Below are 139,696 nucleotides of genomic sequence, written 5' to 3' on the forward strand. Positions count from 1 at the left end.
TTAACATATATGTGCAGGAGTTGATTTAAGCTAACTTGTAATATTTGACTCATTGCATTTACTGTAATCATTGAATGTTATTTGTGTTAGTGTACAGGAGCTGGAGTTATTAGTGTGGTTGCCCGAATAGGCAACCAGACTATTACTCCTTTGACTTTATTTCTAGATAAACTTTATTTTGGGCCGCTACTCCTCCCACAGTTTATTTTTCCCAATTCAGTGCTATATGTCAAAATGACCGGTCTAACCGGGAATCGTGCACTTGCATAAGGCTAAGAGATTGGTTGCATAGTTTAATTGATATTGATTTATTAGTGCATTAAATTTCCCCATCCACTTTAATGGAAAAGTGAAAAAACTCAAATTCAAGTATTTTTTTCTCAGAAATCGTAAGAGCTAGAGTTACAAGACTTTGAGGGAAGGTTCATAGTTTATTGGCGCTATAATAGCCCACTTTACCTTTTGGCCTATAACTCTTGAACCGTAGGTCGTAAAATCAAAAAATATTTTCCCCTAGATTCCTTGGGTCATTACGCAACTCCCCATATAGCCCACGCCCATTTGCGTCTGGATATATTTTTTGATATTGATTTATTAGTGCATTACATTTCCCCATTCACTTTAATTGGAATTGCAAAAACTCCCATTCAAGTATTTTTTTTCTCGGAAACCGTAAGGGCTACAGTTACAAGACTTGGAGGGGAGGTTAATAGTTTATTGCAAAATTATTAAAAAAGAATCACACCAGTCAACCACATGGTGGCGCTATAACAGCCCACTTTACCTTTTGGCCTATAACCCTTGAACCGTAGGTCGTAAAATCAAAATTTCTTTTCCCCTGGATTCCTTGGGTCACGACGCAACTCCCCATATAGGCCAAACCCATTTCCGTGTGGATAGATTTTCCGCCATTTTGAATTTTCTTCAAAACAGACTTTTAGCTCCTCCTCCCAAATACTTTGTCCAAATTTCACAAAAATCGGTACACATGATCTCTGTGCCCATGCCGTAAACATATCCAAACGGCATTTTCATAGTCCTTACCGTTCGTCCGTAAATGGCTTCCAAAGTTAGTGGGAGGGACCTGTTTTACCAAAAATGCCAGAGATCACGAACGAAACGTCCGGTCAATCCCAAATTTAAATCACATGTCGAGGGTGGTTTACTCAACAAATTCCCAAAAGCATTTCCACTTTGACCCATAGGGGACGCCACAAATGCACAAAATGTAACCGTTTGATTAAAAAAACTTATTTCGGGGGGTATCAATCCTCTCAAAATGAAACACAAGTGATCTCAGGAGTGGCGTCACAATGTAATTGGCGCAGCCTCCAACGGTATTCCTCCCAGCGTATTCCTCGAGTCCCGGCGGCCGCGACCCGCGACTCGCGTCGTCGCAACCACACTTTGCAATTGCCCTGAATTGCGACGCGTCTAGTTATACTCAGGTTGCAGATATTTGACATGCACTAGTTGTCTGTTGTCTGTATTCAGAATATCTGAGAAATGGTGTCAATGTTTGGATTGGGAATTTAAATGTTACTGTTTGTTGGGTACAGTGTGCCTATTTTATATTAATTATTTGTGTTTAAATACTTTTGCTTCCGTGTTGGAGTCAATGAGCAACGGAGCTGGAGTTATTATACTCAGGTTGCAGATATTTGACATGCACATGTTGTCTGTCCCCACCAGTTTCCACAAATAAATGGGTGAACAGAGGCAAAGCCTTGTGTGGTTCTTCTGAGCAGCAGACCAAACTAGAGGGTTTACATCAGTCCTGATTCCAGGTTCACATATTCTCCATTCAAAAATTCATCAAAGGCAAACATTAATGAAATGTAACAGGACTCGTATAATTCACAAATAATGTTTTTTTTTTTTAAAGTGTTCACATTAAATACTGTCTAAGTTCGCCTCACAGCTACAGTTCGACTTAAATATAAAAGCACACCATGAAGGGATTTGTGGGCTTTAAATGCCTGAAATGGTTGAGATTCTTCCATGACATGGTGCGTTCACATGATGCGTTGAATAGTCAAAGATTAGAATATGGATAAAGTGTTTAACATGTGATGCTATAATAACATTTTACTGGGGACCTCTTGGTACCTTCCAGGGGTCCCTAGACCCCACTTTGAGAACCAATGCACTACAATATCAAAATATGTTTTGGTTGAAAATGTAGCATTTTAGTTGGCCCGCCACGTAACCCCTTTAACAAAGTATAAATGAACCTCTAGGCTGCATTGATGTCTTCTTCATTCCATGGTTAAATTGCAACATGTAAATTTGTAATTTTCCCCAACCTGCAGGCCCCGTGGAAGACACAAAGACAGAATACACAAAACACAACGTAGGAGATTAATAAAGAAGGCAAAATGACCTGTGAGAGAAAGCAAATGATTCCAACAGGTGAAACTACTTTTCAGCTCGACCCAGCTGAGGTGGTCATACATAGGACGGAGGGGGGCAATCCCTAGTAAAGAACCTCACTCATGGACACCTCAACCTATTGCCATTGACAGGAATCAAACTATCGACCTTCGGACTAACAGGATGATGAGACACTACCTGTAGTGCTATGGCTTCGACCATGGTTGAAGTTGTCTGTTGAAGATCATAAACCTTTGCCTGCTGTCATGAACCAAGCCCCTGTTTCACTAACACTAAGATCACTCGTTCACAAACCATTTACCAATGGAGAAATTGTACGTCTCCTCGGAACCGAAACAGGTGAAAGTAGCCGATCTACAAGCTCAGAAACGTTGCCATCTGAAAAGTTGTGAGATTGTAGGCTATTTTCACAATGAAGTATGTCATACATACTCTCGAACTAGAAAAAGTGCTCCTCGGAGCACAGGTCTCCGCCAGGTCAGATAGGTTATTGTGGCCTTGTGGTGGCGCTATAATAGGCCAATGTGAAAAGGGTGCCATTTATTCTTAGGCCTTTCAATCGGACACTGCATTCATGATTTGAGGCATTTTGTTCCAAAAATGTGTCCCCCATAGGGGTCCCGTACCCCCTGTTGAAGACTGATGCACTAAGGGGGATTCGTTTGGGCAGGTAAGACCCCAACAACGCGGGGCATTGGGGCAAAATCATGTGGGGAATCCCCTTGGGGTCACGACCCACAGGTTGAGAACCACTGGTCTAACGCACCACAGATTGTTTTGGCTGGTCGTCATGTCAATCATCCTCTCTTTTATTGAAAGTCTATGTCCTTGTAGTCGTTTGTCTCGGTCTCGTGCCACTTCTGCCCTTTCGCTTGGACAGCAGTCATGTAATTATCCCAATATATCAAATATATTTGAAAATGGTCCGATCGTCTGTGAACAAATCGGGAGGTGTAAGATTGGATCTTTGAACCCCACACACTATAGGATAATCTGGCCGGACTATCACTTCTGATCAGGCTTGAACACATTCCTGACCCAAAATCACCCCGATTATGATTTAGTGTGAGCTCCATCCCTTGACCAGCTCAGTGTCCTTGTGGTTAGTGTCCACCCTTGAAATTGGGAGGCTGGGGATCAATTCACAACCGGGACATGCCAAAGACTTTAAAACTGGGACCCCATGCCTCCCTGTCACTTTCAAAATGTTCATGTTCAACAGGTTTATAGAATGTTATATTCATCAGTGTGGATGTCCACACAGCATGTGGTGGAAACAAAGTTACACTTTCAAACCACCTGCCCAGTGTACCAAGACATCAGAGACACGTACTTCCCATAGATTACATACACCCAAAGTGAGTTTGAAATCATGACCAACCACAAAAAACTCCTATACCCACTGGAAGAAAAACAACAATGTACACAGCAGCAAGGTTTGTGAACTGTTGCGATAAAAGAAGGTTAGCCAATGGAATACAACCACCCTAAGGACTACTACTCCATTGAGTTTCCTGCACTATCTGTACCGAGTAGACCTCTAGTCCTGCTGCACATACTGTATAAACAGAGCTACTACCTTTAAACACGTCTTAAATCTGAGACTTGTTTGTATACTATTTAAATAGTTTTTGAGAAGAATGCTGCTAATTTTCCCAAAGGTGACTGCAAAAGATTTCTGCTATTTGTTTCAAAAAGCTTTATACCCTGCATATATAATATGTATAACAACGCAATGTGACATAGCTCTGTTTAAAACAATGCTGTACCACCTCCAACTGCACATACTTTCCATACTTTTCTTAAATTGTTTTTATTATATTTTGACACTTGCTTTGGCAATGTAAACATATGGTTTCTCATAACAATAAAGCCCCTTTGAATTGAATTGGATGGATGTTCACATCATAACTGTTATCTTTATAGTTATCCCTCTTGATGTGGCTGACCCTTAATCAATTAAGCGCAAATGGCCGCTCTACAAGCTCACAGGGCGTCACAAAGCTAAATCGGGCTATTTTCGGCAAAGATGTTCAGTGTACAGGCCAGGGGAAAAGGAGAGGGCCTCATATACACCCAGGAGAATTTCTGTGAACTAAGTATACTAGACCATACCCGGTCGACGCATCCATGGGGGGATATGCGCACATGATCTGGCAACCCGGGAGGCAGTTCGTCCCATAGCTGGGCAGCCCCGTAACCATGGCGACAGTGTTTGACACAAAAACGCTAATAAGAAGCTGAGATTTGATGAAATTGAAAAACTGGCTTCACAGTTAAGTTCAGATGGTAATGGTCAATGGCTGTGTGCAAAATCAGAGCAATTGGTCCAGGCACTGAGGAGAACCGGGTAGCTTCACCTACTCACTCACTCACTCACTCACTCACTCACTCACCACTACAGACGGACAGAGGTTACTAGAATTATAGTAGGACTAGACCATACCCGGTCGACGCATCCGTGGGGGGATATGTGCACATGATCTGGCAACCCGGGAGGCAGTTCGTCCCATAGCTGGGCAGCCCCGTAACCATGGCGACATTCTTTGACACAAAAGCGCTAATAAGAAGCTGAGATTTGATCAAATTGAAAAACGGGCTTCACAGTTAAGTTCAGATGGTAATGGTCGATGGCTGTGTGCAAAATCAGAGCAATTGGTCCAGCCACTGAGGAGAACCGGGTAGCTTCACCTACTCCCACTACAAACGGACAGAGGTTACTAGAATTATAGTATGATAGTAGGATACGGTGTGTGGCATGGCATCATTGTTTCACGTTGTATTTATGATTTAAAATTATACTTTGCAATAAAAAAACAAAAAACAAAAATAATAAAAAATAATAAAAACACTATAAAAGAAACTATATATATATATAATTTATCCCCCTCCCAATAACCATACATAACCATTATGTGTTTTACAGTTAATAAATAGCTTTTATGACAACTTGTTGTTGTGCTGCAAAATAGCCTCCAATGCTAGGACTGCAGCATTCCTTTATGAGCAGTACTTATACGTACCATATAGCGCTGTAATGACAACGTAGCTATCGGAAGGGTCATCAAAAAGACTACTAAACCGAATGTTACAAAAATATAAATGTTCCTTCTGTATTTAGTGATGTAAATGCACACTCATTTTTTAATGATTGAATACTTTATTAGACAAAACATTAAAACAGCACCGGAAGTACAGTAAAACACGTGGTTCTCAACCTTTTAGGGCAGCGACCCACCAAAATAATCATATTTGAACTCGGGACCCCCCACCCTTATAAGCTGGAATAAGGGGAATGTAGGAGTTGAGGCATTACATTTAGTTTGACTTGGTTCCACAGATAAAAATTGTGGAAATAGCCATTCTACAAGCTCACAACACCTCTTGTAGTTTGTAGATCGGCTATTTTCACAATATTTGCCTCTTATACTATTTGACCATTTTGGTTAATGTTTGACGAGTGTAGTTTGTTGATTACGTTTGATGTTGTAATGGTACAGCAGTACACAGTGACTTTAAATAAACCATGTAGGCGAACCACTATGCTCATGGGCCTACAGTATGTGATTGGAGAGTATGAATATAGGGCGAGCTCGACTTCCATGCCTGCCTGTACTACCACAAGGCTCAATATATTTTTTGTACTTGTTAGTGTTGAGACTGGCACATTGTGTGATTCCTCCGCTTTAGTATCCATTCATTGTCATTGCCATTCTGGATTAGAACAATCGTCCTTCTGTTTGTGTGACAACTTCACTCATGTACCAAAACAGATGGGAAATGATATTGTCACTAACAAGTTCTCCCCTGTCTTCAGATGCACATTTTTAACAAAGCATTTGACATAAACGGCAACTAAGGGTTTCAACCTTTCATAAGAATCCTCATGTTTTTATTTATCATCATTTCGATGACAGCCTTACATACAAATTATACCATTTAAGGGATTTCTCCTGCATGAGTCATCTTGTGTCTTTTTAAATAGCCTTTTTCACTAAAGCCTTTTCCACAAACTGTACAAATAAAGGACTTTCTTCCTGAATGAATCATCATGTGTCTTCGTCGGGTAGACCTTTGATTAAAGCCTTTTGCACAAACACTGCAAGTAAAAGGTTTCTCCCCTGTATGTGTCATCATGTGTGTTTTTAATTCATCTTTTCGTCTAAAGCCTTTATCACAAACGCTGCAAGTAAAGGGTCTTTCCCCTGTATGAGTCATGACATGACTGTTTAGCTCAGCCATTGCACAGAAGCCTTTGCCACAAATTTCACAAGTGAAGGGCTTTTCCCCTGTATGTGTCATCATGTGTAATTTTAAAAGAGAGTTTTTAACAAAGCCTTTATCACAAATAGTGCAAGTAAAAGGTTTTTTCCCTGTATGTGTCATCATGTGTGTTTTTAAAGTACACGTTCGACTGAAGCCCTTGTCACAAACGCTGCAAATAAAAGGTTTTTCCCCTGTATGAGTCCTGCTGTGTTGGTTTAGAATAGCCTTTTTCCAGAAGCCTTTGCCACAAATCTTACACGTTAAGGGCTTTAACCCTGTATGTGTAATCATGTGTATTTTTAAATCACCTCTTTGTTTAAAGCCTTCGTCGCAAACACTGCAAGTAAAAGGTTTTTCCCCAGTATGTGTCCTAATGTGACTTTTTAAATCAAACTTTCTACTAAAGCCTTTGTCACAAACACTGCAAGTAAAAGGTTTTTCCCCTGTATGAGTCATGCTGTGTCCCTTTAGATCTGCCTTTCTACAGAAGCCTTTACCACACATTTCACAAGTGAAGGGCTTTTCCCCTGTATGTGTCATCATGTGTATTCTTAAATGTGACGTTCCAACATAGCCTTTGTCACAAACGGTGCAAGTAAAAGGTTTTACCCCTGTATGTGTCATCATGTGTGTCTCTAAAGTACGCTTTCGACTAAAGCCTTTTTCACAAACACTGCAAATAAAAGGTTTTTCCCCTGAATGAGTCCTGCTGTGTTGATTTAGAATAGCCTTTTTCCAGAAGCCTTTGCCACAAACCGTACAAGTAAAGCATTTCTTCCCTGGGTGACTGCTCATGGAGTTTGTTTGTTTTGATGATTTCAGGTCTTGGCTGTGTCGTTCCACATTTTCAGTCTTGTGTGATTTCAGTGTGTTTAAAGCTGACTGAGCTTCCCTGGTCTCTTCCCAATCCTCATCACCATCAATGTCAGAACAGTGTGAAGAGAGGAGCTGGTCATCACTAGTTGGTTGTGAGGTTCCACAGTCCTCTACTTGAGCTTGTGTTTTCATGTGTTCAGTTGAGGTGCTGGCTAGAGGTTCTGTCTCTCTGTTTCCATCATCCTCACTTTTCCCTGCTAGTAATGTCAATGTTGACCCATCAGCCTCCTCTGGTCTTTGAAGTAGCTCCTCTTTTATCCGTGAAGGCTCTGGTTCCTCCTGTTCCAGACTGGAGCTTCTTTCCTGCTTTTCAGGGGAAACCTCCTCTTTACACACAGGGAGGAGCAGGAAGTCTAGGCAGAAGATAAAATGAGGGTAAAGCATTGAATGTTTGAACTTAACATTTTCTCTCTCTCTCTCTCTCTCTGTTCGTTCGTTCTTTCTTTCTTTCTTTCTTTTTCCTTTATTTATTCAGGGAAGCCCTTTGAGAGCAAGCTCTCTTTTTCAAGGACGCCCTGATGACAGCATATGAAATACAATACATACACAATGAAAAACAACAAACAACAAACATTTGAATCATGTTCAGTGTTGGGCAGTAACGAATTAAAAATAATATATTACTGTAATATTATTACTTTCCCCAGTAACGAGTAAAGTAAGGTATTAGTCTGCCAAAACAGTAATATAATACCATATTACTTGGTCAAAAAAGGCCTCGTTACTCGTTACTGATGACGAGCGTCATTTTTTTCTCATTCATTCATTTAATGTACTCTCTCCGTCTCTCGTAGAGGCAAGTTGTAGGCTGTAGCAGCATGCAAAAATAGAGTAGATCTACAAGCTATCAACCTACGTCAACAGAGATGCTATATAGCTTGCAGATCAGTTCTTTTTAGCACGCAGCCTGCGCACAGTTATGGCGTAGCGCATGACCCGTATGCGAGCGGCGCCGGGTAACACACAGAAAGAACAACACACTACACACAAACACAAACAGCATGGCGGCGGATGATGTTGACACTTTTCACGGCTGGAAATATCGCCATTATTTTGAATATGTGGGTGTCAAAGATCCCAAGAACATTCATGTCCGTTGTAAACTTTGCGTGGGCAGAAAAACACTTTCCACAGCAAAAAATACAACGTCTAACCTGTTGAAGCATATCGACAAAATGCACAAGAATGTTACGCTGACCGAAACACCAGAGGATGAAACTGGTGGCCCCTCAGAGCCAAAACAACAGAAACTGGATTTCAGTTTAGATGCCACTAAATTAGGAGTAGACGACCTGAAGAAGCTCGTGGCTGGATATATTGTAGAGGAGATGTTACCCTTATCAACTGTTGACTCTCCCTCATTTCGAGCCATCATAGAGAGAATACCAGTTAAGTCCAAAGTCAAGCTGCCACAGAGGAAATCCTTTTCTAATTGGCTTGAGAAAGAATACGTGGGGATGGAAACTAAGTTGAAGGCCACCCTCGGAGAGGTACACTTTGTTTCCACCACTGCTGACATATGGACGGGGGGTAACAACAAGAGCTTCCTAGGTGTTACAGTGCACTGGATCAACAGCACCACTTTGGAGCGACACAAGGCAGCTTTAGCATGTAAAAGAATTAAAGGCAGACACACATTTGATGTCATTGGATCAGAAATAGAGAACGTCCATTCGTCGTATGGACTTGTTGTTGACAAAGTTGTAGCCACTGTGACAGACAATGCATCAAATTTCGGCAAGGCGTTTAGAGTATACCAGCAGGCTATCGCAGAATCAGATTCTGATTCAGATTCAGATCTGGACGAAAACCGTCCCGATGATGATGTCACTTTTACAGATGTCACAGATGTTCTCTCCGGCTCAAATGACTGTGAGACAGTCAGTGAGAGTGATGCTCCTACTCTTCCACCACATTACCGCTGTGCTTCGCATACAATTAATCTGATTTCCACTGGCGATGTTGTGAAATACTTAAAATCCAGTTCAGAGACTAAGACTGTGTACACGAACAGCATTGCAAAATGTACGGCGCTCTGGAATAAAGCAAGTCGATCACCAGTGGCAGCAGAACATGTGGAGGAGGCCAGCCGCCGTAAGCTATTGGTGCCGTCATGTGTACGGTGGAATTCCTTTTACGAGGCGGTTTCCAGAGTCACCGAAATCCCCGCGACAGAGCGCAACAATCTGTGCATGAAACTAGGAGTTAAGAGTTTCAGTGAGAGAGAGTATCAGTTCCTGCAGGAGTACTGCATTGTTATGAAGCCGCTTACAGCAGCGTTGGACCTACTACAAGGAGATAACTGCCATTATGGATCTTTATTGCCAACCCTCCAAATCTTAATGAGAAAGACACTTCAAACAAAGGACAAAGTGTCACGGGTGACAGCTGGCCTTCCAGGCGTCATTGTGAAGGTAGTCTGGGAGGGTTAGCGTCGGAGCTTGGACAGCAGGGGCCACTGCGTTGTGATTCAAATCAACAGCCAATGAAGAAAAGGGGGCGGGATCCACATGCAGTGGGTGATGCATCTAAATAGGATCGACGGGAAGCAATTTCCCCTTGAGAAATTTCGGCCGCCATTGTTGTGTACTGCTGTTTGCCTCTCGTCGGACTTTTTAGACGAGTTGCACAGCTCTCAGACCGGTAAGAGGCGTGTCCGCTCAGATTCAGAGCGTGACGTACATCCCGCCCACAAATACCAGGGCTGTGGCCCAGAAGTTCCTCGCCAGAGCTGGCGAAAACTTCTGGGAACTCAGATTATTGTGAAGGTAAGCCTATATCCCCCTAAACCGTTTTCTTTTGCATATCGAATAATTGCATTGTATTTGTTTTTAAAGCTGCCAGTTAGTACAATTATCAACATTAAACATTGCTTTAGAGCAAACGGCCGGCCCCTATATAAATTAATGCAATACTATAAATAGGTCAAATTGTATTTTTCAGGCCATCCAGACTCGTTTTTCTGCGGTGCTGGACAACAATGATGCTGCACTTCTTGCTGCTGTCAGCTGTCCGAAATTTAAACTCAGATGGCTGAGCGATGAGGGTCAGAGGGACCATGCAAAGGAGCTTCTGACAGCTGAGTGTAGGAAAATCGCTTCTGCTGCTGCTGAAGAAGAGGAGGAGGGTGCCTCCGCGTCCACGTCACACAACGACGTTGAAAGGGACTTTTTTGAATTTGAGCCAGAGCCCAAGGACATCTACTCTGTAGAACAAGAAGTCGTGGATTATTTGAGGTCAGGGCACGAATTTGATTGTCTGCACAAGTTCTCCAATGTTAAAAAGATTTTCTTGAAGTACAACACCCCAACCCCGTCTAGCTGTGGAGCGCCTTTTTAGTTTAGGAGGTTTGGTGCTCACCCCTAAAATAAACAGATTGGGTGATACGCGATTTGAAAAGCTCGTGCTAATGAGATACAATCACTGCTTCTTCACACCACCAGTGAAAGAAAACCAGCAAGAGAAGCAGTAATTCGAAGCCTTCACTCAGTTCACTGAACAGTGTCAGTGAACTTAGGAACTTGTTTATGTTAGGGGCAGGGCAGAGATAAATACACAAGCTGGACATATCTGCCTAAATGTGGTTGTAGGAGACATTTTATTTCATTTAATTTCGTTGTTTAAGATTAGAATAAGACATGTACAATCATTAAGTCAGGGAGACTGCTGCTGCTCTTTTCTTTTTGTTTTTTTATATAGATATCTTCAGACTGTCAGGTTTTGTTGGCTTCCTTTTGAAAACACTTGGTTGTATCGTGATTTGTGAAAATCATTGTTTAAAAGGTCAGAAAGACTACTGCTTTATTTTATATTTTATTTGCATTTGAAAGTTTAAAAAGTCAGAGAGACTACTGCTTTATTTTATATTTTATTTACATTTGAAAGTTTAAAAAGTCAGAGAGACTGCTGCTTTATTTTATATTTTATTTACATTTGAAAGTTTAAAAAGTCAGAGAGACTGCTGCTTTATTTTATATTTTATTTACATTTGAAAGTTTAAAAAGTCAGAGAGACTGCTGCTTTATTTTGTATTTATTTGTTTGACTTGTTTACAGTTTTGCACTTTGGCTAATTATTTATTGACTGGTGTAAGATATGTTTTAAAGATTAAGAAATGTTTACTTTATTGTTTTTTATGTATATACAATTTGAGAGGCTGCAGCCAGTGTGTGCAGTTCAGATTGATGTTGTTCCTGTAAGGATAATTATTGTTCCAATTCCAAATATGGAATTTGCAGCAGCAAAATACTTAGAAAGATAAAGACTGTTGACTGTTTTCTATTATTCCATTAAATTGGATTCAGTTCTAAAAGGCTAAAAACTGTACACGTCTTTTCTTTTGCGGGGGGCGCGGGAAAGTAATATAAAGTAATATATAATATATTACCCTTGATTCCAAGTAATAAGTAATATAATATTATTACTTTGCAAAGGAGTAATAAGTAATAAGTAACATATTACTCTCCTAAGTAATATAGCCCAACACTGATCATGTTACAGTGTCACAGATGCAACTAAACATAGTTACATGAAGCAGGTGCAATCACTATGTAGTGTGTCATCGAGAAGCACCCTAAATCGCACCAGTTTCAGAGAATCCTGAAGTTTGTTCCATTTGTGTGGAGCATAATACATGAAAGCAGTCTTTCCTTGTTCACTGCTCTTACGCAGACTGGTATATCTAATGTGGGTTTGTGAACGTGTTGAATGACCTGTAACCTTAGGTTTCAGAAGTGAGGATAGGTACAAAGGAAGCTTACCACACAAGGCTTTATAAATAAATAAAATACAATGTTGCTCTCTACGTACTGTGAGAGATGGCCAACCCACTTTATCATATAAAATACAGTAATGGCTGAGATAATCATCGCCAGTAATAAAACGCAGGGCACTGTGGTAGACTCCATCAAGAGGCTTCAGTGTGGAGAGTGAATCATGCATATACAATATATCCCCATAGTCAAAAACAGACATTATTAAAGATATTATTATAGTCTTTCTGCTGGAAAAAGAAAAACAGAACCTATTTCTATAGAGGAAACCTATTTGTCCTCTTAGTTTTTTTATTAGGTTCTCGATATGAACCTTAAATGAGAGCTTGCCATCTAGCCAGATGCCCAGGTACTTATAAGAAGTGACCAGGTCAATTAGTTCAGCTTTCAGAGTATAAATAACAGTAAAGGGATTTAAATCTGGAGACCTAGTAAAAACCATGCATTTGGTTTTATTGGCGTTTAAAACAAGCTCGAGGTCAATTAGAGCCCGTTGAAACCTATTGAAGGCGGTCTGCAAATGTGCAGTGGCCACTTCCAATGTTGGGCCAATACTGTATAAAATTGTGTCATCTGCGTAGAAATGGACATCCCAGTGCGGAGAAGGGAGTGCAATATTATTCACATACAGAGTGAATAAAAGGGGTCCCAAACTTTAACCCTGCGGGACACCTTTCCCAATTGCCAAAGAACTGGAACTAAAACCATCTGCAACAACAGCTTGACAGAGCAATTATCTAAGCCAATGGAGGCTAGCTTCTGTAATAAAATATAATGGTCCACAGTGTCAAACGCTTTAGAAAGATCAATAAAAATGGCTGCACAGTGATGGTGATTATCTAGAGCAGTTAGTATGTTATTTGTGACAAGTGTTGTAGCTGTCACCGTACTATGACCTGGTCTGAATCCTGACTGTTGGGGTTGGAGTATGTTATGTGTATTCAGAAAAGAACGTGACTGGGAACTGACTAGGGATTCAAGGATCTTGGCTAGACAGCACAATTTTGAGATTGGGCGGTAATTATTTTAATCAGATTGATTACCACCTTTATGAAGTGGGATAACCTGAGCTTCTTACCAGACTGTGGGAATTGCGCCTAAGGTAAGTGATAAATAAAAAATGTGGACAAGTGGTGCAGCAATTATAAAAGCACTAGACGCAGTAGATATGGGTTAAGATCATCTGCACCCTTAGACTTCTTCGTGCATTTTTGTGAAAGTGCAGTTAAACCTTCTGAGTGTGTCACTGGTCTATATGAAAAGCAGGGAGGGGACAAATTGAGTGAGTTGTCAGTGACTGAATCCCTGCCCTGATCTGATGGCGCCAGACTGACAGCTTGCCTATCAAATCGATTGCCAGATAATATAAAATGATGGTTAAAAGCATCACAGATATCTGATTTATTTAAAATAACCCCACTTTCACTGCTGATCTGTGTTCAAGTTGTTCAGTTGCAGAGAGAAAAACGCATCTATTAGCATAACGTTATGTTCTTGCAACAGCGTGAGTCAACAGAAAAATAAATCTCAATCTACATGAGAAGAGCACTACTTTGCTTAACTCACCTAGTACAGTATTTAAACATTTATTTTGTCCAGACAGTCAGTACAGGTTCCCTGCCCGGCTGCCCTCCCCCGAACACGGGCCAATTGTGTTTATGTAAACGCTCGACAAAGCCGGATGCACCACGGTGGATTCGAACCCACAACCTCCGTGGTGGTGGGCAGGGACTTTACCACTGCGCCACCTGAGTGCCTTATTAAGGTTTCGAGAGCCTATCAGGCTTCGAAGCCTTATTGGGATACTACACTTTCATTATTATTCTTCCGCCGCTTTTGGCAGTTCTGGCCTAACCGCGTGGTCACTTTTTATGAAATTCGGCAATATGGTAGAGGGCTATGCCAAACGGCAAAGACCCGAAACTCACAACCATTGGCCAAAGGGTGGCGCTGTAGCACTCAATTGAAATATGCCAACTTTGAACAGGTACAACTCATGCCCTGTTTGACCTACAGCCATGAAACTTCGATGCACACATGCGTCTCCTCATGCCTAACAACTTTCACTGTTTGACTTTTGACCTCTGACCTTTAGATCTCCCACCATTTCGAATTCTATGAAAAGCAGTAAAAAGCAGTAAAAAAGACTCTCCTTTCGTACAGATTGAGCAATCTGTACGAAACTGTATACACATGAACTTTGGACCAATGCCGACAGACGTGAGCAAGCGGATTTTCCATAAGTGAAAACGTTAAGCTTTTATAAGCCAATGAAAATTGCAGTTTTATGACAATTATTCATCTGCCCCTAACACATACATGCAGACTCTCATTTGTTTGACACTTTGCAATATTGTAGAGGGTCATTCCAAGTATCACTGAAACCAATCTTACTCCAATTGGTCAAAGGGGGGCGCTATAGCAATTTTTTGAAAATGCAAATTTTACACAGGCAAAAGTCATGCCTCGTTTGGCCGACAGCCGTTAAACCTGCTTACACATGTGCCTTGACTCATGAGGAACACATGTATCACTTTGACCAGTAAGCTCTGCCCTTAGATTGTCTGCAATTTTGAGCAGTTTGAAAAACATTTAAATCCAGGATTTCTGAGCAATTTGCGCGAAACTGTGTCAAATAAATGTTTGAGGCCCTTTTTCACAGGTTCAGGTGTGTTGGTTCAATAGCTTGATCGCTTAATCATCTGCCTTGAAACCACAGGGTAGCCGGTTCGAAGCCCACCTCATGTAGACTTCATTATAATTGCATTGCACACAACATGACTGTATCAATGAATACATGTGCAATTGTTAAAGATGACGAGAAATGCATACTTGAAAGTAGTTATTTTCAATGTATGACGTACTTCATTCGCCCTTTTGTTTTGTTTTGTTGGATTCTCCCTTTTCACTGTCTAAGGCTGTGTATTGAATAGCTCCACCAGTAGAGTGTGAGTCTCATGTGCCGAAGGTCCCTGGTTCAAATCCCACTTATTACAGTTCACATTTAAATTGCATTGTACAAAACATGACCCTCTTAATTCAGACATGTGCAATGTTTAGACAATAACACGAAATGCTTTTGAGAGTAGTTGTTTTTTTATGTATGACATACTTTTTTTGTGAAAATAGCCGATCTACAATCTCACACCTTTTTAGATAGCAACGCGTTGTGAGCTTGTAGATCGACTATTTTCACTAGTTTCCATTCCGAAATATATTGAGCAGTTTGAAAAACATTTAAACCAAGGATTTCTGAGCAATTTGCGTGAAAGTGTGTCATGTGTGTGAACTCCTTTTTCATCAGTTTGGGTCTGTTGGCCCAATGGCTTAATCATCTGCCTTGATACCACAGGGTCGCCGGTTCAAATCCCACCTCATGCAGACTTCAACTCAATTGCATTGCACACAACATGATTCTATCAATGAATAAACGTGCAATTGATAAATGAAACGCTTATTGAGAGTAGTTATTTTCAATGTATGACGTACTTCATTCCCTCTTTTGTTTTGTTGGATTCTCCTTTTTCACTGACTAAGGCTGTGGATTGAATAGCTTGATCAATACACTGTTAGTCTCATGTGCCGAAGGTCCCTGGTTCAAATCCCATTCATTACAGTTTACATTTAAATTGCATTGTACAAAACATGACCCTGTTAATTCAGACATGTGCAATTTGATGCATGTTCACTTCTTCTCTCACTGCCTCTCTTTCTCTCTCTCACACTGCCTCTCTTTCTCTCTCTCACACTCTCTCTCTCTCTCTCTCTCTCTCTCTCTCTCTCTCTCTCTCTCTCTCTCTCTCTCTCTCTCTCTCTCTCTCTCTCTCTCTCTCTCTCTCTCTCTCTCTCTCTCTCTCTCTCTCTCTCTCTCTCTCTCTCTCTCTCTCTCTCTCTCTCTCTCTCTCTCTCTCTCTCTCTCTCTTATTCTCGAAACCGCTCATTGCTGCTTGCAGCTATATTTATTATTATTATACAGCTCAATCAGCATCCTCAGCTCCACTGTCATTGCTAGCATTTGCTGATCCTTATTTTTCTGGCAGCCATTGATCACCACTGGCATCATCCTCACTTGAGTAATGATAGTTGCTTCACTATCCTGTAGGCTTTTCTATCAAGCTCTGCAGTTGAGCTCTACAAAATATAGGCACAAACTGTTACTCGCATAATGTAAATAATGATGCACAAAATATTATTTTGATACAAACAATGCACTTTCTAATAACATGAATACATTGATTTGTATCCAAACATGTTACTGCAAATGAGCATTTTCAATTCCAAAGAGTAAAGGTTGTTACACACCGGCGAATATAGCGAATATACGCATTATTTGCACGAAAAGATCGCCCCGGTGTGTAAGGACCTTGACACTAATAGGATGAATTGTAGTACAGTCGGACATCTGGGCTAATAAGATATCACAAAATAGTCCTGGGGTCTTGTTTCCATTGTGGTTGGATATGTTTACATTTCTGTCAGCCATCTTGGATGTTGACAAAAAATATGTTGCAGTTACAACGGCTGGCCAGTGGGTGGCAGTGCATGGGGTGATTCTCTAGCGTCCACTGTGGTGGCTGAAGTGCAACTCTGCCATCAAAACCAATTCATATAATAGAAAATGGCATTTTAATAGATGTCCACTGTAGTGACCAGTATGCATGAAAGGGGTAAAACTAAAATCAGGTTAGGCACGGTCTGTGAACGTTTTTTAGTTGTATATTTATTGTGGTAATTATGCTATGTAGCTCTGCAATGTAAAGTGCTGTGTTGAAGGCAGTTGCATTCAGGTGGAAGCATGTCTGGGGCAACTACTAAAGCCTTATTTATATTCTGTAGTGTGATGGTGCAGAACAGAGCTACAAGCCAACGATGTGTCGCGATTTGTAGCGATGCAACACATTGTTGGCTTGTACATGTTATTTTCAGCAAGCTATACCGTTATCATCAGGTGATATTATTATGATTTTAGCCACTCCAAACATTACACTAGCTACTGTGCATTGGACCGTCAGAACATAACGTTTGTTCCCGATGTGTACATTGGATACTGTCAACATAAATTTATATTTAAAGGACCATACTGGTGTTATTGCATGTTTAGCCCATTGAATACAATTTGCATACAGTACCATACTGTATGCATAGCTAAATGGGTAGAGAGGCTGCCTTGGAGTGTCCCTAAGCAAGACACCCCTAGCAATTCCCCTACTATTTACTTCTATGCTTCCTTTGGGTACAATCATTAGGAAACACTCTATACATTTCCATTATTATTCGGATGATACTCAATTATAGCTATCGATGAAGCCAGATGAAAAGGATCAACTACCTACACTTCAGGGATGTCTTAAAGACAAAGAGTTGGATGACCCGGAATTACCTACTTCTCAACTCGGAGTATTGTTATTATACTTGGCCCTAAGCACCTTAGAGACAAATTAGCATATGACAATTTGACCCTAGATGGCATTACCTTGGCCTCCAGGGCCACTGTAAAGAATCTGGGAGTTACGTTTGACGAAGATATATACTTTCAATCCCACATAAAACACATTTCAAGGTCTGTCTTTTTTCACCTGCGTAATATTATTGTAAACGTTAGGCACAATCTGTCTCAAAATGACGCAGAAAAACGTGTTCACGCATTTGTTACTTCTAGGCTGGACTACTGCAACTCGAGCTCGTAATTATCACAAATAAGTCTCTAATCAGCCTACAGCTAGTCCAGAATGATGCTGTGCGTATACTGACAGGAACTAGAAGAAATCATATGATTTCTTCATTGACCTCTCTGCAGTGGCTTTAATACAGATAGATATAATAGAATCCTCACCTACACAACTCTCAATGGACACAAACCACTGTATCTCAAAGAACTCATCGAACGTTATCAACCCGCTAGAACATCAGTGCGTTCACAGTATGCAAAAATTCTTAAGGTTCCAAAAATATCTAAGAACAGGAGGCAAAGCATTTAAGTTTCAGGCACCTTAGCTGAGGATTCTTCTCCCAGTTTTTTGGGTGTACTACTCCTTTAAATACAAGGTTGCTCAAATTCAAAAGCAAAGTGTTCTATTGTCACCTGGATGCCGTGTTGGGTTGGCATCTTCTATCCTCTCTTCATCCTCTCCTCCCATCTCCTCTTCCCTTTCTTCGCTCCTTCCTGCTCTCTCCTCTTCCTCTGGCAGAGTGAGTGAGTGAGTGAGTGAGTGAGTGAGTGAGTGAGTGAGTGAGTGAGTGAGAGTGTGTGTGTGTGTGTGTGTGTGTGTGTGTGTGTGTGTGTGTGTGTGTGTGTGTGTGTGTGTGTGTGTGTGTGTGAGAGAGAGAGAGAGTGAGAGTGAGAAAGAAAGAAAGAGTGAGAGAGAGAGATACATTGAATACCAATTTAACAACTATCAATTACTTTCTTAAGGACAATTAAAGATAGATAAACACTGCTTTTTTTTAAATGTGTACAGTGGTCACCTATTCACATACGCACCAGAGTCTCTGAAAGGTACCCACCATAACCCACCATAACCTTAGGTTGTGAAAGGTTGGGGGGTGTGGCTATGCCTTGGGGGTGTGTTTTAAGTTTTTCATTTTAGGTGGACAGTAGGTGGCAGAAGAGAGCAGAGGAAAGCAATTACTCTACTTGCAGTTTATTTCTTAAAAGCAGAAGTCATTAGAGAACTTATGAATGCAGACAATTTATCATTGAATTAATAAAACAAACTTATGTACTAGAGTATTTCCAATTTCCAGTACTTTTACTTTATTTTATACATAGGCTATTTGAAAATAGCTGATCTACAAGCTCACAATTTTCACAATGCTATTTTGAAACATTTTACACAACAGTGTATTTTCAAACATTTTACAGTGGTGTAAAGTAACAAATTACATTACACAAGTACTGTACATAAGTAAAGATTTTAGGTTTTTTTTTTTCTTTACTGGACTATTTCCCTCTCTCTCTCTTTCTCTTGTTATGCAGAAAGTCCTCTTTCACACGTTATGTCAAAATCGTCACCTTATTAAACTAATGGCCTAAGTCATTTTTTGAGGAAATTATATTTTTGCCTAAGTCAGGTCCTCATGACACTAGCCTTATATAAACGTTGGCTATTTAAAAATAGCCATGTGATGCGTTGTGAGCTTATAGATCTGCTATTTTCAAAGGATTTTTATATATTTTGATAACCTGTGAAACGGGACATTCTACATGTATTTTTATGTGGTATATGTGGTGGCTTTTACTTTAAGTAAAATATCTGAGTACTTCTTCCACCACTGAAGAACAACAATTAAAGAACAGAGGATAAGCCAGTGTTTTTCTCATTCTTTTTTTTTCTCTCTCTCTCAGTCATAGGAGACAGCTGTTGCGACCAGTGTTGCCAGAGTTTACGAGAGAAATAAGCAAACAGGTCTATGAAAACAAGCCCAAAAGAGATTGATTATTATAGGCCACATGAGCACATTAAACCTATATGCACCTCAAGTTCTCAAATAAAAAGCAGCAAGCTTCTACCAATATTTACAAGCAACTTTACAGAAAAACAGGTTGCTTATAATAAGCAAACATGGCAACGCTGGTCGCGACCCCTTCCTTTCATTCAGTGAGAGAGGATCATGGTTAACATATGCTAATAGACAGACAGTGGCTTCAAGCTTGGCCATTGTTGTCACAAAACAAGTTTGGCCACCTTCACACACAGTTAGGTAGGCTATAAAGTCAGCAGGGAGAGGGGGTTGGGGGAGAATTTAGCTTTTTTTGATATCATGTTCTCAGTGGTGGAAAAAATGCTCACATTAGCTCAAGCACCCCTCTCTCTCTGTCTTCAGTATTAACTGGGTATCAACTGCCTTTTAAGGTCAACCCTAAATGCATCAAATTTTCTCTGATGTGATGTTTTAAGTTGTATGTATCTTTCTGATGCGTAAGTAAGAGTCCCTCTTGTGGTTAAAGCTGATGTCCAGTGATTTTGCGGCCCGGGTTTAAATCCCACGCTATGAGCTTGCAAATTCCATGCGGAATGTCCAGTTTTTGTTACCACAATATAAAAATACTCTGTTACAAGTAAAAGGCCTGTGTTAAAAATGTTACTGAGTAAAACTACAAAGTACTGGCATCAAAATATTTTCAAACATTTTACACAACAATGTATTTTCAAACATTTTACTGTGGTGTAAAGTAACACATTACATTACACAAGTACTGTACATAAGTAAAGATTTTAGGTTTTTTTTTTTCTTTACTGGACTATTTCCCTCTCTCTCTCTTTCTCTCTACTTGTTATGCAGAAAGTCCTCTTTCACACGTTATGTCAAAATCGTCACCTTATTAAACTAATGGCCTAAGTCATTTTTTGAGGAAATTATATTTTTGCCTAAGTCAGGTCCTCATGACACTGGCCACCTCTGGTAAAATCGCCTATCTCCTAATTGAAAAGGATCATGCTGTTCACGCCCCTTTTAGTATAATGGCCTAACTCCCTAGTGTGACTTAGGACAAAATAGGCCTTTCGTTTGGCCTAAGTCACATGTTTTTGTGACTTAAGCCAAATTATTTACTGATTTAGGCCATTTTGTAATTTGTTTTGCTTTTTATTTTGGCCTAAGTCAGATTTAATCCTATTTAAACCTATTTAAATCTCTTATGTTACATAACTGACAGACAGTGTTATTTCTATTTAAATAGTCATAATTTGTTATAAACATTTTGGGTGAAATGATTAAGAAATATCATATAGTTTTGTTCTGGATCAGTTTTTTATTTTTCCTGAAAACCTTGAAAAAATGACTTAGGCCATTAGTTTAATAAGGTGACGAAATGTAAAATAGCAGATCTACAAGCTCACAACGTGTAGCTTAGTTCTGCTATTTTTAAATAGACAACTTTATATAAGGTTAATGGTTAATGTATGTTTTGTAATAATAATCAAAATCTACAAAGTAACTAAAGTTTTCAAACACTTGCACATCGTGTGTGTGTGTGTGTGTGTGTGTGTGTGTGTGTGTGTGTGTGTGTGTGTGTGTGTGTGTGTGTGTGTGTGTGTGTGTGTGTGTGTGTGTGTGTGTGTGTCTGACTGTGCAGTGTGTGGGCACAGACAGACAGACAGACAGTAGGGGGAGGTAGGTAGCAGATAGCAAAACCGGTTATGTTAATGATATACTGTGTAGCCTACACTACAGTATTCCAAATAAGCTGAGGAACTCTGCTATCAGGTTCCCCTCCCCCCTACAGTACCTCTGTCCCCACCACACCGTGGAACCACACATTACTGCCGGACCCCCGGCAGTAACTCTGAGGACCCTCTAGGGGTCTCGGACCTCCTGTCGAAGACCCCTGATTTAACACTCTCTCTCTCTCTCTCTCTCTCTCTCTCTCTCTCTCTCTCTCTCTCTCTCTCTCTCTCTCTCTCTCTCTCTCTCTCTCTCTCTCTCTCTCTCTCTCTCTCTCTCTCTCTCTCTCTCTCTCTCTCTCTCTCTCTCTCTCTCTCTCTCTCTCTCTCTCTCTCGCTCTCTCTCTCTCTCTCTCAAAATGGGGGTCCGCGGGCTAATAAGTGTCAATTTGGAGGTCCTTCACATGAAAAAGTTTGAGAACCACTGCTCTATATCTCCCCCCCTTGCACTTTGGCTAATTAATATTGACTGTTGTTGAAAAGGTTAAGAAATGTTCAAAAAGTTTACTTTATTGTTTCAGTTTCTGAGAGGCTGCAGCCAGTGTGTGCAGTTCAGATTTATGTTGTTCCTGTAAGGATAATTATTGTTCCAATTCCAAATATGGAATCTGTAGCAGCAAAATACTTAAAAAGATAAAAACTGTTTTCTATTGTTCCATTAAATTGGATTCAGTTCTAAAAGGCTAAAAACTGTACACGTCTTTTTTTTTGAGGGGGGGGGGCACGGGGAAAGTAATATAAAGTAATATGTAATATATTACTCTTGATTCCAAGTAATACGTTATATAATATCATTACTTTTCAAAGGAGTAATAAGTAATACAAGTAGGTAACATATTACTCTCCTAAGTAATATAGCCCAACACTGATTATAAAACATATACATTAACCACTTTAGCCCTATATTATACCACGGCCATTAGAAAATAGACGATCTACAAGCTCGTAGTTCGGCTACTTTCAAACATTTCAGTACTTTTACTTTTGGTACTTTAAGTATATTTTGATGCCAATACTTTGTACTTTTACTCAAGTAACATTTTGAACACATGCCTTACTTACTTTTTTTAAAATAAATTTTGATACCAAGCGCCATCTCGTGGCTGGACGGCCACACTACACTTTCTAATTATTTCAATGGGAGGCGCCAAGAATCTGTGGGCGTCAACTTTGAAAGGTACCTAAAGAAACCTTTGAAAACCTCTGATGTCCAATAGGTGGCCGTTTGAAGATCGTGCATGAATGAACAGGTGACCACTGTAGTATATTAGTATATAATATGGAGTATTGTTAAAGTTAACAGGGGCCAGTTACTAAAAGCATATCTAATTTGTACTTATTTGATTTGATTTGATTTGATTTATTTGCACAACATTTTTTGTATACATTTACAAGACATGTTAGTTATTTCCGAGGGAAACATTACGTGATAGTTGTTGTGCCGGTGAGGTAAGAAACCCTGAGGGGCTTATGTGAGAACCTCACCGTTTACATTACATATAATAAGAGTTATTTAATATTAAAAATAAAGACAGGAAAAGCAAAAAACAAAATGAAAATATAAAAGTATATACCTATGAGAAAGGGTATAGGACATTGATAAAAAAATAAAAAATAAAAGTACAAGACTGAGCAGAAGAGACTGAACAAAACAAAACAACATAAAGTATTGAACAAAGCAAAAACAATTTTGCTGTTACATATTCATGTGAATAAGGATTAAAATTATTTGGAAGCTGGTCTAGTTTTCCATTTGGGTATTTAACTTACTTATTAGGCTTCTTTTATAGGTAGGTAGGGAGGATGTGGTAGCCACCAAACTGAAATGAGCGTTCCATAATGAAACTCCTCTGTACTTGATGGCGAACTGCCCCCTATTGGTGGTACATAGTGGGACATGCAGTTGGTTTGCTTGCCTAGTGGGATATGGGTGAAAGCTGGAATTTGGCTGGAAATACAATTTAAAATGATTTGGGAGGTGGGTGTATTGGTATTTAGTTTTAAATACAAATAGACATGTTTGAAGTACATTTATATTAAAGATTGTTAGTATACTGAGCGTTGAAAAAAGGGGTGAGGAAGGCTCCCGTGGACTAGAATTTGTGGCTAATCTGACAAACCTTTTTTGTAGTATAAATAATTTATGGAGACAAGAAGGATAGGTACTGGCCCATACAATATTACAGTAGGTTAGGTAAGGATATACTAGGCTGTAGTAAAGGGTTTTTAGACAGGCTCTGTTTATGAATGGGCTGATTTTTCGAATAATCCCCACTGATTTTGAGACCTTTTTTGTTACCTGGTCGATGTGTTCTTTCCAGCAGTATTTTTCGTCTATCATTATTCCCAAAAAAGGGGTGGAGGGTACTCTGCTTATTTCGATACCGTCAATACTCAGCTTAGCTTCCTCTGGGTTGAATTTCTTCCTACCAGGAAATATTATAAATTTAGTTTTTTTTTATGTTTAATGACAGTTTATTAAGTTGGAACCATTTGGAGAGTATTTGCAGACCTTGATTCGCTTCGTTGATAAGTGTATTGAAATTTTTGTGGGAAAGGATGACGCTTGTGTCGTCGGCAAATAAGATTGAAAATAAGGTATTTGATGCTGCAGGTAGATCATTTATGTAAATTAAAAATAGCAGTGGGCCAAGAATTGAACCTTGCGCCACTCCACAGTGTGGCGCAAGGTCATTTTGCATAATCAATCGCCTGTATTTTAAAGGCGATCCTTTTCCCTGTTCATGGTTTTGAGAGTGAAAACCTGTTTTTGTCAGGAAACTTAGTGAGAACACATCTATACTACAGGTACCTTAGTCAAAAAGTAACTACCTACTCTACAGGTTATGATTGAGAGTCAGTGACTTCAAATTCCTGAACAGACCTCCCAGCATGTCAGCGTGTAATGAGGCAATCGCTGCGAGGACGGCGATCATGGAAAATATTCCATGATTTTTCAAAGGTTAGGTGACATTTTTCTGGAAACATTAAGAGGATATCATTGTGCACTTTAAGTAGTGCAGATTCTGTACTGTGCAAAGTTCTAAAACCGGATTGAAATTAGACAAGGATGTTGACAAAAACAAATGAGGAAACAAAAGACAGCTTGTGGAACATCCTTCATGGTGCTACCGGTAAAGTGACGTTCTACATTCACACTTACGTGTCGGGATATTGGGGATAACAATGAAGGCATTCTGGCAAGGTAGAGTGACGGGTTCCTCTTTAATCTGTGGAGGTTGTGGTTCCTCCTGGACCAGACTGGGGCTCCTCTCCTCATGTTCAGGGGAAACCTCTTTAAACACAGACAGAAGGAGAGAAAAGGTAGCATCAGCACAACATCCAAAAGGGGATTTCCTTATTGGATGACATTTATTCTTCTAATTATTGATTTGTTTAGTCACGATCACCAACGCTATTTATATGGTATCTTCATTGCCACAACAGTGATGTGGAAGGGCTTGCACAGAGTTCAATTGAAGTAAAGTGAACAACTTTACTTCAATGGCTACTTGGTTTACACCAAATCTCTGTGCCAAAAATAGGCAACCACACATCACTTTGTGGCGTTGTGAGCTTGCAGAAAGCTTTTTTTGCAAACATTCCCCCTAGAAAAGGGGCTGTTGGGGTTCAAGTGGTTAACTTCTGGGAATCTACAACATAGAGTACCAAAGTCCTGACATCACTCCCGCTACTCCTGAGTCCCGGAAGTATTTTTCTATTGAAAATCCCCATAGAGAAATCTGCGTCAGATAAGAACTGTGTTCCAAAAATAAACATATCTGCCTGGTTATTCTGTCAGGTATGTGACTCTGTGTCGTTTATTCTTAGAGACACACATACGGGTATTTCAGGGCTTGACCGAATCCGCCATCCTTAGCCGGGTCAAACAACACACCTTTCACCATTGGAATTGCTTTACGGAACGTACACATTGTTACATGTTTTTTTTCTTCATCATAGCTCAAAATATGGTGAATTATTGTAGTGCAGGTAATTCTTGCAACAACCACAGATATTCAAAATATTCAAAACTTTCCGCAATTCTGCCTATAATCATATACCCAAAAGAGGAACACTGGATTGAAAAAGGTTTAAAAGGTTTAATGATTTGATCTGTTATTTGGACCTTTTAAGACAAAAATAAGTAAATCAAATAATGTGGGGAAATGGGTGAACTTAGTTGTTTTGGGATAGTTAGAAATACAACAGGTGCAAGTACTGTAGTTGCAACATATATCAATAATGCAGGTAATCAGCACCAGCACACCAGCAAACCATGACATACATCAAGATTTTAATGAATTAAGTAAATGTAAGTACTAACAGGACTCTCTATCAGAGTAGAGTTTGAAAATATTCTCGAACTGAACTTATGGCCATGCTTGAGGGTTATTATTCCAGTATTACGTTCACAAAGTGTTCTTTTTTGCTTAGAACGTGCTGGCGCACTTGGTTTAAGTCAGCAAATGTAGTTGGCTGACATAAAAAAGGCACCAAAAAAATCCAAAAAGGGAGTACCCGGTCTGCCTTTTTCCTATGGTTTCTATGCACGGATTTGACCCAGCAACATCATGGTGGATGATCGATAAGTAACGGGTGATGTCCCTGTAGTCAGAAGAATGATATTGAGTTACATTTGATAACGTCTGTGTTTGGATTTTAAAAATGTAATATTTACTCACTCTTTAAATAAATCAGTCATCTCACATGACGATCTTGGATGACTTTCAAAATAGTGTTTGCACTTTCTCCCTTTTTGGTCCGTACATCTACATTTTGCCGCTTGAGTAAAATTTGAACTATTTCTAAAACAAAGAAAATATTTAAGGTGTTTTTAAATTGTGTATTTTAGTTATAGAGGACAATTATAATGTAGGCTATTAAGGCATATGAGGCTTATTAGCCAGGGATCCTTTTAGAGTATTGAAGCTACCCACAAAGCTATTGGGAAATGTAGTCACTGTCCAGCTAGTAGAGTATGATAGCTACATGTGAAAACAAGAATATGCTCGCCCCAAAACATGCTCGCCCCCGGGCTAATCGGAACAGTCGCCACCAGGTATATCTAACCGTAACCTCAGTAAAACCATGCCTAAAGCTAGCCTTATTCGTAACCTTCACCTCAGTAAAACATTGCCTAAACCTAGGCTTATTCGTGACCATAACCTCAGTAAAATCATGCCTAAACCTAGCCTTATTCCTAACCTTAACCTTAGGGTTAGGGTTAGGTTTCGTTAGTATGCAACGTTAAATCGACGATTGACCGTACATGTTTTTCATCTGTGCGTTTTTGGGATAAAAAATGTTATCACTGTACGTTTCTGCAAAACATATTTTAACAACGTTTTCTCTGGTGACTGGGCTGCCTATTCCTCCTAACCTTAACCTCAGTAAAATGAGAACCCAACACCTCAGTAAATAAGAATACAAGAACCGCTGGGGGCAGACGGTCGGTGAATAAAATGGGGGCGACTGTGTTTTTGGGCGAGTCTTCCCCTACATGAAGTTAAGCTGGTGTTGAAACGCATGTATACAAACATAGTAAATGAAATGAACCTGCTCTGTGTAGTTTGATGTGTGGCTGTAGCATCACGTCCAGCAGTTTGTTTTGTTTCTCCAGCAGAGTTTGTAGTGTCTCTATCTCTCTCTGGAAGAGATTGCACATGAACGCTGCAGCCGCATGGAGGCGCTCCGACACAAACACTCTGACACGAAGCTTCACACGACAAACATCATCAGCACCACGCTGCTGTTCGTCCAAAACACGCAATAATATCTCCTCTCCCACCGACGTCAGGTGTTCGTTTATCGACAGCCGTACAGACTCCATTTGACTCGTTTTATCTCCTTTATGAGACGTTTTTGTTGAGACTCTTTGTTGCCCTGAGCTACGCAACATACTAGCACTTACTCCTCCTCGTCCCCAGTGTTGCCAGGTTTTGTGAGAGAGAAACAAGCAACCTGGTCTATGAAAACCAAGCCCAAAAAGAAGAGAGCCCTGCCTTGGCCCTTTAAATATATTATTTTTTGAGAGTCTCAAAGAATTGAAAAAAAATAGACCATATAGACTGTATAGTTTGAGACACACATCCGGGTGTTTGACCAATAAGCGCCTTTGTTTGGCCCGATTTCGGCACAGCTGACGTTTTTTTTTAGGATAAACAAAGGCATCACGTGACGTTGATCCCCTGAACACAAACCTTGTACAGGGGTCCCTGGCATGACATATTTTCAGATAGGGGTCCGTTGACAAATACATATTAATTTGGGGGTCCTTGACCTGAAAATCTTTCAGAAAAACTGGTTTAAACAACATTAAGAACCAAATAAGCAAACACTTCAAGAAACAAGTCCAAAAAACCGCAACCACCAATATTTAGAAGCATCTTTCCAGAAAAAACAAGCCTAAAGTCGCTTATAATAAGCTGACATGGCAACACTGCTCGTCCCGGGTCTACGTTGTTCAAGCATGCGCACATGGGGCAGTAAAGGACCCTTGCACTGTTGGCTTTTCAGGCACTCCAGGCCATAGATATGCTCCAGGCCATAGAGGTATAGAGCGTCGTTCCCGCCCACTTCCAGTTGCCGGAAGTAAATACTCAATGCATTTTTCCCATTGACTTTTCTGAAAATATTTATATAAATTAATTTAAGCCTAGAATCAAGCTATCCAGGATCCTGGTGAATCATGACCATAAAACGTTTGATTCTGTGAAAAAACTTTTTTGAAAACGGCAAAACAAAGGGTATTTATTAAACATAGTATATCATATCATTAAATATAAAATTTTAAAAATCACAGAAAAAAAGGTTTTATGGTCATGATTCACCGGAATCCTGGATGGCTTGATTCTAGGCTTAAATTCATTGATATAAATATTTTTGGAAAAGTCAATGGGAAAAATGCATTGAGTATTTACTTCCGGCACCCGGATTCTGCGCAACTGCGATGCTCTATAGCTCCAGGCTAACCTCTCGTCACCAGTCTTTCCACCTCGAAAAATCCAGGCACTGTTGGCTTTTGCCCCCTCGTGGAGGGAGTGTGTAACTGTCACTCAGTAGTGGAAGAACAAGTACTCGCATTTATTTTTACTTATGTAAAAGTATCAATACCGCAATGCAGGAATAATATAGTAAAAGTCCAATATTAAAAATGTACTTGAGTAAAAGTACAAAACTATTGGCATCAAAATATAAATGACTTAAAAGTACCAAAAGTAAAAGTACTTATTATGCAGAATGTCCCATTTTAAATGTTTTCAAATGTAGCTTAAACGCAAAACTGTTGTGAGCTTGCCCAGCCAGCACGCCCACGTGGGACCCATATGGGTTCAATGCGGGCTACTTGGGTACCAAGTGGGCATGGGCTTGAACTGGGCAAATTACGAGGGTCCCACGTGGGCTGCATGTGGGCTAACTGGGCATGGGTTGGAAGCGGGCACGCCCACAAGGTTCCCGTGTGGGCTGCATGTAGACAAGGCAGGATTTCAGAAAACGTGCTTATTTAAAGTGCTGAAGGCAAATCGTGTTAATTTATGACACACATGTTTTTTAGGGGTATTAAGGTGTGCTGAATCCAAATTTGCTGTGTGTCAAGCTCAAAAATGGCCGCTAAGCCCTCAAAATGGACCATTTAAAGATGGCGGCCGCCACTATGCTGGAATATATTACAAAGCATTATTTTGACTAAACAAGGTAGAAACTTGATTGATTTTATTTTTTTTTGTTTTTCATTTATGAGGAATACAATTAAATATTTTGATTTGAAATGAAGTGTGAGGAAACGGCTTAAAACTCATATATATTGTGAAAATTGTCATTTATTGGTGAATATTATTCACCAATATCTGATAACTCATATGTTCCCAATAATGATGTACATACATGTGTCATTATATAAAGGTAACCAACTCCATAATATTTGTGGAGAAACTGCCGAAAGAGCATATTGCAAGCCTGTGGTATAAAGTGATGGCCTAACTCAAATATCAGCCACAAACACCTTGCTCAGCGGACCAAAGTAGAGAATGGCTAAATGCTACAGGAAAGAAGAGTGGAGGCTTAGTAGGTATTACCAGAATAGGGTTTGCACTGAGTAGATGGACATTGTCATATAATCTGAGAACACACATTCTCAGACAACAGCTTTGCTAGGAATGACATCAGGCAATGAAGATGATGAGTACACACACAATGGCCCCGATTCATAAAGGGATTTACGACCATATTTTGTACGTACCGGCATTTAGGACAAATCCTACACCTGCAGTCGGATTCATAAAGATTTTTTGGTCTGTGTTTTGTGCGTCAGGTGCGCACGTTCTCAGGTCAGCCCCGAGGCTGTCTTACCAGAGCTGAAATGTGCGTATGTCTTTAGAATGCTTTATTCTTCATGCCAAAATCAATTACAACAGTGGCAAACCTCAAATAAAATATATGTGCCCAACATTTGTCAACACATAATATAAAAAATAAAAAATAAATGTCAAACGATGTATTGCTTGTAGCCTATGCATAATATAGACATGATGTAGATTCCAACGTTTTTTATTTATTTTCTAGGCTATCAGTTGAGTTCCATTTAGAGCTGAATTATTAGGTCCCTTGTGTTTGCCAGCGGGCCATCTCAGCCAAAGTGTCACGTAATAATGAAAATAGGCTATCATGCCTTAATGAAACTGCGGAGGGACTGACGCACCAGTGTCCGTGCCGCGGTATTAATTTGTAGGCTAATAGCCTACTGTAGGCTACTCTACTGTATATTGATCACATGAACGCCACACTCAACAGCCTAATAAATTTTACCATCTGATGAGGAAACTATAGTGATGAAAGCTGTGTCCAGAAGATCCATTCCCCATTCAGACGTAGGACAGTGATATATTAATCAAAAAATAAACTAATTTAATCGATAAGCTCTGGTCCATAATCGGATAGCAGCGTTCCACTTGTATGCCCTGGATTTATTTTCAACATCATCTTTTTACCTGGTAAACGTGAGCAATGTTATATCCTTTCCAGCAGTGGTGAGCTGTGGATTTTTGAACTAAGGGTACTGTATTTTATGACGTCACGTGCGCGCGCACGTGCGCAGGCATGTGCACATAGCCACTTACTAATACTGTATTCAACATGTGATTATTAATGTATTTATATTTCTTATTATTTTGTTACATTGTTAATTTGTTGTTTTTATTTTTTATTATTTCAATTAATCAATTATTTTATTTTCCTTTTAGTTTTATATAAAATCCCTTTACATAGACTCACCCACACATAAGCAGTTAAAATAATCAGACACCTTGTCTTTGTCTTGTCTCAGAGAACTGGGTGCTCTGCTAAGCAATCCCCCTCACACTCTGCAGTGCACATTCAATTCAAGTCCATGGCTTTTCTCCAGTAGCCTAATGTTATGCAAAGCAGCCAGGTAGACGCTATTGAGAATGTCTCGCCACTGACGGCGCGAACCTTCAGAGGCTATTGTTTAAACTTTAAGGTGTTAACGACCGCCGCTGACGGTGAGTGCATGTGGAGCACGCGCGAGCCCCCAGCCCCCACAGTCTCAGAACTAAGGGTACGCCGTATCCGCCCGTACCCCTTAGAGCTCAACCCTGCTTTCCAGGTTATTAGTCTATTATTTGCTGGCGGGGTTAAACCTTCTAAACATTACACGTAACACATTACGTTCAGCTGATCCATCGTGCAATAGTGGGACTCGCTTCCAGACAGATCATGATGTTCAAGTTCTCTGTCAGTGTCAAGGCAATGCGGCCGACAGCTGTAAGTTTGGACGAGAAGTTAAACTTCTGCAGCTCCGGTGGTGTTGCCAGATTTTGTGAGAGAAATAAGCAACCAGGTCTATGAAAACAAGCCCAAAAGAAGTAACTGGCACTTAGGCCATTATAAGCACTTTAATTAAACCGTTGTGAGCTTGTAGATCTGCTATATTTAAAAAAAAATCTTGTAATAAAATGTGGAATATTTGGAAGATTTTTTAAACATTCTAACAACACAAATCTGCCTCCAGCTGGCACAAAACATTTTCAGATGGGGCTTATAGGGATAAATTAGCCTGCATATTAACTTGGGGTTCCATGACATAAAAATATTTGAGAACCACAGGTTAAAATAATTGAACAATTGTGAAGCAAGCCCAAATAATGAATTACACTTTAGAAACAAGCCCAAAAAAAACGCACCCCACAGATACCAATATTTACAAGCAACTTTACAGAAAATAAGCCCAAATTCGCTTAGAATAAGTGGACATGGCAACACTGTTCAGTAAAGTGACAGATTTGATCAGAGAGAAACTGCTGAGAAACTGCTGAGTCACATTTATGGTGCAAAATGGGGCGTGGAACAATGTAAATGAACCTCTCGGGATCTTCACGCCCAGCTGGCTGTCATTATAATGGTCATACGCACGTCTCTGTCATCATGTACAAACCCCTTTATGAATTGCACGTCCGTTTGTGAGTACCAAAAATACGACCTCCTTTACGAACTTTATTTACACCATATTTACGACCCTCTTTATGAATCGGGGCCAATGAGTGCACAAAAAAAAGAAAAAGACAACTCTGATGAAAGCAGAATAGTTGTGTCATTGAAACAGCATGGTGTGTTTCAAGATGGTGGCGACACATTGAAAAACATGATCAACAAGGATGTAGTCACATCTGAGATTCAGGAATCTCTGCTTAATGCAGAAGAACTTGGACAAGTACAAATGAAAGTCTTTGTCGAGAAACGTCTGCGTGAGCCTCCAGATAGTGACCAGCACCTGGCTCTGAAACCACCTATTCGAAAGAATAAGGCCAAGACATTTGCCTCTTTATATGAAGTTGTGCAACTTTCCAAGGGAAAGAAAAACACTATCAAAGTGGATAGGAACATTCTACAAAGGCTCATTACAGCTTACAGAGCAGGGCGCCAGGTAAACCTTGAAAACATCCTTACACATGAACTCATGACCATACCACTACCTTTGGCCACAACTAATGGTAGTCTACATTCCACAAACAAATCTGTGCTAGTAAACATACTGACAGAACAAGTCCAAACCCCTGCAAAAGTTACACTTGATGATTCCAGCTGACTGCTCATTGATGGCCAAGCACTGGTGATGGCACTAGGAAAGCAACCTGGGACAATTGGTGAATATGCCAACATGTTTGCTGGAGCTGTGTTTAGAATGGGAGAAAACTGCCAGAGGATTGATGTAGTCTTTGGCAGGTATCAAGAGGAAACGATCAAAGCAGGCACAAGGATTAAACGCAAGCAGCGCCACCGACCAATACGTCGTAAGATAGAGAACGAGTTCCTCTTCCACCAGACTAGTCTAGCTTCATGGCACTTGAGGAAAATAAAGCAGACCTTGCTCAATTGCTTTCAAACCATCTGATTAAACACAGCCCTAATAATCTAAGTTGTATCAGGGGGGTTTGCCAAAGGATTTGTCATCGGATCCAGATCTTGAAGTCTCTTCTCTAAGTGCAGAGCACGTGATACAGATGTGCTTCTTCTACTTCTGGCACACTATGTCAGAATGCAACGTAAGCGTCTCTACATGAAAGCTGGGACATCAAAGGCGCCGAAGTATCTTCCAGTACATGCAATTTGCATGTTGCTTATTGCTGATCAAGTTGACACACTACTTGCCTTCCATGCTGTCACTGGCTGTGACAGCATGTCATAGTTCAGTGGCCACAGTAAGAAAACAGCCTGGCAGATGTTCCAGCAACATCACACAGGTCTCGTTGGGCTTGGAAAAGGCCCTCTCACATTAGACATAGCGAGGTCAACAGAGAAATTCATCTGTAAGATATACGGGGTGCATTTCGCCTTTCCGACATGTCGCCTTTCCGACGTTAACGAACCCTATACCTAACCCTAACCCTAACCCTAACCGCACGCGGAAGCCACTAGTCGGAGTGGCGAGATGTCGGAATGGAAGGAGCACCCCAGATATACGGTGTGCCTGAAGTTGATACATGCAATGAAGCAAGAGTCAAGTTGTTTTGTATAGGTCGTGCACAAGAGACTCTGCCACCAATCTCAGATGCAGCCGTTTCACATCATGCGTTCCCACTATCAAGCTCTTGTCTGGAACCAAGCTTCTTCTTTCGTGTATCATCCTCAAATGTCCAACTCAGTAACGAGTAGCCACGCCCTTGTCTCTGGTCCCAGTTGGAAGAGGCCAGCCTCCGAAGGTGGTCGATATAGGGGGCAGGTGTTAATAATGTGTTCGGCAGACTGCTCAGGCTCTCTACACTCGCATGCTGCACTGTCTGTCAAGCCCCACTTCTTCATAGCTGATTTGAAGCAGCCGACTCCAGTGCGTAGGCGGTTCAGTAGGGTCCATTGCCAGCGTGGTAGGTCCGCTCCTTCAACACCACCTCCCGGGTCCCAGATGTAACTGTGGATACGGGAGGGCCCAGCAGACTCCCACTCCTGCCTCCAGGATGCTGCCATCCATGCATTTGTGGACGGGTGCAATACGTTAGTCCGACAGCGCATTCCTCCGACAGCGCAGTGCTCCGACATTAAACAGTAAACCCGAACCAAACCCGCACCCTAACCCTAACCGCACGCGGATGCCACATAGTCGGAGAAAAGGTCTGTCGGATTAACGCATGCCTCCCTTTGTGGACAAGTCCTCCGGGATGGAGCGGAGCATCTCTTGTGCCGCCTTGTTGTAAGGGTGGCGGGACTTGAGTCTGTTTGGAGGCTTTATTTCCACAGTAGTGTTGTGCAGCATGTGCCAGTCATGTATTTGGGCTTTCCTTGCTAGCTTAATGGTTGCAGCCTCTCGTCGGAGGCCGGCCGGAGCAATTCCTGCAAGGACTGGCAGATAGGACACAGGAGTGGGCTTCATGGCAGCCTGTTATGATTCGGAGGGAGGTGCTGATTATGGTGTCTACCTTTTTGACATGTGGACTCCTACACCAGGCTGGGGCACAGTATTCAGCTACAGAGAAGACCAGGGCTTGGGTGGAAATTCTTAGCGTATTGACGGAAGCTCCCCAGGTCGTACCGGCGAGACGTCGGATGAGAGAGACCCTTGATGTTACCTTGGCCCTCACGTCTTCCAGATGTTGATTGAAGGACAGCGTTCTATCCAGACGTACCCCGAGGTATTTTGGGGCTTGTTGGCACTCTAGGCGCTTGTTGTCGACAAACACGTTAATTTCCCTTTTGGCTTCCCTGTTGTTGAGGTGGTATGCCGCCGACACCGTCTTCCCTGTGCTGAGCTGTAGGCGCCATCTGCGGAGGTAGGCAACCAAGATGCCCATGTCCTGGTTGAGACCATCTTCCATTGCCTTCCAGGTTGGTCGTCGTCTGCATACCCATACTTCCCCGATGTTGTCTCCGGTAGGTCGTAGATGTATAATGTTAAACAGCATCGGGGAAAGGACAGAGCCCTGGGGGACGCCATTTCTCAACCTTCTGAGCCTGCTTCGCTGGCCATCGCTGGTCCGTAGGATGAAGCTGCGGTTTGACAGCATCTCCATAATGAAGTTCACCATATGGCGATCTGGAATTGTCCTCAGAAGCTTTAGGTGGAGTCCACGGTGCCAGACGGTGTCATACGCGGCTGTCAGGTCCAGTAGCACAACCCCAGCTTTATCATTGGCCTGGAAGCTGTCTTCAATGTCCTGCGTGAGCAGAGTCACCTGGTCCACTGTCGACCTGCCCCGACGGAAACCAGCCTGTTCCCTCGGGAGTTGTGGGTCCACCACTGGCTCAATGCGGCTGTGGATCAACCTCTCCAGGATTTTAAATGGGACGCAGAGCAGCGAGATGGGTCTGTAGGCCTTGGGGTCTTCTGCAGGTTTGTTAGGCTTCAGCAGGGCTATGACAGACGCACGACGCCAGGTCTTGGGGAGCTTGGACCTCCGGAAGCAAGACGAGAAGAACGCACAGAGCCAGGCAGATGTAGTTGCACTCTGGTGGATCACAAACTCTGGGTGGATGTTATCGTGTCCTGGTGACTTGCCTTGCTTCAGTTTGCTAATGGCCTCTCTGAGCTCAGCTGTTATGAAGTCTCCTGAAAGGTTCGCATTGGCACTAGCCGCCCTGGAAAGGGAAGAAACCTCTCGTGTTGTCAGGCGGGCAAAGTTCTTCTCTGCTCCAGGGAACTGGCCGTTCTTGAGGAGCTGAGACGCGATGGCATCTGCCGTCACTGGACATGTGGGGGGAGTTGTTTTTCTACCGGTCAGCTGGTTGATGGTCTGCCACGCTTTGCGGCTGGAGTGGGTGAAATCGACTGACTCGACGGTTTCAGTCCATCTAGCCTTACGGGTGGCGTCCAGCTTCTGGAGAAGTGCCGATGCCGTCACATCCACCTCTTCCCTCGAGCTAGCCTGCTGATGATCGAGCAGGAGGTGGCAGCATTCTTCATCCCATCCTGGGATATAGCTCTCGTTGAAGCCTCGTGGGATGGTTTTCTTTGCTGCCCTCAGTAGGACATTGCAGTAGGCAGTGTACGCACCATCCACATCAGGAGAATCTGGGTCCAGGAGACCGACTGTTCTTTTTTCGGTCTCTGCTGTGAATGACCGCCAGTTGGCCTTCCTAAAATTCCATCTCCTGACCGGTTTTCCCGCTACTGGCTGCACCAGTGAAGGGACCTGGATGATGGACGGTCGGTGGTGGGATCTGGGGAACCGGTCAATAACGCGCCTCTCTGGTGTGGGGTCAGTACTGCGACACATAGCGAAGGCCAAGTCGGGGTTGGTGTGGGTGTTCCATCTGGAAGAATGGAAGCTTGGGTGTTCTTTAGGGTCGTACAGGAGCAGGGCATCTGCGTTGGAGGCCCATTCACTCAGCGCCTCCCCATCTGCAGATGTGTGGCTGTATCCCCAGTCAGTATGCTGGCAGTTGAAGTCCCCGGCGTAGATGGCGGGTGCCAGGACCAGCGGGAGTGCCGACGCGGTCAACGGTGTTGGTGGAGGCTTGTATATGTTGACCACGGATGTTTCCTGGATTTTGGTAACCAGCCACTCGACACTGGAGTCAGGCGAGGGCCGGCCACCATCCGTCCAGCTGATGTCAGCCCTCACAAAGGTTGCCAGACCATGCCGTCTACTGTAGATGGACCCAGCGAGATGGAACCCGGGCAGCCTGAGCTTTTCCTCATCCATGCAGTGGGTCTCCTGAAGAAGGACAGCGGCTATTTTATTGGACTCGGCCAGTTGGTGTACGACCTCCAATTTGGCGGTGGTAAGGCCCTCTATATTGAGTTGGAGCACTGAAAGACCTTGGTGCTCGACAGTCGGGATGGACGCCCGTCCTGGCGTGGACCTGCATCTCCCCGGCTTCTTACGCCTCGGTCTTCCAGTTGGGTGATTGGTTGGCGACATTCGTTTCACAAGCTGGTCTTGCACCATTTCTTGCTACTTGCAGGGGAGGCCGCGTGGAGGCTGTCGTCTTCTCCCCCGAACCAAGCTCACTTGCCACATCCTGGTCTTCCTCCTGTGACCAAAATGGGATGGATGCACCTGAATGGTCAGTTGGTGCCACGGCTGCTTTCTCTGCCACCTATGCCAAAAGCATGCAGCGAGATCACGTCATGCAGTTGCACAAAGGGATGTCTCAGCCAACGCTGCGGCTGCAGGAAAGTACGCATGGAGTGCATTGAAGTGTGCAATTGCAAGAAACCTGCCAGAACACTGAGCAAATACAAGTCAGAAACACAAATTAAGGCAATTATACATCTTAAAGCAATTATTTATTACCAATCCAAAAAAAAGGGGAAAAAAAGATTCATATTACTATAGAGGCCAATTTTCACAATATAAATTATATAAAAGTGGTTCCTTCACAATTTATCTTAAATCAGAATATTGCATTGTATTCCCCATATATGTAAACATATAAAAGGACATTTCAGTCTATTTTCTACCTTGTTTAATCAAACATATACTGTAGTGTTTTATTATGTTTCAACATAGTGGCGGCCGCCATCTTTAAATGGTCCATTTTGAGGGCTTAGCGGCCATTTTTGAGCTTGACACACAGCAGATTTGGATTCAGCACACCTTAATACCCCTAAAAACATGTGTGTCATAAATTAACACGATTTGCCTTCGGGGTTAAGATTTTTGGAAAACTGACCTGGTCTAATGTGGGCTAACTGGGCGTGGGTTGGAAGCGGGCAAGCCCACGTGGTTCCCGCGTGGGCTGCATGTGGGCTAACTGGGCGTTGGTTGGAAGCCCACGTGGGCTAACTGGGCGTGGTTCCCGCGTGGGCTGCATGTGGGCTAACCGGCATGGGTTGGAAGCGGGCAAGCCCACGTGGTTCCCGCGTGGTCTGCATGTGGGCTAACCGGCATGGTTTGGAAGCGGGCAAGCCCACGTGGTGTACATGTGGGCTAACCGGCATGGGTTGGAAGTGGTTCCCGCGTGGGCTGCATGTGGGTTAACCGGCATGGGTTGGAAACGGGCAAGCCCACGTGGTTCCTGCGTTGGCTGCATGTGGGCTAACCGGCATGGGTTGGAAGCGGAGTAGCCCACGTGGTTCCCGCGTGGTCTGCATGTGTGCTAACCGGCATGGGTTGAAAGCGGGCAAGCCCACGTGGTGTACATGTGGGCTAACCGGCATGGGTTGAAAGAGGGCAAGCCCATGTGGTGTACATGTGGGCTAACCGGCATGGGTTGGAAGTGGGCAAGCCCATGTGATTCCCACGTGGTGTACATGTGGGCTAACTGGCATGTACATATGGGCTAACTGGGCATGGGTTGGAACACACACACGCGCACTCACTCACTCACTATAAATCGATTAATGTGTAAACAGAAACATTATTATTATTATTTTTTTTACCACTGCCAAACTAAACGCTAAGGCCAAAAAGCCAATCTACAAGCTCACAAAGACGGACAAAATATTCAACCCCATTTTAAGTTGTACTATATCTTCCTCTTCTACCCCGGATTTTAACCCAGTTTCCTGCACAAGTGCTGACATATTTTACCATTAAGATCTGAGCCTGCCTGCTCAGGGGATGATTTCAATCTTGACCATCAGGTCAGAATTTGTGTCAGATCCTGTGTCTAGGTGAGACATGACCTTTGACACAATCAAAATGTCTCAATAGAAGAGCAGGGAGACAAAATGCAACCACCCCAATTATATATAGTATAAGTTATATTGTATGAACATACTCTACCATACAGATTGGACATTACATTGTATTTTTAAGTTTTTAAGTATTTTTATTTATTTATTAGAGACAGATGGTCATGGCAGGTTAACTGTTTAACTGTTAACCATTTAACTGGTAACCATTAAAAGGATCCCTGGCTAATAAACCAATCTACAAGCTCAAGCTTGTAGATCGGCTATTTTTGGCAAAGAGGTTTGGTGTAGAGGGGGGAAAAAAAGAGCAGACCAAGTACAAGTTTACTAAGGGTTTAAGTGATTAAACGGGCAGCTACCCAACTCACTTTTTCTTAGATTTGAGTATAAATGTGTCATTTGTGATAGGGAGCAATGGTAATACAATGTGTTCATAAGCTTGTGGATTCAGAGCTTTCTGCTTCCCCCCCCCCCCGCCCCCTGACTGCCTGTTAATGGCTGTCTCTCTGTGTGTGTGACCCTGTGGGGGTCACACACAGATAGCAACAATGAAACAATGGGTATGCAAATTATCACTTCAAAGCCATGGGGGTTGGAGGTTTGGGTGGTTTAGTTTATTTCTTTCTTTAAAGGTTAGTTTTCATTTTTTATTGTAATATGGATTAGTCAGAAAAGTAAAAAAAAAAATAGCCTTAGCTTAGGCAGCAGTGGGGACACACATTTCTTCCTTTTAGAAAGACAGAGACAGAGAGAGAGAGAGAGAGAGAGAGTGTGTGTGTGTGTGTGTGTGTGTGTGTGTGTGTGTGTGTGTGTGTGTGTGTGTGTGTGTGTGTGTGTGTGTGTGTGTGTGTGTGTGTGTGTGTGTGTGTGTGTGTGTGTGTGAGCGTGCGTGCGTGCGTGCGTGAGTGTGAGAGAGAGAGAGAGAGAGAGAGAGAGAGAGAGCTCAGGTGTTCATTTAGAAAGTGGAATGTTTACATCAGAACAGGTTATGTTGATAAAGGCTGGTGATGTTTGCTTGTATGCAGTATTACACACCTTACTTAAGACAGGCAAGGCCATTGTATTTAGGTTTCAGTTAGTATTTTATTGTTATTTCTTTTTTGTTTGTTTATTTGCTCACTCTGGCATTTCTAAGGACAGCTAAAGGTCCTGCTTGCTTTGGGTCCAAAAGGCCCCCTCTTTTGTCCACTAAATTCAAATTTAAACTGACAAAGGACTCAAGGAGCAAAGCAGAGAGGAGGATTGCCTTGTGATGGATTTCTCTTTTCATAACTAAGTAAGTAAATATTTAAATGCTGTACTGATCTCTTTAAGTAGTAGATGGTGCATTACTCTGTTCTCAAGCTAAACTTTATTTTCATGCTGTTTCATGCTGCTCAGTTTGGGCATTCTTTTTTTTTTTTTTAAACATCTGTTTATTGCAGTTTTGTTTTTTTTCACATAAGAATTTTTCAAAAAAATCGACAACAGGATTTGCACAGATAAAGAAAATACAAAAAAACAACATGAAACAAAACAGAGACATACAAAACACAACAACATCATACACAACTTAACTAAACTGAATGACATACAAACAACATGAGGCTGATGACAGTACACATCCAAAGGGCAAAACGAACAGCATCAAGATCTATTAAAATATAAAGGCATACAACAGGTACCACTCCGGGGGCAACACGACACTATATTCACTCAGGTCATCTCATCTAGCAACCCAATGATAGGTGCCCAGATTTTCTGAAATAGGGGCTCCCTATCAGATAGAGTGAACCTTATCCTCTCCAGGTGCAACACTCCTCCCAGCTCCCTTAGCCACATATTGATTGTCGGGGGTTTCTCTGATTTCCAGGCCTGTAGAATTAACTTCCTGGCTAACAAGGTAGATAGTGAGATAGCCTGGTTTACATATTTACTGAGGGCCATTCCTGGTTCCACAATCCCAAAAAGAGCTGTCAAAGGGGCAGGGGGAAGTTCCCTTTTATAAGCTTTGGAAAGAAAGTCGAACAGCTGACTCCAGAAATTTTGCAATTTATGGCATGTAATGAATTGGTGAGACAGAGTTCCTTGTTCAATGGAGCACTTCCCACACATGGGAGAAGAATTGGGAAAAATCTTATTCAATTTAGCTGGGGAGAAATGCAGCCTATGAACAATTTTAAATTGGATTAAAGAGTGTCTGACATTAATTGAGCTGCGGTGTATATTATCGATACAATTTTCCCACATGTCGTCCGAAATTTCCATGCCCAACTCCCTTTGCCAATTGTCCCTGTATGAATGTGAAGAAGGGCTAATCAGGGCCTGTAATATGCCATAAAATCGAGAAACCGCACCTTTGCTAAAAGGCTCAATTCTCATCATTTCTTCCAGAACAGGATTATGGGGTTTTTGCTCATATTGTGAGAAATGTGAACTGATAAAGTGTCTCAGCTGTAGAAAACGGAAAAAGTGTGATGCCGGAAGCTGAAAGGAGTGCTGCAGTTGCTGGAAAGATGCAAGATGGTCATCAATATATACATTTCTCAAAGAACCAATACCCTTCTCCCTCCATGTCAAGAAAACAGGGTCAACCAATCCTGGCTTAAAAGCATGATTGGAACATATGGGGGTATATAGATACATTTTAGGGGCCTTAATCAATGCTAATATCTGAGACCAAACCTTCAGAGCGTTTTGAATTATAGGGTTATGTCCATAAGTGATTCCCTTGATCTTAGTAGGGCTATTGAGAAGTGCTGGTAGACACGACCCTACACATGATAAATGCTCAATTTGTAGCCAGGAAGGCATATTCTCCAGGCTATAGCCCGGATAACACTCATACCAATAAGAAAGCCAATTCAGCTGAGCCGCCATATAATACAATCTGAATTGAGGAAGCCCAAATCCACCCTCACTCCTACTTTTACATAGATGCGACCTAGTTATTCTGGGTGTTTTTCCAAACCAGATAAAAGAGGACACAACAGAGTCCAATTTTTTAAAGTAATATTGGGGGATACTTATCGGAATTGACTGAAAAATGTACAGGAATCTGGGTAAAGTTACCATTTTTATGGCATTTATGCGTCCGGCCATTGAAATGGGCAAAGTATTCCAGAACTCTATGTTTTTCTCTAATTGCTTAATTTTGTCCCCCCAATTTAGTTTCAGTAACTGGTTCAATTTACTTGTGACTATTATACCCAAACTTGTGAACTTATCCAATACAATTTTAAACGGGGTGGACTCCAAAAAAGTTCTGTCCACAACCTGTGACAAAGGCATCAGCTCACTTTTCGTCCAGTTTATCCTATACCCAGAGAAGGAACCAAATGTATTTATAAGATTTAGCAAGGAAGGGATGGAAGACCTTGGCTTCGAAATGAACAACACCACATCATCAGCGTATGCCGATATTTTATGCGATGTACCAGATTGCATTATAGGATGTATCTCTGGACAAGTTCGTATTCTTGACGCTAACGGTTCGAGCGCCAGAGCGAAGATATAAGCGGAAATCGGATCTCCCTGACGCGTGCCTCTAAATAGCTTGAATGGCTCTGATACATTCTGGTTGGTGGTGACTGAGGCAGATGGATTTTTGTAAATAATTTTTATCCAATTAATAAAATTTTGTCCAAATCCAAATTTTGCCAAAACAGACATCATGTAGGGATGTTCAATCTGATCGAACGCTTTTTCCGCATCAAGGGAGATCACGACCGCGTCCTCTGTGCTACGAGCCGGATTATATATAACATTAAACAACCTCCTCATGTTGAACTGAATGTGGCGATTGGGCATAAAACCGGTCTGGTCAGGATGAATGATTCTTGTTATGTACTCCTTGAGGCGAGAGGAGAGTATTTTGCTCAAAATTTTGGTTTCTACTGGAAGAAGAGAAATGGGCCTATATGAGGAAGCCAAAGTTGAATCCCGGCCTTTTTTTAGCAAGAGAGAAATCCTACCATGATAGAGAGCTTTTGGTAAAGAGCCCATCTCTTTGGAATTATTCAACATACGAAGTATAAGAGGTGCCAACAGAGCAGAATAAGCTTTATAAAATTCAGCCCCGAAACCGTCAGGTCCAGGGGCCTTGTTATTTGGTGACTGCTGAATAGCGAGCTGAACTTCTTCCAGTGTAAAATCTGCATCCAATGCTAATACTGCCTCATCATCCAAAGTAGGTAGATCACATTCCTCTAAGAAGCTATCAATTGCGGCCTGGCTAGAAGTACTTTTAGAACTATATAAATCACGATAAAACTCCTCAAAACATTTATTAATCTCCTTTGGGACAGTAACTAGGTCCCCTTTTTTATTTTTTACAGAGAGAATGGCTTGAGAGGCTTGTGACTGCCTCAACAGTCTAGCAAGCAATTTGTGTGGCTTATCACCTATTTCAAATATCTTCTGTCTGTAGTTTAGTAGTTGGGAGCAGACCTGTTTTGTAATAATTGAATTATATTCATATCTTAGTTTTATAATTCTACCCAACAGTTCTGGTGACGGTGTAGCTAGATAATCTTTGTCCAATTGAGTAATAGTAGCCTCTATAAATCTGAGGGACTGATCCTGTGACCGCCGTTTGGCAGATGAAAAAGCTATTATATGTCCCCTCAGAACTGCCTGCAAGGATTCCCACAACACCACATCATCGACCTCGCCATTGTCGTTTGTGGTTAAGAAGAATGAGATGTGTCCCTCCATTTCGTCAATAAATGATTCATCTTTCAGAAGTAGGGGGTCAAATCGCCATGCTTTCTTATTTCTGTTGTCCAAATCACGAAATTGCAAATCCAATGTTACTGGGCTATGGTCTGAGATTAATATTGGATGATAAGTGCTATCAATCACCGCAGGAATGAGCTTAGAATCTAGGAAAAAGTAGTCAATGCGACTTGAGGTTTTATGTACTGGACTAAAAAAGGAATACTCTCTCCCCGCGGGGTTGACCAATCTCCAAATATCCACAATATTTGAGTTATTTAGCAGAGTATTCAAAAGACATCCAGCCTTTGACTGCTGCAAGGAAAGAGGCGAGCTTTTGTCCAGTGCAGTATTCATAACACAGTTAGCGTCGCCCGCAATCAGAACATTAGTATGGTGTATATCGGGAATCAAATTAAACAGTTTTTTGTAAAAATCCGGGCAATCAAAATTCGGGCCATAAATATTCACCAGGGTCACAGGCAGAGACGCCAGGTGACCAGTAATAATTAAGTATCTACCATCCGGATCAGTTATTGTAGTAGTTTGAGTGAATGGAATATTTTTCCTAAATAATATCGCTACACCTCTCGCCTTAGCTCCAAAGTTAGCATGATATGCCTGACCCAGCCAGTTAGCACGAAGAATTGACTGCACATTGCGTTTAGCATGTGTTTCTTGGAGGAAAATAATATCCGGCTGTAAGGATTTAAGATGAGACAAAACTTTTGCTCTCTTGACAGGATTGCCTAGTCCTTTTACATTCCAGCTGACAAACCTCAGAGCCCCGTTGGGTAACCTGCCTACTGCCCTATGTGTCATTGACACAGATCAGGATGAAAAGTAGTGACACCGCCCGCCGCCCCAAACATGCACGTAGCAACAGCCAAAACAAACACAAAACATATAACACAGCTTTCCTACCCCCCACCCCCCACCCCCAAGCAGAGGGACACCCCTTATTGGCGCCCTTCTCTATCCTCCCTAATACAATCCAAGGCATAGGTAACATTCCCACCTACGGCTCCGCTCCATAATAAACAATAAAAAGAAATAAAAAATACCTTATTGCAATATAATTATAACAGGATAATACAATCACACATTTACCGAGAAAATCGGTATACATCAGTTGTAACCAACCGAACCCCTAAACCCTCGCCGGCCTGGCCCGCTCGCACAAGACTCCCGTAAGTAAAAATATAAAAGAACCATGAAAATAAAAATAAAGGTTTGAACAGCATTTTAACAGCCATGTCCATAAACACCATCCAAGTTAAGCTAGTCATCATGACCTGTTCCCATGTCACCCAGTACAAATAAAAGTACAAAATATATATATATATCAAAAATATAAAAAAGGGTTGCATTGAAATACAAGCATTAATCCCAGTGTTCATATATATATGAAAAAATAAAAAATAAGTGAAGAATCTTGCTGCATAGTACTCAAAAAAAAGTTTTTTCCAATGTCCATGAACTAACGTAGCCCACCCTCATTGAGAAAAAAGGGAGGAGGATAATGAAAAAATCAGGGAGCATATATATAGCATAAGCATCATCACAATGAGAGAAACTATTTCAATTTGAGACCAACAAGCATAATATGAGAAGTATAAGAGAAAAAAATTAGGTGGGCCACATTAGCTAAAGTCCAGGTGTCCATATAAAATAAAAAATAAAAGTTGCTTTCTTTTTTTCAAAAAGAAAAAAAAAGAGTCTTGCAGGAGAGAAAAAAAAACAACCTCTCAGGTCCAGCCAAACGAAACAAAATGTGTGTGATTAACATACCCTTTGCTCCTCAGCCCATGTTGAAAAGCAGGAGAATCATGCAGGGAGTTCACCGTCCTCGACTTCCTCGGTTTCCTCCTCCTCGCCGACGACTAGTTTTTCATCCAGAAATCTACCAGCAGCCTCGGGTGTTTCGAAGTACTGTGTGACTCCATCCACGGTGATGCGAAGTCGAGTCTGCTGGCCCATAAACCCCGCTAGCATGCCAGCGGCCCTGCATCTGCTCCGGACGTCCTGAAACTTCTTGCGTTGTTGAAACACCTCCGTCGGTAGATCAGGGAATATGGAGACCTTGCCATCCTTGTAGCGCAGAGGAGCTTTCTTAGGGGCTAGCTTGGTGATAAGCATCTGCACTTGTAGATAATGTATTTTTGCAATGAGTGCGCGCGAGTAGCTGCCGTTAGCAGGCTTCGGGCCTACTCTGTGTGCTACGTCAACTAGGACCTTAACAGGAAAGTGCTCGGCCCCCAACAGCAATGGAATTAGAGTAGACACAAAGTCAGTCGGATTATCTTTTTCCTCTCCTTCAGCTATACCTGTTATCCTGATATTCCGACGTCTTGAGTGCATCTCGAGTATTAGTAGCTTCTTGCGGACCTCTTTGTAGCCATCTTGTAAAGCCTTACATATCGTCTCCTGTGCCTCCAATCTGTCGTCATGCCTGGTCACTGCTACTTCAATATCTTGAACTTTTCCAGTGACTGTAGCCAGTGAAGCTTGCATGGAGCTCATAGAAGTTGAGATAGTAGCGAGCTTAGTCTCCACTGTTTTCTGCAGGCCGGCGATAGCTTTCATCAAATCAGCCGTGGAAGGATTAGCTGCTGCGCCACCACCGGTTAGCTCCTCTGCTAGCATACTGTCGCTAGCGTCCTCCGAATCCCCGTTTGCAGAAATATTCTCTCCTGTATTATTTTTCTTTTTTTTGTGTAGTCGTGGTCTCAACGTACTTTTCCTGCCCGTCATTTAAGGCGAGTGATGGACATTGAATGTTGCGGTATTAATTATTAAAGTAGTAAATAAAAGCCGTTTGGAGCGGAGCCTCGCAGAAACACAGCTTACTCCATTGTACGCTGACCACGCCCCATCCAGTTTGGGCATTCTTTCTGCTTGTCTTGGTGAATGCCAAGACATTGATAAGAAAGAAAAACACTATTTCTATTTAGAATAACAGCTCTATTCTTCAAAACTTGTGTTAATCAAATAATCCTCCATCTACCTTACAATTGGAATCTACAGTCATGCGCCAGAACGGTTGTGCGTCTGTAAGTTCCATCAGTGTTGCCAGATTGCGCGCGAGCAACAAGCAACCAGCTTGCTGCAAACACACAGAGCTGCGCACTGCGCATGTGTGGACGCACTTTCCCTAACCGACAACCGCCACTTCGCGCTTACAACTCCTGGACATGGCAACCCCGAAAACCCCGCCCATCACCGAACGGCTACGGCCCCAGCCGAAACACAACGAAGCGACGGCCATTGAAAACACCAGCTCGCTCGCTCCACACAGCTCCTGCACAGTTAACTCCTCAATGCTCAAATAAGCACACATTTCAAACCAATGTGGAAATATTCTCACACAAACAAGGCCAACTTAGATTTCTGACCATTACAAATGTCAATAGACACGCAGGACACGAGGCAGTGGCCCTGCGGAAATCGCGGCCTAATGCGCAAGAGTAGGTGAAGGTGAAGTTCTTACTGTAGTGGTCCCCACCGAAAGATGATCATGAATTTATTAAGATCCAAAAACCACCGTAAGAACTGACAAGACAGTAGAAAAACACAAACAAAACACTCTGTTAGTTTCACATATTTTGTGCAAGAACAACAGGTGGCTACCATAACATTAGCTCACTTAAACTTCAACTGTAAACAATGGCACATTCAAAACTGTGCTGAAAGTGCCTTTTAACATGGCTTTGATCATAGGTCAGCATTACTGTAATTAGTTTTACAATGAATTCAGGCACATGACTTCAACATCATCACTTATTCTAAAGCACTTGTTTTCCCTTTTTTAGAAGTTGTTTTTAACTCAATATGACATAATGAAATACCCTTTTTAACCTTTTTCAAGTGCTTGTAATGACATGAAATGATGAAGTTTTTTAACCATAATGTATGAAATACAGTCATAACAAATACCTTCCTTTTCCATGTACAATTTGAATGTACATTTTCAATGATTTACATAAAGAGTATCAAACCAAACTCTGAATTAGTCAGTTATCACTATCCTTAGCACCATATCCCTTTGTTGCAGAAAAACTTTTCTTTCATTTAATGTTCATTAATGTACCGTATGCTGAACAGGATGTAAACAAAACAAAACATGCATTTTTAGCAATAGTTATGTCTTTTTATAACCAAAAAACCTGTGCTGTTTTATATGTAGCAAGCACAGTCCATGGCTACAGACCTTATGCCTCTTCGGGGGGTGCTAAACTATAAGTAATCATCTCAAAAGACAAAAACAATAACGTGCAATCTTTTTGCAGCAAAAGAACAGCGTGTCTTGTCTTCACACCGCTGTTTTGTCAAACTGTCCCTCTGCGTCGCGCAGGTCATAACGTCATCCCAAACTCTTTTGAAAATAAAAGCATTTGACTCAAAACAAAAATAAAAGGATATCGACTTAATACAGGTATACTTCAGAATAAAGCAACAACAACAAATGTCTTTTCACCCCGGAAATGTTTTAGTGCAAAATGTATTTGGGTTCTTTACAATATATATATCATATATGTATGTATAAAATTGTGTTTTATATAAATAAACATGAAAAAATTGCCTGCTCCTACGCACAGGTTGACCCAGTAGGTGTGCAAAAGGACCTTTCTCAGGGGCGTCAATTGGGTATGGCAAGGCATGGCAGGTGCCATTGGCTCCAGAAAAAGAATCATGAATAGTAGCCTAATGCAGGTGTAAGACCATTGTGTTTGCATTGTGTTATAGGTATAATGCATAGTTTCTATGCATTTCAGGGGTTTTAGGGGGGTTGACCCCCTAAAAAAAGGATAGATGTCCCTTATTTTAATCTCTGGGAGTTGGCAACGCTAACCTTGCCATACTTTAGCTTTTGCTGAACTGACACCACTGATCTTTCTCTACAAAATATGTATAAACATACCATGTTATTGTGCATTCATTACTAAGCTATTAAAATATGTCATGTTATGTTTAAAGACAAATTTACATAAAAAAAAAAAAAAAAAAAAAAGAATGAAAAAACGTTTTTAAAGTTTTTGAAAACAAACATATTTTTTAATCAAACAACAATTTTGCGGAACCCCTGCAGTACCTTCACGGACCCCCTAGGGGTCGCAGACCCCCTGTTGAAGACCTCTGGATTAGAGATTTTATGTATTTTCCCCACAAGTTATTTTCATTCAAATGAAATGTGATTGAACTTGCACTAATAATGACTTTAGTTGATTTTTCACTCTTTAAAATATAGTATTTCTTAATTACTAATAATTACAGCTTGTAGATTGGCTATTTTCACGATTTAAAATTGTTTTTAAATAATAATAAAAAAGGAACATACAAGATTTCCACCCGACAGCCGTAATATATGTATAGCCAATATATGGTTCTGTATGAGTCATTTTTTGCAGATTTCATTCTAATTAGCTACTATGCCTGCATATGAATTTCATGGGCCTGGGTAGGTCACCCTGGCTTGGCGGAGATATGCCCTGTAGCGCACACTCCGCACACTGCAGCAGCAGGTGAAAGCAATTCACTTAAACGAGGGCTGTGTTGTGCACCAAAAAAACGGACTAAAACTGTCACATTCTAGCTGCTGAAATAAACTTCCCAATTAGAACATTGTTGACAAACGAACAGATATCATGGATGTGGTTTGCAAAAGGATTATTTATTTCTTGTCCATCAGAGCGGTGAGGTCACTCTTTTGTATGATATTGATAGCCTAAACTTTTAACTTGTTTGCAGTCATTCTGTTGCTTGCTTTATATTAAGACTCATAATTTGGGGATTTTGGGGATTTCGCTGTATTTTATTAGATGTATGCATCTATATTTTGCCGTTGAAAAAAACATTGGAGCACATCGGTCTGTAGGACTACGGAATCCTCTCTCTCTCTCTCTCTCAGGCTAGAAATCAAACCTACCATTGATTAGTTCAGGCTGTGTTAGATTTATCTCCTGTTTGGCCCGGTAATGCTTTTGTGTCTATTACACGGTGTTGCGGGATTCCGAAGGTTCATAGGAGGCTCAAAATCAAACCTACCTACCACTGTGCAGGGATGAAGGGACTGGTGTCTAAAAAAAAAAACGTATTGACAGGAAAATCGCGCAGAGGAAAAACTGTGAAATCAGTTGCTGAGCGCAGCTTAAATTTACTTGCACTACCAAAAAAAGCCTGATGTTGCACTGAAGTGAAATTGTTTTATTGTGATGCATTTGTATGCGATTTTGTTTACATTAATTGAGTCAATCGGTTTCTCTCAGTGTGTATATAAACCTACTCACAAGTTCAACCATACCCTCGACCTTGTTTTGGTCTATGGTATTGAAACATCTCATAGTCTTCCCATATAATGAGAACCTCTCCGACCACTATTTGATAACTTTTGATTTTACATTACTCACCATTGGACAAAAATGTATATGGTAGAAATCTATCTGATAGTGCTGTGGGCAAATTTAAGGAAGCAATACCATCAGCCATCAACTCAGTATATTCCAACACAATTGAAGATCTCTATACTTATAGCCCCTCTCAGGTCGATCACCTTGTTGATAGTGTCACAGGCTCCCTTCAGACAACGCTTGACTCTGTTGCTCCTTTAAGAAAGAGGGTAATAAAGCAACAGAGGCTAGCCCCATGGTATAACTCTGGAACTAAAAATCTCAAGCGAACGTCACGTAAGCTTGAAAGGATATGGCGTTCAACCAAACAGAAAGAATCCTGTATAGCCTGGCAGAACAGCCTTAAAATATATAGGAAGGCTCTCTGCAATGCCAGAGCCACCTATTATTCATCTTTAATAGAGGAAAACAAAAACAACCATAGGTTCCTTTTTGACACTCTAGCCAAATTGACAAAAAGTCATGACTCCACCGATCCACGTATTCCTATATCCCTTAGCAGCAGTGATTTCATGATTTTTTTCAATGGTAAAATCAACACTATCAGAGATAGTATTGATAACCTACTACTCTCAGCCCCTACTGGACCACCCGCCGATGTAGTATCCTCAGAAGTGGCCGTACGACACAGTGCATATTTGGACAGTTTCTCCCCGGTCAAGCTCTCCGAATTCACTTTAATGATCACATCTTCCAAACCAACGACCTGTCTGGTGCTGCATTGAACTGGTTTGAGTCCTATCTGTCTGACAGATTTCAATTTGTAAGCGTTAACGATACACCTTCATTACGCGAAAAGGTTAAATATGGAGTCCCACAAGGCTCTGTACTTGGACCAATACTATTTAATCTATATATGCTTCCTTTAGGTGAGATAATTAGGAAACACTCTATACATTTCCACTGTTATGCAGATGACACACAATTATATCTATCAATGAAGCCAGATAAAACAGATCAACTGGCTAAGCTTCAAGCATGTCTTATAGACATCAAGAGTTGGATGACCCGTAATTACCTACTCCTCAACTCGGACAAAACTGAAGTTATTGTACTTGGCCCTAAGCACCTCAGAGATAAATTAGCCGATGAGAATTTTACCCTAGATGGTATTACCTTGACCTCCAGGGCCACTGTAAAGAATCTGGGAGTCACTTTGACCAAGATATGTCCTTTAATTCAGTCCCACATAAAACAAATTTCAAGAAATGCCTTTTTTCACCTGCGTAATATTGCAAAAGTTAGGCACATTCTGTCCCAAAATGATGCAGAAAAACTTGTCCACGCATTTGTTACTTCTAGACTGGACTATTGCAACGCTTTATTATCAGGCTGCCCAAGTAAGTCCCTAAATAGCCTGCAGCTAGTCCAAAATGCCGCTGCGCGCATACTGACAGGAACCAGAAGAAGAGATCATATCACTCCTTCATTGGCCTCTTTGCACTGGCTCCCAGTTAAATACAGAATAGAGTTTAAAGTTCTCCTCCTCACATACAAGGCTCTCAATGGACAGGCACCAGTATATCTCAAAGAACTCATCGAGCCCTATAAACCAGCCAGAACACCATTGCGTCCACAATATGAAAAAATGCTTACGGCTCCAGGAAACCCCCAAAAAGTTAGAACAGGAGGCAGAGCATTTAAGTTTCAGGCACCTCAGCTGTGGAACCTTCTCCCAGTCTCAGTCCGTGAAGCAGACACACTCTGTATATTTAAGACTAGACTAAAAACCTTTCTCTATGATAAAGCCTATAGCCGAAGTGTATAGACTCAGTCACCCTATAGTCATCCTCTCTCCCCTCCCCACTAGGGTTGGGTACCGAAATACGGTTCCGGTGCGGAACCGATAAAGAAATGGTCGGTACCGGGTACCCAAAACAAATATGTAATTTCGGTTCTGCATATCGGTTCCTAGATGCGCTAAAAGCCGTTCAAATAAAGTCGTTTAGAAGTCCTACACAAACAGCACAATCTGAGCAAAAATCACAAATCCGGTAAAAAACCTTTGTATGGAGATGTATACATCAGCAGCGTCTCTCCGTATGGAGGAGTAGAGCTGCTGCTTCTCTCCAGGCGCACTCAGCCCAGCCACATTCCTCCCCGCATCGCATGAAACTGAAAGTGACTTCTTCAAAAGGAAGGAATGGCAGACCTAATATTATTAATGCATTTTGGCTGTGTGTGCAATAATGCAACTGCAGACATTATAATGCATTTTGCTAGGCTATTCAATATTTGCTTTAATTTCTTGAATATGGCAGGGTAATGTTTTGAGGCATATTGTATTGTACTACACAATAGTAAATCAATAATTCTACACAATAAATAAATATGTTTTAAATAACTGATCTCAATATGGACCCATTATAGTTATGATAAGTTTTGCCATAATCATGTAGCTCTACAACAGAGGCACAGCCATGGAAGCAATGGTACAAAAAAACTTTAATTTTTTTATATATATTTTTTTTTTAAATGAATAATTTCCGGCTATTCGGTATTCGGTTTCGGGCCAAGAATTTTCCATTCGGTGCATCTCTATTAAATAAACATTTGACCTCTTATTTTTTTACCATTTTGGAACCGAAATATGGAACCGATAGGAACCGGATCCGATAAGCAGAACCGGAACCGGAACCGGCCTCGTAAAAATCCTAACGATAACCATCCCTACTCCCCACCTCCCCCCTTTCTCCTCTCTCCTCCCTTTGGTTGTGTGGGTTTGTGTCCCATTGGTACAATCGTAATTAACCCTGTACGGATTCACGCTAGTAAGGCCTGCCACTAATTCTACAACCGGGGACCCGCTCCCCGGAGTTTCTTTTATTTCCCACGTCGCATGGACTGTCACTACGGACCCCCAGCTGCGGCTCAAGACTGTGACTGCTGACCGGGCCTCTCCATGGAGCACGACCGTGGATTTCTACTACACTATACCACTACACTATACTGTATATTATCTTAACATTCTTATATTATACCATTATATACTGCATACACATTATTGCTGTACTATATTATATTATCATATTATATTATCATATACTATCTTACACTATTATATGTGCTACTATTGTTATTGTTACTACTTGCACTGTATCTCTTTCTGTCTCTCCTCTGTCTCTCCCTCTCTCTCTCTTCTTTCCCCCGACACGGTCGAGGCAGAAGGCCACAACCCTAGAGTCTAGGGTCTGCCTGACGTTTCTTCCAGTTAAGCGGGAGTTTTTCGTTGCCACTGTCGCAAAATTGCTTGCTCAGGGTGGGATGTCGGGTCTCTTCTCTACATGTAAAGTGTCTTGAGACAACTTGTTGTGATTTGACACTTTAATAAAATTGAATTGAATTGAATTGTTTGTTGATGTACATATCGTCGCTGTCCGATGAAAAACACTTATCTCCAAAAAACATAATTTTTCAGGAGCATGTAAAAACTGTTTTTTTTCAGAAACTAACAGGCCAAATGAACCTAAAATACTGTTGTTAAACACATTTAGCACCACGAATAAAAATATAGCTGTACAAAATCATGAGTCAACAGTTTAAGGTTTTCAATGGACTTACAGGGTTTTCTTATGAGATATGTGGAGATACGTGAACCTCTTCTGCTTTTATGACTGATTCAGATGACACTCGCACGTCAATGATCTGACTGTAGTTTCCCTACGTTGTACTTCGGAGGTTCCTCTGATAAATCTAACATGAAAGCTTACATATTGTCATGTTGTTGCCATACAGTAAGCACAACATCTTGGGACTTGGAATTTTAACTCTGACAGTCAACAAACAAGCTACAAGTTACAGTGTGACCATGCTGGCCGGTGCCGTTAATCGACTATCGTAACGTTACCTGTTGTCATGATGGTTGCTATGCAACGGAAACTCCGATGTGACGAGGTAGTGCAGTCAGTTGTCAGTTTACCTCGTGTCACCAGGCTAGTCAATAGATCAGAGCTCATGTCGTTGCCATAAGGACTACATCTTGGTTGATTTTATTTTAACAGTGGCAATCAACTAAAACGCTAGAAGTTATAGCATACCGTCAAGCCGTTGGACTGATATAACGTGACCTGTTGCAATGGTTGCCATGCAACGAAAACTGTCAGCTGTCTGATCAGCTCATATTGAGGAAACGGTAATTTCCTTGGTTCAAAACTTAGGCTACGTTCAAATCTATCCTTCTGAATTCCTAGCATCCATGAAAGTTGTAATGGATGATTACAAAAAAACTGTTTGGCTAAAACAATCTAAATACAAACAGCTGTTGAATTGAATACAACAGATTACAGTGGAAACAAGGCCTAGGGCTTTATATCCCAATAGCATAACCATTGACTGTACTGCCTGTATTAATGAAAATCTTGCGAATAAAGAATCAATCAATTCCTAATCGTGTTTAATAATCAGCACACCCTCTGATGCTATACCCAAGCTAAATAAGGGTTAATGTTTTAGAAACAATGATGTACAACAGGCTATCTTTATTATAGTACATGTTGGCAGACAGTGATGACCAGATGACCAAATTAAGGAATACAGTGAGTCATCTTTAGGCTGGAAGGAAGACTACTGTATTGCTCAAATAGCAAAATAGTAATAAATACAATTGCCCAGAATTGTTAAGCCCCAACATTTTATAATTTATTTGACACTGGCTCCAGTTCGTGGCACGTTCATCTAGAAATCCAACTCATTTTTACATTAAAACATTAGCCATGTAATCATATTTGAAATGGGCAAATAAATAATAAATAACTAAAAAAAACTCAGTTTGTGGCACATTCATCTAGAAATCCAACAACTCATTAAAACCTTAAACATTAGCCATGTAATTATATTTGAAATAGGCAAATAAATAACTGAATGAAACTTGCACTGCCCTAAAATGGTCAAAGTCTTCTACAGTATAAATTCTTAATACCAACACTTTTCAACATAAAACCCCTCTGTGTCCAGGCAGGGAGGAACATGAGAACCCATTGGAACGGTGGTAACGATCCCGCTATGGCATCCAGGTGATGTCATAGAGCGAGAAGAGTGTGCGATTCTATAGTAGAGTCAAAAATGGAGGTTCCGTGACCATCCTTTGGCAAGTAAGGTTTGACGATTGATTTGACCTCTATGGACCCTTTAGAAAAGATTTAGCCCCCAGGTCCCTCCAAAAAATCCTGGCATTTTTTGCTAGACAGCCAAATTCAAAATGGCGCCCGGCGCCATCTCTAAAAATTAACTTTTGATCTGAATGACCTAGAATCATGTATGAAGGCACTTTTCCATACAAGTCAACCATGAGGATTCCAAATCTGACACAATTTTAATTGTAAGACCTTGTTTTGACTCCGAAATTCAAGATGGCCGACATCCAGTAGAGTAAAAACTTATACCCAGGGGGCAAAGGGGGGTATGCTGCATTTGCCCTGCCATAAAAGGTTGGCCACCAGAAATAATATCTATGACCCAGTAGGATCACAACCTATATGGACAACCCGGTCACCTTGCTGCTGGAAATCCAATATGGCCGCCTCAATATTATCAGAAAGTAGCTTTGGCAATAACTTTTGAACCAGATGGGCTAGAAATAAAAACTTGGTGTCTATTTCATGGTTTCAGAGCATGAGAAACTCAATGGAATACTTATCTTTATGATTGGGTGTGTCTGGACCTTTCATTTGCATATTTCCAAGATGGACGCCACGCGAAAATGAGTTTTACTATGACTTTTACAGTGACAGCTGACTGTTATGGCAACAAGTCTGCTTTTTAAGCAATATGAACACATTTGGTCAGTTTGAGCTTTAATTTATATGTTGTCAATATGGCAGACCCACACCATGAGTCTGGTCAGAGTCGTGTAATCCGGGACACAGAGATGGTAGTCAAGGTCATGGCAGCAGTGGAGACTAACCCATGATCAACATATCTACAGGACAGTGTGCTGATTCCACAGTCAAGGACGACTTGATGAGTGTGAAAGAACTGGGAGGCACTGAAGGCACTGTGTGAGTCACTGTCCAGTGAACAGAAGAAGACAAGCATAATGAAGCTTAACACTTTCTACACTCAAAACACATCATCTAAAATATCTAAGGGGAAAACCTCAGCACCTGGCAAGAGCAATGAAATTACTGCCCTCCTGCGCATGACCCAAATCATAGCCAGTGGTGGAGAACTCAACCTTGTCTTTATAGGCAACCACGAGTGCAGTGACTTCCCCCCTTCCCTCTTCCAGGAAGATGGCAGGATGAGAACAGGTACCAAGGCAAGCCTTGTTAAGGTCCTGAAAGAGGAGACCAAAGTTGCATGCATCCCTGACCTGCTTACAGAAGACATAAAAACAGCAGTAGTTATTGATGCTATGTATGCCATGCGCCATTGGTCGTTCCTGAAAGGTGAAGCATTTGGAACAATCGCTGAACGATACCAACGTCTGCTGTTGAATGATGTGCCTGCTGGCACAGAGATCATTCACTTCTGTTTTGACCGGTACAGTGGACCTAGTCTTAAGACAGCTGAGCAAGAACACAGATATGCTTGACCAAAACCTGCCAAAGAATATGAAGTCAGTATGCATTACACAGCTCCAGATCCTCAGGAGTTTTTTGCTGTGTCAGCTAACAAGGCAAACCTATTGAGTTTCCTCTGTGACGAATGGTGTGAAAATGAGAAACTTAAGGCGGCCCTTGGTCCAACACATCTTTACCTGGGTGGGGGGGTTAAAGAAGAGACAAGGAGTGTGGTGATCAATGAGGGGTCTATTGAAGATGTCCCTGCACTATAATCCACACAACAGGAGGCTGATACAAGAATAATACTCCACACCCTGTACAGCGTCCAGAATGACAAAGTTGACAGAGTTCTCATCCATGCCAATGACACAGACAACATCATCATGTGCCTTTACTATGCAGCAACCCATCTCAGATGCCTTCCAGAGCTGTGGGTGAGAACAGAGCAAAATTCATACCTTCCTCTCCATCAAATGGTATCAGCACTGGGGCTCGCACAGTGTCGTGCCCTGCCCTTTATCCATAGTTTAAGTGGCAGAGATACTGTACCACCAGCTATCCCTTCTTCACTGGGAAGAAGGCATGGTTCAAGGCCATCATGCGTCTGGATCTCTGCACTTGAGGAGTTTGGTGAAAACTCTTATGATTCCCTCTCAGATGACGTCCATAAATCCGGCACGAGACCTCACAATTGCTGTATATACATCCAAAGAGGACCACAAGGAGGATTTTGACCTGAGTAAGCTTAGAGTGTACAAGTTCCTCAATAATAGATCAACCCTCTTAAAGCTGCTGCCCCCGACAGAGAATGCCTTTGACCTGCACCTGAGAAGAGCTGTCTCTCAGTGCTAGCAATGCAGTCCCCCTTGCATCTACCGAGCCAGCCTGGCCTGTGTCAATGAACAAGGCAATATCATGCAGCTGTATCAAAGGCTGCCAAAAAAAACTGTTCCCGTGCAAAGAAGGCAATTCCATGCTACTTAGGATGCCATTGCCAGGGACTGGAGACACGATGCAGCAGGATCAGTGCAACACATGACAACAGTGACAGTGAATAGCATTGTACCATAGTATCATTGGCTTTAGAAGCAGGCAAGACAGCACCATAGAGGTCAAAATAAACCTTTTGTAGGCAACCTCAATTCCGCCTTTACTCTATTTGTCACTAAGTAGTCTATCTTTTGTTATGTTACTTGAATGCATACCACTATGTTAATTTGTATAGCCCTAAAGTTGAAGTTTATGGCAAGTCTTGGAGTGTGCATGTGTCGGTTTATATTGTATTTAGTTTATTAAAATGATACATAAGATACGTTGTGGGCTTTTTCTCCGATTTTCTCTGCAATCATCCCCACAACTATAGATCTATAAATCAATAAATCTGAGGGGAAATGTAATACCATACATTATTTATGACTGCAGCCATATTGACAACATATAAATTAAAGCTCAAACTGACCAAATGTGTTCATATTGCTTAAAAAGCAGACTTTTTGCTGTAAAAGTCATAGTAAAACTCATTTTCGAGTGGCGTCCATCTTGGAAATATGCAAATGAAAGGTCCAGACACACCCAATCATAAAGATAAGTATTCCATTGAGTTTCTCATGCTCTGAAACCATGAAATAGACACCAAGTTTTTATTTCTAGCCCATCTGGTTCAAAAGTTATTGCCAAAGCTATTTTCTGATAATATTGAGGCGGCCATATTGGATTTCCAGCAGCAAGGTGACCGGGTTGTCCATATAGGTTGTGATCCTACTGGGTCATAGATATTATTTCTGGTGGCCAACCTTTTATGGCAGGACAAATGCAGCATACCCCCCTTTGCCCCCTGGGTATAAGTTTTTACTCTACTGGATGTCGGCCATGTCGGCGCCGGGCGCCATTTTGAATTTGGCTGTCTAGCAAAAAATGCCAGGATTTTTGGGAGGGACCTGGGGGCTAAATCTTTTCTAAAGGGTCCATAGAGGTCAAATCAATCGTCAAACCTTACTTGCCAAAGGATGGTCACGGAACCTCCATTTTTGACTCTCTAGGGTGGTCATCACTCCTGATGGCGGAGGGCATCGTAGAAGCCATGGAAATCTTTAGGCAACACCAGCTAGAAATCCAACAACTGATTGTTCTGCTAGATTACATTAACATTAGCCAACACACTGCTTGAAATAGGCAAATAAATAAGTACATTGAATAAACATTGCGCTGCCCTAAATGGACAAACTCTTCTACAGTACAGACGAACAGTAACACTACACACATGACATTTTTCAACCACTGTAAAACCATTTTGTCAATTTAAGTGTGTGTGCTGGATTCCAGGTAGTGATGGCATAAGACAGAACGAGGAAGGGGGACAGAGACACTTTGAGATTAATACCAACACTTTTCAACATAAACCCCTCCGTGTCCACACAGGGAGGAACCCAGTGGAACGGTGGTAACGATCCCACCTTAGAGCAAGAATATCATTAAATCAAGTTTGTGATTCATCATTCCAAATGGTGATAGGTGATCATAGAGAAGGAGAGAGAGAGAAACCGAGAGGGAGAGAAGAGTGTGCGATTCCAGGTCTTCACTCCTCATGGCGGAGGGCGTCGTAGAAGCCGTGGAAATCTTTGGGCAACACCAGCTTCATTTCTTGCAGGTGTTTGAACTTCAGCGCCTTAATGGTGTGCCTAGAAGTGTACAGTGGGGCCACTTTGGTGATGTTGCTTTTCTTCCTCAGAGATGGGGACTCGTAGGGCTTCCAGGCGTCTGAGTGGTTGATCTTGTACTCCATACTGCCATCCACGTTGTACCTAGGATGAATAGAAGGGGGGGAAATGAAGAGAGGGACAGTGACGGGGAGAAAAGTCAAGTTTTAACTGATTACACAGTATTGCATCTTTGAACATGTACCACAATGTAGAAGTAGTCTGTTACAAGTAAAAGGCCTTTGTTCAAAATGTTACTTGAGTAAAAGTATTGGCATCAAAATGTACTTAAAGTACCAAAAATAAAAATACTAAATTGTTTGAAAATGGCAGATCTACAACCTCACAACTCATCGCGATGCGACCCGTTGTGAGCTCGTAGATCGGCTATTTTGGAATAGGGCTAAAGTGGTTAGTGTAGGTTTTATAATGTACAGTAATCATTTATATCCACAAAGTAACTAGTAACTAAAGTTTTCAAATAATTGTAGTGGAGTAAAAGTACAATATTTTTCTCTAAGATGTAGTGGAGTAGAAGTAAAAGTACTGAAAACTGGAAATACTAAAGTAAAGTAAAAATACGTCAACATTGTACTTAGGTACAGTACTTGAGTAAATGTACTTAGTTACTTTACACCACTGGTTTATTGTTACGGTTTCCACAGCTATGTCATTATGTATTCAATACCTGATTGCTCGGAGGTCATGCACGGTGGGATCCCCAGCGACCTTTCCCGGGCGGATGGATTTGCAGAGGTTCACATGGCTGAAGTTTGTGAAGAAAGTGTGGTCCACATACTTCACATGGTATGGCCTGGGATTGGAGCGCGCTCCCCGGATGGCAGCAACATACTCGGCTGGAACGCAGATGTCTCTGTTCCTCAGTCTTCTCTCAATCACACTATGCACAGAGTCGCACTCCATTTGTGTGTGACCTCTTTCTAGGTACCTCTTTCTAGGTAGGTGTCACAGTCTTCTGTGTCTCAGTCGCAAACTTGAGGAGGGCATTGCTCAGGAGCAGGTTTCGATTCTGGTAGCCGCATCCATCACTCCACAGGATGTACTCTTCATAAGAGGGATGTTCTTTGAGAAAGTGCACGATACATGAAGCAAACTCGTTGGCAGAGATACCAGCTTCACCCTCGTGCCATAAGTAATTTGATGCATCGTGTGAACTCATGTCATAAATGGTGAAGTTATGGACACAGAGCTTGGTCTTGAAATAGAGGGATGAGGCTTGTAGCTTGGGGCAGAGCAGGAGCCCCTGTAGATCCATGCATGTCACCAAGGTCTTCTCACCTGCCTCTTCTTTGTCCTTCTGCTTCATGGCTCGTGCAGTGTCTTTTTTGGTGCAGTGCTCCTTCCATGTGGCAGCATCAATGTTCCCAGCCTTGAACGCACAGCATGTATCACACTGGTCTTTCTTCGGGTGAAAAAGGGACAGATTTAAGTCCTTAAATGTTCTGGTGAACACTTGCCTTGACAGAGCCTGAATGCCATCTAATGCACTGGAACGAGTGTACTCTGCATGGAGGTGATTGATGGACTTGAACACAGGCTCCAGGTACATCTTAGAGGATGAGGACCTGCAGTAGTGTGAGGGAACTTTTGGAAGGTTGAGAAGAAAGGTCTTCAAGAAGTCCACCTCCTCTCTCCTTACAGTCACTCTCTTCTTCTTATCTTCCTCTGAAGGGCTTTCCCCTCTTCTTCCTATCCACTTCAAAAAAGACCATTGCTTCAAGCCTAGGGTTGACAGGAACATGCGTTGGCACACTCTGAGTCTTCTACCATCTACGACAAGGTGACAGAAAATGGATGCCGACCTCCTGGATTTCTCTGCTCCTGTCCGCCGTCGCTTTACACTGCTCACCTCTACCAACGATTTAACATAAATCTTCCTCTCTCGCCAGTCTAATTTCTCCCAGGAGTACTTGAAGATCTCTTCTCGCTTAGACTCTTCTGCTTTGCTGCAGTGCAGTTTAGTGGACTTGTGGCAGGCTGCAGACTGGCATGACACACCCATTTTTCTTTCCTCCTTTAACACAAACTCTTGATTCTTCCTCCCGAGATATGACTTGCCACTCATTCTCCGCCTTTTCTGGATGTTGTTCTTCCAGGTCTCTGGATTTCTCCTCTTCCTCGGCCTACCCAGACCAGCATCACCACGAGAGGAGTCCTCTTCCACCTCAACGCCTAAATCTGGTTACAAAAAAAAGAGAAAACAATGATTGTCATTCAGACGTGTGTGTGTGTGTGTGTGTGTGTGTGTGTGTGTGTGTGTGTGTGTGTGTGTGTGTGTGTGTCAAACCTTCCATCTCCCCAATTGACGAGTCCTCCACAACCGAATCTCCTTCTGATGAAAAACAAGACAAAAAATAAGTGGTTGTTCTAACATGAATGAAATACTTTGACATTATTGTGATGATACTCCAGCAGATACAGATTGACGATGTTAAGGTTAATATCACATTTTCAACTAGTACAGCAGGTGCAACAATACAAAAACAAACATTATGTGGGTCTCAGTCTATGTACACTGTAATTCACAAAAACACACCACCAACCTTCATTTCCAGATGTAATCGCAACAGCTGACACAGCACCGTCATAATCAACTTGGTCACATTCAAGTGGATCTTGGAAAGATACAGATTAACATTAATAGTACACTGGAGACATAGTACACTGGAGACATCAGCTAAAAAAATACTTTGATTCATCACATACCAGAACAGCTTGAATCAACCTGGTCATCTTGAAGAAGAAAAAAAGAGGAAAAAACACTTTAATACTACACTTAACATGTCATTAAACTGTGGCTGACTTATTCCCATTTTTTAATTCCACAAACCTTCCTCGCTGCTCTCACTGTTCTCTATTACAGCCTCTGCTTCATCATGTCTGCCCCTGACACACTTCACGTTAACCAGGGCACACAGCTCTTCCATTGAATACATCATTCTGAAAAGTTATACTGAAAAGGAGAATATAGCGTTAAAATCAGTCGGACACAAACACACTAATGGTACGTTGTTGTTCTGGCAGCTTAGTGTATGGCAGGGGTCTTCAACAGGGGGTCTGGGACCCCTAGGGGGTCTTCAGAGTTACTACAGGGGGTCCGCCAAATCTTTGTGTGTTATGATTATTTATTTTTTACCTCAAACCTAACTTGAACTCTATAACATCCCTTAGGAGAACTTTAGCCAAAAATAGCAGATGTACAAGCTCACACCCTTGAACTCTATAGCATCCCTTAGGAGAACTTTAGGCAAAAATAGCAGATCTACAAGCTCACACACTTGAACTCTATAGCATCCCTTAGGAAAACTTTAGCCAAAAATAGCAGATCTACAAGCTCACAACGCCTAGCAGCTTGTAGATCTGCTATTTTTGGCAAAGAGGTTTGGTGTAGAGGTAAAAAAAAAAATCTGAAAGGGGGCAAGGGGCATCTGAAACTCAATTTTATACAATATAGAGTAGGGGGTCCCTGCTTCATCTCTCTCTCAGCTAGGGGGTCCTTGGCCTGAAAACGTTGAAGACCCCTGGTGTATGGTATAAAAATGGTAGCCTTAGATCAAGTCTTAGTGACCGCCCCGCCCCGCCCCCAATTTGACCTGTAATTTCACCAGTAAAGTCTGTATTTCTAAAAACATGTATAAATGCGCAAAATATAAGGTGCTTACCCGCTTGCCCAAAATGTTAACTAGGTGTTCGGCGTGTTTGTACAATGTATTAGTCCATATCTTTCAATAAAGTAGTGTTTTAATCCCATCTGTTGCCGAACGCCATTTTTCCTCCTTGTTTACATTGAGTGTAATTCCGGCTTTCACCAGGTGCGCCCCGTCACTACCACCCAACTTCCGACAGAATTCGGCCACAGACGGGATTAAAAACCCTTTTTTTATGGAACACTATGGATTAATACATTGCACAAACACAGCAGACACATAGTTAACATTTGGGGCAAGCGGGTAAACACCATACATTTTGCATCTGTACATGTTCGGAGAAATACGGGCTTTAATGGTGAAATTCCAGTGCGAACAATGGGGGTGGTTACTAAGACTTTCGTAGATACAAAAGGAAAAGTCAAACTCGATAAAAAAATACATCTACCATACTATTTAGATCAAGACTATTAGTCTTGATCTAAAGCTATAACAATTGCAAACAATTTGATATGTAGCGCTAGTTGATGTTGACGGAGGCAAACCATGTTTGATCGAAGCAAAGTCAGTATCCGACGCTGTTATTGAAACTATCTGAGATCTGCTTTGAACAATGCTTTAACTTATAAGTGCCTAAGTAACAATCCACACGACGACAAGGATAATCGTGAACATGATCATTAGTAACCTAACATACAGTTGTCAAACAAGACGTTTGGTGATACTTTACCTTGTAATAATGGTAATTTTCTCCTTTTCTCTTCTCATCTCAATAAAGTCTGTGACGGTAGTGCGCTGCAGAAAAGTTTGTTGCTGAGAAAACTTGACTTTTCTCCCGAGGTTCACATACGCGCGGTGTGATGGACAGGTCGAACATCCAATGGTGATTATTGTTTCAGCGTATCTCCACCCCTTCAACATACGTCGTGTGATGGACATCTCAAACATCCAATGGTGATGCGTGTTAAATAGATTAGTAAATAAAACACCTTTTCATTGGTCATTTACACATCAGCCTAGACCAGTAGAGAGAGGAGAGCGGCTGTATTCCATCTATAGTAAAAAGTGAAAATCAGAAAAAATGGACTTACGTGGTTTTCATTGGACAGCGACGATATGACACATGCTGTGACAAACTGTGCAACTTTAATACATGTTTTATACCTTGTAATAATTCTGACCTTTTAGTGCATTTATTTTAGTTTTGTCCATTTATGGTATTCTTACAATTTATGGGGGTGTGGTAGCATTTTGATTGATTTTCAGCAATTTGTCTACCTTTCATTACACAGTAGGTTGTGCCATTTTCTATGTATTAAGCATAAGCTTTTAGCTACATGTGCCATTTCAAAACTTCAAATGTCCTGCCATCGGCAAGACAGTACATTTTCAGGGGATTCCCAGGGCAATAAGAGGGACAAAGAAGGGCATTTAAAAGCTGAATTATTTTGATGATCACTGCTTTTATGATGCTAATTAATTTGAGCAACTGGTCAAGGACCTCTTCAAATCACCTTTCGCGTCATAATGAGTCTGACACCTTCTTCAACACACATTCTTTTGTTCTCATGTATATGGATGTCTGTTGAAGGGAAAAACGGGGGTGTGTAGTGACAACTTATTTTCAGCGGCAAAACAGTGCATTTTTAAGGGCAGAACAGGGAGGAAAAAAATGCATTTTCAGGGTACTTTCAGGGAAAGAACAGTAACGTGTGAAGTTTTGAAGTGGCACATCTGTAAATGTACTATGTGTATGTTTCATTTTGCTGGATGCCAATCACTTCAATAGTTTTCTTTATCAAATTTGCTACATTTCATGAACTAAATTAAAATATGATTATATTAAGGCACCAATACTTGTTTCAGATGTTAGGTATATGTATTTATGACATTTGAGAAAGTTTTTGTGTTGCCAAAATCAAAATAACCCATTTTACAAGTAAAAACAGCAGCACAAGATTTTTGTTTTTTGGTTATTCACTTTTATATACATTTTTGGCTTGTAAAAAAAAAATCGACAGGATTTTGTGCAAGGATATTTTAACCCAAAGTCCACAACGGTATTGTCTATGCAAAAATGCATTGAAAAAGTAATTCCAAGACGTGGGAACGAAATTCAGCACTTTTTGGTGGGTCACCACACGGCCTAACACATATGCAAGGGATAATGCATGGGGAGGTGGTCATTATTGAAATTTGAAGCCCAACAGGGTGATTATAACCACCCTGAAGGGCTTATTACACGGCTACTTAATTAATACATAAATAAATGTACCCAAAAGTAACAACAAAACGAAGTATTTCCTTGCGTACAGCAATGATTGTATTCCATAAGTGTTCGGCTGGGCAGACAAGTACGCCTCGGAAAACAAATGACAGTATTCCACAAGGTAACCGGAAAACTCGTCGCAAAACACACTCGCCCCCCATTCTATATACCGCCGATTTGCTTGTAATACCGCCGGATTTGTAGCCTGGTAAACCCTCCCTCCGGAAATCTCATTTCCATTTGATTTCTGGAGTGAGTCTGGCCTGGTTACATGGCGCCTTTCCGGCGTTAACGAACCCTATACCTAACCCTCACCCTAACCCTAACCGCACGCGGAAGACACTAGTCGGAGTGGCGAGATGTCGGGATGGAAGACGGTTACCGTCTGGCCTGAACGCCCATTGTGGGGGTTTCTAGTGCATTACCAAATAACCAAGCCTATCAGCGTCGTCGCTCATCGTTCTGTGATTGACAGCGACAGTTGGCCATTCAGGTGGCGAGTACGAGTGAGCCCGAATGGGACCGAGTGCAGCCGACAAAAATGGAACGATCCGCCATTGTTTTCTACGGCCAGTTACACTTTTTACTTTCGGTTTTAAAACGCTCTCAATCCTCTTTTTTGAGGCACGGAATTTACTTTTAAGATATCGTTTGGATAGAATTTAGTTGTTTAACTTAATATATGTGGTCAATTAATCATGACAGAGCCTATTTAAAAAAAAATATTTTAGAGAACCGCATTGGGGCGGGTAGTGACACGCATGTATCCGAATAAGGCAACCTATGTTGGGCATGGCCGTCTCAAAAGTCCCGTTGCGTCATATAGTCTGGAAGTGGTAAAAATGAACTGCTGATTGGCTGAAGGGGAAAACGATCATTGGCTCAGCGGTATTACGCCCGCCCAACTCCAGCCCACAGCCAATATTGCAGAATGGGCGATTAGGCCAGACTCACTCCAGAAATCAAATGGAAATGAGATTTCCGGAGGGAGGATTTACCAGGCTACCGGATTTGCCCCGGGGCGACTGTGTTTTTTATTCCCCCGTTGTTGTGCCACGCACTGGGTGAAAAAGGTGATATACCTGGATACGTGGGCAAGGCATACACCCACCTAACATAAATGATTGGTGGGAGTTTTTCAATGAATGCGGGAGAGGACTGTTTACCTTCAAATGCCTTTAAGATACCTGGATATGCTTCTGACTTTTCCCTGCTAGGGAATCTCCCTTACATATGTAAATTAGAGGTTTGTTCAAACAATGGGAGGTGTGGGGTTCAGAGTGGGGGGGGCTCAGAGAGAGAGAGAGAGAGAGAGAGAGAGAGAGAGAGAGAGAGAGAGAGAGAGAGAGAGAGAGAGAGAGAAACAGTGAACCAAAGTTGCATTGTGACATTCAAGGAATCTCCAGAATAATTTGCAATTTGCATGTCAACAGTCAAAGGACAATGGCTTGGTTTTCAGCAGACAGTCAGCAGGCAATACACACACACACACACACACACACACACACACACACACACACACACACACACACACACACACACACACACACACACACACACACACACACACACACACACACACACACACACACACACACACACACAGTAGTGTGGTAGAGTGTGGTAATTGTATTAACATTGTTGTGTTCCGGTTTCAGTGGTTTTGTGGTTTAATTGTAATTATTTTTTTCTTCTTCTGTTTTTCTTCAAGGCTTCAAGGACTGCCATTTTGGATCTTCAGCCCTCCAGCAGTCCAAAGTTCAGGAGATCATCTCCAAAATCTCATACCAAACGCTGCATTCTCCAGGACCCAATGCTTGAGGACACAGAGCAACTCCAAAGATGGACTTCCATTTTGGATCTTCAGCCCTCCAGCAGGAAGAAGTTCACAAGATCATCTCCAGGACCTTGTACCAAACGCTGTGTTCTCCAGGACCCAATGCTTGACGACAAAGAGCTTGAGGACTATGTTTTTAGTGCAAACATTTTAACTCAAATCTTTGCTTCTGGGGTCCCTGGAAGAAAATATATTTCTTTATTTTCTGTATTTCTTCCTGTGGATTACCAGGGACAAATGCCTTGGATTTAGCTCTTCCTTGGACCCACCCACCGTGGATTACACCAAGTAGCCTACAAGTGACTTTGTTTTCTTTGCTCTTCCTCATGGCACTACTTGCTGACTATATGTCAGTCTACTTATGTGGATTATGCGGTCGACACACACTGACATTTTGCACCGTAATCCTGTGTATAACGCACTGACTTTTGACTTTTTTTCCCCAAGCAACTTAACGAACGTCCATAAGTATATCATGCACAGTATACATTGCTGCTATGTTCATGCACATATCTTATCTCAGGTACTAGTGTGAATATATAGACACAAATTTCACCCACTTTTTTAATTAAACCTGTGATGTGACAATAAACCTGATTCTGATTCAGAATATTTGAATATATATTTTTTTAAAGTGAACATTTTTTAACTCAAATCTTTGCTTCTGGGGTCCCTGGAACAAAATACTTTTCTTTGAAACAGTTTATCTTATCTGTGTGCTCCTGTTCCATTGTTTTGTATACATTTATTTTTCTTGATCAATAAACATAATTACATGAGTTCTCCTATTTGTTTTTCTATATTGTTTGTGTATGTGTGTATATATATATATATATATATATATATATATATATATATATATATATATATATATATATATCAAAATTAATGCAGGTAGTGGGGGGGACTATAAACCACCCCTCCCCCTGGGGGGTGGGGGGGACAAGCCACAGCCCCTGGGGGGGGGGGGGGGGGGGGGGGGGGGGGCTATAAACCACCCTTCCCACTGAGGGGGGGGGGGGGGTATAAACTAGGGGGTTTATACAAGAATTAGCATGCAGAATGTGGGGTGGGTGGGTGGGGTTATAAGCCACAGCTTCCAATCAAATGTAGTTTTCTGCACATGCTGCTCAGAAGTGGTTCGGGTGGGAGGGAGGGAGGGGTGGGGTGGGTGGGGTTATAAGCCACAGCTTCCAATCAAATGTAGTTTTCTGCACATGCTGCTCAGAAGTGGTTCGGGTGGGAGGGAGGGAGGGGTGGGGTGTGTGAGGTCCTTGCTGGCAGACCATAGACATATAAAGGTAGACGCCTCCTTCGGCTCTGAAGCATTCGTATCTCGGGCACGCTTCCTTGTTCCGCAGGGCTATCCCATATAAGGCTTGGGCAAGCTGGAAACTTCCGTGTGCGTCACAGAAGGGGGCGTTCGGTAGGCCAATCAAAGGCAGGTGGGGCCGGTCTTTTCTTAAGAGGCAGTCGCGCAGCAACTAGTCAGTTAGACACGCTGTGATTGGCCAGTAGTTAAAGCAATGTGATTGATCAGTAGTCAAACAGCCCTGCGGAAGAGCCTTGTATTGAGATACCAGTCGCTGCAATGAACTGCAGAGGCCAATGAGGTATCTAGGTTTCTATATCTATGTGGCAGACACCACAGGGGGTAAATGCAAATGAAGGTCTCAGAAATGGTACATGCACCTGAATATGTGGGAGGTATGTGGGAGGTGGTACATTAATGAATGAGGGCAGCATACACACACATACTCCCTTAAGTATCACGGGTATGCCTGAGGAATACCCTCCCAAAATCATTGCTTTTCACCCAGTGACGATAAACAAGGAAGTGCAGTGGATCAAATAGAATCACTTTTCGGTTATTGCATCGTCTATTTCTCACTTTAAATGTTTTCAAAAACATTCTTGAGAGCAATGTACATGGCTGTCATGTTGGATAAAGCATAAAACCAAGCAGCGCAGGTTGGCACTAGCAGGTGTTCTGAGTCTCTGATTACACATCGGTCCGTTATAGAGCTCATCGGTCATTATCCAGAAATAATGACCGATGACTGACCAATCAGAATCGAGAATTCAACCAAGCCGTGTAATAAACATCAATAAAGTACAATAAAAGTCACTAATTGGCCCATAATCATTACTCGGAATAAAACTCTCTTATATTCATCTCTGATTGGTTTAAAGTATGCTTAGCACTCTTAGATTACATTTGATACTGGATTACTTTACTTAAAAGTAAAAAAGCTTACCAGAGCTTTCGCAGTTTTCCTGCCTTTTATTTAACCCGGAAGTGAGACAGGGGACCTTAGAATATAGCTAAAACCACGATCTCACTTTAAAGAAAAAAAGAATGAAAAAAAAACACATTTAAAAAAAAAAAGTTGATGGCAAAAGTACATTCTTACACCTATGTTATCAATACACATGGTTATTTATTTTTTTATACTTTAACAAAACAATTAAGAATGTATTTTCTCAAAACTGTACAAGTTAACTCTCTCAGTGCCACACAACGAGATATCCTGATTTTTTTCTGAATGCCCTCAGTGCCAAAACGAAAAATCCTGAGGTAAAAAAAAACAAAAAAAATCAGAATTAATTCTGAAATAATTCTGGCTATCCTGGCACTCAATGAGTTAAGTCAAGGCCTTTGCCTCAAACCGTACACACAAATTACATTTCCACTGTATGAGTCCCTGTGTGTACTCTTTTATTTCTATTTTGACTAAGGCCTTTGCCACACAATGTACAAATGAAGGGCTTTTTCCTGTATGAGTCCTCATGTGTGTTTTTAAATAACTACATTATTTTTCACACTCTGTACAAGTAAAGGACTTTTCCCCTGTACGAGTCAGTGTTATTTTTTTATTATTACATTTTGACTAAAGTATTTCCCAAAAAATATACAAGTAAAGGGCTGTTCCCCTGTATGGTGAAAAGCCTTTACCACAAACTGTACAAGTTAAGGACTTCCCTTTTTATCAGTCATGTGTTTTCGTAGTGTACACCTTCGATTAAAGCTTTTGTCACAAACGCTGCAGGTAAAAGGTTTTTCTCCTGTATGTGTCGTGATGTGCCTTTTTAGATCATCCATTTGACAGAAGCCTTTGCCACAAATTCGACAAGTTAAGGTCTTTCCCCCTGTATGTGTCCTCATATGTTTTTTCAATTGACTCATTCGACTACAGCCTTTGTCACAAACTGTACAAATGAAGGGCTTTTTCCCTGTATGAGTCCTCATGTGTTCTTTTAATTTAATACAGCCTTTACCACAAATTTTACAAGTAAAGGGCTTTTCCCCTGTATGAGTCCACACATTTGACAAGTAAAGGGCTTTTCCCCTGTATGAGTCCTCATGTGTACTTTTAAATTAATACAGCCTTTACCACAGAAATGGGCTTTTCCCCTGTATGTGTCCTCATGTGTGTTTTTAAATGAGCCGCTAGACTAAAGCCTTTGTCACAAATGCTACACATAAAAGGTTTTTCCCCTGTATGTGTCATCATGTGCCTTTTTAAAAAGAACTTTCGACTAAAGCCTTTGTGACAAACACTGCAAGTAAAAGGTTTTTCCCCTGTATGACTCACTGAGTGTCTTTTTAAATCTCCCTTTTCCCTGAAGCCTTTACCACAGACTGTACAAGTAAAGGGCTTTTCCCCAATGTGAGTCCTCATGTGTCTTTTTAAATGAATACAGCCTTTACCACAGACTGTACAAGTACTGGGCTTTTCCCCTGTATGTGTTATCATGTGTGCTTTTAAAGAACACTTTTGACTAAAGCCTCTGTCACAAATGCTACAAGTAAAAGGTTTTTCCCCTGTATGTGACATCATGTGTCTGATTAGATCAGAGTTTTGAGAGAAGCCTTTGTCACACATTTTACAAGTGAAGGGCATTCCGCCTGTATGTGTCATTGTGTGTTTTTTTAAATAGAACCTTCGACTAAAGCCTTTGTCACAAACACTGCAAGTAAAAGGTTTTTCCCCTGTATGAGTCCTTGAGTGTCTTTTTAAATCTGCCTTTGCACTAAAGCCTTTACCACAGACTGTACAAGTACTGGGCTTTTCCCCTGTATGTGTCCTCATATGTGTTTTTAAAGAAAACCTTTGACTAAAGCCTTTGTCACAAATGCTGCAAGTAAAAGGTTTTCCCCCTGTATGTGACATCATGTGTCTGATTAGATCAGCGTTTTGACAGAAGCCTTTGCCACACATTTTACAAGTTAAGGGCATTCCCCCTGTATGTGTCATCATGTGTGTTTTTAGATTACTCATCGTACCACAGCCTTTGCCACAAACCGTACAAGTAAAGCATTTCTTCCCTGGGTGACTGCTCATGGAGTTAGTTTGTTTTGATGATTTCAGTTCCTGGTTGTGGCCTTCCACATTTTGTGTCTTATGTGATTTCAGTGCGTTTGAAGCTGACTGAGTCTCTTCCCAATCCTCATCAATGCCATCAATGTCAGATTCAGAGCAGTGTGAAGAGAGGAGCTGGTCATCACTAGTTGGTTGTGAGGTTCCACAGTCCTCTACATGAACCTGTGTTTCCATGTGTTCAGTTGAGGTGCTGGCTATAGTCTCTCTGTTTTCATCATCCTCACTTTTCCCTGTTAGTAATGTCAATGTTGACCCATCAGCCTCCTCTGGTCTTGGACGTAGCTCCTCTTTTATCCGTGAAGGCTCTGGTTCCTCCTGTTCCAGACTGGGGCTCCTTTCCTGCTTTTCAGGGGAAACCTCCTCTTTACACACAGGGAGGAGCGGGAAGTCTAGGCAGAAGATACAATGAGGGTAAAGCATTGAATGTTTGCACTTAACTTATCTTACACTTATCTTCTCTGTCTCTGTTCAAGTTTTTCAACCGCCACTCTGTTGACATCGACTTGCACAGAGAAAAAAGCATTTGTTGACATCGACTTGCACAGAGAAAAACGCATTTGTTAACATAAAGTTATGTTCTTGCAACAACGTGAGTCAACATAAAAATACATAAATCTCAATCTACATGAGCAGAGCACTACATCGCTTAACTCACCTAGTACAGTATTTTAAAATATTGTGAACAATTCTGTGTCCAACAAAGTGTCCAGAGTCAGTACAGGTTCCAAATGCGTTTCACTGTTGACATCATTTTAAACCCCAGCAAGATTCCCTTTCTTTAACACAATGCATCCTACAAGGTGAAGAGAAGACATCTTCATTTGAACCATGCCTATATATGGGCATACCGGGCTTGAAAATGTTTAAGTCATAGAGACATGCCTATCGTATCAGGTTTATGTATGAGTCATAGTGACATGCCTATATATGTCTGAGTCAGAGTGACGTGGCCGTTGTCCTGCCAATAAATGGGCGTATCAGGTTTGGGGTTATGTCTGAGTCAGAGTGACGTGGCCATGGTCCTGCCAATAAATGGGTGTATAGACAGTAGCCAATTTTAACATATTCTCTGCCAGATATTATAATTAATTCATTAATTAATAAATCTGGTGTTGCCAGCGTTTTTTGAGCGGTGCAACCGCGCCTATAAGAGGGTTTAGGACCAATCCGTGGTGAAAGTTTTTCTTTCCGTTGTGAAAATTTGTCTTTCACTGTGACGCCTTGCTGTGGAAAACACGCCCATAGGCTAAGCTTTACAGGACGTGCTGTGATTGGCTAGCGAGACACATGATGAAATTAACTTCAAACTTCGCAGACGCGCTGTGATTGGCTAGCGAGACGCATGATGAAATTAATAATAATGTAAAAAATGTAAGCACGTCACTTCGCAGGATGTGCTGTGATTGGCTACCGAGATGCATGATGAAATGAATAACTCATAAATAGCACCGCTCACTTCACACTGGGTGTGATTTTTACCTTATATTGACGATCTTCGGAGAACCGCGGAAGCCACGATGTATACGCGGATGTAAATAAAGGCTGTCTGCGGGGAGGGGGAGGGTCTCGTCTATCCACTGGAACAAAACTTTTGTAACCGTGATGGGCCATTTTGTTGCTATTGGCTGTTGAATAGTACTTGTTATCACCCCTAAAAGAAGATATCCGAGTTAAGGCCTTTGCAGACAGGGTGCAATTTTCCGCACAGAAAAAACGCACAATATTATTTTTTAAATGAACACATGGTTCTCAATGACCTCATGCACACCCCGTGCGGCGATGCGATGCGGCGATGCGATGCCGCGATGCGTTTTTTTTTTTCAATCGAACCCAGTTCGATTTGTGCGTTTTTTCGCATGCGGTACAAACTGATTGACTAATCACACTCTGTGTGCAAAGGCCTTTAGATGTGTTTTTCTACAACTCATAACATATTTTTTGGGGATGACGTCACATCCGCCCATTCCTTCTCTGAGTCAAGGGTTCATTCCTAAGTTGCGTTAGAGCGCCCTCCAGTGGATGTTTTTTTTTAATTGAGGGCGATGTCCGTCACTGGTGGTCAACGGTTGGATTTGAAATGACGGAGATCTCCGTCAATGGCAGGGAATGTGTTGTTAATATAGGATAAAAGTGCACATTTTCTTAATTTCATCATACGTTTCCTTTAAACCTTTGTTACATGAATTATGAAAGGATATCAGGATTTGTTTGTCTTCTGTGTCTTTCAGTGTTTTTATTTGTCTTTAGAAATGAAAAAAAAAAACACTGATATAAAATTAAACAGATTTGTAATTTCACTATAATAAAGTGAAAACAGCCGATCTACAGGGTCAAGTTTTCCTTTTTTTTCCCTAAGTAACGTTTTAGCCATACAGACTTGAGCGTGATGTCATTGAACTCAGAGTTACTGTCCTTATTGGTGTAACTTGGTTCCACCCCCTTTTCTGACTGGTCGATATTTGTAAATTCCTGTATTTTGCCATAGTTTATTAGTTTTTGTCCTTCAATGGTGTTACTTTGCTCCGCCCCCTCTTCTTGATAGGTAGATATTTGATAGTTTCTATATTTTGCCAAAACCTTTGACCTGCGTGTTGTAGCCACTTGTGAGAGGCCTCGTTAGACTCAGTTTGGAGTCCTTGTTCTTCCCTGGTGCTACTTAGCCCTGCCACCTTTTTCCGATTGGTCGATAGTTTATAGTTCCTATATTTTGCCATAACTTTTGAGCGGTTTGTCGTGCAGAGTCATGAATCGCCTCACTGGACTCGGTTGAAAATCCTTGTCCTTCATATTCATATTTACTTCATATTTGCCCCTAACGTGAACAGAGGTGCGAGGGCCCGGTCATCGCTGCTTGCAGCTTTAATAATAATTATTATTCAATTGTAGTATAGTCAGCCATTTGGGCTAATAGATTAACCAAAAAAGTCCTTGTTTCCATTGTGGTTGGGCATGTTTACATTTCTGTCAGCAATCTTGGATGTTGACAAAAAATATGTCAGAGTTACAACGGTTGGCCAGTGGATGGCAGTGTATGGGGTGATTCTCTAGCATCTGCTGTGGTGGCTGATGTGTAACTTTGCTATCAAAACCCATGCATATAATAGAAAATGGCATTTTAATAGCTGTCCACTGTAGTTACCAGTATGCATGAAAGGGGTAAAACTAAAATCAAGTGAGGCACGGTTTGTGAATGTTTTTAGTTGCATATTTATGGGGGTAATTATGCTACATACAGCTCTGCAATGTAAAGCGCTGTGTTGCCGTTATCAGCCACTCTAATCAAAGCACTAGCTACTGTGCATTGGACCATCAGAACATAACGTTTGTCACCAGGCCAAGGTGTGGAAAATACAAGATTTGACCGAGTCCGGCTGTGTACCCATTTTTGATTCAATCTTTTTTTTTTATAATCAAGTTTCAATTACGTTTACTGTCGCTACCACAAAATTGGATACTGTCAACATAAATTGATATTGAAAGAACCATACTGGCATGTTTAGCCCATTGAATACAATTTGCTTACAGTACCATACTGTATGCATAGCTAAATGGGTAGAGATGCTGCCTTGGAAACAACAGGTTACAGGGTCGTGTGCTGGTTCCGGTCTATGTTTCCAAGTGTCCCTAAGCAAGACACTTAACCCCTAGCAATTCCCCTACTATTTACTTCCTTTGGGTAAAATTAGGAAACACTCTATACATTTCCATTGTTATGCGAATGATACCCAATTATATCTATCGATTAAGCCAGATGAAAAGGATCAACTAGCTACACTTTAGGCATGTCTTAAAGACGTAAAGAGTTGGATGATCCGGAATCACCTACACCTCAACTCGGACAAAAGTTATTGTACTTGGCCCTAAGCACCTTAGAAAAAAATTTGCCGAAGATAATTTTACCCTAGATTACCTAGATATAGATATCCATTGGCTGTAGCCAATGTATATAGGGTTAAAGTTTAGACTGATTTTGATGCTATAACTAATTTTGCTGGGGACCCCCTGTGTGTGTGTGTGTGTGTGTGTGTGTGTGTGTGTGTGTGTGTGTGTGTGTGTGTGTGTGTCCTAGTCGCTTTCTTCTGGGCTTGTTTTCGTAGACCTGTTACTCGTTTTCTCTCGCAAAATCTGGCAACACTGCTCACGATACGTAGCTTGGTCTTGGGGAGTAGAGTGGTGGTTGCGATTCGAGGTTTGTGGGGAGTTCTTTGAAGTAATGGGAGTGTTGCCATGGATGCACTGATGAGTTAACAGGGATATCTTGTATTCGGTCCGGGAAGAGATGGGAAGCCAGTGGAGTGAACGGAGGATGGGTGTGATGTGTTCCGTGTTTACGCAGGATCCTAGCAGCGTTGTTCTGGATATATTGGAGCTTTTGAAGGCTCTTGCTAGGGATGCAAGTTTAACCTGCACACGATGCGACCACGTAGTCGCAAAGTGACGCTAAAATCGCCTTTACCGCTCAAACGATCTCTCCATGCTCTCCATGTCTCTTCTTTGATCTCCAAATATAGGCAAAACATTGGCAGACAGACGGAGAGAGATCTCCATATACGGGCATAAAAGAGACATCACACACATACGAGTACAACAGGTACACTGACAACAGGTCCATGGTTATTGCATAATGTTCCTAACGGGCATCAGCCTAGTGTATTATTGTTTGTGTCATAGGCGGCGGGTAATGAGGGCTAGAGTAGGCTAAGCCTTCCCAAATGTTATGTTGGGAGATTCAGGGAATTGTGAAAATTGTAATATATGTGCGCAGCATTATTTAGGCTACTATATTGTTTGTGTGTTGTCGCTGCAGTGTTGTCGCTGGTGATAATCAGGTGATAATACAGCAAGGTGATTATGGGTAGGCAAAGAAACAAAAAAGAAAAAAAAAAACATAACCCTAACCTAACCCTGACCCTAACCGCGAAATAAAGTGACCAAAAACCGAAAAGAAACTAACAAAATCCACCAAAAAAACGCGAAGCGCACGGGCGACAGCCTCAAGCCAGATCTCATAGCCTTCCCAATTGTCAGGCTCACCCGCCGCCTATGGTTTGTGTATATACAAAAGAGTGACTTTGACACCTGTTTCGCAGTGCAATTCAAGTCAATGGGGAGAACATTTTTGAAATCTACATTTCTAATGAATGGAGAAAATGTTCTCAATTGCTCTCAAAATGAAACTCAATTGAGTCTCCTACTGACCCGTCATCAACTTATTGGCTTAGGAGTGCGACAAAAACAAAAATAGAATAGAAATAGAAAATAAGTAATTTGCTCAAATTCAAAAGCAAAGTGTTCTATTGTCACCTGGATGACGTGTTGGGTCGCCAGCTTCATCCTCAATTCCTATTGTCTCTTCATCCTCTCCTCCCATCTCCTCTTCTCTTTCTTCGCCTCTTCCTGCTCTCTCCTCTTTCTCTGGCAGAGGCGGGGAGGGCACAGGACCGTCACATTCACTCAATCTCGGACGGCCACGTTTACGCTTCTTAAGTTTGATCACCACACACTGTACCGCAGGGGAGGGCTTCTGAGGTTCCACCACCATGTGCTGTACCGTCACACTGGAGACATCTGAGAGAGAGAGAGAGAGAGAGAGAGAGAGAGAGAGAGAGAGAGAGAGAGCGAGAGAGGATACATTGAATACCAATTTAACAACTATCAATTACTTTCTTTGAAAAAAAACAGGTTGTTTACATCCTGTTTATCATCATTGTGCACTTTAAGCAGTGCGGATTCTGTACTGTGCAAAGTTCTAAAACCGGATTTTAGAATGTTGACAAAAACAAATGAGGAAACTTGGATAAAAACGACTAAAACCAAAGGCAGCTTGCAGAACTTCATTCATGGTGCTCCCGGTAAAGTGATGTTTTACATTCACACTCACCTGTCGGGATATTGGGGATAACAATGAAGGCATTCTGACAGGGTAGAGTGACGGGTTCCTCTTTAATCTGTGGAGGTTGTGGTTCCTCCTGGACCAGACTGGGGCTCCTCTCCTCATGTTCAGGGGAAACCTCTTTACACACAGACAGGAGGAGGAGAGAGTCAGCACAACAACTCAGTGTTTTCATATTGGATGACATTTATTCTACCTAGAGTTCAATTCAGTATCACTGACGTAAAGTGAAAGATTGGCCAGTAGATTTACTCTCTTTACTTGTCATCCATTAACTTCATCTGCCTAGATAAACAGACAGACAGACAGACAGACATTGTTCTCAGAGAATAATGAAAAGACTGTTTAGAAACTATTCTACAGTGTGCAAAATAAAAGTTGAAAGAATAAAAACAGATGAAAGCATATTAGAATGAAAATGTAACTAGAAAAAGTGCTCCTCTAAGCACAGGTCTCCGCCAGGTCAGGTAGGTTATTGTGGCCTCCTGGTGCCGCTATAATAGGCCAATGTGAAAAGGGTGCCATTTCTTCTTAGGCCTTTGATGGCAATCGAACACTGCATTCATGATTTGCGGTATTTTGTACCAAAAATGTGTTTTGCTAAATTAGACCTGCTGGTGGCGTTATAACAGGCCAATGTGGAAAGGGTGGCATTTCTTCCTCAACGTAGTGCAATTGTGCGTGCAAAGTTTCACCACAATTGGTTCATGATTTGCGGCATTTTGTTTAAAACGGGCCACTCCTGCAACCTTTAGATGTCAATCTTAGCCAATCAGGATGGAATATCAAAAATCTAACAGATCCGACTTGATTACATGACTATAGAGATCATGTGTACCGATTTGCGTGAAATTTGGATACAATCTGAAGGAGTAATATCCAAAAATGTGTTTTCTATAAATCGGCCTCCTGGTGGCGCTATAAAAGGCAGATGTGAAAAATGCAGGGCGACGGTTTTTCCTTGGCCTCTAGGGAGTGCACATACAAAGTTTTACATAGATCGGTGCAGTTATAGGTAAAAACAAAAGCGGCCTGATATAGCGCCACCATGAGGCTGATTTGAAAAAAAAATCAAGTGTCATTTCTTCAAATAGAAATTGCAGGCTGTGTTTATGATTTGACTCCTGCAAACTTTGGAAGCCATTCTTAGACAATCAGGCTGTAATATGAAAAATCAGAAAATGGGTTTTGTTTAATGACTATAGAGATACTGTGCCTCCTGGTGGCGCTATAACAGGCTCATGTGAAAGATTTGGGCCAGAGGTTCTGAATTGGCAGAGGTTCTGAATTGGCATCCAGGGAGTGTGTGTGCACAGTTTCGCTGCGATCAAGCCAACGGTGCGGGAGATTAGCTGTTCACAGACGGACCATACACACGGACACACACACGGACTGACGGACAGGGTGCAAAACATACTCTCTGAAGGACAATCTTTGAAATGAGAGTCCACAAAATGAGAGTCCACGATCATAACACCAGAGGCAGCTCCACGAATCATGTTTAACCCAGATTTGGCTCAACAAAGGGAATGAACTTGTTCTCATGCTATTCATCAAAAATGTGGAATGCCCTACCAAAAGGAGTAAAGGAGTGTAAAACCCTACTCACTTTAAAAACTGCCCTAAAGATACACCTTCAGGAGGCTGCAATTCGAAAATGGCCCCTGTCTAAGTCTTAACCTACCCCCCTACCCCCCCCCCCCCCCCCCCTATTTCTTTTTGAGCGGTGTAGCCGCTCCTATAAGTGGGTTTGGGAAAGTCTTCATACCTTTCATAATCACAGTACTACTTTCGCTGTACTGTGATTGGCTGATTGGTATTCAGACCCTTTGCTCAGTACTGTGATTGGCTAGCGAGACGCATGATGAAATGAATAACCTATTTGTACATTTTTGCCAGACCCATGGAGTCTGGCTTACATGAGGCTTTGTACCTGTTTTCTCCATACATGGGCATGCCCCCTTTGCCCTTAGGCCCCAGCCATAAAAGTCTGTCCCCCTTCCGTCCATACATGGACATGTTTTGTACCTGTTTTCTCCATACATGGGCATACCCACTTTGCCCTTAGGCCCCAGCAATAAAAGTATGTCCCCCTTCCGTCCATACATGGGCATGTTTTGTACCTGTTTTCTCCATACATGGGCATGCCCCCTTTGCCCTTAGGCCCAGCCATAAAAGTCTGTCGCCCTTTCGTCCATACATGGGCATACACAGGCTGACACGTCATGTGAAGTCCGGCTTATAAAAGTATGTCCCCCTTTCGTCCATACATGGGCATAGACACAGGCTGACACGTCATGTGAAGTCCGGCTTAGCCTGGGTCTGGCAGAACCAGGCCTCCTGGTCTTGTTTCACTCTTCATACCAGTAACCTGTAAGCTGATTGTATGACATTCTGTATAGTAGTGTGTATATCTGTCTGTCTCTTATATGTCATCATGATTTGTGTGCATGGGGATCTCATCTTAAACAAGCTCAGTGCTTAATGAGTCTCCCAGTTTAGTAGATCTTGTATTGTGAATTTGTGAATCTAGAGGTCTTTTTCAGTCAGTGTCAGTGGAGGGTAAACAGAGGTTATTATGTCTCTCCTCTCGTAAAATACTTGCTTATGGGACATCAGCGCTGTGTCGATGTACAGAGCAAAACACATGGACTCCCGCAACAATTCTATTGGATAGGGTCATGTTACGTGAAACCGGTAGTCCGGGAGGGGTATAAATACCCTCGCGCCACTGGGATACGCCCTCTTTCTTCACTCTGCTCAGCGAATGCGCACGAGTTCCAGAACAACACGGGGAACTTTTACAGCTCGATCCTAACAAATCCCACAGCAAGGGCACCAGGGTGTACCTCTACGGGCGTTTCGTGTTAAAAAAGTTTAGTTAAAATAACGCTCCCGCGTTACCTCATCGAATAATTTATTATTTGTTTAATTCTGTCCTATCCTCTCCGTTTTCCCTGTGTCGAGCAGCTCGAGGCTTCTAGCTGGTTAGGCCGCAAGCTAGAAGCTAGGCTAGGCTAGGTGGCTACCTAGCCTTATTTCGCCACGTGTCGGAGAACTAGAAAAGGTGCTCCTCGGAGCACTGCCAGACCCCTAGTGGTTGAAATCTGAATGGCCGGACTTCGCATGGCGTGTGTGCAGAGGAAAAGAGGGACAGACCGACCGACCGACAAAGCCTCATGTAGGCCGACCCCCTGGGTCTGGCAAAAAGAACACTAACGGTCTAACCTGTAAAGGAAGAACTGAGTGAGACACAGCAGGTCACAACACACCTCCTCAACCATCTCAATACACAATTGGTTGAACACCTGAAACCAGCCAATCACAGTACTGGAGTTTATATCCTGAATGTCCATTTTGGTAAAGTCCTTTGGACATCCATCAAGCAGACAATGAATTCCACTGGCTAGTGTTGTCTGTCGTCCTCCACATGATGACTCTGAGAGAAGAAATCCACTGACAACTAAAAGATCAACAATCAACATAGCAATAACTTTATCACACACCAATATTTATTGTTTGTGAGATAAAAGCGTCTGCTAAATGCCTAAATTGCAATTTTAAGTGATGAACTAAGAAAAAACATCTAAATGATTGCCCAACCCGTGTACACGCGCACACGCGCGCGCGCACGCACACACACACACACACACACACACACACACACACACACACACACACACACACACACACACACACACACACACACACACACACACACACACACACACACACACACACACACACACACACACACACACACGTAAACACAAGCATGCACACAGGATTCAACAGGACACCAAAAAAACGATAGGCCAATGATCCAAGCCAGCTACTAACGCTTGTTGGCAGAGCGTGGGATTCAAACCAGCATATGGTCACAATCGGGCAGAAGAAACCTTGCAACTCCATATTTCAACTTTTTCAACTTTACATTTGCAAACCAAACAGAAAGATGTGAACATATATAATACAAAGACAATCAAAGAATGACAAAAACAAAATCAAATCATATACAGCTGGTTATTGATCCTAAATGGCAATTTCTCAAGAGCAGCCACAGTTCCAAGCTGAGAGAACCACACCTGTACAGGCACCTCTTGGTACCATAGCGCCACAAAGGCCTTAAAAACCACGCTCCAGACATAGTGGAGGTGTTAGGACCCAAAAATAGGCTGTTGACTTCAAGTCATGATACAAAGGTCCCCTTTGGTATGGAAGTACCTGAGGGCCATAGGAAAACATTTATCCAAAGAGACGAGTTAGATCACCCTTCATTTCTGAAATATACATGTTTTAAAAAATGGCCGCCACCATTTACAGCAATACAGCAAAAACAATATCTTTGCTTCTGTTAAAGCTATAACAATAATATTGGTGTCAAAGTGTACACTTTTGGGGTCAAGTAATCCAATTCAATAGGTTTCAAGGCAAAAACAAAATTATCATTTTCTCAATGCCATGAAAACAGGGCTAAAATATGCTAATTTAATTGGAAAATGTTGTTTTAACAGGGTAACTTTCCATTTTTCCCCACTCTAAAACCTTAATTTAGTTTCCCCTTTGGCATGGAAGTACCTTAGGGCCATAGGAAAACATTTATCCAAAGAGACGAGTTAGATCACCCTTCATTTCTGAAATATACACGTTTTAAAAAATGGCCGCCACCATTTACAGCAATACAGCAGAACCAATATCTTTGCTTCTGTTAAAGCTATAATAATATTATTGGTGTCAAAGTGTACATTTTTTGGGTCAAATAATCCAATTCAATAGGTTTCCAGGCAAAAAAAAACAATCATTTTCTTATTGCCATTGAAAACAGGGGTAAAATATGCACATTTTATTAGAAAAATACGTAAATAACGGGTAACTTTCCATTTATTTCCCCTCTAAAACTTTAATTTAGTTTTCCCTTTGGCATGGAAGTACCTTAGGGGAATAGGAAATAAATTATCCAAAGACACAAACTAGATAAGACGTCATTTCTAAAGTATTTGTGTTTTAAAAAATGGCCGCCACCATTTACAGCAATACAGCATATAGTCCAGGGGCCAAGGCAGATTTTGGTACCACCTAAGGTGGCCGTACATTTTTGGTATTTTTGTATTCCTACATGTCTCTAGTTTATATTTTGGTATGATACATCTTCCAATTCAGTAGCTTAATGACAGTAATCACTCTAAACCGGCTAATGTATCCGGTAGGAGACACAAAGTAGAATCTTTGTGTCTCCTACCGGAAATACACCCGGGCATCAAATTATTGCGACAAAAAACAAAATATATCCATGTATTCAAGGCTTCATGGGGTGTGCAATTGACAGAAAATAATCATTTTTTGGGTGAACTCCTCCTTTAAGTTTCCCAGGGGGACTCTCTACCCATTCAGCTATGACCACCCTAGACCGAAGGAGGGTCAACTTTTACAAGCTTATGGAAAGCAGTCTTTTTGCAAACACCAAAAATCTGAGAAGTTATCAATTGCACACCCCATGAAGCCTTGAATACATGGATATATATTTTTTTTTTGTCGCAATAATTTGATGCCCGGGTGTATTTCCGGTAGGAGACACAAAGATTGTACTTTGTGTCTCCTACCGGATACATTAGCTGGTAGGTAGTGATAACTGCCATTAAGCTACTGAATTGGAAGATGTATCATACCAACATATAAACTAGAGACATGTAGGAATACAAAAATACAAAAACTTTACGGCCACCTCAGGTGGTACCAATTTGTGAAAATATCAGTGTTGGCCCCTGGACTAATAGCCCATATCTTTGCTTCTGTTAGGGCTATGATGATAATATTGGTGTCAAAGTGTACATTTCTGGAGCCAAGGAATACAATTACATAGGTTCCAAGACTAAAAAACCCAATAGTTTTCTCATTACCCTCACAATGGGGGTAAAATATGCACATTTCATCAACAAAATAAGTGACATTAAAATGTTCCCCCTATAAAAAAAACTTTAAGAAGTACAACCTCTTATGCACATGCCATATGCTCTATGTGTGTCTGTCCAATCTAGGAACCCAGTCAAAAAAAGGAAAAAACAGCACCCTCTGCTATTTTTTTCCTTAAGATTTGACTCTGGGGGGGACCTCCCAATAGAATGTGGATAACAGGATGGTGGCCATTAGGTCCGCCCTCAGCCCTCCACTTCCGGTCTACGTGTCTTTGTTTACATTCCTAACATTCCTAACTATACACGTTGTATCAGGAGCTCCCGACAGATTCAGCTGCAGAGCTCTGAATCTGTCTTGAGAGATTAGTGTCTGTCTGACTGTAAGTGTATATGTCTGACTGCTATCACCTGAGAGTTACACATGTTGCTGCCACAAAACATAAATTCTGCACAAGGGACTGCGACAATTTGATTAAATCAGAGGTGACAGAAAATCTGAGACACTTTGAGGTTCAATTTGAGGTTTGTATTACTTTCTCATTGAATACAGAATGTTTTTTATGTTAACTGTGCCATTATTGATCAAAAAGTGGACAGAGCAAGAAGAAGACATGAAGAGTCTGTGAGCCCAGTAAAAACACAGTGCATGAATGGTGGTGGCAAGTTCACTGCACAGGCTATACTCTCATGCTCATCATCATCCTCATGTGAATAAACCACACCGTGTTTCTTCTGTGGTGAAGTTGGCAACAGAAAGGAACTAAGGACGGCTTCCACCCTGGGATTGGATCGAAAAGTGAAATAATGTGCTCAGGTGCTGGGTGACAAGTGTCTGTTAGCTAAACAAGCTGCTGGTGACATGGTAGCTATGGAGGCAGTGCATCATCGTGCATGCCTGACTAGGCTCTATAGAAAAGCAGAAACCGCCGTTGTGACACGACAGAAAATAAGGCAACACAGGTCATCAGAGCACATGTCCTCAATGAATTGTTTGAGTCAATCAATTATTATTAAATGTAACACCACGCGCCTTCGAGAGGATATTGACATCAGATCTGTGCGACTAGATCGTGGCTGGTCCCTGTTATGTTGTTTGATGATGACCTGAAAGCTGTTGTTGGCATGAAAAGCAACACATTTACTGATGTCTCCATCATCTTCAGAGCAGCTAAAATCCTCCGGGAAGAATATCTTCCGATGAAACAATAATTTACAGGTTCCTTCACAGCCTCCTGATTCAATCCCTCCCCTGCTGCAATTGTTCCTAAAGATGCTTCTGGATGGATAAGGTATTGACCAGCCAGCCCCTGAACCAGAGAAGTGCCAGGTTGCTATATCAATTGGGCAGCAAATCATTTACAACTCTGTGAAATGCAGATCCAAGAAATGTCCGTAGTGTTAGTTGTCACATAAGAGAAAGGGAACCACAGCTTCACTGTATCTGGCAATGAATCTGCACCTGCATACTGGCAGTAAACACCAGGTGGATACCATGCATAAGCGAGGTATGGTGTATCATGTGATCACTTGAAAACATTGAGTACAGTGATCAATCAGTGGGAGCAGATTGGTGTGGTGGTCCCACCTCAGGCAGTTAAGGGTGTCTTCACTAATGGTGGTTTTGACAACATTGACCTCAACCCATCGTCAACAACAGCAAAACCAGCCCTCCACGGGACATGCATAAGCATTCAGCAGCACTTCCCGTCAGATGACCAACAAACAGCCAATCTCACTAACATCCTAGTTCCAGCTAAGATGGGGAAGAAGCATGTACAATCCTTTCCAGCTTTCTACACAACAATGGATCTGGATGTTTCACTCCAAACTGATGTTCCTGCCCTTAATACAAACAGTCATCCTCAGCCAGCCTCTTGTCCTCTCAGCAACATACTTGAAGAAGGCTCCCAGTGATTGGAGAGAGTCACCGACACCTTGTGGGGAAAGACAACATTGAGGATGAATAATGGATCTCATGGGGTGCATATTATGCAAGCATTGCAGAGCCTTGTTCAGCCCCCCCCCCCATCCAGATCATACATACTGCCACTGTTCACAGAGTCTCCTACCAGTCCCACTATGGCTTGGCTTGGCATGCAATGAATGTCCTCATTCAAGCAAACAACTACCTAAATCCAGGTCAGACACCAGTCATGTTAGCTGATCAACCCCTATTCACACTTGCCAAAAAAGATGCTCTGGAGTGTGTCTGGAGAATGGCTGGATGAATGGCAGTGGATGGACTACAGCTCTCACCAATAGTGATAATTCAACTAGTGGCAAAGCTCAGTCTTTCATTGGTGTTGACCACATCTGCAGAACCTGGTACATGCATCAGGTGTCTGTAGCTGCTCTGTACTTGTGATGAAGGCTTATGAGCGATATTTGGAAAAGGCTGTAAATGATGAGTCGAGCCCCCTCTTCCTTTTGCCCTTTGATGAATGGCTTCAATTTCAATTATTTCAAGGGACTTGCCAGAACTGGTTATTTGCAAGTGCAAGACTCAAATTACCACAACAACCCCATTGTCATGGTAGTAAGAACATTATTGGGGATTTGTTTTGCCTTGAAACCTAATTAATTGGATTCCTTGACCCTAAAAATGTTTACCATTATAGCTTTAACAGAAGTAAATATGGGTTCTGCTGTATCACTTCAAATGGTGGCGGCCATTTTTTAAAAACGCATATATTTCAGAAATGAAGAGTGATCTTATTTGTCTCTTTGGATCATTTCTTTCTTAGTGCTCTAAGGTACTTCTATACCAAAGGGAAAAGTAAATCAAAGTTTTAGAGGAGGGGGGGTAAGTTACCCTGTTAAAACGTATTCTTCAAATGAAATTTACATATTTTACCCCCCGCTGTCATGGCAATTAGTAAAGCATTGGGTATTTTACATTGAAACCTATTTAATTGAATTCCTCAACCCCAAAAATGTACAATTTGACACCAATATTATTACTATAGCTCTAACAGAAGCAAAGATATGGGGTCTGGTATAATAGTGGTTAATTGTCGTCAGCCTTTTTTTTAAAACGCCTATATAAAGAAAATGAAGGGTGATCAAACTTGTCTCTTTGGATATTTTTTTTCCTATGGCCCTAAGGTACTTCCATGACAAAGGGAAAAGTAAATACAAGTTTTAGAGGGGGAGGGGTTAAGTTACCCTGTTAAAACGTATTTTTTTAATGAAGTTTGCATATTTTACCCCCCGCTGTCATGGCAATTAATGAAGTATTCGTTTTTTTGCATTGCCACCTATTTAATTGAATTCCTTGACCCCAAAAATGTACACTTTGACACCAATATTATTATTATAGCTCTAACAGAAGCAAAGATATGGGGTCTGGTGTAATAGTGGTTAATTGTCGGCGGCCATTTTTAAAAACGCCTATAAAAAAAAAGAAGGGTGATCTAACTCGTCTCTTTGGATAATTCTTTTCCTATGGCCCTAAGGTACTTCCATACCAAAGGGGACCTTTGTATCATGACTTGAAGTCAAATGTTGCTTAGCACCTCCACTAACATCCCAAAACAAACTGGTCAGGCTACTGCTTGGCCTTACATCTACAACTAATTTAACCCCTGGTCACTTTGCTAAGATGGGATGGCTCAGGGTAGAGTACAGCAACTTGCAATGGGCCTGGTCTACAAGATACACTACACCACAAAGTCACCCATGTACCTTTCTAACTACTTCAAAAACGTCAATGACGTCCACAATCACAACACCAGAGGGAGCACAAATCACGTTTAACCCAGATTTGGCTCAAACAAGGGATTAAATTTGTTCTACTGCTATGCCACAAAAATGTGTAATGCCCTACCAACAGGCAAAACATGTTTTTAATCCTTATGGAATACTTCCAAGCTAGTCTCAAATCTCGGTCAAGGGACATTGTTAAGACAATAAGCTGCATATAGTGAGCTAGCTTTGAAAGCTCTTATCAAGTTGCATGGAAGGCTTTCTAAAAAAATTACACAAGTAGTGGGGGTCCCTGCTTCGTCTCACTCATTGGGGGTCATTGGCCTGAACAAATGTTGTAGTCTCCTGGTCTAAACAATTGAAAGTTTACAATGGAAAGGTTTTTCTTTGAGATGGGGGTTCCGCGGCCAAATACATATCATTTTATGCTTCTTCTTTTCTTTTTTGCTTTATTGTCAAAGTTGTGACATTGTAATGTGATTCAAATGTTTGTTATCAGGGCGTCCTTGAGAAAGAGAGCTTGCTCTCAATGGGTTTCCCTGAATAAATAAAGGAAAAAGAAAGAAAATAAAAGATTTAGGGGGTCCTTGACATGAAAAAAGTTTGAGAACCACTGATTAGCCTATATAGCAACATACGTTTTTTCGAAAAACTGTTAGGATTTAGAAGAGATTTGTAGAATCCCTGCAAAAGCAAAAACTAAAAAGAAAATCACAATTTTTCAAAAAAAAGCAGATCTACAAGCTTGTATATCTGCTATTTTTCAATAGCCAAATAAATCTTAAAATGATACTGATGCGTTCCCGGTCTTAATGGGTTAAAGTAGAAAGGGGTTTTCTCCAGTGTGGACATGCAGGTGTATCTTCAGTAAACCTGTCTGACTGAAACTCTTGTTGCACTGTTTACAGAGGTATGGTTTTTCTCCAGTGTGGACACGTAGGTGTGTCTTCAGGTGATATAATGTACTGAAACTCTTGTTGCACTGTTTACAGAGGTATGTTTTTTCTCCAGTGTGGACACGCAGGTGTGTCTTCAGTAAACCTGTCTGACTGAAACTCTTGTTGCACTGTTTACAGAGGTAAGGTTTCTCTCCAGTGTGGACACGCAGGTGTGTCTTCAGGTGATATAATGTACTGAAACTCTTGTTGCACTGTTTACAGAGGTATGGTTTTTCCCCAGTGTGAATACGCTGGTGTGTTTTCAGGTGATATAATTTACTGAAAGTCTTGTCACACTGTTTACAGAGGTATGGTTTTTCTCCAGTGTGGACACGCAGGTGTGTCTTCAGGTTAGCTACCTGACTGAAACTCATGTCACACTGTTGACAGTGGTGAGGTTTTTCTCCGGTGTGGACATGCTGGTGTCCCTTCAGGTGAGCTAACTGACTGAAACTCTTGTTGCACTGTTTACAGTGAAAAGGTTTTTCTCCAGTGTGAATATGCTGGTGTCTCTTCAGGTTAGCTAACAGACTGAAACTCTTGTCACAATGTTTACAGTGAAAAGGTTTTTCTCCGGTGTGGACATGCTGGTGTCTCTTCAGGTTAGATAACAGACTGAAACTCTTGTCACACAGTTTACAGATGTAAGATGTCTTTCTTGTGTAAGTCCTCTGACGGGTCTTTACGTCTGGTTGAGTTAACGTCTTGGTAAACTGTTGACGACTGTAAGATGTTGGTATGTCAGTGTTTCCATGTTCATGGCTGGTTATTACACAGCTGGTGGTGATTTGCTCATCGGCTGCTGAGGGGATCTGTCCCGTCATAATTTTTCAGTAGAGGTCGTTGCTCCTCTTCATGTGTTGAAAGATAGTTGTCAAGGCAGATGTACACTCAGAACCAGAGAACTGAGTAAGGAAATATTTGGACTCGCTCCTTCCAGGAGTGGTGGTGTATCGTCAAAGCTGCTTCTATGAAGACCGAAGTTGTAGGTTCTGCAGGGGCTTGCAAATGTGTCTTTATACTCTATCTTTGCATGTTCTCTATCTCTTTCTCTCAGCATTCTTCGTCAGGAAATATATTGGTCCTAGCGGGATGAAGTGGAAGTCGCAGTAGTTGCAGTAGCTTAACACTTTATACAGGCTAAGCAGAGCTCTGCTCTTACCTCACTCACAACACAAACTGTTGCCATAACAACAGCCATGTGTGCAAGCCGCCACCTTTCCATATTTGGGCAAGACTGATATATTCAATATGACATCATCACCATGACGACAGAGATCAACATGAAAGCAACGTCGTTATTAGACTCTTTTTTGTGTATTTACCGTTTAGTAATGGTATTATATTATTTTTCAAAAGAGGCACCGCTTATTCTCATTGAAAAAGACCAGGAGACCTGGTTCTGCCAGACCTAGAATAAATTCCTAGTACTTTATAAGATCAGAGCACTACGTCACGCCGGACTTGGCATGACGTGTCAGCCTGTGTCCCTTTTATGCCCATGTATGGAGAAGAAAGGGACAGACCGAGGTCCCTTCTATACAGACGGTCTTTTTTGCCCATGTATGGACGAAAAGGGGCAAAGCCTCATGTAGACCGACCCTCTGGGTCTGGCAAAGAACAGGATAGAATGGAGGCTCCGAAGGTCTGCGGCCTAGTGGGCTGCAGTCTTCTAGTAGCATCCGATGATCCGCACCGCCTGTGCATCTCCTGCCTGGGGCCGAATCATGCACTCCTCGCCCGCTACCAACCAGGTGACGAGGACCCCTGTCGGGCCTGTGCATGTTTCACCGTGTTCCACCTGGATCATCGGCTGACGAGGGCCAAACTACTCGCGGCCTCTCCAAGCGACCACCGCGGCGGTCTGCAGCACCGCTGGTAATACCCATCCAAACTGGGGTCGAGGACGGCAAGCCTGGCTCCGTTAAGACTGTCGATGAGAGACCCGTCTTCACAGACCAGTCCAGGAGGGCCAGCACCGGGTCGTTGAACACCCTCTACAAGGCCTCGGGCCTAGCAATGGAGGCTTTCAACCCCGTGGCCCTCCTGCAAGGAACGGCCGCCAAGAGACTCGAGGAGCTGGTGGCCAAACCCTTGGGGGACCAGGCCGCAGCTGAAATACACGGCGAGTGGGTCGCAGATGCAAAGGAGCTCGAAAGGCTGGTGCAGATCGCCATCATGTGCACCTGCCACGGCGTGATGTGGACGGGTCGAGCCATGGCCCTCGTCGCTGACATGGACCAGGCGAAATGGCTCGAGCTCACCGCTGAGTGCGACAAGAACGTCGCCGCAAAGCTGTGCCATCTTCCCCTCAAGGCGAATAACCTGTTTCACACGGCCGCCGAGCTGCCGCGCAGCACAAAGGCGGAGGAGAATCAGAGAAGGGAGGCCTCCTGACCCCGGCCTCACCTGCTGAAAATCAGTCTCAAAAGAGGCCCACGGGTGGGGCTAGGGCCCCCGTTCGCCGGCGGGGTGTCCCGCTCATCTTCGACCAGAACCAGCTCCCGGGAGGGTCGGCCCGGTACGCTCGGACTGGGCGACGTCAGACGCAAGGACGAAAAGCCCCGTCAAAGAACGATGCGGATCGCTACCCGAAGCAAAAGGGGAGCCCCGTCATCATCTTTCTTTAATGAGCCCACAGTACTCGGTCTGTCCCTTGGAAGACAGTCCGAGCACTGCTGGGACGATGCCGAAGCATGCAATGAACATTTGGCATGAGGGTCTGATGTACAAACTGTTGGAAAGTGGCATTGGGGAGAAACCCTATGACATCATAAAATCAATGTACACTAACAACAAATGCGCAGTTAAAATAGGCGAAAAGCACATATATTTTTTCCCCCAAAGCCGAGGAGTTAGACAGGGATGCAGCCTGAGTCCAACACTCTTCAACATATATATATCAACGAATTAGCAAAAACGTTAGAACAGTCTACAGCTCCAGGCATCCCCTTGGCAAACACAGAAATCAAATGCTTACTTTTCGCAGATGACCTGCTGCTGCTGTCTCCAACCAAGTTGGACTACAGCAGCAACTTGATCTCCTACACAAATTCTCCCAGACATGGGCCCTGACAGTGAACCTAACTAAGACTAAAATCATGATATTTCAAAAAAGATCCAGCCGCCAAAACCATCAATTTTTCCTAAATACAATCCCACTAGAACAAACAAAAAACTATACCTACCTTGGCCTAAACATCAGCAGCACAGGGAACTACAACCAAGCTGTAAAGGACCTGAGAGACAAGGCAAGAAGGGCATTCTATGCTATCAAAAGAAACATCAAAATAGACATCCCAATTAATTAACCTGGCTTAAAGGGAAACTTCACCGATTTTGATTAAAAAATCCTATTTTTATGAAGTCTAGGACCCATAAACATGATCCTGGTGTGCTTTTTGTGTTGTATCTGTATTTTTAGATATTTTATCCGTGAGACGATACTTATGCGTCAAATGACGCATAAGTATCGTCTAACCTTATGTCCGCACTACATGGTGTCTCAGTGAGACCAAACCCACACACACCCCAGGGGGTGTCTCCCAAAGAGTGGGATGAGCCTTCTTTTTTCCCTTCCTCAATTGTACAATGGCGTCGGTAAACACTCAGTGGAGATTCTCCACTGGAGAAACGCTAACACAACAGATATTTATTTGAACCATAACACGGTTACATGGCGCCTTTCCGACATGTCGCCTTTCCGACGTTAACGAACCCTATACCTAACCCTAACCCTAACCTTAACCGCACGCGGAAGCCACTAGTCGGAGTGGCGAGATGTCTGAATGGACGGCGGTTACCCCATAAAACACAGAAGAGCAGCTCCACCGCAGAGGAATTCAACAGGCTGCGTGCTGAAATAATGCTGGACAGTGGACACAACTTGTATGGATTACTTTAGAGTAAGTATGATTGCTGTAAACGTTATGCCAACTTGACATAATAATCCAACGTGTAATTGTACTTGATTGCTTTAATGTTAGAGATTAATAAAGTTAGGGTAGTGTACGATGTGTAGGTAACTTCTGATAGACGCATGCACGCAGCCCATTCTTGTTTACATTGTTCCAATAGCTAGCCAAATGCTAAGCTAAGCCACTTGTGTGACAAGCCTAATTTATGCTTTGTCTCTCGTCAGATTTCAAATATAAAGTGCTTATGTCATGGCCACAGATGTTACAATTTGAATCGGGTGGGTGTAAGTACCCGTATCTGTCGTATTGTTAAATAAAAAAGCATTTTTATCCGATCGGTGGCCATTTTCTCATTGATATATGATGTACTATGTGAAGTGCAATACACCTCCCCACCGATAGGGTCGGCATAATAAATGGCCACCGATCGGATTAAAATGCTTTTTTAGTAAATAATACGGAAGATACTGGTACTTAGACCCACCCGATTCAAATTGTAACATCCGTGGTCATGGGATAAGCACTTTATATTTGAAATCTGAACGTTTATGTAGATGTACGGATTGTACATGTAGAAAGTGCAAACACCAGGTTGAAGTGCCGCCATGACAGTCATGTGTCACGGCTATTTCGTCCATAGACTCACCGGGTCCCGAAAATAGCAGATCTACAAGCTCACAACGCGTCAGACTCGACACTTTGTGAGCTTGTAGGTCTGCTATTTTCGGCTCACATGCAATATTAGTATAAATTAGGCTTCACCTCGGATGATATCTAATCTACAAGTCTAATTATCTAATGTGTTATTTTCAACAGGACAGAATGGAGGAACTGCTGATGAAGAAAGACCTCGGACTCACCTTATGAGATAGTCATATTCATATATATATATTTTTTTTTCTCTATATTTATCTATTTATACCCTGCTTGCTTTTCTCATTGATCATGGTACATTTTACATTGCATTCATAATGACAAAATGTATGACCCACAATTCTATAATGGTTATTTTGAACCATTTCATGATATATTAGTATTTACTTCTACATATGATCATCATCATCACGGTCTCAGTTGAACAAAAAAAACAACGATTAGGCTGTGTATGACAAGGTATTTGAACATTAGCATGTCATCTATTCTAAAGTAATGCCCATCATGTTTTCTATAAGTTTAGCCCAAAGAATATAACTGGAAATGACAGTGAAACATTATGTTCTCAGAAATAAGGAATCACACATGACATGAGTATGAAACGTTTTGTTCTATCATTATATTGTTGACTACTGTATGCCTCATGGATGTCCCGAGTCCCAGATGGACGTCACCAGCACCGGACTGTCTTCGGTGTTCACTCTCCATTCCGACATCTCACCACTCCGACTAGTGGCTTCCGCGTGCGGTTAGGGTTAGGGTTAGGGTTAGGTATAGGCTTCGTCAACGTCGGAAAGGCGACATGTCGGAAAGGAGAAATGCACCCACTGTCTTCATGGTGGGAACTGGGAAGGAATGTTGAACACACGTTTAGTGCTACTCTGCTAATTTACACATGATATATTTAGTTTGCTAAAAGATGCAATCAATACAGAACACAATACAACAGCAGCAAAGATTGAATATTTTCACCTGGCTGGCGCAGCAGTGCGACGATGATGATGGGGATTGGGGACTGTTATATCCTTCTGTATATATAGCTAACTTGCAATGTGCACTGGTCCAACTGTGTACTGGTTCAACAAGAGGCAGATTTCACGTGGTCCTAGAAAGAACATGGCTTCATGTCGTGTTTTGTGATCCAAATTGGGTAAATAAAAATGTAAACGAAGTCGGAATGGAACATTCATGAAGTCTATTCAGTGTTGCCATCTTGTGAGATGTGACTATTTTCTAAGAAATCTTGAGGAAAAAAAGCGCTAAATGTATGGAATATTTTTGAAACATTTTAACAACACAAATCTGGTACAGGGGTCCCTGGCAGAAATTATAATTTCAGATGAGGGTCCGTGGACAAGTACACAATTATTTTATTTATGTATTTAAAAACAAGCCCAAAAAAACGTCACCCACAACTACCAATATTTACAAAGTCCCAGAGTCGCTTATAATAAGCAGACATGGCAACACTGGTCAGTGGTCAATGTGCTGTATTAGTCCAGGGGCCAGGCCATATTTTGGTACCACCTAAGGTGACCGTAAAGTTTTTGTATTTTTGTCTTCCTACATGTCTCTAGTTTATATTTTGGTATGATAACCCTTCCAATCTTGTAGCTTAATGGCAGTTATCACTACCTACCGGCTAATGTATCCGGTAGGAGACACAAAGTAGAATCTTTGTGTCTCCTACCCCGGGCATCAAATTATTGCGACAAAAAACAAAATATATCCATGTATTCAAGGCTTCATGGGGTGTGCAATTGATAACTTCTCAGATTTTTGGTGTTTGCAAAAAGACTGCTTTCCATAAGCTTGTAAAAGTTGACCCTCCTTCGGTCTGGGGTGGTCATAGCTGAATGGGTAGAGAGTCCCCCTGAAAAACTTAAAGGAGGAATTCACCCAAAAAAATATTTATTTTCTATCAATTGCACACCCCATGAAGCCTTGAATACATGGATATATTTGTTTTTTGTCGCAATAATTTGATGCCCGGGGTAGGAGACACAAAGATTCTACTTTGTGTCTCCTATCATTATTCATACATTAGCCGGTAGGTAGTGATAACTGCCATTAAGCTACAAGATTGGAAGGGTTATCATACCGAAATATAAACTAGAGACATGTAGGAAGACAAAAATACAAAAACTTTACGGTCACCTTAGGTGGTACCAATTTGTGTTGAATATCAGTGTTGGCCCCTGGACTATATGTGTTGATGACAACATCAACATGTGTTGATGTTGTAGTGAGAACTGGGAGGGGAAAGTTACAATGTAGACCACACCCCCACGCAGCCTCGGCTCCCACAAGGAAGGGCAGTGCCCCAAAGCATTATGGTCATTGTAGTAACTAGACCATACCCGGTGAAGGGCGCAGACGAAAGTCGTTGCAAACGTGGGGTTAATGCACGTCCTGTGGCGCCGTTTCTCCCCCGTGCGCGTCCCGTCGTGGCGCCCCCCCGTCGCTCCCGTCGCGGCACCCCCCGGCCCGCGGTCAGCCCTCCCCACGGGCGTATATATATATATATATATACATATGTCAGCACGGAGAATGGCGTAGGCATGTTACTCGCCCGCCTCAGGTCCGTCTGGTGTGTTTACTTTCCACAGGAAGAATTGTACTGAGAGAGTGGGCGGGGTCTCGGTGTTGCCATGTCGGCCGACTGTAAGCGCTGTAGGGCCAATGTTGGTGGTATAGGGTTTGTTTGGTTTGGCCTCGTTTTCATAGACCTTGCTGCTTGTTTCTCTCGCGAAACCTGGCAACGACGCATGCGCAGTTTGATCAAGAGTCCCCCCAACCAAGACACCGCCGTGAGGTTACTAGAATTATAGTATGATGCGGCAGTCCAGTCAAACCCCAGTAAAACACACAGACTTCTATATTTTTCTGGCCATAGGGTGCAAATTTCTAACTCCGGGCACAAACACAAACAGAGCCACGAGATAGAAAACCCATTGGACTAAACCAAATTATGAAACAGCAAAAGGAAAACTACCTGATACATTGGAAAGAAGCAACACAAAAGCAGAATGCTATCTGGCCCTAAACAGAGAATACGCAGTGGCAGAATACCTGAGCACCGTGACCGACCCAAAACAAAGAAAAATCTTGCAAAGAAAAATCTTAACTAGGTACAGACTCAGTGAGCACAGTCTTGCGATCGAGAAAGGTCGTCACAGGCAGACCTGTATCCCGAGAGAAGACAGACTATGCACCCACTGCACACAAAATGAAGTGGAAACCGAGCTACACTTCCTAACCGTCTGTCCATTGTACCAAGACATCAGAGACACATACTTCCCACAGATTACAACCACACACGGAGATTTTGAAAACATGACCAATGACATAAAACTCCCATATCTGCTGGGCGAAGTACAACAATGTGCAAACACAGCAGCAAGATTTGTGAGTTGCTGTGATAGGAGAAGGATATCAAACTAATCATTGTGTATATTCCTGCACTATACCTGCACCCAGTGATCTTGGTACATAGAAATTGATCTATTGAAGATTCTGACTTTCAAATGTACATATTTTTTGTTTTGATTTTTTTGCTATATTGTTGTATTGTGCTTTCTGCTTTGGCAATGTAAACGTATGTTTTCTCATGCCAATAAAGCCCTTTGAATTGAAATTGAATTGAACAACTTGAATCAATTGAAGGTAGTACTACCTCTTACAATGAATCAAATGCCTCAAATGTTTTGCTTTCAAGGTATAAGACAGGTGCCCCATGTAAACGTAAAAACTAACATGGTCACGCCAGTTCTCTCATCCGTCCGGCAGATGGCAGCAAAGCGCCTCTGTGGAACGGAGGAAAGACAAAATGGCTGCCTCCCTCAACCTCCCCAAGATGGCGGTCGAGGAGAGGCGGATGTTTACATGTCAGAGGGCCTCGGTGTTACACCGGACACACTCCCCATGGTTGACGAGAGCTCCGTTCCGGGTAGCATCCTCCTCGCAGAAGGGTTCCGCTGTGACGCCACTCAGAGCGACGACGCCTCCGGTTCCCTCGGAAATGAGCACGCGCTCTGCGTGATGGTGACGTCAGTAACCCGCGCCTCTCCACGGGCCCAGCTGTCGCTAACGGTCCCCATGGAAATGGACACGAGCTCCACAGAGCAGGTGACGTCAGCAGCCCCCCCTTCCCGTCGAATCCCCTCGCTCGATGTTTGGATCAATGGAAAGCTTGCAAACCGAATCCCTGGGTGCTGCGCACCGTTCAGAAGGGCTACAGGTTGCAGTTTTCCAGCAAACCTCCGATGTCAGACAAAGTACTGTTTTCTCGAGCGTCGGGCCTTGCGGCCGTGACGCTGAGGGAGGAGGTTTTGTCTCTCTTGAGCAAAAGTGCGATCAGAGAATTATCTCCGGATCAGAACCGGTTGGGGTTATGTTCGGTATATTTTCTGGGGGGGGGGAGGGGTGGGCGTGAGACCCAGTCTGAATCTGAAAGGCCTCAACAGATATCTGAGGGTCTTCAATTTTCGAATGCTAACAACCAGGGCGCTGTTACGCACGATACGACAGGGGGATTAGTGGACGAGTATAGATCTCAAGGATGATTATTTCCACGTCCCAATCTACCCTCCGCACCGAAAATTCCTGCGCTTTGGCTACGAAAGGAAAGTGTACGAGTACACGGTTCTCCCCTTTGGCATGTCACTGAGCCCCAGGGTTTTCGTGAAATGCACCGATGCGGCAATAGCTCCACTGAGGCAGCAGGGTCTCGGCCTGTCGACTTACATCGACGACTGGCTACTGTCAGCGGGCTCGAGGGAGGAGGTGGAGATCACACGGAGATGGCCATTGCGCACCTGACGTCCCTGGGGTTCACAATCAATGCTCAGAAGAGCGTTATGATCCCGTCCCAACAGGCCACCTTCATAGGAATCTCGCTGGACTCCACCACGATGGTGGAGCGTCTGTCTCAGGACAGAATAGCCGGGTTTCTGTCATGCGTAAAATCCCTTCGCCTGAGGCGTCGAGTCGTGTACAGAACCTGCATGCAAGCAGCGGGTCTCATGGCTTCGGTCGTGCACCTGGTCCGGCTGGGCAGATTCCACATGAGACCTTTTCAGAGGTGGATGTGGTCCCTGAGGGTCCCACACACCCACGGTCATCGGAGGGTGGTCGTGTCACCACATTGCATGGAGACGCTCCGACCATGGTCGCAGGCAACCTTTCTGTCCGAGGGGGTCAGAATAGGCGCTGTGCTGACTTGGAAGGTCATTACCACGGACGCCAGCCTTTCAGGCTGGGGTGCGGTCCACGACGGCTACTCAACCAGGGGGAGGTGGGACTCCGTTCTGAAGGAGGCCCACATCAATTTCCTGGAGTTGTTAGCGGTCTTCCTCGCTCTCAAACACTTCGAGAGCTACATCCTGGGGTGTCATGTCCTGGTCAGGAACGGACAATACCACGACGATGTGTTATGTCAACAAACAAGGAGGCTTGGGTTCCCTTGCGTTGGACAAACTGGCTCGCAACCTAACGCTGTGGTGTGACTCGCGCCTGGCATCGATTCAAGCACTTCATGTACCGGGCCACCTCAACTGCGGGGCGGGCCTACTGTCCAGAGGGAGGCTCCGGTACAGGGAATGGTCACTCCACCCACGGGTAGCGGACATGATCTGGGCCCGGTTCGGCCGGGCTCAGATCGATTTGTTTGCATCCAGAGAGAACATGAAGTGCTCTCGGTTCTTCTCGATAGTGAACAAGGACGTCTCCATGGGAGGAGATGCCTTGGCACATGAGTGGCCGAACGAACTACTGTATGCTTTCCTGCCTCTGGAGCTGATCCCTCAGACGTTGGAGAGGGTCAGACTCCAGGGCCTGACAGTACTGTTAGTAGCCCCGGCATGGGGCGTGTGGAGGTCAGAAATGTCTCCCCTCCTTTACGACGAGCCGTGGCCCCTCCCTCTGTTCAGAGACCTACTGAGACAGGGAGGGAACGAGGTGTTCCACGAGGACCCACAGAAACTAGACCTGTGGGTCTGGCCCGTGAAAGGACGAGCCTGAGCTCGCAGGGGTTGCCTCCTGATGTGGTTGCAACCATTCAGGGGGATAGGGCTGTCTCCACAAGACTAGAGTATGACGTCAGGTGGGACATGTTTGTGTCCTGGTGCTCAGAACGGTCACCACCAGTGGTGGCTTTCCAGGCACCTGTGGGCAGCATCCTGATTTTCCTGCAGGATAGGTTAAATCAGGACTTAGCCTTTTCCACCATCAAGGTGTACCTGGCAGCCATTTCCGCTTGCCACGAGGGGTTCGATGGCAAGACGGTGGGCCATCATCCGCTGGTGCGCCGTTTTATGAACGGTGCTAGGCGGGCCAAGACGGTCAACAGGCCTCTGTTCCCGAAATGGGACCTTGCGGTGGTGCTGGATGCACTCTGCAGTCCTCCTTTTGAGCCTTTTGAGTCTGCAGATCTGAGGATCGTGAGTCTCAAAACGGTCCTCCTGGTGGCCCTGTGTACAGCCAAGCGGGTTGGTGACATACAGGCACTTTCGGTGAGCCCAGAGTGCATGTGGTTTTCAGACGACGGCAAGAGGGTTTTACTGAAACCCAACTTGGCGTTTGTGTCTAAGACTGGAGTGGTGGCTAGGGCCCCAGTTGAGCTGGGTGCCTTCCACCCTCCACTGTTCACGTCAGTGACTGACAAGAGGTTGCACTGTCTCTGTCCAGTAAGGGCGTTGAAGCATTACTGTCAGATGACGGCAGCCAGCCGTGGGTCGTCTCAGCTGTTCGTCTCCTTTTGCTGGTCTGGCCAGAGGAAGGCGGTGGCTAAACCGACCTTGGCCAAATGGATCGTGGAGGCGATCAGGTTGGCCTATGTGAGTAGTGGCTCTGTAGTCCCGGAGGGACTAAGGGCCCATTCTACTTAGGGTGTAGCTGCATCGTAGGCCCTTTACAAAGGGGTGTCGATGCAGGAAATATGCTCAGCGGCAAACTGGTCGTCTCCTTCTTTGTGGCCTTTTACAGCCTGGATGTGGCGGCATCTGAGATGGCGCACACAATCTTGGATATGGCTGCTGGATCAAGCCAGGAGAGGTTGGGGCAAGTCTAAGGGCATGCCTCTCTTCCTGCTTGTTCTTCCTTATAAGCCTCCCCTGGACCAGCTAGGCTGGGGTCCAGGGGAGAGGAGGCCCTGATTCTCTTTTCAGTATGGGTTGGACTCTTGTCTGCCCATTAGCTGAATGAGGTGGACGGAGGGTCGGTCAGTCAGGGCCTTACCTTCGGGTAATTTTCTGCATCCTGGCCCAGTGGGCTGGGGCGCCCATGTGGCTGGGGTCTCGCCTGTATGGCGGGACTGGGTGCTAAGGGCATGCAGAAGGGTATTTTACGAGAGGAGAGACATAATAACTAGAAGTTACGTAGATAACCCCAGTTTTCTGAAGTAAAATACTTACCTAATACCCCTTCTGTGCGCATTCAGCGGGCAGAGGGAAGATATTAGAGGGCGTATCCCAGTGACGCAAGGGTATTTATACCCCTTCCGGACTACCGGTTTCGCGTAACATGACCCTATCCAATAGAATTGTCGCGGGACTCCATGTGTTTTGCTCTGTGCATCGCCAGGGGGCGCTGATATCCCATAAGTAAGTATTTTACTTCACAGATAATAAAACTGGGGCTACCTACATAACCTCTAGTTACAGCTCTTAAAAAGAAGCTGTTTTTCAGCCAGCTTGTAATGCTTTTTATTGTCCAGTACCTTGTTCCAGAGGGGAGGAAAAGTAAATATATAGACGCCTTATCAGACGTCACACTGATAAGAACCAGTATGCGTGCACAGGCCGGCACCAAAATCACCCGACTGCTCATAAGATGCAATAGAAAAGTGGTCACAGCACTCACGTGCAAAAATGTATCTCAAACCTTCAGAAGCAGTGGAGGAAGAAGGCTTAGAATGTTTACTGTGATCTCTCGCTCTTTAAATATATAATACTTAGTTCATGTTGTGTGTAAACGATAAAAGCGATTCTCAAAGCAGTTGTCCTCCAAACCCCACCTCCAGTCACTGTCATTACAACGGAGGGAGTGCTATGATCACGGCAGCAGAGTCTGCTTCCTTGCGCAGCTGCCGCCCCTCGGCCTAATTTATGCAGTGTTGGGCGCAGATACCGGTCGAGAATAGCAAACCTCCAAGCTCACAACGCTCGCATCCGCAGCGTGTTGTGAGCTTGTATGTCAGTTATTCTCAGCGACAGCATGCAACACCGTTGCGTGATGAAGTAAATAACACACACGCAAAGGCTTGCTAGCTCTCATGCATTGAAGGAGGCATGAGCTCGGCTCTAGGCTCTCCCTAGGCTGGCAGTAGCGACCAGGATTGCATACACAATTGGCACTGGGTGAGAAAGTGGGTTACACAAATCGTGGGATAAAAAATAATAGATAAAAAAATACAAATAATAACACTCAAGAGGAGGTTGAATGAACTGAAACCAGTTCTCCTCAAAACACTGGGTTTGGGGAGCTGTTGGGAATTGATCACATGAAACCTGCACCTGCGCATGCAGTCTCAATGTTTGTTTGTTCTAATGTAATATACAGCTTGTGGAACATCCTTCATAATGCTACTGGTAAGTGACTTTTTCACATGTATTTATTTATTGACTTATTCATTTAACAGTGAATACAGGGACAGTGCACTTTAATCAACATTTCAGTTTTCACATCCATGTAAATGAGCCAGAGTTAGCAAAGAGCTAATTTATGTAGTCCCTAAGCAGGCTGTTAAAGGTGGTAACATAACTACAGTACAAAACAGACATATCAATACAATACAAGACAAGTAAACACAGGAGACAGAACAATTACGATAAATTATAAAAGAAATGACACCAGCGACAAAATAAGAGCTGATAATTACCCATTACAAGTTTGGTTTGCTTTAAGCCATCTCTTAGTGTCAAATTCAAAGTAGAATAATTAGTCGTCTCTCTTAATACAGTAAGAAGAATATTCCAGTGATGGGAGGCTCTAGCAAAGACATTCACACTCACGTGTCGGGATATTGGGGATAACAATGAAGGCATTCAGACAAGGTAGAGTGACAGGTTCCTCTTTAATCTGTGGAGGTTGTGATTCCTGGACCAGACTGGGGCTCCTCTCCTCATGTTCAGGGGAAACCTCTTTACACACAGACAGAAGGAGAGAAGAGGCAGCATAAGCACAACATCCAAAAGGAATTTTCTATTTGGATGACATTTATTCTCCTACTTATTGATTTGTTTAGTCACGATCACCAACGCTATTTATATTGTCTCTTCATTGCCACAAAAGTGAGGTGGAAGGGCTTGCACAGAGTTCCATTGAAGTTAAGTGAATTACTTTATTTTCAATGGCTATTTGGTCCAATCTTTTTTCACTCTAGTTTACACCAAATCTCTTTGCTAAAAACAGTCGATCTACAATCTCACAACACATCTCACTTTGTGGCGTTGTGAGCTTGCAGAAAGCTATTTTTGCCGAACATTCCCCCCAGAATAGGGGCTGTTGGGGTTCAAGTGGTTAACTGCTCGGAATCTACAACAGAGTACCGGAAGTATTTTTTCTATTGAAAATCCCCATAGAGAAATATTAGACTGTGTCAGATAAGAACTGTGTTCCAAAAATAAACAGATCAGCTTGGTGATTCTGTCAGGTATGTGACTCTGTCGTTTATCTTAGAGACACACATACAGGTAACTTACACATTGCTACATGTTATTTTATTTTATTTTATTATTTTTATAGCTCAAAATATGGTGAATTATTGTAGTGCAGTTAATTCTTGCCACCGATATTCAAAAATATTCAAAACATTCTGTGATTCTGCCTATCATCATATAACCAAAAGAGGCACAGTGGGTTGAAAGCGCTTTAATGATTTTCTCACAAGTTGTCAGCTGCTGTTTGGACCTGTTAATACAAAAATAAGTAAATTAAATAATGTGGGAGAAATGGGTGAACTTAGTTGTTTTTGGATAGTTTGACATGAAACAGGTGCAAGTATTTGCAACAAATATCAACAATGCAAGGGCTGTTGGTAATCAACACCGGTGCACCAGCAAACCATGCAATATTTTAAGATTTGAATGAATAAGTACTACCAGGACTATCTATCAGAGTAGAGTTCGAAATTATTCTCGAACTCAACTGATGGCCATGCTTGAGGGTTATTAGTCCAGTCTATATGGACATTCTTTACGTTCACAGAGTGTTAATTTGTGCTTATAACGGCAACATCATGGTGGATGATCGATAAGTAACGGGTCACTGTAGTCAGAAGAATGATATTGAGTTACGATTTGTAACTCACAGTCTGTCTGTGGATTTGAAAAATATATATATTTTCTTACTCTTTGATTAAATTAAAGCCTTGGATCACAAGAAGGTCATCTGTCATGACCATCATGGATGATTTTCAAAATAGTGCTTGCACTTTCTCCATTTTTGGTCCGTACATATAGATAAAAAGGTTCAGATTTAACATATAAAGCCCATGGCCACGGATGTTACAATTGTGTACAGCTCCTCAGAAGTACCTTTATATTGCATATTGGAAAATAAAAATAATTTTAATCCCATTGGTGGCCATTTTCTCCATATCCTTTCAACTATGCGACCCTATTGGTTGGGAGGTGTATCAGTATTGCATTCTGATACATTATAACTATTATAACTATGAGAAAATGGACACCGATCGGATTAAATTGCTTCTTATTGAACAATACGGAATATACAGGCCCTTCTGAGGGGACGTACATAATTATAATATGAATCTGAACGCTTATGTAGATGTCCGGACCAAAAAGGAAGAAAGTGCAAACACTATTTATTTACCTTTATAATTTATATGACACAATCTAAGATTTCTCTATGGGGAGTTTCAATATAAAACAGAACTCAGTGATCCAGGGGGATAGCACCCTCTAGCTGCAGTAACGTCACACTTTGGTACGCTTGTTAAAAGGATCCCTGCCTAATAAGCCTTAATAATAATAATAATAACAATAATAACTAGAAAAAGTGCTCCTCGGAGCACAACTCTCCGCTGTTGGGAATGTTGGGAATGTTCTATCTGTATAAGTGTCCTATCCGTCCTGTCTGTATAAGTGTCCTATCCCTCCCGTCTATATAAGTGTCCTATCCGTCCTGTCTGTGTAAGTGTCCTATCCGTCCTGTCTGTGTAAGTGTCCTATCCAATTGTTACAGTATCCGCCATTTCTCAACCATTTCGTGATTGTTCCTGTCTTACCTCACTCTTACCAGACTTGTGTTGGGAATGTTGGGAATGTTCTAATTCTTATGTTCTAACTGTCCTATCCATCCTGTCTGTATAAGTGTCCGATCCGTCCTGTCTGTATAAGTGTCCTATCCGTCTGTATAAGTGTCCTATCCGTCCTGTCTGTATAAGTGTCCTATCCGTCCTGTCTGTATAAGTGTCCTATCCCTCCTGTCTGTATAAGTGTCCTATCCGTCCTGTCTGTGTACTGTAAGTGTCCTATCCGTCTGTGTAAGTGTCATATCCCTCCTGTCTATATAAGTGTCCTATCTGTCCTATTTGCCAATTATGTATCAGCCATGCAGCCATTTCGTGATGGTTCCTGTCTTACCTCACTTTGGCAGTGGCAAAGACACTGCCAAAGTGATGCCATGTATTTATACAATATTTCACCGTATTGTCACGTGTCACGTGAGGCTTGACCAATCGGTGTGTCATATTTAGAAAGTGAAAACAAAACTCTCCTACGGAGAGTAATAATAATAAATATAGCTGCAAGCAGCGATAATACGGGGCCAGGAGAGAGAAAGAGAAATGATAATTCCTTTAACAGTCAGTTCATGAAAGTCCTTGCGGTCTTGTTTCCAATGAGGGCCTGTGAGCAATTAGGGGTTAAGAGTCTTGCTCAGGGACAAATTTCATTTCATCGACACATTTGCTGACCTGGCCTGGAATCGTACCTGGGGCAACCAGAGCCTCTGGCTCCCTAACCACTCAGCTATGGCCGAGAGAGAGAGAGAGAGAGAGAGAGAGAGAGAGAGAGAGAGAGAGAGAGAGAGAGAGAGAGAGAGAGAGAGAGAGAGAGAGAGATGGAAACGGAATAGATTGAAGATAGAAACGAATAGATTGAAGAGACAGAGACATGGAAACGGAATAGATTGAAGAGAAAGACATGGAAACGGAATAGATTGAAGAGAGAGAGAGAGAGCCATGGAAACGGAATAGATTGAGTCATGTTTTTTGCAATTCAACTTAAATGAGTATATATATCTTTGTCCAGGCTGATATTGTCTGTTGAGGATCACAAACTCTTGCCTTCTGTCATGACCCAAGCCCCTGTTTCACTAACACTAAGATCACTCGTTCACAAACCATTTACCAATGAAGAAATTGTACATCTCCTCAGAACCAAAACTAGTGAAAGTAGCCGATCTACAAGCTCACAAACCATTAAAAGTTGTCAGATTGTACATCGGCTATTTTCACAATGAAGTATGTTATACATTGAAAAAACATACTCTCATTGCTATCTGAAAAGTTGTGAGATTGTAGATCAGCTATTTTCACAATGAAGTATGTAAAAAACACTCAATTAAGTATTTCATGTTATCTTTAACAATTGCAAATGTATTCATTGATAGTCATGTTGTGTGAAATGCAACTTAGATGAAGTCTGCACCAAGTGAGGCTTGAACCTGTGACCTTGAGGTTGTGAGACATACACTTAAGCGGGACGCTATTGGACCAACAGACAAACCTCTGAAAAAAGAGATCACACTGATCATACAGTTTCACGCAAATAGCTGAAAAATCCTGGGTTTAAGTGTTTTTCAAACTGCTCAAGATTGCGGACAATCTAAGGGCGGTGCTTACTGGTCAACGTGATAGATGTGTTCCTCATTAGTCAAGGCACATGTGTAAGCAGGTCTAATGGCTGTCGGCCAAACGAGGCATGACTTTTGCCTGTTTAAAGTTTCAATTTTCAAAAAATTGCTATAGCGCCCCCGTTTGACCAATTGGAGTAAGATTGGTTTCAGTGATATTTGGAATGGCCCTTTACATTTCTGCAAAGTTTCAAAGAATGGTAAGTCTGCATGTATGTGTTAGGGGCAGATGAATAATTGTCATAAAACTGCAATATTCATTGGCTCATTAAAGCTTCATTTTTTCACTTATGGAAAATATTTTGCAAACGTTTTTTGGTATAGGTCCAAAGTTCATGTGTAAAAAGTTTCGTGCAGATTACTCAAAAATCCCAGGAGGAGATAGGTTTTAACTGTTTTTCATATAATTCAAAATGGTGGGAGATCTAAAGGTCAGAGGTCAAAAGTCAGAGTGTGAAAGTTGTTCAGCATGAGGAGACGCATGTGTGCATCGAAGTTTCATGGCTGTAGGTGAAACAGGGCATGAGTTGTACCTGTTCAAAGTTGGCATTTTTCAATTGAGTGCTATAGCGCCACCTTTTGACGAAAGATTGTGAGAATTATTTCTTGATTGTTTTTCATGACCATCTATTAGTCCAGGGGCCAAGCCATATTTTGGTACCACCTAAGGTGACCGTAAAGTTTTTGTATTTTTGTCTTCCTACATGTCTCTAGTTTATATTTTGGTATGATAACCCTTCCAATCTTGTAGCTTAATGGCAGTTATCACTACCTACCGGCTAATGTATCCGGTAGGAGACACAAAGTAGAATCTTTGTGTCTCCTACCGGAAATACACCCGGGCATCAAATTATTGGGACAAAAAACAAAATATATCCATGCATTCAAGGCTTCATGGGGTGTGCAATTGATAGAAAATGAATAACCTTTAAGTTTCCCAGGGGGACTCTACCCATTCAGCTATGACCACCCTAGACCGAAGGAGGGTCAACTTTTACAAGCTTATGGAAAGCAGTCTTTTTGCAAACACCAAAAATCTGAGAAGTTATCAATTGCACACCCCATGAAGCCTTGAATACATGGATATATTTTGTTTTTTGTCGCAATAATTTGATGCCCGGGTGTATTTCCGGTAGGAGACACAAAGATTCTACTTTGTGTCTCCTACCGGATACATTAGCCGGTAGGTAGTGATAACTGCCATTAAGCTACAAGATTGGAAGGGTTATCATACCAAAATATAAACTAGAGACATGTAGGAAGACAAAAATACAAAAACTTTACGGTCACCTTAGGTGGTACCAATTTGTGAAAATATCAGTGTTGGCCCCTGGACTATATCATATGGCCGAGTTTCATAAAAAGCGACTGCACGGTTCAGCCAGAACTGCCAAAAGTGGCAGAAAAAGAAACGGAATAATACCAATAACAACACGGGTCCATGCTGGAAGCCTGGCCCCGTAATAATAATAATAATAACTTTATTTGTATAGCACCTTTCATACAAAATTGCAACCCAAAGTGCTTCACATCAAGACAATAAACAGTAGAATGCCAGAAAAAGAATTGTCAAACAGAAACATAACTAAACAATGTAATTAAACTAAACATCAAGTAAACATAGGGCAGATTTATACACAATAAAAAAATAGAAATAGCAATACAAAATAAAAGTAATAAAAATAATAAAAACAAAACTTGAATACAAAATTAATCTAATTAAATCTAAGTGGTATCTCTGGTATATATAAATCTCTAGTGGTAATATATTCCACAACTTAGGGCCATAGACCCAGAAAGCAGCCTCACCAGTGTTTTTAATACATTATAATTGCCCTCTATAACTAAAACTAAAAATTGAAAACACCTTAAATATTGTATTTATTTATTTTAGGAACAGTTAATCTTTCTAAATAATGTCATTGATCATGACATTATTTATAATGCAAAACTAAAAGTAGTGTCATGATTGTGAGAAGCCATGAGGACAAAAAAATGGCTTTCCCAGACATCTACCTAAGTGACAGTCGGTCGGTTATCTGGGCCACATTTTTTCCGACAATCTCCAAGGTGATAGAGATATGTCTAGGCAGTGCTGTATACTTTATGCCCAGGCCAACATGCTGCTTCGAAGGTTCAATATGTGTTCTGATCCCGTTAAGTGTGCGCTTTTTAAAGCATTTTGCACTTCTATGTATACAGCCTTCTTGTGGTGCACATACAAGAAGGGTAGTATAAAGGCTTAAGGTGGCATACAATGATGCCCTGAGGATTCTACTTAAGGTCCCTAGATGGCAGAGTGCCAGTCACTTATTTGTGACATGTGGTATCCACACTTGTGAGGCCCTCTTAAGACATTCCATGTATGGTTTCATGTATGGATGAGTCCCGGAACAGTATTATTGAGGATATAGTCAATCCTGGGAAAAGCTGTCTCAGGTACTCGTCCAGGCTGCGGAAACACTGGAGAGATGTGTGATTTTATGTCTTTGAATGGTATGGTTGTGTTTTATGTGCCGTTTTTATTTTATTTTATTTCATTGTATTTGTATGCTGTGCTTTTATATATGCTCTATGGACCCCCTGAGTGTCTGGAATAAAGTTTGAATTGAATTGTAATATGCCTTCTGCCCAAATCTGCCCAAAAAGTGTATTTTACACGTGAGGTGGGGGGCTCAGGGTGTTCCCACTTACAGGGCCGCATTAAGACCCCGCAGGGCCGTGGAACACCACCAAATCAAAGGCCCCCCCAGTGGCGTAATTTCACACGCGCGCTGATCCCCTTCCCCTATTCCCTTCCCCTATTCGCTCATACTAGGACATGACCTATGTGTAGGCAGAAGAATACATTGGCTATTTGAAAATAGCAGATCTACAAGCTCACAATGTGTCGCAGTGCGACAAGTTGTGAGCTTGTAGATCTGCTATTTTTCCCAATGTTTTTTTTTTAAACGTGGAACATTGCAACACAAATGTTGCATGGGGTCCCTGGCATGAATGGTAATGAAACATGGTAATGAAATGAAGCATAATGAACCAACCTGCTCTGTGTAGTTTGATGTGTGGCTGTAGCATCACGTCCAGCAGTTTGTTTTGCTTCTCCAGCAGAGTTTCTAGTGTCTCCATCTCTCTCTGGAAGAGGTTGCACATGAACTCTGCAGCCGCACGGAGGCGCTCCGACACAAACACTCTGACACGAAGCTTCACACGACAGACATCATAAGCACCACCACGCTGCTGTTCGTCCAAAACACACAATAATATCTCCTCTCCCACCGACGTCAGGTGTTCGTTTATCGACAGGACGACAGCCGTACAGACTCCATTTGACTCGTTTTATCTCCTTTATGAGACATTTTTGTTGAGACTCTTTGTTGTCCTGAGTTACGCAACTAACTAGCGCTTACTCCTCGTCCCTAGTGTTGCCAGGTTTTGCGAGAGAGAAATAAGCTACCTCTATGAAAACAAACCCCAAAAAGAAGTGAGCCTTGCCTTCGCCCTTAAAACATAATATACTTTGAGACACACATCCGGGTTTTTGACCAATAAGCGCCTTTGATTGGCCCCATTTCGGCACAGCTGGCGTTTTTTTGGGCTAAACAAAGAAATTACGCGACGTGTCGTTGATCCCCTTCCCCTATTTGCTCATACTAGGACATGAGTAGGCAGAAGAATACATTGGCTATTTGAAAATAGCAGATCTACAAGCTCACAATGTGTCGCGGTGCGACAAGTTGTGAGCTTGTAGATCTGCTATTTTTCCCAAAGTTTTTTTTTAAACGTGGAACATTGTAACACAAATGTTGCATGGGGTCCCTGGCATGAAATATTTGACCTGAAAATGTTTGAGAAAAACTGGTTTAAACAACATTACGAGGCAAGACCAAATAAGCAAACACTTAAGAAACAAGTCCAAAAAAACGCAACCGCCAATATTTACAAGCAACTTTCCAGAAAAACAAGCCCAAATTCGCTTATAATAAACTGACATGGCAACACTGCTCGTCCCGGGCATAGAGGTATAAGGTCCGGGTCGACGTTGTTCAAGCATGCATACATGGGGGAGTAAAGGATCCAGGCACTGTTGGCTTTCGCCCCCTCGTGGAGGGAGTGTGTAACTGTCACTCAGTAGTGGAAGAACAAGTACTCGCACTTATTTTTACTTCTGTAAAAGTATCAATACCGCAATGCAGGAATAATATAGTAAAAGTCCGATATTAAAAATGTACTTGAATAAAAGTACAAAACTATTAGCATCAAAATATAAATGACTTAATAGTACCAAAAGTAAAAGTACTTATTAAGCAGAATGTCCCATTTTAAATCTTTTCAAATGTAGCTTAAACGCAAAACTGTTTTGAGCTTGTAGATCGTCTATTTTCAAATAGCCAAAGTATATAAGGCTGAAGTGGTTAATGTAACCTATGTTGTTCTTTTTCTTTTTATATATATATATATATATATATATATATATATATATATATATATATATATATATATATATATATATATATATATATATAATAATCAACATCTTCAAAGTCCTAATAGTACAATGATCAAATTGTTGTAATGGAGTTTTGGACAACATACAATGTTTCAACCTCATATACAAACTACACAACATAACTGTTACTAAAGGATTGCAAAGGACTACACAGGAATGCTGTCACAACCTTCCCTAAAAGACCTGGAGCAACACTCCACACGCCCAAGACTCTTCTCCCCTCTGGCTCCCAAACTGTGGAACCGTTTGTTTGGGAGCAGCTCGACAAGCTCAAAACGTGTCGCTTCGCGCCCCGGTTCAAGCTTGCAGATCTGCAAATATTGTGTGATAGGCCTACTTTTAGTCCATGAGCCCCAAAATTGACAAATGATTACCGAAAGAGTGGGTAAAACCAAACCTATATAAAATTGTTCATAGGGTCAGTACGAGTAAATAAATATATGATAACCTCTCCACAGGAGCAGCTTTTTCATGGTTATCAAACATTTTGTGATTTTCCCCATACGTACATGACAGGTGAAAAAATGACAACATTTAAAAAAGAGTTATCATAATGGAACTTCCTGAGTTGATTACTTACATGAAGACAATGATTTTTCGTATTACAAGTTTTCTGAAATTGTATATTTACATATGCAAATTAGGCATTAGGAAAATATGCCCACATTTGCATAATTTTCCAGAATCAACATTGAAACATTGGACAAAGCCAGAGTCAACATACTTATTTCATTTTGTTAAGATGTCGGAGTCAAAGGTTTTTAACGAGGGAATATTCAATATCTGGCTCAATTTTGGGGCTCTGGCTCATGGACTAAATGCATAATTTGCATATTTAAATATACAGTTTCAGAAAACTTGTAATACGAAAAATCATTGTCTTCATGTAAGTAATCAACTCAGGAAGTTTCATGATAACTCTTTTTTAAATTTTGTCATTTTTTCACCTGTCATGTATGTGTAGTGGGTTGAGCTCAAGCCCCCAGAACCCAGTGCTTGCATTGAAGCGAAATGGACATGCTGGCCATTCGTAGGTACTGCAGCTTAAAACGGATGGGGCCACTGCAAATGTACGAGCAAAAACGGTTTCGACCAATGGGCTTGACTCACGAGCTTGCGCACAAGCTTGCGCACAGGGACGCGCACCTCTGTGACGTAAAACGCGTCACTTCTGTGACGCAGAACGGATCACAGTGGCCCCAAATAGGCTACGCCCATCACACTTTACAACCCGGAAGAAGGGGTGAATTCGCTTCATGCGCTGTGTGAGCAACTCAATGCAAGTGGACGGGAGGCGATATCCGGTGCCCTCTCTATTATTTTTAACTCTATGGTTGAGCTTCTCTGGTTGCCCCTAGCAACGCAACGCAAAGCAACGCCCCCCGTAATCACCAGGCTGATTAATAGGCAGCTGTACGCGGCCGCTAGTTAGTTGGCGTTTGTCCGTCTGCCTGGTCGTGGGTTGTGAGCATCGCGGTTCAGCGTCTCGTTTAAGGTACCGAATGTAACTATATGTGTTAACGGTATATTGATGTGTGAGCCCAGCAAAACTTAATGTTGTTATACTCTGCAGGTGCTCACTGCTCCCCCCTCCCCGACCTGTTCTCTTCGTAAGCGAGAGGTGTGCGTGGCGTGCTGTCTGTCTGTTTGTCCAGTCTGTGCTGCTCTAACTGTTTATAGAGGTAAGGCAGTCGCGCTGCGCACATTGTAGCTTGTTTTATGTTATTGATCAGGTTATTAATTATGTCATGTTTGTTTTGTTAGGAGAATCTCCGTTTGTCGCTGCTGTTTTTGTCCTTATTATTTTGGTTATCTGATTTAGTTATTTGATTTAGGTTTATTTTTGGTTATTTGATTTGGTTATTTGATTTTTGTTTATTTTGATTTATTGTATTTTTGCAAACCAGCTGCTCGATAATAGATATATAATAGTATAAACTGAGGTATCTTTGGCTCCGGCCGTACCAGTGCTAGGGGGCTATAGTTGTAGTCCCGACAGGTGGGTGGTCACTGGTGATAGGCTGTATTGGAGTTTGTGTTAGTTTTAGTGCATGATTTACTGTTTTAGCTGCATGCTGATTTAGTTTTTAAGAATTCAGTGTTGTGTTGTTTTTAACATTTTTTTCTCTTGTCTTTTAGTGCGTGTGCCGTTTGTGTGCTTTTGGTGGCAGTGAAACCCCTCTCTCCTAACTCCCTCACTCCCTCCTGTGTGTAAGGACACCTATGCCCCCTCGGTTACTGGTACTCTAGGCTATTGCCCCATTTAGTGAGGGCTGTTAACAAAAAAATATGGACACGGCTGACAAAAGCGCCAAACTTTTTCTACATGCTCTCCATCACCATAAGTTTCATTTTGGAAGGGGAGCCACGTCATCAAGATGGCAGAAGGCGGCCATCTTGGATTTCAAAGATGTCCACCATGTAATATCTATAAGTGCCAATATCTCGGCTTCAAAGCCACTTAGAAGGTCAATCTTGGTGTCAAAATATATTTTTTTCTGGGTCAAGCAATGCAATAAAGCTATTGAGAATACCACTAGATTTTTATTTGTGCCAAGATCAAATAAATATGGTCATTCTAGCAACATATTTACATAATATTCAACTTGGTTAGCAGTCAGACACATGGAGCATGAAGTGAATTGACATTCAAATTATCTGTCACATTGACAACTGCAAAGATCTGTGCAATTCCAGTGTGCCTTCTTGCATGAGCACCTTGCACCACAACCACGTTTACAAACGCACTTGACCAGTTCATTGCAGGCTTTTGACGCCATCGGTAGAATGCTCCACACAGGAAGCCAGACCTGGTTGTTGTCATCCAATGTCCATCCCCATCCTTCTGGACTGGGTGTCGGCTGCTGGGCCAGTTCAGACGTGGCCCAGATCCCAGACTGGTAGGCAACTCGCTTCACGTGTTGCAACAGTGAATCTTGCATTGGTGGAATGTGTTCCATCGTTTTGTTCTTCTGGCAGAACAACTCTCGCCGTGCTTCATTGACAGATTCTAAATCACTTGTCTTATCATACATGATGACTGTGAAACGCTCAAGAAGCTGAAAGTGTTGGGCATCTATGGTCACTTAAGTGTATGGATTTTCTGCCATATAGTTGAAGGCCTGGGTGACCTCAGGGTAGGACTTCCACGCCACCCATGCTGATTTCTTCCCTTTCCCGCAGAATGCTGATGTTGTGTCACAGCCTGTGTAACAGTGGAAGATGGGAAGTGCTGTGGACTTGTCTTTGCCCAGAGCATGGCAGATGGTGTTTATATGAACATAGGTGTAGTTCTTGCCAGTGCCAAAAGCAACCCAGATGTCTGCAGCTGGATACTTGGAGAGCAGGGCATGGAACTTGCCGATGAGGATAACGACAACATCCGTATCCACAGTGCGTATCAAGCAGGTAGAACAGCCATGTTCCAGGGCATCAAGCAGGTGAATCACTATACTGGTGTCGGCCTCTTCGTGGTTACATGGCAGCATGGAGTGGCTGGTGTCTGTGCCGACCACTGTGATGCCAGATGTGATGAAGACCAGCTTGCCCTCTGGCCAGGCGGTGGATGCAATCTCCCCAGAGAGGAAGGTAAAGAGTTCCTGCTTGTTTATAGGATCACGCAGGAAATCTGGCCAATTCCCCGGCAGCTTGTTCTGACCAGCCACCTTCCGTCGTATCCCTTTGCCTCGCTTCTCCCTCGTTGACTCTTTTATGCTGCTGGTGATGTAAGTATCCCAGACCACATCAACTCTTTTGGAGATCTCCAGGTGTTTCATGATGTGGGGAACAAAGACACAACTGGCATATTCGTCAAATGTGGTAATGTTGGTAGTGGACAGGAAGTGCATCACAGCAGCTCCATCGAGTATGTTGACATCAAACGTAGCTGGAGGTTCTTCTTGTGTCAGAATATTTAGCAGATCTGACTTCTTTCCCAGCCATAGTTTCCCTCTGTCAGATAGAGAGGGAGGGTATGGGTGGTTTTCATGTTTAAAGAAGGTGCTCATGTTCCCCTCTCTGTGTTGCATGGCTATATATAACCGGGAGAAGAGTGCCACATCATCTTTCAACATTGAGATCTGCCCTGCCTGCTTGGTCTTGATCTTGAGTGTCGGGCATCTGAAGAGAGGCAGTAAGTTATTTTTGATGGGCTCATGAATGGAGTGTGTGCGGTCCATGATCACTGTCTTATGGTACTTGTTGTACTGTTCTCTGCCCACTGATTCCACAGTGCGGACTGTGTTAACCACTGACTCGTCAATCACATTTCGTGTGTCCAACATTAGAAGCTTGTGGCTATCGTCTAGGAACGGATTGCCCATCCCACTGATGGTGTTCACAAGTGCTAGTGTTTGCTCTTTGAATGTCTTTTGTGTAGCCATTCCTTCTTCATGGTGGTGTTGTTTATTTCCTTTTTCTAATTCATACTCATGCTCAAACTCTTTTAGGAGTCGCGCTTGTTCAGGCCCTGCGATCATCCACCTCTTGAATGCGGAGGGATTCTCGGTCAGTCCGACTGCACCTCCAGAGCCCTTCATCAGATCATTATTCTGCTCATGAGCCTGGTCTATTGGTATGCGTGAGAATCTGTTTGTGGTCTTGGGAACAACCCAATGACCATGTTCTGCAAATTCCTCATGAATGGACGTTGGCAAGCTTTCCACGTCGCGGATGTGGACAGGAATCCATCGGGCATAGTTGTGTACATATTTTGCCAGAATTTACCAAATGATCTAATATTGGCTGAATTAGTCACTTATTGATATTCCCTATAGTTTTATTGCATTCCTTGTCCCAGAAAATGTATATTTTGACACCAAGATTGACCTTCTAAGTGGCTTGGAAGCTGAGATATTGGCTTTTATATATATTGCATGGTGGCCATCTTTGTAATCCAAGATGGCCGCCTTCTGCCATCTTGATGGTGTGGCTCCCCTTCCAAAATGAAACTTAAGGTGATGGAGAACATGTAAAAAAAAAAAGAGTGGCGTAGTCTGGTATCCTGTTTCCGGGCCTAAGTGCCCTGGTCACATACGTATGGGGAAAATCACAAAATGTGTGAAAAAGCTGCTACTGTGGAGAGGTTATCATATATTTATTTACTCATACTGACCCTATGAACAATTTTATATAGGTTTGGTTTTGCCCACTCTTTCGGTAATGAAATCTTGTCTGGCTCATGGACTATTTAGGCTAATCAAGTAGGGCATTTATTTACGAAAAAACACAAAAAGTTAGAATACAGAGATAAAAGGTTTCTGCCCGGCGAGGTAACCAGACATTTCGCCCTAAATCCATTTCGCCCGTGTTTTATGTTAACTTGTGCAGTCCTTATATCATAAGTAACTTGCTGTCATCCCACATCTAAAACGACATCAATGTTGTTTTACTTCGTAGTCCTGATTCCAGGTTCACATATTCTCCATTCAACAATTCATTAAGGCAAATATTACTTAAATGTAAAGGGACTCATATCATACACAAATACTGTGTTAGGAAGTGTTCACATTAAATACTGTCAAAGTTCGCCTCACAGCTACAGTTAGACTTAAATATAAAAGCACACAATGAAGCTATTTGTGGGCTTTAAATACCTGAAATGGTGGAGCTTTCTCCATGACATGATGCGTTCACAGGATGCATTGAATTGCGATATGGATAAGTGTTTAAAATGATTGTGATGCTAAAATAATACATTTTAATGGGGACCCCTGTTTTGGTTGAAAATGCATCATTTCAGTTGGCCCGTTACGTAACCCCTACAACAAAGTATAAATGAGAACCTCGAGGCTGCATAGATGTGGACAGAATACACAAAACACAACGTAGGGGATTAATAAAGAAGGCACCGTGACCTGGCGAAGATGTACTAGACATTTAAATGTTGTCGTTCTTGCTTGGTACCCTGTTCTATTAAAGAAAAAGACTCCAATCTTCCAAGTTGTTCCAGTGCCTTCTTTATTCAGCTATATGTGTCGGCTCCTGAGATCCACCGGACCAGCCTGATTTAGGCTCGAGGCACGGTGGAACGTCCCGTTATTCACAACATAGGGGCTGTGATAGCTACAGTATGTACTTGGTCCCCTCTTTTCCCCCTCGACACCAAATTTCCTCGCCAAATAAAATGACAATCTACAAGCACACACATTTTTTGCAGAATGCTAGCCCACAGAATAGGGATGCTAGGGTTCAAGTGTGGGTTGCCAACCGTCCCGTATTAGCCGGGACGCCCCGTTGAGCCAAAAGGGGCGTGTCCCGTACGGGACTTTGTTTGTCCCGGACTCCGGTGTAAAGGGAAAAATAAAAAATATATTTATGTTTGCGCACAATACAGTGTGTCTGGCTGCGTGTTTGTGTGCTGTATGCGAAGGGCGCTAGGACCGCTCAGTTGACAGGGCAGGCACAGTGCTCGCACGCGCGCGTGCGTGTGATTTTCTCCGGTGGGCGCGGCATCATTGTTTGTGTGGCATGTCAGCAGCCTGTTCGGTCGTGTGGGAAAATGAGCGCTGCCGGTGGAGAAGCAGGTGATAATGAAAGAGGAGAAGTCGGGTCTTCCCCCAAAATAATTAAATCACATAACCCTAACCCAACCCTAAAACCAAAATAAAGTAACAAAAAAAGTAACTTTATCCGCGGGAAACCCGAAAAAAAAACCGAAAAACCCCCCGAAAAAACGGGACACATGTGTCCCGGTTTTTTTTTTGTGTCCCGTTTCTCCAATTCTGGATTTGGCAACCCTACTGGATCATATTTCTAGATGTGAGAGAGCTGCACCATCCAAAGGAGGATGTATGCCGGCTCTCGTAATCAGAGCAGGTTTCCCCCAGAAAGTCTGCCAATTATCTCTGAAGCCCACGCCATTTGCTGGACACCACCTCAACAGTTTGGCAGGGCAGTACATCTTCGGTTACTGTAGCCCATTGGTTCTCAAACACTTTCATGTCAAGGTCTCCCTAATTTGATAGGTATCTGGCTGCGGACCCCCATCTGAAAATATGTGGTGCCATGTACTTGTAGAGTCTTGATTTTTTTTTTGAAAAATTTTGAATAATTTCAACAACATAAATATTGTCTTATGGGGGATAAGACTAGATTTTTGTTGTCAAAATTATTCAAAATGTTAAAAAAAAATGTCAAGACTCAATACAATAGTACAAGTACAAGTATGTATGTATGTATGTATGTATGTACGTACGTACGTATGTTACACCTTAACTGTACACCTTAACCCCCCCAAGGGGGGGCAGTGCGTGAGGAGAGCAAAAAAAAAGGAGCCCAGGGGGGGAGGGAGGAGCAGGGGGGGGGGAGGAGCGGGTGCGAGGAAGCGAAGGCGTGTGTCTGTGCGGGTTATGTTAACTTCATGAGAACCATGTGTTCGTGTGTGTAGAGAGTATAGCCTGAAGTTTGTCCTTGGTGTTTTCACCCAGTCCAGTTATCTCATGCGCTGGTGTCAGAGCGATAACACAGCGAGTTGTGAGGCTGTGGGAGACGGCCTTGATTGGGTTCCGACCCAGAATCATAACAACAGGTGGCCATGGGGGGGGGGGGGGGGGGGGTGATCTTGGGGGGGGGGGGGTCCTTCTCCACATTGTAGCCACGCAGAGCAGTAACTCTCTCAGCGATGATCTCCATTGTGCGGCCACTGGCTGAGATGACGTCCACAACACGTTTCAGGTCAGCGACGATCTCCGTTGTGCGGCCACTGGCCGAGATGTCGTCCACAACGCGTTTCAGGTCCGAGATCGATGTCTTGATGTTTTCCCACATGTGTTCTTTCTCAGAGAGAGACGCCAGCTTGGTGTCTAGCTTGGACTCTCTCTCCAAGATCGATGCCAGGATGGTGTCCAGCTTGATGTCCAGCTTGTGGACTCTCTCGTTGACGATGTTATCCGTGTCGCGCCTCAGTTCGGTGATGTTGTCCACGATGTTATTCGTGTCGCGTTTCAGTTCAGCGGTCACACCCGCCTGAGTTGTCAGCACTCTGCCAATCTCCATTATCATTACAGGCAGCCTGGGGGCTCCATCCAGGGCAGCTGTCTTGCCAATTTTTCGATACACAAGTGCAATGCCCGCTCCAATCAGCAAAAAACCTGTTATCATAAAGACAAAATTATAAACATCTTCAATGTCCTCGATAGACAAAATGGACAGACACAGAACTCGCCACTTGTAGTGGGCATCGCCCATGTATCCGGCCAGAAAGGTCCCACCGGGGCATTTGGGGTCCTCAGGTCCAGTTTTCCGAGTTGAGAAAATTTGGTCTATGGCGTTTAACGACCAGTTAAGAATTTCCATGTTTTACACCCGGGATTGTTCGTGGGTACAGTGTAGAGAAGCGAGGTGGAGGAGTGGAGAGATAAGGGTCAGGAGGAAAGAAAAGTGCGACCGCCTTCGTCAGCAATATAATGTTATATAAATAGAATGTTTTTTTTTTTAATTCATGGATGAATGAAGGAAGGAATGAATGAATGAATAAATAGGTTAATACAAATGTGTTCATGCCACAATTCACATTCAATAGGTTATTCTTGCAAATTTCAATAAAATATTAGCTTATAGTATAATTATTGTAAATAAATAAACAAATAAATATAATAAAATTTTATAATTTGTATATATATATATATATATATATATATATATATATATATATATATATATATATATATATATATATTATATGTGCATTAAATAAAGCAAATAAATGCACATATATTTTCGGGTGACTATCATTTGTTTTGAGATCCATACAGCCTCGACCACTCGAGGCTGTGGAAGGTTGGGAAGAAAAGAGAGGGAAAAACAAGTCACTAAAGCATCTTTTGTCTTCAAAGCCTTTTAAGCCATTTAATCATTTGTTCTCCGGTGACAAAGCATTGGAAAATGGCACCAAATAGGCCTGTACATTTTTGTGTGTTTGTTTTTGCTATTATACAATTACTTGTGATGAAACGGAGAAACAGATAGAATTCGAAGACAGAGGAAACTGAGAAGTGCAGCACTTGCTGCACTGCAAAGACGTCAAATTGTGAGTAAAAAGTAATTCTCAATATGAACAAAATGCTGTCATAGTAGCAAATTACACCCTCTCCTGGGCAAATTAAACATGGCACACGCAGTGGTGTAAAGCAGTGGTACTCAACCCGTGGGTCGGGACCCCCAGGGAGGGTCAAAAGTAATCAACAAACTATAGGCCTACTATAAAAACTGGTTAAACCTTGACCAAATTGTGAAATCATATAAGAAAGAGGCAAAACAATGAAAATAACCGATCTACAAGCTCACAACACATGCTGTGAGCTTGTAGATCTGCTATTTTCACAATATCGATCTGTTGAGGCATCTAAATCGAATGCCTCAACTCCTTAATTCCAAGTGCTTATCAGGGTTCAAATATGATTATTTTTGGGGGGGCCCGGGTTGAAAAGGTTGAGAACCACTGGTGTAAAGTAACTAAGTACATTTTGTAGGATTATGCGAAGGCTAAAATGTAACTTAGATGGCATGTTATGTAGACAGATGCCAGGTCATTGTTGGCCTGGCATCCTATAGTGTGTATAGTTTCAAGGTTGGCTGATGATAGGTTCTTGGTTTACGTATGTATTATTTATTATTAGATTAGTGAACTATTACAGGTGAAACAAGTGTAGAGCCCTGCAAAAATATAGGAAATGAATATGTTTATTATTTTGGCATATGTTTATTATTTAATTTCTCTCAGCAATGCACTGTTGTTTAACATCAGCTTTTATTTTGCTAATATAGCTTCCTGCCTACTGGTGCCTGTTTTTGTGCCAATGTGGTATCAGTGCGAGGGGGTTGGCATATTCTAAGCCAATAATATAACCTGTTGTTGAAAGAGACTTCCTTGTTGTTCTAACGCGCCAAAGAAAAGGAGAGTTGTGGAATAATCTGATTGTGGTTTGGGAGGAAAAGCGCCACTTTCTTTAAGAAAGCGAGGGTATCGAGACTGAAAGACATTCACAGTATTGGCACAATTATTCTGTCTTATTTTGTTTTGTTTGTAAGTCTAGTGCCTCGCTAAAAACTATTCTCCAGTTCAGTCTTGTCTCGGGAGAACCGACGCGTCCGGTGTTTTGTTTACAAGCTTGTTTTCGGGGACGTTTACGTTAAACGTCTGCTCGATCTGCTGAGGACAGTAACACCGCGGACCGTGGCTTAACCAGGAGACCCAGTGGAGAAGAGGAGTCGCCGACGGGTCGCGCGTCAACGCTGCGTTGGAGACGGGACGTGCGCCGCGGTGGAATATGTCCTGTGGAATATACCGTGTTGCTCATTCATTCAAGCCCGTGGAGCCCTCGTGAACTTGGCCGTGACTCGCACGGAGGCGTGAGTAAAGGGAGGATAACTGACACTGACTGAAAGTGTTGCTTTTATTTTGTGCACCAACGTATGGGCCCCACCGTTTACAAAATCCAAGCGCTTGGTATTAGGGTTTGAACATTTTTGCTCTGTGTGAATTGTGACCACACACACACACACACACACACACACACACACACACACACACACACACACACACACACACACACACACACACACACACACACACACACACACTTGTTGTGTTTTGTTTGGGATAAATATCCCTGAAAAAAGGGTAAAGTGTTATTTCAAGGTTAATAAGTGTTATTGGATTTATATGCAGAGGTTTGTTAAAATTCAATGTTTAATTCTTTATTGTCAACTGTTTTGAAATAATTATTGCTGTCAACCATTGCACCTTTACACACACACTTCCACTCAAACAAAAAAGAAACAGAATAAATCCCTTTGTTTATTATTCTGTTTATATGGTTGCCCTGAGCGATTTATTTTTACTATTCTGAGGTTGTACATTTTGGTACTGTTACTAACTATTCACATTTTCTGGGGAATACAAAGAAAGCTCATAGTTTATGGGTTAGTAATCTCCAGTGGAGGCACCGCACCATAAGTATTCTGTTGCTATCAACCCAAGCCTGCATTAGTACTGGTAAACTAGGTGAATCAGCCAGTTCAACACCAACAGAGAATACAGGATCCTGTTTTATTATATGAGACTTTTGGCCCTTTTATAGTGAGGAAAAGGGTTACACAAGCCCAAATAAGCAACTACACTTTAGAAAGAAGCCCATATAAGCAACTACACTTTATAAGCAACTACTTTGTACTGTAGTATAACTTTGTTTAGACACATATTTAATTTCAGGACCCCATGTTAACAGACTATCTTTATTTATCATTATCATTTATTTATTATATTTATTTATTTACGATTATATCTCTATTTTTTTGCAGAGTGAACGCCCAGATCAGTACTGCGTTGTGAACCGCCATGTTCCAGTGTTGAAACTGTACTTTAATGGCCAGAGTGACCTACGTCCAGACTTCCGTCTTTCCCGACGCTCAATAGGCATTCTTGTGCGAACCCTCCAATCTCCAGTTGACCCCGGCTGGGGTCATGACCTAGAGGTTCTCGTGTTCCTGTTTTGGCTGGCAAGTGCAACCTCCTACCGTGTGGTCTCTAAAGCGTTTGACATCCCACGCTCCACGGTGCATGACATCGTCCATAGAGTTGCAAACCAGGTCATCAGGATCAAAAACAGGGTCATCTTTTTTCCACCCCCTGATGAAATCCCAGTAACTGGATTGGGGTTTGAGAATCGTGCTGGAAACACAGCATTCAACAGAGTTGTGGGCAGCATTGATGAATGTCATGTCAGAATAAAGCCCCCTAGCAAAGATGGCCAGTGTTATTTTAAAGGAGGCACACCATGAATTAAAACAAAATATTTGATATTTAATATCATATGGTGTATGTCCCTCAAACCATTTTCAAAAGGTTTGAGCCTAAATCAACACTCAGATATACTCATCCCAAGTCAATTCTCTCAGGCTTATAAAGCACTTTCAGCTGCAATACCAAAACGTCCTGTTGGGCAGAGGGGTGCTACTGAGCAATTCTGTCTGTCAAAATACATGGGCAGAATGGTTCGTGATGTAAGCAAACATGCCATTCTGAGATGGCCTGTTCAGACACGCCCATTCTGAAAATCTCTGAAATGAGAATGAATGACTGAATGTTAAAAAAAAATGTTGGGGTACAAGAGACACTGGGGAGCCCAAAAAATACCAAAAAAATAAATAAAAAAGTGAAATTCATGGTGTGTCTCCTTTAACAGAAAGCTATACCATTCGATCCAGATGCAGGCAGTGTGTGACAGTGAGTGCATCTTTCTGGACATATTCGTTGGATACCCAGGCTCAGTCCATGATTCTCGGGTGTTGAAAAACTCCCCAATGTATGTCCAAAGACTGTACCCACCTGAGGGCTACTGCATCCTAGGGGATGGTGGCTATCCCTGCCTGTCTGACCCAATTGCACTGATCACACCCAACAGGCACCATGCAAGGGCCCGTTCTGTCATTGAACGGGCCTTTGGCATCCTGAAAACCAGGTGGCGTTCCCTCTTTTTCAAGGCCCTGGAAGTGCACCCTCTTTTTGCGGTGAAGGTCATTGCCTGCTGTGCCATTTTGCACAACTTTTGCCTCAAAGCTGGAGATACCCTTGAGCCTGAGGAAGAGGAAGAGGAGCCAAATGAGGGTGGTCAGCAACCACAGGACCAGCAGGATGGGGAACAGCTGCGTGGCCGCATTGCTGCAGCCCTCTCAGTCCCAGCCAACCCTCCTGAAGCCCTGAATGAACATGATTATGTTTAAACACTTGAACTACTGGGAAGACTAGGCAAAATCAGCAAATCTACAAGCTCAACGCTTCACTATAGTGTTGAGCTTTGAGCTTTTGTTTTGATGTAGACGGAAAGAAAAAAGCTGTCTTCTCAATATAGCAAGTGCAGCACTAATCAGTTCCCCATCTTCTAATTCTGTTTCTTCTGTCATTTAATGTAATGTAATTGTGGGTGGCATTTTGAATGAGGTAGTTACAGACCTAATGTAAATAGCCATATTTATATTGTCATTATTTATTCATGATGTATTTATAATATGGCATATATATAAATAATATAGTAGCAATGATTATTGAAATATATAGTATTCATAAGATGTAACATGTAAATAGTTGTAGAAATAGTCATAGCATAGTGTGAGTAATGAATTCATATGAGAAATGTTCATCCAGTTTAGAAAACATTTATTTTGACAATACAAATTAAATGATTTCAAATGTAATTCTTTGGTTTTCAATGTAACAACATGAATTTTGCATGTAACTACATGAATTGAACTATTTTACCCCTCTACCAGGTAAATTGTGTAAAAAAAACAAAAACATAACATATAAAAACTGGCCTCTCTAACAAGAGAGTAACAACCCAAAAAAACAACAACATTGTGCTACATTTTGGCCACAATAAATAGTGCAAGATAGAAACAACAACAAAAAATACTTTAACTGCCATAGAAAGTGCAATGTCCCGAGTCACATTTCGGACTTGAATCATTAAACCAGGGTTCAACCCATTAAAACGGGGAACGCACCTGTGTAACCTCTTTTATACTTAAAAATAAAACAAAATAGCTGAAATAGCAAGATCTTGTAGATCTGCTATTTTTTTTTAAATCGTGAACATTTTGTGCAAATCTTTGAATATATATATTTTTAAAGCGAACATTTTAACTCAAATCTTTGCTTCTGGGGGTCGCTGGAATAAAATATTTTGAGGTGGGGGTCCGGCCAAATATATATAATTTTTACAAAAAATCGTCAACACCCGAGAATCATGAATATATATATTTTTTAAGCAAACATTTTTAACTCAAATCTTTGCTTCTGGGGGTTCCTGGATTCAAATAGGTGGGGGTCTGGCCAAATACATATCATTTTTAAAAATACATATTTTTACATTTGTAGTTGTGGGTGGCATTTTGAATGAGGTAGTTACAGACCTAATGTAAATAGCCATATTTATATTGTCATTATTTATTCATGATTTATTTATAATATGGCATATATATAAATAATATAGTAGCAATGATTATTGAAATATATAGTATTCATAAGATGTAACATGTAAATAGTTGTAGAAATAGTCATAGCATAGTGTGAGTAATGAATTCATATGAGAAATGTTCATCCAGTTTAGAAAACATTTATTTTGACAATACAAATTAAATGATTTCAAATGTAATTCTTTGGTTTTCAATGTAACAACATGAATTTTGCATGTAACTACATGAATTGAACTATTTTACCCCTCTACCAGGTAAATTGTGTAAAAAAAAAACAAACATAACATATAAAAATTGGCCTCTCTAACAAGAGAGTAACAACCCAAAAAAACAACAACATTGTGCTACATTTTGGCCACAATAAATAGTGCAAGATAGAAACAACAACAAAAAATACTTTAACTGCCATAGAAAGTGCAATGTCCCGAGTCACATTTCGGACCTGAATCATTAAACCAGGGTTCAACCCATTAAAACGGGGAACGCACCTGTGTAACCTCTTTTATACTTAAAAATAAAACAAAATAGCTGAAATAGCAAGATCTTGTAGATCTGCTATTTTTTTTTAAATCGTGAACATTTTGTGCAAATCTTTGAATATATATATTTTTAAAGCGAACATTTTAACTCAAATCTTTGCTTCTGGGGGTCGCTGGAATAAAATATTTTGAGGTGGGGGTCCGGCCAAATATATATAATTTTTACAAAAAATCGTCAACACCCGAGAATCATGAATATATATTTTTTTTAAGCAAACATTTTTAACTCAAATCTTTGCTTCTGGGGGTTCCTGGATTCAAATAGGTGGGGGTCTGGCCAAATACATATCATTTTTAAAAATACATATTTTTACATTTGTAGACTCCCAGAAGCAAACATTTGAGTTACAAATATGTGTTCAAAGATTTGCACAAAATATTCATGATTTAAAAAAAAATAGCAGATCTACAAGCTCATAGCGCAGCACCAAGTGTCGCGCTATGAGCTTGTACATCTGCTACTTTTGAATAGCCAAAGTATAAGATAATGGTTAAAATAAAAAATGACAGATGCTAACACTTCTTTTTACATCTTTTCCACAATTTTCTTGAGGAGACTGAGCATTCTCTCCTCCCTTGCCTCTTCTCTTTTTGCCCTCTCCTCATCTCTCTCCTCTGCCCTCTCCAGTAGCTCCAACACCCCATCACGGCGCTTCTTAGCTGGGACTGGACTCTCTGTGGGCCCTGGTGGCACTGAATCAGGGGAGGCTCTAGATGATGAAGCAGAGTCTGAGCTGGGCGGGTTCTCTGCCCATGAAGTGGCGATAAGCAAGGGGGGTGTGATGGAGGGCTTGCCACCTATCGCCTCCTCCATGGGCTCGTACCACTTCCAGTTTGCTGCGGTCTTCTCCCCTGATTCAGTGCCACTCCCCGATGGTGGCTTCTTGACATCCTGCACACATTGTAATTGTAGAGCAAAATTAATGTAATGTTCATTTCAAATGCTGAATACAGCAAAAAAAAAATACTCAAACTGACATTTCATCCATGCTTACATTTAGGGTTATTAAATACAATGAATCCAAACCTTATATATAGGTCTTCTTGAGGTTCTCCCATTTCCTGGCAGCTCGGGCAGGGGACACCACACCTGTTAGCCCCAGCTCTCTCAACACAAGTCTACAAAATGTAATAAGTTATTAGACATAAGACAAAAAAAATGAAAGACAACATATTAGCCAAAACTTAAGTGTAATTTTACTTTTATTGCTGTTATGAATACACACATAAAAAGCAGTGTGTGAAGTAACCAAGTACATTTACTGAAGTACTGTACTTCAGTACACTTGAGGATGTTTTACTTTACTGGAGTATTTCTCATTTCCAATACTTTTACTCCACTACATCTCAGAGGCAAAATATTGTACTTTTACGTACATTAACCACTTCAGCCCTACAGTATATACATTTCGGCCATTTGAAAATAGTCGAGTGAGCTTCTAGATCTGCCATTTATACATATTTATGCAATATTTATACATATTGCTTGCAGATCTATGAGCTTGTAGATCTGCTATTTTCATGTGATATTTATACAATATACATATACACATATTTATTGTAGATCTATAAGCTCACAATGTGAGCTTGTAGATCTGCTATTTTCAATAGATATTTATACATTTGAAAACTTGAAATGGTATAGTCTATATAATGAGTACTTTTACTACTTTAAGTACATGTTGATGCCAATACTTTGTACTTTTACTCAAGTACATTTTGAACTCTGAACTACTACTTATAACAGAGTATTTCTACATTGCAGTATTGATACTTTTACTTAAGTAAAGCAATTTAGTACTTTTTCCACCACTGATTAAAATAAGATATTCCTTCACAAGAATTTGACGTAGGCTACTCACTCCCATCCAGCTGTGGAGGTGTTCCGAAGTCCTGTGAACAGGTGGTCATTCTCCCCCCTCAGGCGAATGAACCGCCTCACATCTTCATCAAGCCCTGAAGAGACAATTGATATTTATAATTTAGCCCATGTAGTTTTAAGTTAACGGAGCGCTTTACTGTACAGAAGATGGCTATTGTTAGCAAGCATGTTAACCAAAGCTGTGTCGCTTACATTGAGCTAAGTGGTCGCTAGCTGTGTTTTGTACCGTATAATGGTCTAATGCATACATTACACAATGCAATATTTATTACACGTCAACAACAAACTTCAACGTCGAAAGTTACACAGAAAAATACTTACATTTGTATGTGCTGTTTTCTTTTACGGGCGCGGGCGGCTCCGTCGTGTTTGCACCGTCCATCAGTGCCGGATTTATAGGAGTTGAAGCCCGTGGGCTAGAGTAATTTTCGAGGCCCCACTGGCGCGCATGCACGCCCGCGCGCGCGCGCTTTTCTTTTAATTCGGTTATTTCGGTCCAAAGTGGAGTAGTATATGGATGCATATTTATAGCAGAGAGAGCTTCACATTTAACTATGCATATTTATAGCAGAAAGAGCTTCACATTTAACTATGCATATTTATAGCAGAAAGAGCTTCACATTTAACTATAGCCATACATACTCATTCAATTCTGAACCGATTCTTAAAATTAAAAATTCTCTATTAGCTGTGAAGGGAAGGGTCTACTCTTCTTTTGTTTCGCATCGCGCGATTCGCGCCTCGAGAAATGCAATAGAAGAAGAACCGTCGCCCTAAAGCACCCTCGCCCCAGGTCTAATCCGGCGGCCGCGGTCCGCGAAAAAAATGGGGCAGTGTGTTTTTGGATGAGCGCTCCGTTTTCCACCCGAAATGCTGGAATGGCTCGTCGGAGACAGACACATAGAGTCACTGTCCATGGTGCTGAATACAGCCAGCCACTTGGTGTTTTACAGCAAAATACCTTTTTTCACAATGTGCTCTGATAAAAAAAAAATCACTGTAACAGAGATGAGCAATAAAGAAAGAGTATGCACTGTGCAATGTGAAAGCTTTATTTATGCTTCTTATCATCAAGAACACAATAACAGTTAGTGATCCAGATGCAAAAGCAAGCTGCGTTACAAACACAAACACAATAATAAGTGATCCATACAGTATAAGCTTAAGCAAGCTGTGTGTTCAACCCTAACAAGTAGTGATCCAGTATATTCTTTTTTTTTCTGTTTGCATACAGGACACAACACACAAACCATCACAAGCTATAATATCCCATACAAAGGCAATACAGAAACAGTCTACATGATGAACATGACATTTGTGAAATATGAACTGTATTCTGTATGATGCTTACATTTTAGAAGTTGTGTTTTCTGGATTTCTTGGCAGAAAAGTCCTTAATCAGGTCAGTAAAATCCAATTTGCGGAGGACGTCACTCTCGAATGACATTAGAGTCAGACTATTTAGCCTGTACTGTCCCATTGTGGATCTCAGTCTATTCTTTATTAGTGCCAGCTTAGAGAAACTGCGCTCACCACTTGCATTAGTCACAGGTAATGTCAGGTAAAGCCTAAAAGCAATGTCCACATTTGGGAAGTAGGACTGCAGTTTTTTTTTCCTCAGGGACTGGAAAAGCTCTATTGCAGAAGAAGTATCATCACTGCTGATGTATTCTTTGTATTGGACAACCTCTTCCACAAAGTTTAACTCTAAGTCGGTTGAATATCTCCTCTGGAGATCAGCTGCTTTATTGCGCAGCTCTTGTGCAGACAGAGCAGCAATATTGTTCAGGAAGCCAAAAGTGTTGCTGAGGTCATTATATGACTTATACCTGCGATCTAGTTCTGCAATTAACCTATCCATAACAGTCAAATTTCTTTGTCTATCTATGTCTGCTTTGTAAAGTGTTGAGACTGTTGGAGACATAATTTTAGCTTGTGCCTCAAACACATCAAAGTTATCTCGCAAGCCTGCAACATAACCCCTCAACGATCGGACTAAATCAACTGCATTACACAGGTCCAGACGCACAGCCTGTAGAGCCTCACTTGTAGTCCGAAAACGCTGGAGAATACAAGTCCACATATTACACAGAAAAGCAACCTCGAGTTTGTTCATTTTTTTGTAAAGTGACATTGCTTCTTTTCGAGTTGGAGGGTTTTGTTTGTTGTCATCAGCAATGCTCTTAACCCTGCAAGGCCCGAATTAATTTTCACTTGCAAAAAAAAAAAATCAACCTTTCAGATGGTCTTGTACGAGTACTTTGGAGAGGAAAATGTAACGTTTTTTGAAAAAAAATGTTTTAGCAAGGTTTTATTAAAATGTTGTCGTATGACTACACAGGGGCCTCTAGATAGCAGAATTTCCAGAATTTCAGAATAATGTCAAATGTCTAAATGCTTCACTATAACAACTTAAGGGTTCATTTTTATGCTTATGGTTCATTATCTGGCCTCGTACGCCATCTTTGCTCCCTTGATAGACGTCAAAATCATAAAGCATGCCGCTTATCCCTGCTCTGGCCCATACTTTGAAGCCCCAGGGATTGGGTTTTCCTCTCAGGTACTGTTTGATTGAGCTAAATCTTCCTTTGAAAGGGATCATCATCTCATCCACACTGTTGTGCTCTTCTGGAATCACCTGCAGACAGTTCTCTCTGAAGGAATTCAGCCAAGGTCTGATTTTCCAGAGCTTATCTTTTCTTTCCCCCTCTGGCACAGTTAGGTTGTCAACTAGATGTAACTTGGTCAACAAACTCTGAAATCTGTTCCGAGTCATCACATCAGCTACAGCAGGTTGACGTGTGTTGCCTTCCCAGTACATGCGGGACCCATTCATTGGCATGAGGCCCATCTGAAGATACATTCCGATAACCTGGTCGATTTCTTTGGGACATTTGTTGACTAATGTTCCATTAGTTTGAAGGCTGTACAGGTTTGTGTATGTTGTCAGAGAGTCAATCATTTCTTCATACACAAACTGGCGGAAATATTGGAGAGGTGAGAGCAGGTGAGTCACATCTTGGGTCAGGGTTGGGCCAGAAAAGTCTGTATTAGGACTGATGAAGGTTTTCTTCTGCCACTGATATTTGCGTTTGGCTGGTTGGGGTAGCTGAATGTCTGGCGGGCCGTCAGTGGTTTCACTGGGAGGCTGGTTTTCGTTCGACTCCATTCCATAGTCCTCCTCTTCCCCTGACTCTTCATCAGTTTCTGTGATGTCGATGTCCACATCACTCTCTCCATTGACGACCATCTCCATCACATCCCGTGGAGTAAAGCGACCGTCTCCTCTCCTTGACGGTGCCATTCTGAAAAGAGAATAAAGAAATGCCGTTAGTACATTTGGTAGTGTTCACACATTTCACTATACAATACACAATCATACAATACAGTCTGGCCAAGCTATTGTGCGTGGCTTATCATCACAAAAAGAGAGTTGACGATGGTCATTAGGTTGGAAACCCCTCACCCCCTCACATGAAAAACCGGTTTAGCTTCTTTGTTCGTACACACACAGAACAGTAAGAGTAAAGATTTTAGTGGAGTAAAAGTACAATATTTGGATCTGAGATGTAGTGCAGTAAAAGTAAAAGTACTGGAAATTGGAAATACTCAAGTAGAGTACAAATACCTCCAAATTGTACTTAAGTAAATGTACTTAGTTACTTTACACCACTGGATAATATAAACATATAACTGTTTAAATGCATTGTGAAAAGAGACTGAATGCAAATAGATGCTCTCCATCTCCTGTGATCAGTGATCACGGACTCACACAGAGCCTCCCCTGTGTGGCTTTGTATAGGAAGAAATTTCAAGAAGCGTTCATAAATGTCGCCTTCGGGTGACACATAACGTAAAATGAACGTGAGCTGATCCGTGTGTGAAACATCGGGGGTTGAATCAACGCTAATTGAGAAGTATTTGGCCATTTTAACTTCACTGATAATATCTGACAGCACCCGATCACCCATCAGCTGAATAAATTCTTCACATATGGTCGAGGAAAGATAAGAGGGGGTACCTGATCCAGCATTACCATATTTTTCTATGTGTGACTTCAAAAATGGGTCAAACTCACTTATTGCCTCAAGGATGCCCAAGTAATTTCCATTGTCAGGCCTGCCAATTATTTCACTTGTGCCCCGGAAAGGCATTCCCCGCTCTGACAACAATCTGACAACTACCACTACTCTCCTCAGTACATCTGTCCAGTATGTATACTGCGACTCCAGCTGTTTTCTCAGATCAGTGTCAATTACTCCAATATCTGATGCACGTCTAATGTATGTTAACATCGCCTTCCTGTGGCTGTCACTGTTCTCATGTTTCGGTATTTTTTCCGAAGCACGTTTCCAGTCACTCCAGCCGGTTTTAAACGGGCATTGTCCATTTCCATCATCACAAAACAGTCGGCAAGCAAAACAATAAATTGAACCAGTGGACGGGGAATAAAGAAGCCATTCTCTGGACACCAGCTCGCCGTTTTGGAGCTCACGTTTGAAAAAATATTTTGAGAAAAATCTCTTTTGCTCCTTATAAAGACGTTCTGATGCTTTGGTGTCCACATCCTTATTTTGACATGACTCGGGCCCCATCTTTATCCAGTATGATTGAACTCTGTCATCAACTTTACCCCAACGAGCAGGATCACTGTTGTAGGAATCCTCCGTTGTTTGGGCCGGCTGGGCCGCCGCAACAGGCAGTGTTTCTTCTTGCGCTGCTGCTGGTGCCCGACCCTCTGCCTCAGACTGTGGTGACTGGGTATTTGAGGGCCCTGGCTCAGAAGCCTCTTCCAGCAGGCTTTCGCCTTTATCTAGGTTCACCCCCACCTAAATGGTAAATGATAAATGGGGCATTTATATAGTATAGCGCTTTTATCCAAAGCGCTTTATTGTGCATTATTATTTAAGCTACATTAACCCATTCATTCACACACACACATTCAGTCACACACACCGTCCGCACCCGAACAAAACAAACCATGCAAGGCACCAACCTGCTCATTGGGAGCACTGGGAGTGGGACTTGTTGTTGTTCCCAGCAGTTCTACCTCCTCATCACTAGAGTTATTGGGGTCTGGGGCTTCATTTTGTGTCGCAGCAGACGCTGTAACTGGTTTGAAGAATCCTGTGAGTTTCTTCATTTTGCTCAGTGTCTCCTTTTTACGCTCTTCTTTTTACATTTTCTTTTTCGTGCTCGACTTTCAAACAACCTCCTGTTATCCGCCATGGTGATGATGATCACAACAAGGTCACAATCACAACAGAACACTGACAGACAGATGTCGCGCCAGGATGACAGGTAAACAGCTGACCTCACCTCCGGGCCTGTCCCCTTGCCCTTGCGTAATCTGCGCATCTTCATTGGCTGGACTGGGATCTAGCCAATGGAGCAAGTTGCTGATGCCTGGGTGGGGCTAGAGCGGATACGGAAGTGGTGTGTGCATGTATGTGTGTGTGGATGTATGTGTGTGTGGAAAATACTGGATACAGTAGTAGGCGGGCTTTAGACCGGATTAGGCTTTGACAGCCACTACAGGCACTGTCTTCAGTGTCAGTGACAGTGTGGATAGCAGAGGCTCTCGATGTTTTAACCATAAAACAACTAAATATACAATAACTAAACACAAATCTCACTTGAATTGGATGCAATACTTTACAATTTGATCGTAAAAAAAAATATTTGATCATAAAAAAAATAAATAAAAAAAAATGTTACCAAAAAAATCGGAGGCACCCCCAGTTGGAGGCCCGGGGGCTGCAGCCCCCCCTAGCCCAACGGTAAGTCCGGCCCTGACCGGCCCACATGATGAAAGTTAATTTCATCATGTGTCTCACTGTGAGACACATGATGAAATTAACTTGGTGTTCTCATAATACAACATTTCATTTGGTAAAATGTTACTTAAAGAGCTAGTGCCATGTTTTTGCACTTTTTCTGTTTTTCATGTGTCTATGAGGTTGATAGAACTTCATTATGGCCCCCGCTGGTGGTTTTATGGTGTTTCATGTCTTCTCTCACTATTTGGAGTTGTACTGAAGCCAGGTTCTATTCCGACGATTTATCCTGGCGACACAGAAAGCAGCACCTCAGGAGCGTTACCGGTAAATTAAAACATCCACCAGCCCCAATAAAATGACTTAGTAGCCATGAATCGGTTTGACATAGCCTTGTGTCTGTGACCTCCCCCACCGTTTAGTTGTGGGATTTAGTTCAGCGTCGATAAGATCGCTTCTGAACATCGTATGGAAAATGTAACGGTAGTCGCGGTAACCTACAGTCGTCTTTTGTTACGACGGCGTGAAGAAATTAATGGATGGGTTGAAACAACCTTTTAAACTGGGGTTTTGTGCCGGTCTGCGTTGAATTCAACGTGCAGAGACAGTGCTGGTCGTGAACGCGCATCGCCGTTTAACATGGCGTAGAGTTAGATCAGGGACGAGCCTCCATGTTAATTCAACGCAGGCTGCCAACAAAGTAAGGTTTTAAACGGTTATTGTTATTGTTTCACGCCGTCGGAACAACAGACATATATAGGTTACGGCGCCTAGCTTTAGATTTTTCATACGATGTTCAGAAGGTAAAACATTTACATTAAATCGGCAGAACATACCGACGCGGGTGGGACCAACTCGAGTCATACAGTCTCAGTCAACGTTAGGGTCGCTAGAGCTAGTTCAGTTGGATTAGATACATAGCGTGATTGTTTGTCAATATAATAAAAAAGAGACAAATTATCTGTGCCTCTGCAAACAGAAGTGTATTATCAAGGTGGAAATGGCTCTGAATACATTATGAGAGCATCTAGTTAGACGTTTTATATGCATATGCCTACTGTAGCTTATATTTCTATTTTCTAGTAAGGGGATGTATGGAAAGAATACATAGCCCATTTAAATGGGAATGTCAGGTTGAAGGAATACAAATGCATTGTAATGATAGTAAAATGTGTGCAGTGATGCTATAAATAATGTCACTGATGTAATGGATACCATAGTCATTGTAAGATAAAGTTCTACTTGGATCACAGGATATTGAACATCACCATGGCACATCTGTAAGAATGTATGACAACTGATGGTTCTGTTTAAAGGACAACTTTAGTTTTTTACAACCAAGGTTTATGTTTTAGATTGTAATTAAAGTAAATAAAAGATGAGTGTTAAAATGTTTTAATTTACTGCTTTCTATAGTTTTAGCAATTTTTGCGATCTTTTACACAATAACCCGGCGTTTTCTTTATTATTATTTACAGTAGCTCTTCTAGCCCCCAATAACTCACATCTGGCCATCAAAGACCACCGTACCTTTTTTATTCCATACTGCTATTCATAGGGCTGCACATGTGTCATGTGTTTCGCTAGCCAATCACAGTCCTGAATTTGCAAAGTCAGCCAATCACATTACAGTTAGTGGTGATGACACTAGCTGTAATGTGATTGGCTGACTTTGCAAAAGTATCGATTTGCATTAACAATGGAAGGGTTAGGGGGTATGCAAATCTTTTGGTCGGTGTCCAAAACTCACTTATAGGGGGCGGCTACACCGCCCCAAAAAAGATCGCGAAAATTGCTAAAACTATAGAAAGCAGTAAATGAAAAAGAAATAACACTCATATTTTATTTACTTTAATTACAAGCTAAAATATAAACCTTGGTTGTAAAATGTTGTGTAATTGAGGCATAAACTGCGGTTTAGCAGGCTGGTAGATGTAATAAGAAGTGGAGGAGAAGAGACATCAGGTTCCCAGGTTTCCATATTCACCATTTATTTCAGCATCAAGTAGGCTACAACAGCAGAAGCAACCAGGAGCCGAAGCCCCTGGCCTACAGCCTGACGGCTTGGGACAGTACTACTAACTAGTCACTTACATACAGTCACTCTTATACAATGTCGCTCACACTCATTACAATGCAAATGTAGCAGGATGGGCGTTGGCTCCCACTCTACCCACGGCCCAGCCTCCGCCCACTCATCAGTGGGCTGTATAAAAGCAACACACCTCCAAACACAGTTAGCTGTCTGTCCCCTCCACACTGGTCTATGATCCGTCCAGGCTGGCCTGTTGGGCTCGCCTGTGTTCACATCGCGCATCAGCGCAGCCCCGGTGTGTCTACCCAGCTGGTTGGTGTTTTGCGCCGGGCATGCGTGCTGCTTCACGCTGCACAACTGTTTATTCTACCGGTGTCCGCCGCTGCAAGCGGGCCATCGTGGCTTCCGCCTTTGCTGCATTGCGGCACCGTGATACCTGCTGCTGCTTTGCAGGGTTTGAATTTCCCACGTATTACACAGACGCTCCACTCTCTGAGGTTCCCCTCCCCCCGTTCCTAAACGGCCGTGGAACAACGTGGCTCAGCCGAGCTCATGCCCTTATATGGGTTAAAGTACTCTTTGCTGACGCATTGATCCACACACTCAGGCTCACCACCAGCCTTCTGGTTTATTTTGTTTATTGTATATTTTGCATTATTGTTTTTGTTTAGTGTTATTTTGTGATTATTGCTTAGTTTGTGTTATTGCTTATTTTGGTGAGACTAGGCCCACAGATGGCATTCTATTATAATATATATATATACGATATACTATATATATATATATATATATATATATTATACATATCACCTAATCCAAGCAAATGTTAAATTAATCTATTTTCCTGGCACTGCCTAAAGCTTTATTTCCTGTCTTGCAGGCCTGTGGCTGGGGACCCCTTGGTGCGAGGGAGCAGGTGACGGCTGCCCAGTTGGGTTGTGGTAATTCCCCTCTCCCCTGTTGCTGTGCTTTTAGTTGAAGTCATTTTAGTTCTGTATTGCTGTGCCATATTGGGGTGCCCCTCCTCTGGGTCAGCCGGCCTGCTCATCCTCCCCCAACCCCCCAGTACTGGCCCTATATAGGCAAATAGGTTTTATTATGAAGTGCATTGTCCTATTGTTTTAGCTAATTAATGTCAAGTTATTTTATTATTGAGATTTTAATACAATAAAGCTTTTTGTACCTTTGTATAAACACTGTTTCTGCCTTTAAATTAATTGTACAAACGAACTTGTGTGAGGAGCAATATATGTTCAGGCGGTTGGTTTATATTATACATTTTCTGGTTTATATTATATATATTTCCTGGGGTGCAACTCCCCAGGTGGCGTAGTTGGCTATATAGATATATTAATTCATACCGCCCTGCTACAAATTGGCGTGGGTCGGCAGGACGTACAGATTAAAGGCAGAGACGTGTTTAGTTTTATTTCTCTTATTTTTCACTGTTCACCAATTAGTAGTTTTCTGTATAAAACAAACTGTATTTGGGGAGAGTGGTTGTGTTGGAGTGTATTTGTTTTCTTTTGTTAACTTGTGTTTCTTTTGTGTTCAGTGCAAAGCAGCAGTGGGTATCAATGGACGTGAGAGGACCCATTGGTCGCCTAAACAGGCTCCCTGGTTTCCGCTTCAGGACCTGGGTTGTGTACTCAATTTGGTCGTAAGTCTTGAAACATTTCTGTCACCGCTATGGAGGCGGAGCTGCATGAGCTCAGGGAGCTGGTAGCACAGCTAAAGGCAGATAATTGTTCATTAAGACAGGAGCAGAGAGACACACAGCCAGGTACTAGTATTGTTCCCTCGAATGTGTCAGTCCCACCTTCTCCTGTACCCCCGTTGGGTGGGGCCAGGGTTATTTCACCAGAAAGATTGGTCTTTGTGCCGCGAGATAGAAAGTGCCCATATTTCAGTGGCAAGTCTGATGTAAGTATAAATGAATGGGTGGAGGAGGCACAGGCTTGCATGCGCACTCGCTATCTCTCAGCCATAGACCAAGCTTTCTTCCTATTTGATCATCTAGAGGGACAGGCACGAGAGGAGATAAAATATCGCCCTGCTGCGGAGAGGGAGGATCCCAATAACATCATTGGCATTCTAAAAGACCTGTATGGGTGTTCACAGTCCTACGTAGTTTTACAGGAGGCATTTTACAGCAGGAAACAGCAGGATGGAGAGACATTGCAAGAATTCTCTCTCGCTCTGATGAGCTTGATGGAGAAAGTCAAACAGCGGGCTCCGGCCAGCATGTTTAATGCCGAGGTTGTGTTGCGGGATCAATTTACAGAGCATGTCATGGACAGAGCCCTTCGCCGGGAGCTGAAGCAGCTTGTACGCTGTCGTCCAACAATGACTCTGCTTGAGGTTAGAGAGGAAGCTGTTCATTGGGAAAGGGCAGGCAGGCCCGTTTGTGAAAAGCGTGGCAATGATTCAATTCCATCAATGTATGGTGTTCAGTATGCTGTTCACGGCAGGGCGCACCTGGCGAGTAGTGAGTGGCCTCAGGGTCCAGAGTTTGGTGCGTTAACGGAGATGCTGGAACGGCAACAGGAGCAATTAAACCAGCTCATACAGGTAGTGGCTCTCTTACCAGGTGCTCGTCAAACTCATCACCACCCCCGTGCTGGTCCTGTAATATGCAGGAGGTGTCAGCAACCCGGGCACCTAGCTAGAAAGTGTAAGGGTCAACAGGTTTCTCCCCAGACTGTACAGCTAGCAGTGTCACCAGTGCCAGGAGCTCAAGTTGCTCAGGCTGCTGTTACAGCATTGCCCGGTTACACCCTGTCTGACTTACACACTTTGCAAGGTGCTGATGTTGTCATTCAGGAGGTTCTGGTGTACTGGAGGCATAAGGCACGTCCCAGTGCCGCAGAACGTAGACAGATGTCCAAGTCAGCTTTAACACTGCTTGGCCAATGGGACCGTTTGGTTGAGACAGATGGTGTAGTATATCGTAAGCTCTTCCGTCCGAATGGTGTGGAAGTGTGGTTTCAGTTGATCTTGCCTGCTGCTCTGAGAGACAAGGTGTTGAAACGGTTGCATCAGGAACATGGGCATCAAGGCGTGGAGCGCACCACAGAGTTGATGCGGCAACTCTACTATTGGCCTGGTATGGCTGCTGATGTGGCCCGCTGGTGCCTAGAAGGTGAACAGTGTCAGGTGGCCAACGACACTCGGCCACCAGTGCGAAGCTTCATGGGTCAGCTGCTTGCTTCCCGGCCCAATGAGGTTGTGGCCATTGACTTCACCGTCTTGGAGCATTCTCGTACAGGGGTCGAGAACGTATTGGTTATAACTGATGTGTTTAGCAAATACACGCTGGCCATCCCCACTAGGGATCAACGGGCATCCACTGTTGCCCAGGTTCTTGTGAACGAATGGTTCTACAAACTGGGAGTCCCCGGTCGAATCCATTCAAGTCAGGGCCGGCATTTCGAAGCGTCTCTATTCCAACAGCTTTGCAGCCTTTACGGAATCAAGAAGTCCTGCACTACTCCTTACCATCCTGCTGTCAGCGGACAGGGCGAGGGTATAAATCCAATTCTACACAATCTCTTGCGTACTTTACCCACTTCCCGTAAGCGGGATTGGGTTGACTGCCTTCCGCAGATGCTCTTCTGCTATAACAATACTCCCCATCAGGCCACGGGTGAGACTCCTTATTTCCTGTTGTTTGGTCAGGAACCGCAGCTACCTGTGGACTTCCCGTGGGGAAGAGTCCTTGAACCGGCAGTGGGTAGTGTAAATGGCTGGGTCATTGAACATCAGACCCGGCTTCAGATGGCTTTTGAGGGGGCCCGGGACCGTTTGAAGGTTGCGGCAGACCGCCAAGAAGCACATCATGGCCGCAGGGTAGTCAAAGCTCCCAAGCCTGGTGGTGCTAGGTACACCATTGCACCGGTGCATGAACCAAGCAGAGTGAAGCATGTTCATCGCACCTTCCTCAAACAACGGGTTGGGCGAGAGGTTCCGGTCGGGACCGCCCCAAATGACCAACGGGTCGAGAGTTCACCACCCTTGGTCGGCGAAGACCAGAACGAGGGTGACTGGTTTGTTCTTCCTTCAAAAAGGCCCCAGGCCCATCTGGCTTTGCCTGCAGATCCACTTCTAGCAGGGGCTCCCCCGCGTCCTTCTGGCCAACCAGACTACGCCTTGGTTGGCCCTGTTAACCCGGATGAGCACCCTACTGTATTAATAGGCTTACCTTCAGGATCCTCTGTTCCTCGGTTGGACGAACCATCCGGTAACGGAGACGGTGATCCACAGATGAGTCCAGAGTATGGGGAATCTCACAATGGTGATTCGGTCCCCATTGTGCTGGCGGCTCTTGAACCATCTGCGGTCGTGCCTGTGGACTTAGTCGAGTCCAACAGGGTACTCCCACTCTCTAGATCACTGGTCTCTCAACCGGATGACCCATCCAGTAGTGGCGAGGCTGTCCAACGCCGAACTTCAAGGTCTACAGCTGGCCAACATTCCAACCTTTTCCATCTTCCACAGGCAGTGGATAGAGGACTGGTCCCCACTCCTGTTTCGGCATCGAATGCTGTCTCAGCCTTGTATAGACCCTGGAATCAGGTTTTGGAGGTAACTTGTGTGAGTCATCGTCGGGCCGACGATGCAATTGGGGGGGATGGATTGTAGCAGGATGGGCGTTGGCTCCCACTCTACCCACGGCCCAGCCTCCGCCCACTCATCAGTGGGCTGTATAAAAGCAACACACCTCCAAACACAGTTAGCTGTCTGTCCCCTCCACACTGGTCTATGATCCGTCCAGGCTGGCCTGTTGGGCTCGCCTGTGTTCACATCGCGCATCAGCGCAGCCCCGGTGTGTCTACCCAGCTGGTTGGTGTTTTGCGCCGGGCATGCGTGCTGCTTCACGCTGCACAACTGTTTATTCTACCGGTGTCCGCCGCTGCAAGCGGGCCATCGTGGCTTCCGCCTTTGCTGCATTGCGGCACCGTGATACCTGCTGCTGCTTTGCAGGGTTTGAATTTCCCACGTATTACACAGACGCTCCACTCTCTGAGGTTCCCCTCCCCCCGTTCCTAAACGGCCGTGGAACAACGTGGCTCAGCCGAGCTCATGCCCTTATATGGGTTAAAGTACTCTTTGCTGACGCATTGATCCACACACTCAGGCTCACCACCAGCCTTCTGGTTTATTTTGTTTATTGTATATTTTGCATTATTGTTTTTGTTTAGTGTTATTTTGTGATTATTGCTTAGTTTGTGTTATTGCTTATTTTGGTGAGACTAGGCCCACAGATGGCATTCTATTATAATATATATATATACGATATACTATATATATATATATATATATATATATTATACATATCACCTAATCCAAGCAAATGTTAAATTAATCTATTTTCCTGGCACTGCCTAAAGCTTTATTTCCTGTCTTGCAGGCCTGTGGCTGGGGACCCCTTGGTGCGAGGGAGCAGGTGACGGCTGCCCAGTTGGGTTGTGGTAATTCCCCTCTCCCCTGTTGCTGTGCTTTTAGTTGAAGTCATTTTAGTTCTGTATTGCTGTGCCATATTGGGGTGCCCCTCCTCTGGGTCAGCCGGCCTGCTCATCCTCCCCCAACCCCCCAGTACTGGCCCTATATAGGCAAATAGGTTTTATTATGAAGTGCATTGTCCTATTGTTTTAGCTAATTAATGTCAAGTTATTTTATTATTGAGATTTTAATACAATAAAGCTTTTTGTACCTTTGTATAAACACTGTTTCTGCCTTTAAATTAATTGTACAAACGAACTTGTGTGAGGAGCAATATATGTTCAGGCGGTTGGTTTATATTATACATTTTCTGGTTTATATTATATATATTTCCTGGGGTGCAACTCCCCAGGTGGCGTAGTTGGCTATATAGATATATTAATTCATACCGCCCTGCTACACAAACAAACGGTTCATGTGGGGTGGGGGTCAATGATCCCCCCACCTGTTTGATCAAGCAGCTGTTGTGAGATAGCCCAGACCCGGCGACTCCAGGTTAAACAATAGAGTTGTAGATGCCATTCACACCTACAGCAGAGTGTCCCTGATGATCTATGCAAG

The 139,696-nt window shown here is 42.3% G+C and overlaps 2 protein-coding genes and 2 long non-coding RNA genes across 4 annotated transcripts; all 4 read right to left on the reverse strand.

The window, feature by feature from the left end:
- Window positions 1–5,639: 5,639 nt before the first annotated feature.
- LOC311048872 lies at window positions 5,640–24,649 on the reverse strand. Its single transcript, XR_014601127.1, has 3 exons — window positions 24,636–24,649; window positions 18,391–18,489; window positions 5,640–7,889 (listed from the first exon to the last, which is right to left on the reverse strand). It is a non-coding gene; the product is annotated as an uncharacterized lncRNA (long non-coding RNA).
- Window positions 24,650–58,211: 33,562 nt separating this feature from the next.
- Window positions 58,212–61,057, reverse strand: LOC311048745 (uncharacterized protein). Its single transcript, XM_084062020.1, has 2 exons — window positions 59,551–61,057; window positions 58,212–58,967 (listed from the first exon to the last, which is right to left on the reverse strand). The coding sequence occupies exons 1-2, from the start codon at window positions 59,784–59,786 to the stop codon at window positions 58,742–58,744; spliced, it is 462 nt and encodes a 153-aa protein (XP_083918146.1). The 5' UTR covers window positions 59,787–61,057; the 3' UTR covers window positions 58,212–58,741.
- Window positions 61,058–61,425: 368 nt separating this feature from the next.
- LOC311049037 lies at window positions 61,426–61,837 on the reverse strand. Its single transcript, XR_014601154.1, has 3 exons — window positions 61,714–61,837; window positions 61,590–61,616; window positions 61,426–61,498 (listed from the first exon to the last, which is right to left on the reverse strand). It is a non-coding gene; the product is annotated as an uncharacterized lncRNA (long non-coding RNA).
- Window positions 61,838–69,121: 7,284 nt separating this feature from the next.
- On the reverse strand, window positions 69,122–112,461 carry LOC311049462 (uncharacterized protein; the record flags this gene model as incomplete). Its single annotated transcript, XM_084063037.1, has 6 exons — window positions 69,122–71,410; window positions 76,326–76,589; window positions 76,903–77,034; window positions 101,052–101,180; window positions 107,961–108,249; window positions 112,237–112,461. 6 exons carry the CDS (start codon window positions 112,459–112,461, stop codon window positions 70,011–70,013), a joined length of 2,439 nt encoding a protein of 812 aa, XP_083919163.1. The 3' UTR covers window positions 69,122–70,010.
- Window positions 112,462–139,696: the final 27,235 nt, after the last annotated feature.

Source organism: Gymnoscopelus microlampas (assembly GCF_963454915.1).
Source record: "Gymnoscopelus microlampas genome assembly, chromosome: 7".
Classification (NCBI taxonomy): domain Eukaryota; kingdom Metazoa; phylum Chordata; class Actinopteri; order Myctophiformes; family Myctophidae; genus Gymnoscopelus; species Gymnoscopelus microlampas.

Bases quoted from the DNA above. Each gene is read 5' to 3' on its own strand.
- LOC311048745 (XM_084062020.1), bottom strand. From the start codon at position 59,786: ATGGAGTGCGACTCTGTGCATAGTGTGATTGAGAGAAGACTGAGGAAC. The intron at 58,968-59,550 runs GTATTGAATACA...TATTCATCCTAG, and splicing joins CATGACCTCCGAGCAATCAG to GTACAACGTGGATGGCAGTA.